The sequence below is a fragment of the Symphalangus syndactylus genome, chromosome 15 (assembly GCF_028878055.3).
Source record: "Symphalangus syndactylus isolate Jambi chromosome 15, NHGRI_mSymSyn1-v2.1_pri, whole genome shotgun sequence".
NCBI classification, from domain to species: Eukaryota; Metazoa; Chordata; class Mammalia; order Primates; family Hylobatidae; genus Symphalangus; species Symphalangus syndactylus.
In genome coordinates this window covers 42,538,595-42,682,773 of record NC_072437.2, presented here as the reverse complement: position 1 = coordinate 42,682,773, position 144,179 = coordinate 42,538,595, and the positions used below count along the sequence as shown (strand labels likewise).

Below are 144,179 nucleotides of genomic sequence, written 5' to 3'. Positions count from 1 at the left end.
TTGTATCATATGGAAATCACATATTTAATTTTATAAAAAACTACCAAATAGTTTTCCAAAGCTGCTGTACTATTTTACATTCTCATCAGCAACGTAGAGAGAGCCAGTTTATCTGTATCCTAGCCAACATTCCATGTTGTCATTATTTTTTGTTTTAGTCATTCTGATAGGTGTGGTTTTAATTTGCATTTCTCTGGTGGCTAATAAAGGTGAACATCTTTATCAGTGCTTATTTTCCATCTGCATATCATAACCATATTGTTTTTTATTTTAAAGAAGTTTAGAGGTTTTCTAGTTCTTACAAGTAATTTCCCCCTCTTTTTATTTTAATTTTAAAAAATTGCGGACAATTCGTATTCATCTTTGTACACCCCATCTAAACGTCCTGTTTTCTTTGAAGCCATCTTCAACTCTGGAGCCTAGTTAATTAAACCTTTGTCTGGCTTCCACAGGCAAAATGAATCTCTGGCTTTGCTCGGTTCCAGTTTGTTTTTCTTTCTATTGTAGCAGTTATCAAAGCATATTTTCATGAAGATGATTACCTGTCTGTGCTTCCCACTAAACTGTGTCCTAAGGGAAGGGACTGTCTTACGTATTTTTGTCTCCTCAGCACCTAGTATGATGTCTGATGCACTTAAATCCTTAATAAACATTTTCAATGACTTTGGGTACTTTATGTTCTGCCTCTTTCCACGAAGGATTTGAGGGTCTACTTTTTGGGCAGGCACCATGCCGGACACTATCACAAATGCTATCTCATTTAATTCTCCGAACCACCATGAGGTATAAGGATTATCTCTCTATTTTGCAGCTAATGAAGCATAAACTCAGAGATTTAAGTAATTTGAAAGTTAAGACATCAGTAAACAGCGGAGCTAACCGTTGGCTGTGGATACTTTTGTTGCTATGCCATATTGCACAGAGGGGGCGCAACAGAGCTGTGTTCTCCCCCTTGCACTATGGCGCCCTCGCCCCGATTTCACTCGCTATCTGCTACAAAATTGGTTTGTGCATCCTACTGACAGTCTGTGCCTTTCTGGCCCACCACATCAGAATGGGCAATGGCCATTGCTACATCGCCCTTCCCTGACCTACCTTTCCCAGAACACCTTCTTCCCCACTAGCCCCGAGGCTTAAGGCTTTTATTAACTTCACTAAACAACTCTGCCAATGTCTTCATGGCTATTTTCTGTGGTGACCCCTGTGCCTTTAGCCTTTGGGTTTTTTCTTCCCATTTCACCTCTAACCTCCCCATACCATCTTCCTAGTTTTATACCACCTATTTCTCAATGGAATTAGATTCCAGTTAATTAGATGTTTTTGAGGGCCTATTGTGGAAAACACGCAATAGGCTGTATGAGGAAGACAAAGATGGAGGCAGTGTCTTTTACTCTTAGAAAATTACCATCTAAGGGAAGTACAAAAAATAAAACCCCTATTCTTACTATATATGGCACTTAAGGTGCAGGCACTCTTTCTTTAGTTAATTCTGCTCTCAAATGCCCCAAATTTATAAAAATGAAAAGCCAAAGGGTCGGTGCTCTGGCACCAACCTGAAACCTGTCCCATCACCAAGACAAGGCTGTGTTCCATCATGCTCCATTTAATGATACTAACCTCACTTTTTTTCTATAATATTGTTTGAATACTGAGAGCTTAGTGATTTTTTTCATGTGAAGGAAGCACTGATGAAAAATAGGCTCCAGATAGAAGAAATTACTATTATTTATGTATCAATTTAATAAAAAACATCTTGCACAAAGTTTATAATATACTATGAATAAAAGATAAACTCTAGAACATTATACCTTGAAACAACCTAAGTAAAAGCAATGAAGTGTTAAAATTTCATTCCTTTACTCTTTCCGGGAGCAAACTGGTATTAATAACACCTCATCAATTCTATGATGAACAATTTCACCACTGAAATTGAGACCTGTCTTAGAGGTAATGACACTGCATAGTTTAATTGGCACCATTTTTTCTTTCTCAATGTTACAAAAATGGTGTATCTTGCAACAGATAGTGTCTTGGATTCTATGATATACAGTATCTGTTTGTCAGGTCCTAAAGGAAAAGAGAACTATCCCCATCTTATTTGATCTCATAGCTCTAGTCAGGGAGACAGATGTGTAATGAGATAAATTATTAGGTAAAGGGACAAATGCAGACAAGTGTGGCTGTGCAAATACCAAGGGAAGTAATGAGGTGTCCAATTCAAATCCATTCCTTTCTTCTTTCTTGTTGGCAGCAGGTACTCTCAGAGGGGAGGAGGTGGGTACAAATGTCTTTTACAAGCTGAGAGAGGCTGCAAAACACCTGTAAAGATGTTAGTCATCTGTCCTTGCTGGGTGCCCGACTCCAATTTTTTATTTTTATTTATGTATGTATTTATTTTTAACCAGAGGCCAAATGGATTCTCAAAACCATGACTGGCAGAACCAAATTTCATTTGGGTGTTTCCCCTACCTCTTAGGGTACAGTCTGCTCACGGAAAGAGCTTCTCTCCAGCCCCAGGGGCACAAATCCTGATTAGGGAAGGCAATTAAAGTCAGCCATCCAGTTCCCTTCCCAATGACTGGTGGAGGCCTGAGCATGTGACTTCATCTTGGCCAATGACATATGGAGAGCAGTCTACGGGATTATTTCCGAAAAATATTTCCTCAATGATAAAAAGATGCTCAGGAAGAAACATTCTTTTTTCTTCCGAAAAACTTGCTTTGAACCATTATACCCTTCATCCATATAACCAAAGCCACTTGTACTCCAAAAGCTATTGAAATAAAAAAAAGTAAAAATATGATATATTAATATATATACTATTGACTCTGTTAGTTACACTTTGTTTTACATCTATGATCATAAGTGAAAATGGTTTTATAATTTTATTTTTATATTATCATTATTTAATTTGAGAATTTAAAATTCTAGTCTCATTTTTAAAAAGGCAAAAGCCCAAGTGGTGAGTATTGCAAAGGGGGAGACTGGAGAGAGTGTGTATCCTTGATCTTAGATGTTGTTATTGAGCTCCCAGGTTAACCTACCTGAAAGCCTGACTTCTTATTATGTGAGACTGTATGTTTTCCTCATTGTTAGGACCTTTCGAGTGGATATTTTCTTCATTGCAGCCTAAAATATTTTAACTAAGATTGTGGCTAACACTGCCTAGGGGTATTGGGAAAACACTGTTCAAAAATAGGTAAAATTCGAATCGGGTCTTGTGAAATAAAGACAGGGCATGGGGAGAGGAAAGAGTACTTGCAAAGGCAAGAGAACAGTGCTGGCAAACGTAAGATGTGATTGACTAGGCTGTGTTGGTGTAACAATAAGAAATTTCATTTTGCCATAGAATAGAGATAAAGCCAGGAGATGCCAGAGAAGGCTTTTTTGTATCGTGTTGTGGAGTTTACTTTTTTTTTTTTTTCTCCTGTTGGCAACATAGAACCAGTGGAGCTTTAAAATAGGTGGATGCCTTTAAAAGATTTATATATTAGTCATCAAACTTTGTGGCAGAGTGACACCTGGAGTGAGTAGAAGCTGATGGCAAAAAGATTAGGAGAGATCAGACTCCTTTAAGGTGTTTGTTTTTGTAAATGAAAAAACGTCTTCACGTATCTTCACATAAACTTAAGTAAAAAAAAAAAAAAAAGTCCTATATAATTGAAAATCTGGAGACAGAACTTGCTACAGAGCTGACTGGATTCAGCTGCTCCAATGGTGTTGTCAGGATTCTGCCCGTCTCTCTCTTGCTCCTTGCATTTTGTGGTTTGCTTGTCTCTGGGTTGGCTTCATTCATAGCCAGTTCCCTGGCTGCATTAATTTTCCATCATTGTCAGAAAATCATCCCAGAAAACAGAACACCTATTTCTCAAGCGCTCCAGCAAAAGCCCTGTGATAAATTTCACTGGCTTGCCTTGAACTCCATATCATCATCCTCAAATGAATTACAGTGGTCAGAGAATTGGAGCATTCTAATTGCTCAAGCCTAGTCATATACCCACACCTGGACTCAGGGGGAAGACTCACTGAATGACAGATTGAGAAAGGGAGTGATTCCCCCGAAGGGAAAAGAAATGTAGAGATACAGAGCAGACTTAACTAGTAGTTATGCTCCACGAAGAGAATATAGTCCATGCCAAAAAAAAAAAAAAAAAAAAAAAAAAAAAAATTGATCTACGCAAAGGCATGGAACTAGGAATTGAGAAAATAGGCTGACCTTCAATGTGGGAGATGATACTATTTGTTGTTATTTTTACAGATGAGGAAACTGAGGCTTAAATAAGAAAAACAATTTGCTGGTAGTCCCATAGCTTGTTTTTTTATTCTTTTAAAATTAAATTTAATTCTTTTTTTTGAGATGGAGTCTCGCTCCGTCACTCTGGCTGGGGTACAATGGCACGATCTTAGCTCACTAAAACCTCTGCCTCCCAGGTTCAAGTGATTCTCCTGCCTCAGCCTCCCGCATAGCTGGGATTATAGGGATGAACCACCACACCTGGCTAATTTTTGTATTTTTAGTAGAGACAGGGTTTCACCATATTGGCCAGGCTGGTCTCAAACTCCTGACCTCAAGTGATCCGCCTGCCTCAGCCTCCCAAAGTGCCTGGATTACAGGCGTGAGCCACCGGCGCCCAGCCAGTCCCATAGTTTGTAAATGGCAAATCTAGGATCCAAACCAGGTCTGTGTGACTCCAAAGTCCATGGTTCTAACCCATAGGCAACAAGGCCTCCTAATGAACAGCTGAAGAAGGGAAATGGGAGTGGAAACCAATTTACTAGTATGTTCACTCCAGCTGCTTAAATGAGAAAGGAATAAAAAGGAAATCATGTGCTGTCTCTGTTACCCGACTTCATCCTCAAGAAAACTGAGGGAAGTTGGAGAAGAAAGATGTACAGGGAGATCCTACCCTAAACTGAAGTTCTTCAGCCTCAGCTCCATTGACATATTAGGCTAGATAATTCCTTGTTGGAGTTGGGGAAGGATGTCCTGGGCATTGTAGGATGTTTAGCAACATCCCTGGCTTCTACCTGCTAGATGTTTGTAGCACCTTCTTCCTGTGTGACAACCAGAAGTATTTCCAGAATTCTCATATGTCTCCTGAGGAGCAAATTCTGCACTCCCTAACTGTATATCCTTCCTTGCCCCTAACTCCACTGGAAAAAAAACCTCCACCTTAGATAGTGGCTGAGGCCTGCCAGGCTACCCTGAGCTGTGCTGTCCTCTGCCTTAATGGAGGCCCTGCCCCACTGTGAGCTCCAGTATTTTCAGTGTGCCTACTCTCTCCCCAGAGGAGACTCAGACCACACCATCCTTCTCGACCCTGCAGACAAGGGAGATTGCATCACTTTGCTCTTGGCCCTCGGACCTGTATGATTTCTGGGAATGTTTTTGGGTAAGAAATTCACAGCTCCTGGGGTCCTGATATTTTCTGTTTATCAATGACAAAGACCATATGAGGAGGAAAGGCCACATAGATAGTAGGTCAAAAGCAAAGGCAGATTAGCCATCATTGGTTAATTCAACTGAGTTTTGCCACTTAGATTGCCTGCACTGTATTGGAGGCCACAGAGTGAGAAGGGAACAACCTAATTTCACCATTTACAAGAATTGCGACCCAGGGCAACTTAACTTCCCTGAGCCTCAGTTTTCTACAGCATGAAACTGATAAGATGCCCATGCCTCTGAAGTCATGATTTTATGGAGCAATAGTGCTGAGCAATTACAAATTTGGCTATCATCAAAAGGCCAGATAGTCAATATAGAGGAGTGTAAGAACTGTGCTTCCAAAAGAAACAGCCTCTAAAAATGACCACTGATACGGTTTGGCTGTACCCCACCCAAAATCTCATCTTGAGTTGTAACAATCCCCACGTGTAAAGGGAGGGACCAGGTGGAGATAATTGAATCATGGGGGCAGTTTACCCCATACTGTTTTCATGATAGTAAGTGAGTTCTCACGAGATCTGATGGTTTTATAAGGGGCTTTTCCCCACCTTCGTTCCGCACTTCTTGCCTCTACCACGTGAAGGGTGTATTTGCTTCCCCTTCTGCCATAATTGTAAGTTTCCTGAGGCCTTCCCAACCCTGCAGAACTGTGAGTCAATTAAATCTCTTTCCTTTATAAATTACCCTGTGTCAAGTATTTCATCATAGCAGCATGAAAACAGACTAACACAACCACCATCCAAAAAAAAAAAAAGGAGAGAAGATAGAAGTAAAGCATTTAAATATGATTCTGAAAAAAAAATCACTTCTATAGAATATTTGTTAACCTGTGTGGTTTAAATTAGATATTTTTCTATTTAGTTTCTGATCTTTTCAAGTCCTAAAAAAGGCTAATTTTCAAGTTTTGATATTATCTCACATAAGAAAAATTAATATGGAAAGACAATCTATTACTTTTATTACTCGTATTTGGAGAACTTGGGCCTCTGAATCTCCAACTAGACAAGGCAGAGACCTCTCAAAGTCAGATGTAAAACAAAAGCAGGTGACTTTCTGATATAGAAAAGGGGAGAGAAAGGGGTAAAAACTTGAATGCTTTTGTTCTTATGTCTAACTGGCAACATAAATATTGTTTTCTTCTAAAATATTTTTTAAGTGTTAATGCTCTCATAAAATTTTAAATCACTTTAATATCAAGTAACAGACTAAGATACTTGAGTGAAATTCACTAATCTGTTTTTGCCAAAGAGCAGACCAGCTCTTTCCATACAGACCACAGGGTTCCAACTCTCTAGTATCCCCTGGCTATTTTCTCACTTGGACTCCAATAATTCCCCCTCTACTGATTTAGTACAGCTTTCTTAACTCCTTGTAAATCTCAATGTCTTTGCCCTCTTTGCTTCCTCTTTTTATTCTGGTTATACATTGTGTTTTGCAGTTAGACTATGTTTATTTGGTATCACCAGGAAGTAAGTTCTTACTAATAAGGGAATTTCAGAAACACTATAACTTTAAAAAAAATACTATTGATAAAAATCTTTACAAATTATATCATTCATTTTCATGCTTTAGTTAACAATGAATTGACCACATTTGAATTTTGCTTAAAAAGCATTCTGGTGGAAATATAGATGATATCCTAGAAACTGAGGTTTATAGGATTAATTGAGTTTTATTAATATTTATTTCAACAAAGATTTATTGAGAAATCATTATATTTTATACATTCTCCTGTGTCAGCATTATATTCTTCCTGATCACCATGATATTGAAATTACACAAAATCTAATATATAAGATTCAAGGGTTATACATTTTTCCTATTTTTTTTTAATTTTCAGAAAACAGGAGACAAAAATTACAAAAAAATGCAGTCAGAATGCACTAAAATTTGACATATTTATATATATATTCAAGGAAGTTTATTTTTTGTTTTTTTGGTTCCAGCAACTTTCACCTTTCTGTGAGATCAAACACAAATGCAAAACAGAGGAAAGTGGAAAATGTAACTGAATCTGATAAAATAATTGTAGCAAAGACCTAGAATATCACTCTGAGATGAAAAGAGCAATACCCTGCTTTTATAAGAATAGACAACAGTTGATTAAATTTAAACACAGGTGAGACTATGCTTATACTTCACATCCTTCCGTTCGATGAGGAAGTAAACAGCAGAGGCTACAGATTATGATAATAAGACTAGTGATTAGTATGACTGCCAGGGAGGCTGAGTGGCACAAAAGCCCACTGATAGACTGTAGCAAGAATTAACTGAAGTACAACTACCAGTTCCACTGATAAAGGCTCTATTTTAACATGAATCTTGAGAAATTGCAAAGAGCAACTGAAAAATCTTCAAAAGTTATTATAAAGCCCAATTAAAAACTAATTGGCCATTGATCACAGAAATGGCAAGGGCACTGCATATACAAAAGGCTTAGTGAAAAGAGCAGTCTGTGGAACAGAAAGTAATTCCATATGATTAGGGGAACAGTATGGTTAAAAGATGAGGCTAAGAAGAGAGATCAACAGAAGTCAGATCAAAAGGGCCTCTAAGCAATCTTACAGGTGGGTAATGAGAGCCACTAAAGGACTAAGTGGAGGAATGACATGATCACATTTGTGATTGAAAAGATGATGGGCAGTAGTGTGAGAGCAAAAGGGAGAGGGTGAACCTAGAGGCAGAAGACATTTTTAAAAAAACAACTCAGGCAATGGGGGCTGATGGGTTGCACGAGAATGGAGAGAAGAGGACAGGTTGCAGAGAAACTTGGGAGGCCAAAGCATGACAACTCGATGGCTGATTGGATGTTGTATTTAAATGATATGCCATAAGCAATGCCTTAGTGTTTTCCTTGGGTAACCAGGTAAATGGTGGGACCATTCCCAGAGATGGGACAGCAAAAGAGCAGGTTTGGGGAAGAAAGAGGTAATGAATAATTTGGGACACAATTAATTAGGGAACATCCACGTGGAAATGCCCAGGAATCATACATAAGGGTTTGAAGCTCACTGGGGAAGAGATTTAGGCTGATGGTAAATACGCAAAAGCTATAGAATTGAAAACACTTTAGTGCAGGCTACATTCCATTATACATATTTGTTTTTCTTTCTAATTTAACTCCTCTTATGAAACTGCACAGAAAGCACTTACAATTCCATCTTCTGTCCCTGAAATTCAGCTGGGTCTGCATTAACTTGAAATATTGATCAGCATATTTGATTTGCAATATCTACTTCCTATCTGGAACTTTAAAAAGCAGATAGGAATGTAAAAAATGTGTGGAACATGTGGAAATTGACATCTAAGGCTTAAATTTCACTGTAATTTAATAGTCTTTTAACTGGGAATCAGTTTGTATGGTGTTTATATTTTGCAGGTTATGGAAGCGTTATTTTTAGGGACTTAAAACTTATCAAAATTGTCTTCTTTCATTGAGAAATAGATTGCTGGTGGCTACATCCTGTATAACTGAGGTGACAAAGAAATAATTTGATGAAATTAATAAAGAAACTTAATGTTCTCTAGGCAATTGTATGCTGCCAATGTGCTAAATCTTTGTTAACTTATTAAATTATTGTTTTATGAATCTTCTGCAAGACGATATCCAAATTGAATGTTTTGCCAATATCAATCCCCTACTGGTGGTTCTAACAAAGAATTCTCTTTCAGGAACAGGTCTTTTTCCTTGGGGAAGTAAATAGAACCAGTGATTTACTGATAAATCCACTCAGTATATACATCATTTCTGTCCCATATATCAATGTCATTGGCAACAACTTGCTTTACTAAGTGATTCTGCAGTGTCTTCTCAAAGGCTATTTTGTTTAGTAATCAGATCAAAGTGCCAACATGAATACTTTTTAGCATTGTATGAATTGTTTTTATCTTTAATAGCACAATTAGTTCTGAGACACTTTTATGAAATGATTTCCACTGCTGAAATTTTAACTAAACCATATTGGTCTAATTCTTTAAAAAATGTTAGTTTGTGTATCACCCGTGTGTAATTGAGCATGGATTATTTGTTACACACTGTTTTTAAAACTGAAATGTTATTGTTGTTTCCAATTAGGAGAATTTTCCCATTTGCAGCTCTTCCTAGCTGACCAGTTTTTAATTTGATGTTAATTATCTAAACATTTTGGGAGACTAGACAGCCTCCTTGTTTCATGCTATTAAATGGCATTAAACATTCTCTCCAAACCTTGAAAATGGATCGTGAAACTAATGAGTGATAGCTTTGTGAAAATTTACATGGGGGTGAACAGAAAACCATAAAGGAAAAGGGCTTCTTTGATGATGACTGACAGATAGTGACAGAGCTTTCCATCTTGGTTTTAAAAAGGAGGTTTTACTGAGTGGGTAGTTCAGTTTAACATCTTTGTAAGTTGATCCTGGAAAGGACTTTAGGAAGACAATCAGAAGGACACAGATTTTTTTTTTTTTTGGAATGAAACATTAAGACAAAGAAAAGTTTTTAAAAATGGTACTTTAAAAACACGCTATTGATTTTCTTCATGTGTTTGTGATGCAGGCATTTTAGCATGTTCCATTTCAAACTGGCTCTGTAGAAGTGTGTTGTGCTATGTACATGATCTTCAGTAAGAAATTCTACTTGCAGCATATTTTTCTTCAAAGGCTTTGCATTTCTGCATAAAAAGCTTATTAATTATTTGTAGCTGCTTGTCATCGTGTTCTGATAATAGAAGTCTGGTCAAGGATAATAATTACCACTTCACCTTTTTGGATCATATATATCCACTATTCCTAGTGCAATATTACCCAAAGCATCTCTTCTCTCCCTGTACACAGGACCAAAAGTGCAGGCACATCATTTATTGATAAGACAAAAAGAATGTAATGAAATTATCAATGTTCTTGAATTAATTATGAACATGATTAAGAAAGCTAAAATCTCAGGAGCCAGGATCTCATTACCCATTCAGTCTTAGGGATTGCTTTCATTCAGCGAGGCAAAAAGGCTTTGAGCAGCCCCGCAATTGCCTTTCTCTCATTTATTTGTGCTAGAATTAAGGTTTATTTGTTTTCTGTTTTCTTCTTCTTCAGATTGTTTCTCTGTCTTTATCCATTAACAAACTGTTTCCTCCTGTATCTCAGAAGGATGCACCTTCTAGGGCCTACCTCTTTGTCTGCAGTCTGCATATCTTCTTTTGAGTGCATTTCTCTCAACTCATTTTGCTGGAGCTCCTAAATATCTCTCAAGGTAAGTCTGAGAATGTAGCCAAAAAGTTCTTTCAGATTTATGTCTGCAGCTATACAGCAGTTCTGTCTGAATCCCATTCAGCTAGGAGTCTTAATGACATCATTATTACGCTGTCTGGACTGGGCTAGATTTTGCTTGGAGTCTTCACTGTATTTTTACTTATCTTTCTGTGTGAACGTACAAACAATACTTGTTTAGGGTGGGGGAAATGATTCAGAACTAAGAGGGAAATACATTTTTATTCAAATCAGGTTTCCAAGAGTAGTACAAATGACAAGCAAAAAGTAAATCCATTTTAAATTTATATTTGGTGTACAGATTTTCTGATCGCTCTAGAATGCTTACCCTTTCATCCTTGATAGTATAACTGAATTGAGAAGGACAATGGCAATGTAATACCATATTTGGGTTTATTTCTAAAATTTCCAAACATTCCTTTTTAAAAGCCATTCTGAATTTCTGGTATTATAATGTCCAGTGCAGAGGAATATTAAATTGGTGTCTGTTAAAAAATGTCTTGGAATCGTCCTAATGGCACCTCAGTGAAATGATGTTTTTTGTAAAATTAATCAATGGTAGCTTGGCAGTAAACTTTTCTGAATTGGATAATGGGTCATTTATAAATAAGGTTATTGGCAAAGCAGGTAAAATCCTGTCAGTATGCATTTAACAGGCAGATACAGAGTGATTAAAAAAATCGTATGGTTGGATGTTATTTTGGTTTAAACATATTAATAAGGGGCATATATTCTTCCATAAGCAAATTTGGTATCGCAAAGAGAAGGGAGAAGAACTATAGCTTTAGGCCATTGAATAAATACAGTATATGTGATACTAAATCCATTGATCCTGCTTTTCTTTAAAGTGGTGATTTGATAAGATTGCTAAAACATCCAGGAATCTGAATGCATAAAATCATTGAAAATCCAAAGCATGTTAGAGCAATAAGTGACAAGGTGATTTGATTATAGCACACGATACATAAAAATGATCATCTCTCTAATCTTAGGAACAACCTTGACATTTCATGATTTTTTAGAAAATGTGGTTAAATAACACAAAGGGAGAAGGCTGTTTGACTTTCTCCACAAACCTATAGCATGTGGACACAATATTTAGATAATTATGTATTTTACATAATTCTTTTTTCATATTAACTAAATATCCAAGACATTGAAATATACTGCTGGAATATGCTATGGTTTATGAACACAGTACTTTAAAATTTGGGGACACATTAGAGATTTCTGCCCTTGTGTATGTTCTACTGCATTTTTGAATGCTATTAACTTAATAAGCAAATGGTTGTTAGAGCTTACTAAAATCACAGTTGCTAGGCATTGTTCTTCTTAGTTCTTACGTTAACTAAATTAATCGAGATAGGCAATTTAATTTGAAAGTGTTAAAAATGCAACGAGGCACAGAATCTTGTTTTCAGGCATCAAAGAAAAAAAGCAGTAAAGAAAATTTTACTTTATGAACCGAGAACGTCAGGGAGAAAAAAGCATGTTTCTTAAGTAGAAGCTCCCTGTACTTCATCTCATTCTGAGAAAATGGAAATATCTCTGAATTTCTTTTGATATTTCTTTCATACTTATCAAAAAGAGAAAAATGAATCATAAAATATCCTGCATGCCGTTTCTACATGAAAGGAATGAACAGAAGTCCCACGCGGCTCTCTCAAGGGGAAGCCCGTTATTGTGGTTCTCTAGGTGGTCGCCGGCACTTCAGCGATTGGACATGATCAGGCAAACCAGTTTGGAAGCTGAAAGACACAGATAGCAGAGGATGAGGTGAAGGAGAAGGAAGTGCATCACTAGCAGAAAAGTTGGTAAAGAGTACTTTTCCTATTAGTTTCTTAGTGTCTAAGTAGTAATATATTTCCAAACAACAAAATACAAAAAAAAGAAAATCAATTATGAGTGCCATAGTGGGCTAGATGTGACTAATTAATAAGCTGTTAATAAACTTTTAAAAAGTAGCATAAGTGAAAAGTATGTAAATGCTGATCTTAGAAAATCAAAAAGTATACTCCCGTTACCAAGTGACTGTCAGAAGCATTGTGGTTTATGTGTTGTCGTTAATTTTTATTCTAATAAATTGTAATGATAATTCTGTGTGTCATCACTAACTTCACAGAGTTCACAGAATTTGAAAACTAATAATTGTATATCAGTGGAGAAGACTGAATACTTATTCCATTTTTTGAAGCTAATGTTATGTGGAAAAAAGTAGGGATAGTATTTGAAATCATGCACAGCTGGTACCAGGTTTTCTTTCTTTTTGAGTTTATCTTTGACACTTTACACTTCTGATAATGAATGAAAGGTGAATGTATTCAAATCTAACTGATATGGAAATAAAACTTCAACCGAGAGTCAATATAAGTAATCTTAAATATTTAATATATGAATACTGCTTCGTTCATTGTTTGAATGAGTTCTGAAATTCAGAAAGTGCTGAAATCCCCTACGCACGTGGAGTTATACACATTCACAAAGACTTCTCTTTTAAAGAAGCAAGCTACAGTAGAAAAAGCATTAGCAGATGTTAGGAGATTTCATTTCTGTCAATTTCTACTTGTGACCTTGGATAAGTTATTGAACCTTTCAAAGCCTCTGTTTTCTCTCGGTAAATCTAGTGGAGCAAATTCATAATACTTAAGGCTCCTTCACGCACTAAAATCTATTATTTTGCATCTATATTTGTATGTGTATATATATATTCATTTGACTGTGTAAGTAAGCCTGAAATCTGCCTTTAGCATTTATTTATCCAAGTGTTAAGATATTAGAGAACATTTTTCCTTTAGAACATGAAACTTTAATATTGTATGCCTGTATATTGCTGGGACTTTAACATCTGAAGTCTCTGCTAGCTTAATTCCTGAAATGCAGGGCTTAGTTTGCTCTTAAACATTCCTCCATTCGCATTTATGCTGATCTGTGCCTCTAAACAGTGGGACTTTGCTTCCCAGCAAATATGTCTTTAACGAAATTCCCCTAGTGTAGAAAGAGCGAGTTGTTTCATCTTCACATTCCTCACAGCAAGTTGTTGGGTCTTTGCAAATTGCTAATAGGCTCATTAAGCCCCTGCTATGTACATCTACTGAGTGAACATGGAATTGATAATTGTTACTAAAACTGGATTTCAATTGTTGGTCAGTAGCCTTGATTCTACAATCTTTCAGGGCAGCGAGTTTTAAAATGATGCTTAGTACAGAAGATGAGAAGCAGTGTTTTGCAGTTTCTTGCATGTAAGTTTCAGGACTGGCAGTTTCCAGAGAGAGAGTTTGAGAGTGCTCTGTGGCAGGGCTTAGATCTGCTCCGAATGGGTTAAGGAGAACTACCTGCTTGAGATTGATTTAAATCAGTAATGGATCATCTCATAAAGCTGCTGTTACTAGATATTTGCCTGCTATCTCCGTCCTCTGATAGCACAGATAAGAAGTGCTTACCGCAGAGAAGGTTCCTAGAGGACAGATATTGTTTCCTGTACCTCAGGGAGTAAAAAGCCATACTGCTGGATCAGTGACTTTTCCTAACAGCAAGTAAATTCAGGCCTTATCAAGTTACAGCACAAACTGCACTCATGTTTTATTATTCTCATTAGAGATTTAAGGACTAATTCCAGTTGTTAGTGCTTAGCAGTTTAATGTTTTCCATAGATAAGAATTAAGATTCTTCTGGGGGATTTTTTTATTTGCTAAAGCTTGCAAAATATAATGCGGTGATGCACTTACTGTGATGTAATGTGGTAGAGTTTCTAAATGTCCTGAGTGTTTTCAAGGCATACATTTAAAAAATTTAAATCTAATGACGGAATTTTTCTGAGTTGGACATGCAGTCATTTCACTGAAACATGACTTTCTTTGTCTGGGATCCCAAATCAGCTCTCCCTCTGGAAAGAGTACTAAAGAGGCTGAACTTGATGCTTCCAAAGCTTGTCCTTACTGCTTTGTATTTTCTCAAAGTAAACTCACTTAATGGAGACTAGTAGGGTCTGATTCAAAAGAAAACCTTGAACAAGACCTATTCTGTAAGTAAACTGGGCTTTAAATTACTTCCTTGAAGTGAAACTGACTTTCCTTTCCCAACTAGGTGGAGAAAAGCTCTGACTGTCATGTTCATTTTGTTTCTGTTTCAAAGAGATTACAAAGTTTGAATGTACACGTAAAAATCTAGGCTCCTGTCAGCTTGGATACCAACATTGAATCAATGCTTTAATGACTTTCCAGTAATGGGAAACTGCTGTTGCCCCAAGTTACCCTTCGTAATGTTCTTGAAGGGGGAAAAAATCATTTATGAATACAAAAGTTTAAGTTGCAATGTGATAACATTATTACTGGAATTAAAGCCCAATGATTAATGACATATTTTTTGGTCATGTTTATTGAAATTCTTTTTGTATAGATTCTATCATGAAAAACTTTATTTCCATCCCCCTTGTTTCCTTGGGTTTGTCTAAAGATCTTTCGTTACATGTAGTACGTGGCTGTGTGGTATATAAGAGGTGGCTGAATTTCAATAACGTAAGTCACAGATACTATAGTTGTCAAGTTTGGGGATCAGGTCATTTAAAAGAAAATGTGGTACATATAAATAAAATTTGCTGTCATTATGAGATATTCATTGGCTGACCCACTTTGATATCCATTCTTGGAAAACCGTTTTCCTAAGGTAAAAACAGTTCTAGCATCAATGACAGAAGAATGGTGTACTTTGTGGCAGTTTAGGAATCCTGAGTATACTTAGTAGGTAGGATTCATCATGTAGTAACAATAATAAGAATAGCAGCGATCATTTCTAATGTGCTAGATGCTGTGATAGATGTTTTAAATGCCTGATTTTATATATTGATCATTTTCAAAGAAATTCTCAAAGTGTCAAATTTACCTTTTTAATTTTTTTAAGACAGGGGGACCTCTCCTGGCTAATGTTTCAATTATTCCTGGCTTCATAGGCTTTGTGCCTGTTTATGCCCCAGATTGTTTTCCCTTTTTGGCCAGTAATACTCTATCTGCCAGAAAAATGGAACATGCTTGTTCCAGTTACGTTACTGGGTGCAATCCTCCCTTATACAGGAAATAAATTTATTATGAAGAACTCCCAGTAGAAGCCTTGGAAAACTTACACAGAGCTGTGCTGTGTCCAAAATGCTGTTCAGTAGGTTTTCCAAAGCACCCAGGTAACAGCTGGTGCAGGCCATGTGCCAGCTCTGACAGCCCATATGCTCTCTTTAGTGCAGTAATTATCTCAACACAAAACTCTGATAGCCTAGTCTACTGGGTCCAGTTTCCCTAGGTTAAATTGACTCAGTGGCTTTGTTAGTAAGTTCCTTTGGCAAGGTAAGAACTTCATCAAGAGTTTTAAGTATTGGGATAGGCTTCAAAGACCAATATGACTGCTACTTTCAAGACAGGTGGCTTATTAACCCTAAGAGATTCTAGGTGGCAGTTCGTTAGGCTATCACCCCACAGCAGCAATCTAGTTAAAGGTCTGCAGTTGTTTCTACCAGATATCCAGCTTAGGGGTAGCGGTAACGCATCTATTTTGGTCACAGGCTAAGAGTAATTTTGGTATTTCAGTTCTCAGGCAGATACCAGGACTTCTGTATTTCAGTGGCACTGTTGACAGTGGAAGAGTTGGAGTGAAATTTTAAGAGAGAAGAGACCAAAAAAAAAAAAAAAAAAAAAAAAGTTGAGCTGGGTCAAAATGTGTATAGCTGTTCTTATTTAGAGTATCACAGAGAAAACTTTTTAAAAAATGTCCCCGTGGCTTCTGAGATGTTAACAATCCATCTCTGTGTACAAAATTCACTTGTTGGAGGCTTGAAGTCTATATTCATAATCTCCTTTTTTCCTTCTGCCTCCCTCCCTCTCTCCCAACTTCCCTTCCCTTCTTGTTTCCTCTTTCCTTTCTCCCCTCCTTTCCTTTTCCTATTTTTTTCCACTTTTCTTTCTCCCTTCTTTTTTTTTACTTCTGAGAAATACAAACATTCATAGGATGAGCTGCAATAAAACCATAGATGCAATCCTGCAATTTTAGTACCGACGAAGCTTCTCATAAATTGAGTAGCAACAATCTGGAAAGCTGTTGCTGGTATGGAATCATAGAATTGAGCCATAGACGTTTGAAACTAAATGAAAGTGATAGGATATTATCACTTTAGCTTCTTTCTGTCCTCTGTTCTCATGGAATTTAGTGGAGACCTTGAATGATGACTGTGTTTGTCCTGACATGATTTATGTCAGGCACAAGTTTAAACCTCACTTCTGGTCTGTTTATAAGATGATACTGGGCTTGTAATCTTAACAAGGAGGTTGAGTAGCTAGATCTTTTGGCCAAGATCAGCCTTGCCTGTACTGAGATCATCTGCTAAGATTTATGGGAGCAACATAAATGGCTGCTTCTCCACTGGATATTTTGTGGGGAATAGTTTCTGATACCCCTGAGAAGAGAGATGGTGTTCTGTCCCATGTTAATCAGCAAGTGGTATAAAGTAATTAGATTATCTTAATTATTATTGAACATAAAAATGGATTCAAGAAAGTGCTATCTGCTTTGTGAGTATAGCTTTAGTTTTAGAGTTAAAATGGAATTCTGAGGTAGAGAGAAATGCAACAAAACAAGTGGAATGTAAATTCCAAAAGGAACTGGTTATGTTTTATAATTCCATGGCATCTGATTTATTTCATCTTTCACCTCATACAGGCTAATCTGGTTCTGGCCAAACTTTGCCAGTATTTCTCACTACTGTCACTTCAGAGTAGTGCTTGGCATGTAGTTGATACCAGTAAATATTTGCTGGTTGAATACATAAATGGATGGATGTGGGCTTTTTTTTTTTAGTGGAGATGACTCCAGCTATCTGGAGTAGGTTGTTGGGATGGAGGACAGTGTGGTCCTGAGTGTTGGACTATTCGTGTAGGCGAGAAGATCTGTTGTTGATAATTTCTGGTTTAAATGATCCCAGGGGATATCCAAAGGGCTCAGGATATCCAAAGCCCTTTACAATGACCAAGGTCTAGGGGTAGGGACGTGACCAGAACTGGTTTATTTCAAGTCAGACTCTAGGTTGAAATGGATTCACTAGTAATATAATCTCATTGCATTATTGTGTTTTCAATTTAATAAAGCAAATTATAACCACAAAGAGCTCCTATAGAAAACTAAATCAGCTAGTTCATAAAAACCCATACACGGACTCTTATTATTTAGTTTTCGACTACAGGTAGTTATAATTCTAAAGTCATTATTTATATGTTGTCAGGAGTACTCACCAAATTTATTGACTTGTACATTATTCTTTGCAAATAAGTTCTGGCTGCTCTCTGCATATTATAATTAAAACGACAGAGACTTTAATCATTTATGAAATTTTAAACTACATACTGAATATAAATGTATCATTCAATGTGATAGAATGAATTAAATTCATCACTGTCAAATAACTGTATAAAAGATGAAATATCTCTCATCCCACATCATTAACTTATTTAAAAAAAAAAAAGACCCAGATCTGCAAGCATTGTTATAGTACTTTTATGGTATTTTAAGGACACTTTGAAAACTAAGACATTTAGCATATACAAGAAAAATGTTTTTGACCAAAAAGTTGATTTCTAATTTTATCTGTAAAAGCCCTAATTTGAATTTGATGATAAATGCCTTTTACTTAGACAAAATCAAATAATCAAGATTAAAACACTTCTAAATAAACATAAAACTTTAAAAAATCATCATGATATAAATATGTGTACAGATAAAATAGTTTTCTCAATCCAAATCGTGAAGGCAAAAATTCTTTCTGTGGGTTGAAAGGGTGATTTGGGATAGAAGGGTAATTTAAATATTTATCTGGAGCAGGTAAGTAGCTGACGGGTGATCATTTCTCACTCTTTTGTGCATGCCCGGACACAGTGTCAACACCTAGAGTTCCAAGGAAATCAAAACACATTTGGGAAACAATAATTCTGAACATTATTTTCATTTTCTAGTTTGTTATAATCAAATTACTATCTTCTGTTTATCTATACTTGATAAATAACATAGAATTAAACTCAAAATAAATTTTACCAATTTTACATCAAAACTCTTCTTCAAATGTGAAAAACTTATTATTTATTGATTATATTAGGAAAATATGTGCTATAGGCTTTTTTTTAAAATCCTTCCCTAAATCTTCTGAGTCTTTCCGAGTTTCAATGATTTCACCTATGTTTCTTGATTTTCATCTCTTCTTGGGCAGGACATTTATTCACTCATTCACTGAATAAACTTTTATTGAGCCAGGTGGGGAGTGGGGAAAGTGGGGGCTTGGTTTGGAATGACATGAGAAGCTGAGTCCCCCCAAGGACTTTAATAGGGGCTACACAGTCTTGATAAAACCTGAAGTAGGCAGTGTTTTTATAAATTTATGAGTTCTAATTTGGGGGGAAAGTATAAATGAAGCGACTTACAACCTCTTACCATATCTCAATTTGTTTAATCCGGTTCATAGTCACACAACTTTATGCAATTTTTCCAAACAAATGTAAGGAAACATGACATGAATGGAAAGGAATAGCCTGCTGTGGCGTTCTAGGATACACATGTATTTTCACAGAAATGAAATTAGGAAGAAAATATCAAGCACAGACAAGATACATTATTGTGGAAACCCAATCCATGAGTTTTCAAAATGATCAACATTATAATCAGTGATATAATTTTATCTTGTCAAGAATTTTAGATTGCTTATTTTGGTATTGTAGATAATGGTATTAAATTCCTCCTAGTCTCTGTCTTGAGTTCTTGTCACATAACATCAAAAAACAAAAACAATGCAATTTAGAATCTTATATATTGTTATATTTGCTACATGGTATCTGATTGCCCTGTAGTTATCTGAAAAATAAATTTTTTAAAGTAAGAATATATTTTGGGTGGAGGAGCAGAGTGAGGAAGTATGTATAAGACTTGGGGATATATAGCAAAAACACATATTACCATTAATTAACATGCCCTGTCCTGAAATAGCTTGTTAAAACCTGACTATCAACCAGTGTAGCTTGGTTTTCATTTTATGAAATTAGCTTTACCTCTATTTTAATTAGCAAGTTTGAATAACAACAACACTACCAAAATGTAAAATTAAAAAGAAAACACATGCACATGAAAATCTGGAAATTGGAATCAATAAAGAAATATTTTAAATTTAAAGAATTTGTTATAAAAAGTATTTCTATGGTAGTAGCAATATTTTTTCCCCAACACATGGGTTTCTATCTGTGACATGTGTTCCATATGCATTTTCCTTGCTTTTAAAATTGGCATTACTACTTCCTTTGTACTTTTTCTTGTTCATACTTTTTTCAGTGTGTGTGTTTTCACAAAGCAGTGCTTCCTCATTAGCCTGCTTTAGGAACTTATAATGGACAAGTTTTCATACTTACCTGATTGTGAAGCACCTGATGTGAAAATCATCAGTCTGTTTGAAGGCAAGAAGCCCTGCTGAAATGCTTTCCCAAGATTTCTAACAAGGCACAGCTACATTATAGACCTGTAACTGTATACGGTGGTAGTTGGTATGAAGTAACAAAGCATGGCGCGGGATAAAAAGACACGTGCAATTTAAGCAACCATTTCTAATAGCTTTATAATAAAATCTCTTCATATTGAGAGATTTTATTAGGTTTGATACATAATTTTCACAAAGTTGCCACAGAATCGGAGTAAAGTACATTCTAAACCCTTTACCTTCTGTTCCCCGTGCTTCTCAGTATTGTTTCAGAATAGAAGGTGAAACTGTATTCCTTGGTGTGCAGTTTAAAGTCAAGAGCAGCAATATTTAGCACATGCTTGGGCAACCTTGTTTGAAATCCATGCCGCCCCTCTCTGGTGTTCTGATGTGCCTTTAGGGGATGCTTGCCTGTTTGTGGTTTGTTTTCTTTTGTTTAAGGTTTCAGCTACTGCATTGACTAATGATTATATAGCAGTAAACTCTCATCCCTGCTAAATTCAGTAGTGATGCCTCAAAAGCATTTTTCCCTTGTGTGACATAAAACAATAAAAGAACTAGACAAACCCCTTTTGAGGAAGAATAATCCTTTGTTTAAAGAAAAGAAAGAAAAGGCATTTCCTTGACGCCAGAGGGTGGAGAATTCAAATCAAAGGCTTAGCTAATTGATAAAAAATAAAACAAGTGTTAATCTGACAATTTTTTGTACTCAGTTACTATTTGTGGAAAACTGTTAATATAACATTTTATCTATCCATACCTCTTTAATGATACCAACTACACAATATATATTTAATACATAATTACTTGATTGACACCTGCACTTGGATATAATGTCTAAATAATACATCTGTTTCTTCAGAATGCTGTTACCAGCATAATTTATCAGCAGAATTTTGGTCAGTTAGTTATATTTTACATTGATGATAAATAAGTATATAATTTTCCCCTGCATTTGTTCTTTAATACAAATTAAAATAGTTTACTTTGAAATAGAACATACATTACAAATTTGACTTAAAAAAGCAACCAATAGATTTACATAATGCATATGCTTAGCCTTTAGATTTACCAATGCCAAGTCCAAAGAATTTGAACATGCCATTTAATTGTTCTCCCTGCAATTTTTTTAATGAGACTTGTGGCCATGATTCCAAGTGATAAATTCTTCTTGATTTGCCTCCAGTTGTCACTGGCCAAACCTTAGGGGATGAAAGATTAGTTATGGTTGCAAAAGACTTATTATTTTAAACTGGAGAATTGTTAATGTTCTTAACCCAATTAAACAGAAAGTGAAGAATTTATCAATATTGCTGTCAGTTTATTAGAGGAAAAAAATCACCCAAATTTTAATTTAGCTGTAAACAATGTTCAATTTCTGCCTTTAAATTAGAATAGAATAAGATTGTATTAAATTTGAGTTGACTCTGGTGCCTAAATGTCGCATCCCTAACAGGAAAATTGTCTTGTGATTTAAACAAAGATTTCAATCAATGAGCAGGGTTTCAGGGCTCATCCAATTTTTAATAGCATTTGTCTTTTATCACTCAAGTCCTTGAATAATGTAAGCAAGCTGTACAACACTTTGCATATGCTTGGTCCTGTAATGAGACTAATATGTGCATTCATAACTTAATTTTTTAAAAAAATTTTAATTTTAAAACTGCAAGGGGAAAAAAGTTTTCTTGTTAAGTTTAAGTAATGAATCTAAGAGACCGCTTTCAGGCCACAAAATAGTCCAAGTTGGCCCCAAACACAGGTGCTCCCAGTTTGAACATTGTGCCTGGCTTTTCTGCAGAGAAACTAAATGAAAGAGCAACTTCAAACACAGGTGCAAAATCCCGCATCTGTGAGGGACAGCCCGAAACCATGGCTTTCCCCTGACCATTTTCGGCTTGTAAACCTCATCCTCCATGGAGCACCTGTGTCAGAACCAATCAGGGCTGTGTATAAATGTTATCAACACCTACACATCATTACTTATTCATCAACATCAACACCAAATATTGATGCAAACACGGAAGGGTGTTTTTTTGTTTTTGTTTTTGTTTTTTCCTATGGAGCTGCTCTTGTCTGGAGCTTCAGTCCTTTTGCCTGATGGCTGACGGGAAGAAGTAAAATACACAGATAAGAACATTCGGAATATTTCAGGCTCTAAGTCTGACAATCATTTGTGTTTGTGTCACTTTTTAATCTTTACTTCTAGTTCCTTCGGTGGGAAAAAACGGAGAGCACACAAAAGGTTCAGATACATTGATTGCCGAAAGGCCTAATTGCAGTAATTCCATACTTTGTGGCGTACTTTCGTGCAGCGACCTCCTCCGTGGTCATCTGTTGCCTTCTCGCTGTTTGATTAGCACTCAAAGAACCTACATTTGAAGCTGTATAAGATTTTGTTTTTCAAGAGCAGTAACAAGCTGCAGAAGCAGCAGGATCTGGCTTTCTGGCAAACTCCACAGGCATTTGGGTTGGTGGCTTTGTATTTGCCTCTGGGCCTTTCCTGCACAGGGCTGAGGAGGGGCTACCAGGCTGTTAGAAGCTTTGGAAACCATTTCTTCTTTGACAATTTAAATTTATGTGGTTTTTAATTGTCTGTAAACAAAGCCTTTTACATCTAGCACTAAATCTCCATCCGAGGTCAGCTGGCATCCAAAGGGATGGTTGCTGATTTAGTTTGTCTGCTTTTCTTTTCCTAAAAAAAAAAACAAAAAAACCCTCTCAATCAGTTTATTGTTCTCCAATAGAGATACACAAAACACACAAATCACTTGGCCCCTCCCCCCCACTTTGAATGAATAGATAAAAATCCATCTGTTTTTTTATCTGCATGTTTCAAGGGCCAAATCTGTGTCCTTTGTAAAAAATGGCCTCAGCAATACAATGTCCTAGCAAGCAGCTATAGGAAAATTGACCAATACTTGGGTCAGCGATGGTTGTAGTTGGGAAACTTTCAGTATAGTTTTGGTTCTAAATAGTCATTAGGTCTAGATTATTTAGGCTGTGAATAATTAAGAGATAAAAATGTGTACAATACATAGGTATTGGTTATTCTGGTTCACAGTTAAACTATTAACTACATGAGTTTTTAAAATAAAAATATTTAAAAATTGGGAAAAAGAGTAGAGTCGTGCAAATGTTTGGTTTCCTATAGATTGTCACACAACTGACTACAGTCTTTCAAAAACGTAATTTAAGACACATACAGATAAACGTCTGGCTGTCGGTCCCCGGCTTCCTGTGAGCTCCAGAGAACCTTGGACACACTTCCTGTTTGTGCATGTTGAACTCTGGCTGGGGCGCTCCTCTCCTGCCTGCCTCCTACGTGCAGAGTCAGTGTTGTAGTTCTCCCATTTCTCTAAGAGCCTGCTCTCTCTGTCTCTGGCAAAAGTGAGAGGAAAAAAAAAAATGGACCATTACAAATGAGGAGAGACATAGAGCTCTTAGGAAAAAGGGAATATAGAACCCACAGAGTTTAAATAAAAGCTGTCACTGCTGAGTGAACTGAAGTCTCCAACTCTGGCACGGGATCGCTTTTTAAACCAGCCCTGGCTCAGTGAGGGAGAAATAAAGAAGAGCTTTCAAATACTTATTTCTTTGTTTCCTACAAGCCCTCTACTTCTGCTTTGAAAAAGAACCAGAAAGCCAAAAAGAAATACTTTGGGTTTCTTTTTCTAAATATCTGTCTATATGAGTTATCGCATGTGGAAGATTGATTTTATTTTTTCCAAGTCTATTTCCAATTTACAGCGATGCTAGGTAAAACAGAACCTGCTTATGTTTTTAGAAGACAGTGGATTGGTTCCCTACTTTTCCAGTTGTAAAGCTTCGGACAAATTATTTAACGTTTAGGTCCCTTTTTCTCATTTGCAAAATGGGAATAATCATGTCTACCATGAGGGGATGAAATATAAATTAAGATAATTTGAAAAACTTTTTTTATATTCCCTGACACATAGTTACACCAAAAATATTGTTGGCCAAGGAACAATTCAAAAACAAAACAGTAGGAAGGAAAGAAAAGGATAAAGAAATTAAAATGCTCAAGTAAACAATATTCTGAGAGGGAGCCTCAAAAATATAAAATTATGGGAATTAAGATTAGAAAAAGTCAGGGACTAAAATAAAAACTGCATGCCATGCCATTGCAATTTTAGATAAAGTGAATGAAATTTGGTGTTTTAAAAATAGTTTCTGGCCAGAGGCAGTGGCTCATACCTGTAACCCCAGCATTTTGAGAGGCCAAGACGAAAAGATTGCTTGAGGCCAGGAGTTTGAGAACGGCCTAGGCAACAAAGGGAGACCCCTGTCTCTACAAAAATTAAGAAAGTAAAAAAAAAAAAAAAAATTAGCCAGACATGGTGGTGCATGGCATGCTACTCAGGAGGCTAAGGCAGGAGGATCACATGAGCCTAGGAATTTGAGGCTGCTGTGAGCTATGATTGTGCTATTGCACTCCAGCCTGGGTGACAGAGTGAGACACCCCATCTCTAAATGAATAAATAAGGCTCATTATGGAGAACAGGTGCTTGAAATGAAATAGAGAAATTGCCCTCCTGATGAAGGGATGAAGAAGTTTGAAGCATGAAAATTGTAGTAAACAGAAGCTGCAAGGTTGAGCAGCTCTGGTCACCCTGAGGACAATGGGCTGCAGTTCCTACCAGTGTGGCTGTCACAGTGTCTTTGGGGAGGGCCTACATCTCCTCCACAGATTCTTGCCATCTGTCAGTCATCCTTGCTGGCTCCTGAAAAGCTCCATTTTGTGAATTTAGATCCAAATCAAGCAAGTCAGGGGCTCAGCTAACTTTGAGTTCATGGACTTTAGTTGAACTGATCTGCCGCAAATTCATTCTAGCTAAAATTTCAAGTTCATTCAGAATGAAAATATTGGGAAACAGATTCCTACTTCTTTATCGTGGGATCTCAGTACAAGTTTGTTTATTCATTCATTTGTTTATTCAGTCAATTGTTATTGGATGTCGACTGAGTGACAGACACTGTGCTAGATTCTGGGAATGAAACAGCCAACTACAGAAGAATGTTCCCTGTCTTCTAAAGGGTATAGTTATTTTAGGTAGTCTCACCCAACCCTCCCGGCATCCCTACACGGTTGTTTTTGGGGGCCCTTCCCTTCTGATCAATATGCTCCCAGTTGCCTTTGCACAAGGCTGCAGCATACTAAAGTCACCCAGGGATTCTCTTAGAATGCTTGCTAAGTTTAAATAAATTATATACACTATGTTGAGATCCTCTGAGCAACTATTAATAGCTGTATCAGGTCCAGTGGGGTTAATCTGAGATCTAACATCAAATGGGGGAAGAACATATCAAAACTAAGGTTCAAACAATAGATAATAAAGATGAAATAAGTTAGTGGATGGATTGAATGGCAAGTGGAACATGAAACATACATTTTGGATTCTTGATCACTCTCTTTGATTATGACTCTTCCTTTCTGGCTTCACCTTTTTCTAGTCTGTTGGGGATAATAAATAGCTAATATTTAATGGTGGGTTTTTATGTGACAGATACTGTGCTAAATTTATCTTATTTAATTCTCACCTTAAAGAGATGGATATTATCACCGTTTTTTCTGATAAGAAAACTGAGGCACAGAGAGGTTAAGCAAATCCTCTAAGAGCATATAATGGTGGAAAATTGTGGGGCTACAATTCATATCCATGGGTTTTTTCCAGAGCTGACATTCTCGACTCTATATTTTGTCTCCTTCAACCATCCTGCCTCTCTTTCTTTGACCAGATTTAATAGGCAAATTGATTTTTATCTTTTGTGTTCTCTATCTGGGATTCTGTCTTTTGGCTTTTTCTCCAGAAAATTCCAAGCAAACAAAAGTAAAAGAATGGTATAACAAACCCTGTATATGCATCAATCCTAAATTCTGTTTACTTTCACCTGATCAATCATAGTTATCTTACAGATAAACCCTAAATTTCTGTCTCCCTGCTGATCTGATTATTCGATTGTGGCATTCTTGATATTTTTACTGTACTCCAACAACCACAGTGGTTCAGAAGGACTGATCTAAGGATTTTTCTATGATGCTTTACCTCTAAGCCCTAAATTATCAATCATATAATTCTAGGGCTTCCCATCTGCTTAAACCTGTAGTGCAATATACAGACAGATCAGCATGTTAATTGCAAAAGGCAGACTCTTAATGAATGCTTTTTAATGAATTAATGAAACAGGATGAAGTACTTAAAAAATTGTGACATCGAATAACAAAGACATAGGCATGCTGTTAATTTTTGTAGTGAGGATAAAAGAGTTTGCACTTTTTCTTTCATGCACCAGGGGATTTCCTAAAGAATTTTTCTCATCTTAGGGAAAGATAAAGTTGTCCATAACCTGTTCCTATAGAATAAGACTCCCAAGAAGAGGATTTTTCATGGCAGCATTTGTTAAATTGTTGATAAGGAAGGGTTGGGAAGGGTTCTACTAGACTTAGATTTAGGAAGAATAAAATACTGATGGGAAATAGCATGAGTAAAATTACTTAGCAGGCACGAACTTGCAAAAGCACTTCCTTTGAAGTATCCATCTCTTTCATGTTGTGTTTGTTGCGTCTGAAGTTTGATCCTTCCTTCCTTCCTTTCTTCCTTCCTTCCTTCCTTCCTTCCTTCCTTCCTTCCTTCCTTCCTTCCTCTGAAGAGAATTTTCAGTTCTCCTCAGACTCTATACATTAACCTTGGAAATCCCACTCACTCGGACTAAATTAACCAATATATGAGACAATTCTTAAATGTCGAATTCCAGCCCTACCTTTTTCTTATCTCCAGACACATTAATTCAGCTGCCTTTTGGAAATTGCCACTTAGATGTCCTCACAGTTTCCTCAAACCTAGGATGTCTGAAATAGAATTCATCATCTTCCCATTAACCACTCCTCCTTCCATTTTTCCTACCATACAAGATGACATGCCCCAATTGCCTAAGCCAAAAACCTGGACTCCTCATTGTCTCTTCTTCTCCATTTGCCATTAATCACCATGTCCTGTTGAATCAGCTTTCTAAATATATCTCCAATCTGTCACCTCTCTTCATCCTCACCACCACATACCAGGCCTCCGCATCACTGGACTAGAGTAGTTAGAGTTTTCTAATGACATCTTTCTCTAGTCTTGCTTCCCTCCACTTCTTCCTCCTTCCCACCAAAGTGTTACTCTAAAATGCAAATCTGCCTGTATATGGCCAGCCTAAAACTCTTCAAGAGTCCACATTAACAAACTCTAAACTTTTCAGCTTAGCAAACCACTTTAAGACCTTCTTCCTGTATGTTTCTTTGCATCCTGGATTTCAGACATATTAATCTGTTTGTAGCTTCCAACACACATAGATGGTTCCTCAGCTTTGAGCTTTTGCTCTTAATCTTCCTTCTAAAATGAAGCCTTTAGCTTTTCTCCTTCTTCATACTCCTACCAATGATATCCTACTTACCCTTCAAGACGTTCCAGGCTCAGCTCAAGGGGTCCTTCCTCTGTAAAGTCTTTCCTGAACCACTCTAGTAATTTCTACCTTGAAATTTGGTCATTTCAAGGGTAGAAGTGAACGTGTGCTCTGCTGTGTTCATTAGAACCTAAAACACGTCTAACTTTTATTTTGCTGACATTTTAATATATCCATACGTATTTATGAAGAGTGTTTTGTTTCTTCTACACCCAGCACCATTTCTGGCATAGAGTATACTAAAAATATTTTGGTTGTTTGCTTGATTGACAGATTGAATAAATGTGTACTCCCAAATAATTTTCTGTTATTATCATGAATAGGTTTGTATATTTTGTTTCCTTTTCATTATTAGAAGTCTTTCCTATGTCTTTACTGCTAAATGCTGTTATGGAATTAACAATTTATATAGAATAATTATCTTGTTTTAGGTTGCTTCCTGTTCTTTCTAATCACTGCTCACCCACCCCAGATTTATTTACTTTAATTTGTTTACATAGATAACACCTTAAAAAGTTAGAATTTAAATCTTTAAAACAATTTCTATAATACCTTTTAAAGTAATACTTACAGTTTTTGTTATTATCATCTTTAAAATATCTTCTTTCATCTTATTTAGACACCATTACCTCTTGCTAATTACAATAAATTTGTGGAGAGAGTCCAACCTCTTATCACTTCTAATTTGGTAATTTCACTTGGTTCCTTTGGGCACTGTTATTAGAAACTGACATGAGATGAGATTTGGTAGATTTGATTGCTTACTTCAAGATGGAATCTTCTTACTCCTTACATTGGAAATTTTATTCAGAATGTATTGAGAGCTGAAGGTTTTCTGGGCTCTTAGTAGGCAGGAGTATGAGATGAGTAAGCAGAGCTGCTTACCTGAAGGAGTTTATAATACTGAAGGAAGAGAAGACAGTTATACAGAGAGCTGTAACACTGAGATGGGATAAATGCTAGGAGAAAAAGACGAAGTGCTGTGGGAGGAGAGAACGGAGACTTATTTCCAGTAAGGAGATCGAAGGAAAGCTTCATGGAAGAAGGGAGCTTTGAAAATTGACTAGGATTTCAACAGCTGATGATTGGGGGGGGACATTACACACTGGAAAATAAGGGTGTTTGGTTGAGGTGGAGAAAATATATAAGGTGTGGAGAACAGGGGTACAGAGCACTCAGAGGATGGGGTGGCAGTCCTACAGGATGGTGAAAACTGGAATGATGGCCATATTAAGGAAGCCCTTGAATGCCTCACCATAAACCGAGGCCCGCTGGGGGCTTTTGAATAGGGCAGTGAACCTTCTTTCCTTTTGCTATTATCTACCTACAGCAGCATATCGTGTTCCCCTTATCTTTCATGCTCTGCATTTGCAAAGAAATTGCCAGGCTATCACGTCTGTTTAAAGACCTTCTTCTCTAACCACACTAAATTATCCTGTTTTTTTTTCCTTAATCTTTTGACACAATGTTTTGCTATTCAAACTTCAGCCACACTTTTTTGTTGTTGTTGCTTTTGGGACACTGTTATTAGGAACTAGCTGATTTGGAGTAAAGATTGTTCTGCAAGTATATTCACTGTAAGAAAGGATCTTATCAAAACTTTCTAGCTTGCTACATGTCATTTAAATATTATAATGTCTACTTAATATCTGTTGTGTCATATGAATGATGCGCACCAAGAAATGTTCTCTTGGGGATGTCATCTTGCTTCTTTTATCTTACTCTTTTCAAATTCAAAGATTTAGATTTCATTCACTTTTGGGGGAGTGCAGTACAAGTCCTGTCAGACATATGTATCGCGACTCTTTCCTCCCGGTTTACGTCTTGCTGTTTCACTTATCTTGAAGGAGGTATTTTCTAAGCTGCTTTATTCAGATATGATCTATATACCATAACTTCATCCATTTCAGTTGTCCAATTTAGTAGACTTTAGTATATTTTCAGAGTTGTATAACTATCATAATATAATTTTGGAATATTTACATTTCTCTAAAAAAAGACATCTTGTACCTAATTACAGTTATTTCCCTTTCTTTCCTCCCAGTCCTAGGCAACCACTAATCTACTTAGTTTCTCTTATTATTTGCTTTTTTGGACACTTTATATAAGGAATTATACAATATGTGTTCTTCTATGTGTTTCAGTTAGTATAATGTTTTTGAGGGTTATCCAGCTTGTAATATCTGTCAGTACTTTCCTTTTCTATTGCTGATAAAATTTCATTATATGGATATAACACATTTTGTTTATCTATTTGTCAGTTGATGGACATTTGGGTCATTTCCATTTTTTGGCTATTGTGAATAATACTGCTCTGAATACTTGTGTACAAGGTTTCGTGTGGACATATTTTCATTTATTTTGAGTAGATTCCTAAGAGTGAAATTGTTAGGTGGTGTGATAAATTTATATTTGACCCTTTAAGAAAGAACCAAAATGTTCTCCAAAGTAGCTGCACCATCTTAGATTCCTGAGATAAGTATTTGAGGGCTCTAGTTTCTCTGCGTTCTTGTCAATACTTGTTATTGTCTGTCCTTTTGATTATAGCCATTTTAATTAGTGTGATGCTATCTTATTGTGATTTTGATTTGCATTTCCCTAATGATTAATGATGTGGAGAATTTTTTCATATGCTTTTGGTCATTTGTATATTCTCTGAATAAATGCTAATTCAGATGCTTTGACCATTTTAAATTGACTTATGTGTCCTTTTGAGATGGAAGAGTTTTATATATGTTCTAGATACGAATCCCTTATCAGATATGTGCTTTGCAAATATTCTCCCACATTCTGGGGGTTATTTTTTCACTCTTTTGATAGTGTCTTTTGAAATACATATTTTAAAAATTTTGACAAAAGTTAACCTGTTTTTTTTTCTTTTATTGCTGTGCTTTCAGAGTTCACCCACTTTTTCTGAGGTGTGGGTCAGATTAACTTACGAAAACTCTATTTGCTATGTTTATGATTATATAACAAATGGAGGCCTCTATCACTTTAATTGCAAGGTGATTGGGCCTGCTTACCTTGAAGCATCAGTTGATCTACTGTGGATATCCTGAAATCACAGCAGTGAATTAGAAATTACTTTCAGCTTTGGGGATTCACTGCCTTCACAAACTTCTCCTTCTTCCTCTTGCTGTCCTGCTCTTATCCTTGAAGTAGTAAGCACTCTCTGTCCGGAGAGATTCAGAACATATCACCTGCTTGCCTCCTGAGGGATCTAGGCCAGATAATCATTTGTTAAAATCTGTGCTGTGCTTTGTAGGATGTTTGGCAACATCTCTGGTCTCTACCACTGCATGTATTAGTATTCTCCTGGCTGTAACAACCTAAAATGTATCAGTCAGTGCAAATGTTCAGGGAAGTGGGGGTGGAGGCGGAGAGAAAGCAGGGAGGGAGGAAATCACCCCCTACTGAGAACTACTGCTTTTATCATACACAGTATATTCAAAGATAATCCATGAGCCTGGTACTGTTGGGAACAGACTATTCCAAACCTGCTCTCCTTGACTTTGTCCAGGTCTCCAGAACTCAAAGCAGCAGAATTAAGTTATAAAAGAGTTTGGACTGGGAGCCAGAAGACCTGGGTTCTACTCTTGAATCTGCATCTTGCTTGCTTTGACCAAATTACTTAATCTTACTGTAATTTAACATTCTCATTGAGAAAATGAAGTTTTGGATGTCAACTATTTCTCCTTTAAAGCAATGGTTCTCAGTAGGGGGTGATTTCCTCCCTCCCCACTTTCTCTCCCCCTCCACCCCCACTTCCCTGAACATTTGCACTGATATATTTTAGGTTGTTATAGCAAAGAGAACACCAATACATGTAGTGGCAGAGACCAGCGATGTTACTAAATATCCTACAAAGCACAGGACAGGTTTTAACAACAAATGATTATCTGGCCCCAGCTGTTAAAAGTGTTGAGCTTGAGAAATCCTATTTTAGAGTATAATTTTTATTACCGTTCTGTTAGAAAATTTTCCTATCTTGTTTTATCCAAGTACTTCCTTCCTTTCAAAGTTCAGCTATACAGTGGGGCCTTGTTTGTCCTTCCTAATTCATAATAGTTACTTTTTAAATTTTCTGAATTCCTATGGCACTTATTATTATCCTGTTAATAAGTATAGTGTAATATATATTACGCTATGCAATGCAGTATAGTAAAAAAACTATACATAATGTTTTAAACCATAAAAATATATTTATAGGCTAACCAATTAAATATCATAATTTATAAGATTTTCACTTGTGTCATCAAAGTAATTGTGGGCATTATGAACTTTCTTGATCTCAGCTGGTCTCTTGAGGTACCTGCATCCCTGCTACTCATAGCTAACAATAACGTAGAGGCTAAAGATTTTGCCAACTTACATGTAAGGATTATTTGAGGATCTTTCCCTGGCCCAGTGCACTCCATGCTCTTCACTAGAGGGCCAACCCCTCAAGAAAAGACTGATGGTTCCATTCAGGAGAATAGAAAACCTGCTCAGGCTCTCCTAGAAACAAGTCAGCCAAACAAATGAGGGCAGGGCCTGGGTTAAGATTTTGTGCAGGACCACTGCATTGTTATGTGCAGGGAATCTGTTTTCTAAAATAAATTTCCTTACACTTTCCCTCTGTATAGCAATCTGTTTAAGCATCTCTCTGTTTCTCCACCATATCGTGTGGGTTGTGAATTATTATTTTTACCAGAATATGAGCCAGCTTAAGAAACACAATCTAAAGGCCATCATTGGAGTCATTTGTGAAAACATTAAACAGCACCAGGTGCAGGGCTGACCCCTTGAGGACCACTACTCAATATGCCCCCAAGGCTGAAATTTAACCATTGATGACTTCTCAGTAGGGCCCTCTGACCAATATTACATCAATCAATAGCGTTCTTCCAACCCCACATCCCCAGAATCCCACTTCCTCTCTTTGGATCTGACTCCACTTATTAGTTATTTTACTCAGATAGGATAGCTAAAATGTCCAGGTACCTGCAAATGATTTATAAGAATATGAGTACATACTTATGTATGACTTTGTGTCAATGACTTACAAAGAGTAAAGATTCAATTGCATGAAAGGCATCAGTTGGCTAGTGATATGGTTTGGATGTTTTTCCCCACCCAAATCCCCAATGTTGGAGGTGGGGCCCAGTGGGGGTGTTTGGGTCATGGGGATGGAACCCTCATGAATGGCTTTGTGCCATCCTCATGGTAATGAGGCAGTTCTCGCTGTATGAGCTCAGGCAAAATATTGTTGTTTAAAGAGCCTGGCACCTCTTCCCTCTCTCACTGTTGCTCCCTCTCACCATGTGATGCACCTGCTCCTACTTTGCTTTCCACCTGATTGTAAGGTTCCTGAGGCTTTACCAGAAGTCAAGCAAATGTTGGTGCCATGCTTATACAGCCTGCAGAACTGTGAGCCAAAATAAGCCTCTTCTTTATAAATTATCCAGTTTCAAGTATTCCTTTATAGCAAAGCAAATGAACTAACACAGCTATCAAACATTTAAAAAAATGACTTTTCAGTTGTTATTTTACCTTAACAGGTTACTGAAACAATCTCTCTCCCCCACTGTTTGTGAAATCTTCTTTCCTAATTGTCTTCATTAAGCCTTAACTCAACAATATGACCTCTGTGCATGGGTCACGGCGGGGTAGTGGGGGCATGGAAAAGGGTTAATCTGTTCAATTAGCATTAGATTTTACATGGTATTCTCTCTGTAGAATATTCACTACTTAATTTTATAATTTTACGAAATAAATCCAACCAGGAGACTTTCCACTTTATTTACTAATATAATTGTAATTTGATAAAATATTTTTAGAAATAAAAAGTCGATAGACTTCATATTTAAAGCAGTTTTAAGTTTATAGAAAAGTTGAACAGGAAGGACAGAGAGTTCCTATAATGCTCTCCTTCCCCCCTTTCCCCCAGTTTCCCCTATTATTAACATCTTGCATTGGTATGGTACATTTGTTACAACAGATAAACTGATATTTATTATTACTAATGAATATCCATAGTTTACATTAATGTTCACTTTTTGTGTTATACAATTTCGTGAATTTTGCAAATGCATAAAGTTCTGTATCTAACATTATGGTGTCAGACAGAAGAGAGGCATATCAAGGCATGTTCAGTAGGGTTTGGTTTCAGGCCACTGAAATAAAGTGAATATCTCAATAAAGCAAGTCACAAAAAATGTTTTGGTTTCTTAGCACGTATAAATATTACATTTCCATGATACTGTGGTCTATTAAGTGTGAAATAGCATTATGTCTAAAAATGTGCAAAACTTAATTTAAAAATACTTAATTGCTAAAAAATGTTAACAATCATTTGAGCTTTTAGTGAATCATAGTCTTTTTGCTGGTGGAGGGTCCCGCCTGGATGTTAATGGCTGCCCACCAATCAGGATGGCGGTTGGGGTGGCTGTGGCAATTTCTTGCTGAAGGTTGGGGTGGCTGTGGCAATTTCTTAAAATGATATAACCATGAGGTTTGCAGCATTGATGGACTCTTTCTTTCATGAAAGATTTCTCTGTAGCATGTGATGCTGTTTGATAGCATTTTAGCCACAGTAGAACTTCCTTCAAAATCATCTTAAACCCTGCTACTGCGTTATCAACTAAGTCTATGTACATTTTAAATCTTTTGTTGTAATTTCAACACTTCTCACAGCATTTTCTCCAGGAGTAGATTCTATATCAAGAAACAACTTTTTTCGCTCATTTATAAGAAGCATCTCCTAATTTGTTCAAGTTTTATCACGATATTGCAGCCACATTCAGTCCCATCTTCAAGGGATCACTTCAAATTCTACTTCTCTTGCTGTTTCCACCACATCTGCAGTTACTTCCTCCACTGAAGTCTTGAACCCCTCAAAGTCATTCATGAGGGTTGGAATCAAGTTCTTCCAAACTCCTGTTTGGAAGGCATTATCAAAAGCTGAGACAGGCTGAAAGCTAGGCCTCTTGCACCAATTAGCCAAGTTGTGAATGCAAATAAAAAGTTCTTGAAAAAATTTAGAGTGCTACTGCACTGAGCACACCAATGATTAAAAAAAAAAGAAACAAAACAGCCTAATTGCTGATATAGAGAAAATGTAATAGTCGGAATGGAAGAACAAACCATCCACAGCATTCCCTTTAACTAAAGCCCAATCCACAGCAACGACCTGTTAATGTTGACATTTTGACTTTCCCTCATGAATCATGAATGTTCTTAATGGCATCTAGAATGGTGACTCCTTTCCAGAAGATTTTCAATTTACTTTGCCCAGATCTATCAGAGAAAGCACTATCTATGGCAGCTATAGCTCACAAAATTCTTAAATAATAAGACTTAAAAGTCGAATTTTTTCTTAATCCACAGGCCAAAGAATAGAGGTCATGTTAGCAGATATGAAAAACCCATGAATTTCCGTGTACATCTCCATCAGATGTCTTGGATGATCAGGTGCATTATGAATGAGCAAAGATAAAAAAGAAATCTCAACAATCTTTTTTCTGAGTAGTAGGTTTCAATAGTGGGTGGCTTCAAAATTCAGTAAACCATGCTGTAAACAGATGTGCTGTTATCCAGGCTTTGTTACTGCATTTATAGAGCACAGGCAGAGTAGGTTTAGCATAATTCCTAAGGGTCCCAGGATTTTCAGAATGGGAAATTGGCTTCAACTTAAAGTCACCTGCAGCCTTAGCCTCTAAGAAGAGAGTCAGCCTGTCCTTTGAAGCTTTGAAACCAGGTTTTGACTTTTTCTCTCCAGCTATAAAAGTCCTAGATGGCATCTGCTTCCAAGAGAAGGCTGTTTCATCTACATCAAAAATCTGTTTTTTAGTGTAGCCACCTTCCTCACTGCTCTTATCTAGATCTGAATAACTTGCTGGAGCTTCTACATTTAGCACTTGCTGCTTCACGTTATGCTTTTGTGGTTTTGAAGATGGCTTCTTTTCCTAAACTTCATGAACTAATCTCTGCTAGCTTCCAACTTTTCTTCTGCAACTCCTTACCACTTTCAGCCTTCATAGAATTGATGAGAGTTAGGTCGTTGCTCTGGATTGGGCTTTAGCTTAAGGGAATGCTGTGGATGGTTTGTTCTTCCATTCCGACTATTACATTTTCCTTATATCAGCAATTAGGCTGTTTTGTTTCTTTTTTTTTAATCATTGGTGTGCTCAGTGCAGTAGCACTCTAAATTTTTTCAAGAACTTTTTATTTGCATTCACAACTTGGCTAATTGGTGCAAGAGGCCTAGCTTTCAGCCTGTCTCAGCTTTTGATATGCCTTCCTCACTAAGCTTATTTCTAGCTTTGATTTTAAGTGAGAGATATGCAACTCATCCTTTCATTTGAACACTTAGAGGCCATTGTAGAGTTATTAATTGGCCTAACTCCAATACTGTCGTCTGTCAGAGACCCCAGGAGAAGGAGTGAGATGGTGGAAGGGCTTATTGGTGGAGCAGTCAGATCACACAAAACATTTATCAATTAAGTTTATGGTTTTGTGTGTGGATGGTCCATGGCATCCCAAGACAATTACAATAGTAACATCAAATATCACTGATTACAGATCACCATAACACATATAGTAAGAATATATACTAATAATGAAAAAGTTTAAAATATTGTGAGAATTACCAAAATGTAACACAGAGACATGAAGTGAGCTTGCTGTTGGAAAACGGCACCTATAGACTTGCTTGAAGCAGGGTTACCACAAACCTTCAATTTGTAAAAAGCACGGTATCTACAAAATGCAATAAAGCAAAGTGCAACAAAATAAGGAATGCCCTATAATTCCACTACCTTAAAAAATCCCCTGTGCTCCCTACTCACAACCCCATTTCCTGGACACCACTGGTCTTTTTACTTTCTCCATAGTTTTGCCTTTTCCAGAATGCCATGTAGTTAGAGTCATACAGTATGTAGCTTTTTCATACTGACTGCCTTTGTTTTTTTGTTTGTTTTGTTTTTGTTTTTTGACACAGGGTCTGGCTCTGTTGCTCAGGCTGGAGTGCCGTGGCGCAATCTCAGCTGGTTCACTGCAACCTCTGCATGCCGGGCCCAAGCCATCCTCCTACCTCAGCCTTCTGAGTAGCTGAGAAGTGCGCACCTTCAACGCCAGCCTAATTTTTGTATTTTTTTTTTTGGTAGAGACATGGTTTCCCCATGTTGCTCAGGCTGGTCTCAAAATCCTGGGCTCCACTGATCCACTCCTGTCAGCCTTCCAAAGTGCTAGGATTACAAAACAATATATATTTAAGATTCCTTCTTCTCTTTGTGGCGCAAAATAATATTCCATCTATGGTGCATAGATGTACCACAGTTTGCTTATCCATTCAGGTGTTGAAGGATGTCTTAGTTGCTGCCAGTTTGGGACAATTATGAATAAAGCTAACATAAGCATTCTTGTGCAAATTTTTGTGTGGTTATAGGTTTTCAGTTCACTTGGGTAAAGATCTAGGGGTGCGATTGTCAGATTATGTGGTAAGAATATATTTAGCTTTGTAAGAAGGTGCCAAACTATCTTTCAAACAGGCTGCACCATTTTGCATTCCCACCAGCAGTGGATAAGAGTTCTTGGTGTTCCACATCCCTCTCAGGATTTGGTGGTGTTAGTGTTTTGGATATTAGTCACTGTATTAAGTGTGCAGAGATATTTAACTGTTTTTTTTATTATTATACTAAGTTTTAGGGTACATGTGCACAACGTGCAGGTTTGTTACATATGTATACATGTGCCATGTTGGTGTGCTGCACCCATTAACTCGTCATTTAACATTAGGTATATCTCCTAATGCTATCCCTCCCCCCTCCTCCCACCCCACAACAGTCCCCAGGGTGTGATGTTCCCCCTTCCTGTGTCCATGTGTTCTCATTGTTCAGTTCCCACCTGTGAGTGAGAACATGCAGTGTTTGGTTTTTTGTCCTTGCGATAGTTTCCTAAGAATGATGGTTTCCAGCTTCATCCAGCTTCATCCCTACAAAGGACATGAACTCATCATTTTTTATGGCTGCATAGTATTCCATGGTGTATATGTGCCACATCTTCTTAATCCAGTCTATCATTGTTGGACATTTGGGTTGGTTCCAAGTCTTTGCTACTGTGAATAGTGCCACAATAAACATGTGTGCATGTGTCTTTATAGCAGCATGATTTATAATCCTTTGGGTATATACCCAGTAATGGGATAGCTGGGTCAAATGGTATTTCTAGTTCTAGATCCCTGAGGAATCACCACACTGACTTCCACAATGGTTGAACTAGTTTACAGTTCCACCAACAGTGTAAAACTGTTCCTATTTCTCCACATCCTCTCCAGCACCTGTTGTTTCCTGACATTTTAATGATCACCATTCTAACTGGTGTGAGATGGTATCTCATTGTGGTTTTGATTTGCATTTCTCTAATGGTCAGTGATGATGAGCATTTTTTCATGTGTTTTTTGGCTGCATAAATGTCTTCTTTTGAGAAGTGTCTGTTCATATCCTTCACCCACTTTTTGATGGGGTTGTTTGTTTTTTTCTTGTAAATTTGTTTGAGTTCATTGTAGATTCTGGATATTAGCCCTTTGTCAGATGAGTAGATTGCAAAATTTTGCTCCCATTCTGTAGGTTGCCTGTTCACTCTGATGGTGGTTTCTTTTGCTGTGCAGAACCTCTTTAGTTTAATTAGATCCCATTTGTCAATTTTGGCTTTTGTTGCCATTGCTTTTGGTGTTTTAGACATGAAGTCCTTGCCCATGCCTATGTCCTGAATGGTATTGCCTAGGTTTTCTTCCAGGATTTTTATGGTTTTAGGTCTAACATGTAAGTCTTGAATCCATCTTGAATTAATTTTTGTATAAAGTGTAAGGAAGGGATCCAGTTTCAGCTTTCCACATATGGCTAGCCAGTTTTCCCAGCATCATTTATTAAATAGGGAATCCTTTCCCTATTGCTTGTTTTTGTCAGGTTTGTCGAAGATCAGATAGTTGTAGATATGTGGCATTATTTCTGAGGGCTGTGTTCTGTTCCATTGGTCTATATCTCTGTTTTGGTACCAGTACCTTGCTGTTTTGGTTATTACAGCCTTGTAGTATAGTTTGAAGTCAGGTAGCTTGATGCCTCCAGCTTTGTTCTTTTGGCTTAAGATTGACTTGGCAATGCAGGCTCTTTTTTGGTTCCATACGAACTTTAAAGTAGTTGTTTCCAATTCTGTGAAGAAAGTCATTGGTAGCTTGATGGGGATGGCATTGAATCTATAAATTACCTTGGGCAGTATGGCCATTTTCACCATATTGATTCTTCCTATCCATGAGCATGGAATGTTCTTCCATTTGTTTGTATCCTCTTTTATTTCATTGAGCAGTGGTTTGTAGTTCTCCTTGAAGAGGTCCTTCATATTCCTGATAAGTTGGATTCCTAGGTATTTTATTCTCTTTGAAGCAATTATGAATGGGATTTCACTCATGATTTGGCTCTCTGTTTGTCTGTTATTGGTATATAAGAATGCTTGTGATTTTTGCACATTGATTTTGTATCCTGAGACTTTGCTGAAGTTGCTTATCAGCTTAAGGAGATTTTGGGTTGAGATGATGGGGTTTTCTAGATATACAATCATGTCATTTGCAAACAGGGACAATTTGACTTCCTCTTTTCCTAATTGAATGCCCTTTATTTCCTTCTCTTGTCTGATTTTCCTGGCCAGAACTTCCAACATTATGACGAATAGGAGTGGTGAGAGAGGGCATCCCTGTCTTATGCCAGTTTTCTAAGGAAATGCTTCCAGCTTTTGTCCATACAGTATGATATTGGCTGTGGGTTTGTCTTAGATAGTTCTTATTATTTTCAGATACGTCCCATCAATACCTACTTTATTGAGAATTTTTAGCATGAAGTTGTTGAATTTTGTCAAAGGCCTTTTCTGCATCTATTGAGATAATTATGTGGTTTTTGTCTTTGGTTCTGTTTATATGCTGGATTACGTTTATTGATTTGTGTATGTTGAACCAGCCTTGCATCCCAGGGATGAAGCCCACTTGATCATGGTGGATAAGTTTTTCCATGTGTTTCTGGATTTGGTTTGCCACTGTTTTATTGAGGATTTTTGCATCAATGTTCATCAAGGATATTGGCCTAATATTCTCTTTTTTTTCTTGTGTCTCTGCCAGGCTTTGGTATCAGGATGATGCTGGCCTCATAAAATGAGTTAGGGAGGATTCCCTCTTTTTCTATTGATTTGAATAGTTTCAGAAGGAATGGTGCCAGCTCCTCCTTGTACCTCTGGTAGAATTCGGCTGTGAATCCATCTGGTCCTGGACTTTTTTTGGTTGGTAAGCTATTAATTATTGCCTCAATTTCAGAGCCTGTTATTGGTCTATTCAGAGATTCAACTTCTTCCTGGTTTAGTCTTGGGAGGGTGTATGTGTCGAGGAATTTATCCATTTCTTCTAGATTTTCTAGTTTATTTGCATAGAGATGTTTATAGTATTCTCTGATTGTACTTTGTATTTCTGTGGGATTGGTGGTGATATCCCCTTTATCATTTTTTATTGCATCTATTTGATTCTTCTCTCTTTTCTTCTTTATTAGTCTTGCTAGTGGTCTATCAATTTTGTTGATCTTTTCAAAAAACCAGCTCCTGGATTCATTGATTTTTTGAAGGGATTTTTGTGTCTCTATTTCCTTCAGTTCTGCTCTGATCTTAGTTATTTCTTGCCTTCTGCTAGCTTTTGAATGTGTTTGCTCTTGCTTCTCTAATTCTTTTAATTGTGATGTTAGGGTGTCAATTTTAGATCTTTCCTGCTTTCTCTTGTGGGCATTTACTGCTATAAATTTCCCTCTACACACTGCTTTGAATGTGTCCCAGAGATTCTGGTATGTTGTGTCTGTGTTCTTATTGGTTTCAAAGAACATCTTTATTTCTGCCTTCATTTCGTTATGTATCCAGTAGTCATTCAGGAGCAGGTTGTTCATTTTCCATGTAGTTGAGTGGTTTTGAGTGAGTTTCTTAACCTGAGTTCTAGTTTGATTGCACTGTGGTCTTAGAGACAGTTTGTTATAATTCCTGTTCTTTTACATTTGCTGAGGAGTGCTTTACTTCCAACTATGTGGTCACTTTTGGAATAGGTGTGGTGTGGTGCTGAAAAGAATGTGTATTCTGTTGATTTGGGGTGGAGAGTTCTGTAGATGTCTATTAGGTCTGCTTGGTGCAGAGCTGAGTTCAATTCCTGGATATCCTTGTTAACTTTCTGTCTCGTTGATCTGTCTAATGTTGACAGTGGGGTGTTAAAGTCTCCCATTATTATTGTGTGGGAGTCTAAGTCTCTTTGTAGGTCACTCAGGACTTGCTTTATGAATCTGGGTGCTCCTGTATTGGTTGCATATGTATTTAGGATAGTTAGTTCTTCTTGTCAAATTGATCCCTTTACCATTATGTAATGGCCTTCTTTGTCTCTTTTGATCTTTGTTGGTTTAAAGTCTGTTTTTTCTGAGGCTAAGATTGCAACCCCTGCCTTTTTTTGTTTTCCATTTGCTTGGTAGATCTTCCTCCATCCCTTTATTTTGACCCTATGTGTGTCTCTGCACATGAGATGGGTTTCCTGAATACAGCACACTGATGGGTCTTGAGTCTTTATCCAATTTGCCAGTCTGTGCCTTTTAATTGGAGCATTTAGCCCATTTACATTTAAGGTTAATATTTTTATGTGTGAATTTGATCCTGTCATTTTGATGTTAGCCGGTTATTTTGCTTGTTAGTTGATGCAGTTTCTTCCTAGCCTCGATGATCTTTACAATTTGGCATGTTTTTGCAGTGGCTGATACCAGTTGTTCCTTTCCATGTTTAGTGCTTCCTTCAGGAGCTCTTTTAGGGAAGGCCTGGTGGTTACAAAATCTCTCAGCATTTGCTTGTCTATAAAGTATTTTATTTCTCCTTCACTTATGAAGCTTAGTTTGGCTGGATATGAAATTCTGGGTTGAAAATTCTTTTCTTTAAGAATGTTGAATATTGGCCCCCATTCTCTTCTGGCTTGTAGAGTTTCTGCCAAGAGGTCAGCTGTTAGTCTGATGGGCTTCCCTTTGTGGGAAACCTGACCTTTCTCTCTGGCTGCCCTTAACATTTTTTTCCTTCATTTCAACTTTGGTGAATCTGACAATTATGTGTCTGGAGTTGCTCTTCTCGAGGAGTATCTTTGTGGTGTTCTCTGTATTTCCTGAATCTGAATGTTGGCCTGCCTTGCTAGATTGGGGAAGTTCTCCTGGATAATATCTTGCAGTGTTTTTTGCAACTTGGTTCCATTCTCCCTGTCACTTTCAGGTACACCAATGAGACATAGATTTGGTATTTTCACATAGTCCCATATTTCTTGGAGGCTTTGTTCGTTTCTTTTTATTCTTTTTTCTATAAACTTCTCTTCATGCTTCATTTCATTCATTTCGTCTTCCATCACTGATATCCTTTCTTCCAGTTGATTGCATCGGTTACTGAGACTTGTGCATTCATCACGTAGTTCTTGTGCCACGGTTTTCAGCTCCATCAGGTCTTTTAAGGACTTCTCTGCATTGGTTATTCTGGTTAGCCATTCGTCTAATCTTTTATTGACGTTTTTAACTTCTTTGCCATTGGTTCAAACTTCCTCCTTTAGCTCAGAGTAGTTTGATCTTCTGAAGCCTTCCTCTCTCAACTCGTCATAGTCATTCTCCATCCAGCTTTGTTCCATTGCTGGTGAGGAGCTCCATTCCTTTGGAGGAGGAGAGGCGCTCTGATTTTTAGAGTTTCCAGTTTTTCTGCTCTGTTTTTTCCCCATCTTTGTGGTTTTATCTACCTTTGGTCTTTGATGATGGTGATGTACAAATGGGGTTTCGGTGTGGATGTCCTTTCTATTTGTTAGGTTTTCTTCTAACAGTCAGGACCCTCACCTGCAGGTCTGTTGGAGTTTACTGGAGGTCCACTCCAGACCCTGTTTGCCTGGGTATCAGCAGTGGTGGTTGCAGAACAGCGGATATTGGTGAACCACAAATGCTGCTGCCTGATCGTTTGGAATTTTTGTCTCAGAGGAGTACCCGGCCATTTGAGGTGTCAGTCCGCCCCTACTGGGGGGTGCTTCCCAGTTAGGCTACTTGAATGAGCTCAATGCCTTTATTATTATGTGAGAACTCCAGAACAACGTGAGTTATTGTTTATTGAGAACTTCAAGTGAAGCAAGTCTGTTTCTAGGCCTCAGATGAGAAACATTAAATCCCAAACAGCTTCCAACCCAAACCAGATTCTGATTATAGCAATGCCTCCACATTCAAATTGAGAAGGCTACATAAGAGTGAGACCATTATTAGCTTAACATGATTCGTGATGTTAAGCAATTTTCATATACCAGTTGGCCATTTGTATATCTTTCTTTGAGAAATGTCTATTCAGGATTTGTGTCCATTTTTAATTGGGTGACTTACATTATTTAGCTTTTAAAATTCCTGATGTTTTAAATACAGGTATTAATCTTTTATCAGATGTATAGTTTATAATTTTTTTTCTCTCATTCTGTAGGTTTTGTCTTTAGTCTGATTGTTTGCTTTGTTGTATAGAAACTTTTTAGTTTGATGAATTCCCATTTGGCTGTTTTTGCTTATGTTGCCTGAGGTAATATTCAATAAAAATATTTCCTGGATCACTGTCATGGAGCTTGTATTAGTTGGTTTTCATACTGCTATAAAAAACTTCCCAAGACTGAGTACTTTACAAAGGAAAGAAGTTTAACTAACTCACAGTTCAGCATGGCTGTGGAGGCCTCAAGAAACTTACAATCATGGCAGAAGGTAAAGGGAAAGCAAGGCACCTTCTTCATAAGGAGTCAGGAAAGAGAAGTGCCAAGTGAAGGGGGAGGAGCCCCTTATAAAACCATCAGATCTCATGAGAACTCACTCACTATCATGAGAACACCATTGGGGAAACCACCCCCATGATCCAATTGCCTCCATCTGATCTCTCCCTTGACATGTGGAGATTATGGGAATTATAATTCAAGATGAGATTTGAGTGGAGACACAAAGCCTAATCATATCAGAGCTTTTCACCTATGTTTTCTTTTAGTAGTTCATTATATTTACATCTTTAACCCATTTTGAGTTGATTTTTGTATATGGCTTGAAATGAGGGTCTAATTTTATTCTTCTGCATGTAGATATCCAGTTTTCTCAACACCACTTATTGGGAAACTGTCTTTTTCGTATTTTGTGTTCTTGGCACTTTGCCAAAAATTGCTTGACCATAAATGCATGAATTCATTCTTAAGCTTTCTATTCCGTTCCACTGGTCTATGTATCTTTTTATGCCAGCAGCACGCTGTATTAGTTACTGTAGTTTTGCTCTCTATTTTAAAATCAGGTAGTGTGAGTCCTCCAGTTTTGTTCTTTTACTCAAGATTGTTTTGGCCCACATGCTCCTCAGTGACCCAAGGATCAATGAAGAAATTATGAAGGAAATTAAAATATTTCTTGAAACAAATGAAAATGGAAACACAACATACTAGAACCTATGGGATACAGGAAAAACAGTACTGAGTGGGAATTTTTTTTTGAGACAGAGTCTCACTCTGTCACCCAGGCTGGAGTGCAGTAGTGCAATCTTGGCTCACTGCAACTTCTGCCTCCGGGGTTCAAGTGATTCTCCTGCCTCAGCCTCCCAAGTAGCTGGGACTACAGGCGCATGCCACCACACCTGGCTAATTTTTGCATTTTTAGTAAAGATGGGATTTCACCATATTGGCCAGGCTGGTCTTAAACTGCTGACCTTGTGATCCGTCCACCTTGGCCTCCCAAAGTGCTGGGATTATAGGCGTGAGCCAGTGCTCCTGGCCCTAAGTGGGAATTTTATAGCAATAAACACCTGCACCAACAAAATAGAATGACTCCAAGTAAATAACCTAATGATTCATCTCAAGGAACTAGAAAAGTAATAAAAATCATTAGAATAAAGGAAATAATAAAGATTAGAGAATAAATAAAATTGTGACTAAAAAACTGTGCAAAGGATCAACAAAATAAAAAGTTAGCTTTTTGAAAGAATAAAAAAAATTGACAAACTTAGCTATATTAAAAGGAGAGAAGATTAAATAAGACCAAAAATGAAAAAGGCATTACAATGGGTAACACAGAAATAGAAAGGATCGTTAGAGACTATTATGAACAACTATCCACCAACAAGTGGGAAAACCTAGAAGAAATGAATAAATTTCTGGATACATACAACCCACAAAGATTGTACCATGAGGAAAAAGAAAACTTGAACAGACCAATTATGAGTAATAAGATTGAATCAGAAATAAAATCTCCCATCAAAGAAAGGTACAGGACCTGATGGAGTCACTGCTGAATTCTACCAAATACTTAAAGAACTAAAGCCATTCTACTCAAAGTATTTCTAGAAATGGAAGAAGAGAGAATGCCTCCAAACTAATTCTACAAGGCTGGCATTATCCTGATACCAAAACCAGACAAAGTCGTAATAAAAAAATCACCAGCCAATATATCTGATGAACATGGATGCAAAAATTCTCAAAAAAGTACTAGCAAACAGAATTCAACAACACATTAAAAAGATCATTTGCCATGATCAAGTGAGATTCATCTCATGGATGTAAGGATGGTTCAATTCCTGCAAATCAATAAACATGATACATCACATTAAAGATATCAAGGACAAAACCATATGATCATTTCAATAGATGCTGAAAAAACATTCAGCAAAAGTCAACACTGCTTCATGATAAAAAAAAAAAAAAAACCCTCAACAAATTGGGTATAGAAGGAATATACCTCAACATAATAAAGACCATATATGACAAGCCCACAGCTAATATCATACTGAATGGGGAAAAGTTGAAAGCTTTTTAACTAAGATCTGGAACAAGTCAAAGATGCCCACTTTCACACTTGTATTCAACATAGTACTGGAAATCCTAACCAGACCAGTTAGGCAAGAGAAAAATGGCATCCAAATACAAAATTAATAAGTCAAATTATTTTTGTTTGCAATTGACATGATCTTATATCTAGACAAAATATAAAGACTCCACCAAAAATGATCTTAGAACTGATAAACAAACTTAGTAAAATCAAAATACAAAAATTAGGAGCATCTCTGTAAGTTAAGTGCTCAATCTGAAAAGGAAATCAAGAAAGCAATTCCATTGCAATAGCTACATAAAACAACAACCTAGGAGTCAATTTAACCAAAGAAGTAAAAGATCTGTACAAGGAAAGCTATAAAATGCTGAGGAAAAAAATTGAAAAGGACACAAAAAGTGGAAACATATTCCACACTCATGGATTAGAAAAATTAATATTGTTAAAATGTCATTGATTAGAAGAATTAATATTGCTAATACTGTTAAAATGTATTTGGGTATATTTTTGTACACCCAAAGAAATACACAGATTCAATGCAATTTCTGTCAAAATATCAATGATATTTCTTACAGAATAGAAAAAACAATCATAATATTTGTATGGAACCACTGAAGACCTCATAAAGACAAAGCAATACTGGGCAAAAAGAACAATACTAGAGGCATCACACCACCTGATTTCAAATTATGCTATAAAGGTATAGCAACCCAAACAGCATGATATTGGCGTAAAAAGAGACACATAGGCCAATGAAACAGAATAGAGGACTCAGAAATAAGTCCATGCATTTATAGCCAACTCATTTTCAATAAAGGTGCCAAGAACACACATTGGGGAAAGAAGTCTCTTTAATAAATGCTTCTGGGAAAACTGGATATCCATATGAAGAAGACTGAAACTAGATTTTCATCTTTCACCACGTACAAAAATCAATCAAATCAACTCAAAATTGATTAAAGATGTAAATATAGGACCCAAAACTATGAATCTAATAGAAAAAATATTGGGGAGTATTGCAGGACATTGGTCCAGGCAAAGATTTTTGGGGTAAGACCTCAAAAACATAGGCAACAAAAGCAAAAATAGGCAAATGGAATTATATCAAGCTAACAAGCTTCTGCCCAACAAAGGCAACAATTAAAGAGACAACCTACAGATGGAAGAAAATATTTGCAAACTCTTCATTCAGCAGGAAATTAATAACCAGAATATATAAGGAACTCAACCCAATGGCCAAAAAACAATCTGATTTTTAAAATGAGCAAAAGACCTGAATAGGCATTTCTCAAAAGAAGACATACAAATGGCCAAAAGGCATACGAAAATATCCTCAATATCACTAACCATAAGAGAGACGTGCAAATTACCATTATAATGAGATATCACCTCACCCCAGTTAGAATAGCTATCATCAAAAAAAGAAAAAATAACAAAAGCTGATGAGGATGTGGGGAAAGAGGAATGCTCATAGACCGTTGGTGGAAATGTCAAGTGGTACATTATAGAAAACAGTATGGGGTTTTCTGAAAAAGCTAAATACCAGAGGTATCATACGATCCAGCAATTCCACTACTGGTATATATCCAGAGAAAATTAAATCAGTGTGCTTGAAGAGATATATGCATTCCTATGTTTATTGCAGCACTATTCACAATAGCCAAGATATGGAATCAACTTAAGTGTCCATCAAGGGATTACTGGATAAAGAAAGGAAATGTGGTATATATACACAATGGAATAATATTCAGTGTTTAAAAAGAAGGAAAATAGATAAACCTGGAGGATATTATTTTAAGTGAAATAAATCAGGCACAGAAAGACAAATATCACATGTTCTCATTTATATGAGGGAGCTAAACACCATGGCCTCCTGGAGGTAGAGAGTGGAATAGTGGCTACCAGAGTCTGAGGAGAGAAGGGGAAAGGAGGGAATGAAGTGAAGTTAATTAACGGGCATGAAAATACTGTCAGATAGAAGGAATCAATTTCAGGGCTCAATGGTATAGTAGGGAAATTATAGTTAATAATAATCTATTGTATAGTTTAAAAGAGAAGAATTTTAACATTCCCAACACAAAAAAAGATAAATGTTTGAGGTGATGGATATCCTAATTACCCTGATTTTATTATACATTGTACACATGTATAAAAATGTCACATGTACCCCCCAACTATGCATAACTATGATATATCAATTAAAAATACAAAAGAAGACTGCTTTGGCTATTCAGGGTCTTTTGTGGTTCCGTATGAATTTTAGTATTGTTATCTTTCTATAACGAATGTCTTTGATATTTTGATGGGTATTGCATTGAATCTGTAGATCTCTGTGGGTAGTATGAAACTTAAACAACATTAATTCTTCAATCCATAAGCATGAGGTAACTTTTCATTTATTTGAGTCTTTTTCCATTTCTTTTCTCAAGTCTTCTCTTTTATAGATTTTAGTATAGAAATGTTTCACCTCCTTGGTCAAATTTATTCTTAAGAATTTTATCTTTTTTACATATTGCAGATAGAATTAGTGTTTTCTTGATTTCTTTTTCAGACAGTTTGAAGTTAGTATATAGAACCTCTACTGATATTTTTATATTGACTTTGTATCCCCCAACTTGACTGAATTCATTTATTAGTTCTCATAGTTTTTTCATGGAGTGTTTAGGGTTTTCTATATATAAAATCCCTGAAAACTGGGACAATTTATTCCTTTACAATTTGGATGCCTTTTATTTTTTATCTTGCTTAATTGATCTGGCTAGGACTTTCAGTACAATGTTGAATAGAAGTGGCAAGAGTAGGCATCCTTATCTTATTCCTGATCTTAGAGGACAAGCTCTCAATTTTCCCCATTAAATATTATATTAGCTGTGAGATTGCCAACATATTGTCTTTATTGTGTCAAGGCACATTTCTTCTATACCTAATTTGTTGAGAGCTTTTTTTCATGAGATGATGTTAAAGTTTGTCAAATATTTTTCCTACATCTCTTGAAATAATCATGTTATTTTTCTTCATTCTGTTAATGTGATGTATCATGTTTATTAATCGGCATAGGTTGGACCATTCATACATCCCTGAGATAAATCTCACTTGATCATGGCAAATGATTTTTCTAATGTGCTGTTGAATTTGGTTTACTAGTATTTTGTTGAGGATTTGTGCATCTATGTTCATTAGTGATATTTTTTTCTGTAGTTTTCTTTTTAGGTAATGTCCTTTCCTGGCTTTGATATCAAGGTAATGCTAATCTCATTAAGTTAAGTTTAGAGTATTCCTTCTTAAATTTTTTGAGAAGAATTTTAGAAGAATTAGCATTAGTTTTTCTTTAAGTGGATTTATAATTTAGGTACGAATTGGCTAAATTTAGAAATTAGCTATCAAGCCATTTGGTCCTGTGCTTTTCTTTTTTATTTTTTTATTTTTTATTTTTATTTCATTTTATTACTGATTCAAACTCCTTGCTCATTTATTGGTCTGTTTGAATTTTCTATTCATAATTTAATCTTGGTAGGTTGCATGTGTCAAATAATTTGTTCACTTCTTCTAGGTTAATATGTTGGTATATAATTATTCATAATAGTCGCTTATGATCCTTTGCATTTCTGTGGTATCAGTTTTAATAACTCCCTTTTCATTTTTTGTTTTATTTGACTCTTTTTCTCTTAGTCAATCTAGATAAAGGCTTATCAATTTTGTTTATCTTTTTTAAAAAAACAACCATTTGTTTCATTGACATTTTAGATTTTTTTCTTAGTCTGAATTTCATTTATCTGCTCTGATCCTTATTATTTCCTTTCTTCTACTAATTTTGGAGTTATTTTGCTCTTATCTTTCTAGTTTTTAGAGATGCAACATTAGATTACTCATTTGCATTCTTCTTCTTTTTTGATGTAAGCATTTATTGCTAGAAACTTCCTTCTTGAACTGCTGTTGCTGCAGTTCTTATAAGTTTTGGTATGTTGTGTTTTATTTTCCTTTGTCTCAAGATACTTTTAAAATTTTGATTTAATTTCTTGATTAGCCCATTGGTTGTTCAAGAGCAGGATGCTTAACTTTTATGTATTTCGTAAATTTTCTGAAGTTCGTAGAAATTATTGATTTCTAGTTTTCTACCATTTTGGTCAGAAAGGATACTTGATATGATTTCAATACTCTTACATTTGTTAAGACTTGTTTTATGGCCTAACACATCATCTATCACAGAGAAAGCTCCATATGCACTTGAGAAGAATGTATATTCTACAGCTGTTGGGCAGAATGTTCTGTAAATGTCTGTTTGGTCTGTTTGGTCTAATATGTAGTTTAATTCTGAGGGTTTTTAAAAATTGATTTTCTTCTGGATGATGTGTCCATTGCTGAAAGTGTGGTGTTGAAGCCCCCTACTATTATTATATCTCAGTCTTTTTTTCCCTTCAAATTTATTAATATTTGCTTTATATACTTTGGTGCTCTAATGTTAGGTGAATATATATTTTTAATTTTTATATTATTTCGGTGGATTGCCTTATTGATTATTACGGAATGACCTTCTCTGTCTCTTTTTACAATTTTTGATTTAAATTTTTTTTCACCTAATATAAGTATAGCTATTCCTGCTCTTTTTGTTTCAATTTGAACGGAGTATCGTTTGCTATCTCTTCACTCTCAGACTATGTGTGTCCTTACAGGTGAGTGAGTTCCTTGTAGGCAGCATGTAGTTGGGTCTTTTTTTTTTTTATTATTCATTCAGCCACTATATGTCTCTTGATTGGAGAATTTAATCCACTTACATTTAAGGTAATTGCTGATAGGTAAGGACTTACCACTACCATTTTGCTAACTCTTTTCTAGTTGTTTTGTATATTTTAGTTTCTTCCTCTTTTGCTGCCTTTCTTTGTTGTTAAGTGATTTTCTCAGTGGTATGTTTCAATTCCTTGATTTTTCCTTTTGGTGTATCTACTATTGGTTTTTACTTTGTGGTTACTATGAGGCTTAAAGAAAACAACTTATTGTTATAGCAGTGTATTTTAGGCTGATAACAACTTCATTTTGATCACCACGAGAAGCACTCTACAGTTTACTTGACTCCTTCCATTTTGAATTTTTGATGTTACAATTTATACTTTTTATATTGCATATACCTGCAGTTATTATACAATTTTGTCTTATAATGTTTATACTAAAGCTATAAGTGATTTACATATCACTATTACAGTACTAGAGTTTTCTGAATTTGACTGTGTACTTACTTTTACTAGTGAGTTTTATACTTTCATATATTTGTATGTTATTCATTAGCACGCTTTTCTTTAACCATGAAGAATTCTCTTAAGCATTTATTATAAGATAGGTCTATTGTAGATGAACTCCCTCAATTTTTGTTTGTCTAGGAAAGTGTTTATCTTGCCTTCATTTCTGAAGGAGAGTTTTGCTGTGTTTTGTTTTTTCTTCTTACCACTTTGAATATATCATCCCACTATCTCTTGGTCTATAAGATTTCTGCTGAGAAGTCTGCTGCTAGGCATTTTGGAATTTCCTTACATATTATTGGCTTTTTCTGTATTGCTGATCCTTAATTTTCAACAGTTTGATTATGTCACAGGATAGTCTTATTTGGATTGAATTTGATTGGAGACTTTTGGCTTGCCTGCACCTGGATATTTGTATCTGTCTTCAGGATTGGAAAGTTTTCTGCTATTATCTCTTTAAGTAAACTCTGTTTTTTTAAAAAAGTCTCAGTTGTATTTGTTATAACTCCCCAGTTTATTTTGAAAAGTCTTTTCTGACATATTCATATAAATTTGAGATGAGTTATCTCAGCATACACAGACATCATCTATATTTTCTATAATTTTTAAATGCTGATGAAAGAATGCATATTAACATATCAATATTTAAGCATGCCAACATAATAGAACTTTTCAAACTTTTTAAATTAAGTTTTTTAACTAAGCATATTCATATTTGACATTTTGACATTTGGGTTACATGTGCTTGTGAAAAATAGGTATATTCCTCAACTGACCATAATGAAAATCAGCATGTAAGTATCATTCTTTCTTAATTAAATTTTCAGGGACAAAGTGGTTTAAATGAGAGCAAATAAGCTGAACTCCTCATGAAATAAACTGGAAAAACAAAATTCAAGAAGTGTTAAAGGTGTTAAAGGTTAATTTAATAATCTTTTTCTCTTTCATATCCTTTATGTATTTATGTATTTATTTATTTATTATTTTTTGAGAAAAAGTCTGACTCTTGTCCAGGCTGGAGTGTAGTGGCACAATCTTGGCTCACTGCAACCTCCATCTCCCAGGTTCAAGTGATTCTCATGCCTCAACCTCTCAAGTAGCTGGGACTACAGGTGTGCCCCACTATGCCCGGCTAATTTTTTGTATTTTTCGTAGAGACAGGGTTTTTCCATGTTTGCCAGGCTGGTCTTGAACTCCTGAGCTCAGGCAACCCGCCACCCTTGGCCTCCCAGAGTGCTAGGATTAGAGGCATAAGCCACCATGCCCAGCCTCATATATTTTAAATATATAAGTGTTCACCATGGGTGTTTGTGAATTAAAATACTTCTAATCTAGACTTTGAGCTCCTATTGATGAGGCTAATGTTATGCAATAAAAGGCCCTGGGACAAAAAGAGAGAGATGGCTCAGTAGACTAGATTATTTAAGTCTCAGTGGGCTTAGATCTTGACCCGCACCTTAAAGTAATGTTTTACTTCATTATGTTTGTTTCATTGTTCTATATGTTGTTTGTTTCACTATTTTTATAGATGAAGCAAAGTGGGAGGTTCAACTAGTCTAATATACCTCATCAACTGTCTGAGTAAGATTTTTATTTATTTTTCTGCCAAGCACACTGATTTCCGTCTACAATTCCTTAAAGATAAGAATCACTAAGTCAACTGGAGAAACAGTTGGGTTCTTGAGCTATGGAACATTATTACACTTTAGCATGTTGTCTGAGAAATGAAGCTCCTTGGTGGTGCTTCTCCTGGTACTTCACTGAAATATACATACTCTCAGACCATGCTGCAAGATGGGGACTTACTTAGGCATTTGAAACTTCAAAGCAAGTGAATGCCCTCTTGGCTGGCCCTTTCTTCCTTCTTACAATTTCTTTGGGGTTTCTACCCACTTCTGTTTCCTCTCTTACAAAAGACTCCTAGTGCTTCTTCTTTTTTTCCCCCACAGTGGGGCTTGAAGGACACTAGTCCAGAGTCCAAGACCATAGCAAGATTAAAAAATATTGACTCTGAGAGTTTAAAACAAGCCTTTAGCAACGTAAGTACTTTTTAGGAGGAGAGAGACTATTTAACTTATGTATTGGTACATGGGTTATAACGTACATGGTACATATATTAGTACATTGGTTAGTGTATTACATTAGTTCTAATTAGTAATTAGTACTAATACATGTAGTAATGTACTAACATACATGTATTATTACACGGGCTAAACAGTCTTTCTGCCCTGGGAAAAATCAGTAAACATAAATACAATTGAATTTTGTGTTAAATACAAGTTGAATTTTTCATATCTTGCCTCTTTTCTGCTACACAGCTATTCAATCTGCACAGCTTGAGAAGGTCACCAGTTTTGATCTGCTCCCTTTTGCAGGATCAAGCAGAAATGCAAATGGTTCAATTTTCCTTCTGGATCATTCTTGCCTCATCATTGTTCAATATAAGTCTCTGCAATGATTGAGAGTTCCATATCTGTGGTTAGCTAACACTTGATATATAGCTAGTGTCACTGCAGAGCTGAATTTGTAACTTTTATTAGTCTAATAAATTTATTTATTTATTTTGAGACAGTCTTGCTCTGTTACCCAGGCTGGAGTGCAGTAGTGCAATCTGGCTCACTGCACCCTCCACCTCTCAGGCTCAAGCGATCCTCCCATGTCAGCCTCCCAAGTACCTGAGACTACAGGCGTGTGCCACCATGCCCAGCTAATTTTTGTATTTTTAGTAGATATGAGGTTTTGCCATGTTGACCAGGTTGGTCTCGAACTCCTGGGTTCAAGCGATCTGCCCAGCTTAGCCTCCCAAAGTGCTAGGATTACAGGTGTGAGCCACCGCGCCTGGCTGAGTCTAATAAATTTAAATTTACACTTAAATAGTCACATATGGCTATCACATTGGAAACTATCACATTGGAAAACATAGGCTTAGGTGTTCTGGAAAGCAATAGCATGTATCAAGAATCTGAAAATATTAATATTCTTTTAATTCAAACACTATTTCATGGTAAAATAGTAAAAGATTCCGATTCAAGAATGTTTATTTTAACACTTGCATTCTAAACAAAATTGGAAGAGACAGATAAGTTATGATATATTCCATGGCTGTTAAATATTGGTTTAAAATGAAATTTAAATACATAGGTTAATGCCTATGTTGTTAAGTAAATATACATGGATTCAAACTTTCCATAATGTTATCCCAAATTTATATATGTGTATGTGTGTGTGCATATATATATAAAAGATATATTAAAACCAAAAAATTAATAGCTTTATTTTTAAAATAATGACCAGTAAATGATTTTATTCTTTACATTTTTCTTGTAATTTTAAACTTTTATATACAGAATAGGAGTTGCTTTTTAAATGAAAATATCCCCAGTAAACATTATTCTTAAAACAGTTGTAAGTAATATAGAAGACATGAAAGTAAAAATTGAGAAAAGAGCATTGTATTTTAGAACTAGAAGGTAAGTGATAGAAGTTGAGAGTGCACATTTAGGTAGACAGTGTCAGAAGTTGAACAAAAGGGATTGGAAAGTGAGTAGGGAGGAAATATCAAAAGGTTCTGTTTCTTTGGAAGGTACGGCTCTGAAAGGAAGGAGGAAAATACATCATAATCATATCATATCAAACACTTCATGTTTTGAGTATCTACTAGGTATTGTACTTGACTTTTTACATGTAACTGACAAAACAAGTATTGTAATGTCCATTGTAATAAAACTAGTTTTAATATTATAAAACATATAATGAAACCTCCTAGTTTTCTTTATTATAATGGGCATTACATTAGTTACTCAAATTACTCAGAGAAACTGAGTAATTAGTCTTGCAAAAACAAAGCATCTGCCACTAAAATTTGGTGACTTTGTACCATGCTCCACTGTCTCCTACAGGATGAGACAAGTAAGGTCAAGTGAGTGGTGGTTTTTGTTGTTGTTGTTGTTTGTTTGTTTTCCAGCTAGTGCATATCTATCTAAGCAAGGAGCCGCAAATCACCATGGCACGTGTATACCTATGTAACAAACCTGCACATTCTGCACATGTATCCCAGAACTTAAAGTATAAGAATAATAAAGAATCACACAGCACTGTGCTCTCTTATAATACATATTTCATTTCCTCATCAGTAGGGTGGAATAGCTAATATATGAGGATGGACTCCCACCAGCCTGGATTCAAATCCCTCCACTCCACCTTTTACCCTCTGCATGACTGTGGGTAGGTTATTTAGCCCCACCAGCCTCAGTTCCCTCATTTATCTAGTGGAGATAATATTATCTACCTCAAGAGCTGTTATGAAGATTGGCAGGACAATATATGTAAACACACAATGCCTGGCAGAAAAATTACCCTGATGCACCGTGGATGCAGTTATTGATACTGTTTTTGCTGTAATATTGCTGAGGATTTGCCCTGGATGTTTTGGAAGTTATAGAGCGCAAGTCTTGAATCTGTTATCATTTTTAAAATGTGCTATATTTTACTATGCAAACACAAAATTTTTGTCACTGGTTGATTCATTCTCTCAACAAACATCTCTGAATCCCAATGGTGTGCCCAATACAATACTAGGAAATGGAGATGGAAGAATGAATTAACCATTGGCCCTCTGCTAAGAAGCAAGTGGAGAGACATTTATGTATGGTGGTTATTTAAAGTGATGTAGTGGATGCTCTGCTAGAGATAGGTGCTTACTGCTAGGGGAGCTTGGGGAAAGTAACACTCTGCCTGGGGTGGTGCAAAAGGCATCAAAGAGAAGGTGGCTTTTTATATTAATAATACCTAACACTATCTTCCACAGTCCATGAACTGTACTAAGAGTTTCACATATTTTTTGAATTTTTTCTTCATTGTATAATTCTGCCTTCTATCACATGACCCTCTACAGGAAGTTGCAATATAAGCAAATCTCCTCATATGCTATTGAGAAAAAGTGAGGGTATGGGCTTCTCCAAGTGTATTCTTCTATGGGAAGCTACCCCTCATAGGCGCTACCTAAAAAGAATTCTGTAGTCAAATATATTTGAGAAATAAGTAATGCTTTTGCATCTTAGAGTACTGCAGTGTATGGTAACATTTGCAGGTTCTAAGAAGACTTTTTGAGATTTTTTAAACTCAAGACTTTCCCCAAATAGCAACTACAATTAAAAAATAACTATAAATACTTCAAGGAACTAAGGTTTGTGGAACTCTGTGGAGGTGCTGATTTAGGATATATCTCTGCCTTCTAAACAGACATCTGTATAAGTTCCAGAGTACTCTTTTACAAAGGGAGAGGCATGGAGGATGGTGACATCAGGCATATATTTTGGAAGATTTCTAATGAAAATGATACACGCTTGGCATGGTGGGAATGGTAGAAGCTGAGAAGTTAGTGAAGTAGCATAAAGTACAGAACCAGAAAATGGCAAAGCTGTAGAAGATTGTATTGTTTAGAAAAGAGGGGAATATGCTGAAAGTTTAAGTTAAGCCCTTGTGAAATTACAGAAAGATGATCACATTACAAAGTTTTTAGAAAATATATACACAATTATTATTACACTAATACGAAAGAATATACTGTTTATCTTTTTTGCTGGTTATACTCTATCTTAAACTATTTCTAATTAAAATTTCTTATTTATTTCCTCATATCCTCCAATATTTCAACATTTGGTTTTATAATATTATCTGTTGATTAACAGCCTTTTGAAATCACTGAAAAATATTTTAAGATTACAGTATTTCATTGCATGACAGGTTTTCAATGATACTGTGGTCATGATCTGAATTTTCTTATCGAGTATAACAAATCTTTTCTGATGTCTGGTTAATTATTGCAATTTGATGAATACCTGTTTAATGAAGTTGAAGTGATTCTAACTCTTATGTTTTACCTTAATATTGTTATGTAAATGGTTCTAGAAGATGATAAAATGATAAAAAGGCATATTCTGGGGATGCCCCTTTCTCTATTTTGATTCTACCTCTTGCACTTTGGCTTTTTAAGTTTTCTAATTGTCATCAAATCAGCACTTCCAGGAGGTAGTAAATGCTCCATTGGATGACGCACACATCAAAACTTTGGTCACTAGCTTAAACACACTAGCTTAAACACACAGGAAAATACAAAAGGCCAGAATGGGGGAGATGGATTTGACTACATAGCAGCAAAGCATATTCCAGGGCTAAGCACCAGGTGTGGTCTGGGATCCTTCGATGGTGTCAGTGCTGGAACAAGCTTTGCCAGACTCAGGGAGAGGATTCCTAGGCACTAATGAGTAATTTGCCTCCACTGGGAGGAAAGGGGGTTACAGACAGCCAGGGTCAGAAGTGTTCAGGGATCTGCTTTCTTTTTCTGTCCACTGTCAGCCCAGATTTTACAATCCACATCTCCTATTTTCCCATACTACAGTAACAACAACAAAAAAAAACTAAGGTTTACTTTTTAATTAAATGTAGTACCACTTAGGAAGATGTATGCTAATCTGAGGCCAAATCTGCCGCCCTCAGCTTTACAAGATGCTGGCCCCAGCAGAGCCTGTAAAGCTCTCGATAAGAGAGGCGAGGAGCAAGGTGCAGGTCCCTCAGCGATAACCTCCTGACTCCAACATTATAGGTCTTTCTGCTGGAATTGAGTTCTACATCTTACTCGATGGGTTATTGTCACAGATGAGTAATGAACGCACCCTTCCTGAGTCCCGGGGTGCAGGAGGCAGTCAGTCAGGCCACACGGAGGCCGAGCTGCAGGCCCGGGGCGGGCAGATAAAGGGAAGGCAGTTAAAGGCACAGGGACACCGGTGACTGTTCAGAGAGCGGCCACAGGACGGGCCTGTTGGCTGCGTCAGTGAGCGGGTGCATTAATCGCAATGTTCCCTGGGCTAATGGGCAATGCTGAGAAAGCAGCCTGGACCCGCAGAACATGATGAAGAGGGCACCTTTGCCAGCCGAGGGTTTCCAGGGTTGGTTTTTGGAAGGAGAAATAAAATAAATAATAGCTGCCATGAGCAAAAATTGCAGGTGGAAGGCATGATTAGGTAGCAGGTTGAGGTAGTATCCTTTGCAAAATGGGTCTGGATATACTTCGTTTGGATGTTTGATTTCCTTGCAGCTTCCTAAGGAGCTCAGCTCAGGGGTGAAGGGCATCCTCTTTGAGGAACAACACTGCAGGCTCGATATGAGTTCCAGTAAGTGGCTGGTTATAATTTAAAAAATAATATTGGAGGTAACTCCTGAGATATAACAGGTGACTAGCTATAGTTTTAAAATCCTTATTTACAATGCATTATATATTATTCTTAAAATTACAACTTCATTGATTTATCAAATAGATCTTCATTTTTTTAAAAAAAGAGTAACCTAACTAGCATGGCTCCCCTTGACTGTTCCCTCCTGAGTTTTCTGAGACAGATAAAGGAGAAAGAAAAGAGAGAAAGAGAGAACATCCTTCTAGCCAAGAACAGCAAAACTTTAAAAGCAGAAATGAAAATATATGACCCAACTATTTCCCTGGCTTAAAATACTCCACAACTTTCAGGAATAATGATTTAGAGGGAGGTAAACCAATTGACATTTTCTTTTGTATTTTTATAGCAATTGTACTGCCCCAGTTGATCAGATCAGGTGATTTATTTAAATCACTTTTATTCAGAAAGATTTGTATAATCTCCTTCACAGTTTTCAAAATAATAGCTTTAATGGTTGTTTAGAAAAAGTTTTAAGAAATTTTGGGAGAAAAAGGAGGAGAAGGGTGGAAGCAAGTAGTGAGTAGAACAATTAATTCCAGCTGGGCCAAATAGACAGAACACAATTTCCATTCTGTCAAACCAGGAGCATCTCCTAAGAGTGTCAGGCCTCAGTGGCACAGCGTGATGAGCTTCCTGTCTAACCAGTCACTTGGACCATAGTTGGAACAGTATTTGACATTTTTTTTCTTTGCAATGGTGAAATTGTATTAGAAATAGCTAGTGGCCTGAGAGAGCTATGTTTTCATTTTCATTCAGTTTTATTTTTAAAAAATTTACTTGCTTCTGACTGGGCCTGGTGGCTCATGCCTGTAATCCCAGCACTTTGAGAGGCCAAGGTGGTCAGATCATGAGGTCTGGAGATAGAGACCATCCTGGCTAACACAGTGAAACCATGTCTCTACTAAAAATACAAAAAATTAGCCAGGCCTGGTGGCACACACCTGTACTCCCTGCTACGCTGGAGAATGAGGCAGGAGAATTGCTTGAACCCGAGAGGTGGAGGTTACAGTGAGCCGAGATTGCGCCACTGCACTCCAGCCTGGGTGACACAGGGAGACTCCGTCTCAAAAAAAGAAAAAAAAAAATTACTTGCTTCTTTTTCACTTTTAGTAACTGTAGCATAGTAATATTTCCCCTTCCCACACCTAAATTATATGCTTATTAAAGTGGCAGCATATTAGAGACATCAAACTAATTGTCAGCAAACTTAAGAATCTGGTTCTGCTTTGCCAATTGCTAATTGTTTGGGCTTCGGCAAGCGGTTTCATTTGAGGGTAAAGGAGACCTCCTTTTCTAATCTGTAAAATGTAGACTTAGCAAGAGTTTCATCGATTTTTTGCTCCTTCCCCTCATATGCAATTAAAGTACAAAATCTTCCTGTTTCTCTATTTGCCTTTGAACAAGGGGTTCAGAAATCTACATGAAAAGTTATCATGAATTAAAGTATGCTACGTATTCCATTAGTAAGAATTATACTAAATTCATGTGTATAGTGTATGAGATGAAGTACCCTAGTGGCTCAAATACAGGAAAATCTTAGATTTTCAGATAACAACAGAGCATTCCAGCAACTGTAAAATTAATATATCAATTACCATAAATTGTGGTTCATAATTTGCAGGAACTGTAATCATGAATAGGAAGAATAGATACTTGGGAATTATTTATGCATGTAGATTTATAAATTCATATATATATAAATCTACCATACATAATTGTATATATATTTTATATATGTAGATCCAAAATATTTATCTTAGAAATAATGTTCAAATAGAATGTATAAATTTATATATTTTATATATCCTATTTGAACTTTATAAAATAATATATAAATATACAAATATACATATTTATATATATATCCTATTTGAGCACTATTTATAAGAGAAGTATTTTGGACCTATACCCACATTTGGAGAAGGTGTTTGATTTGAACCATAACCATATTTCTCCTGTGATTTCTTCTTGAAGCCTATCTGGGAGATTCTTGCTTATTTCCTGACTGCAGGAGGACCCTCACTTATTATTGTAATATAGTGACCTGAGTCCAAAGAAGACCCACTTCCTTCACAACAGGGGGCATGAGTTAGAATGTATCCTCTGTGAAGAAATACCCAGGCCTTTATGGGGCTGCAGAACTCTCCTAACTCCTGGGTCATCATCTGGATAAATATATTTAGTTTCCACGCATGGTCCCAGAAATAAAGGAGGTGAACCAGAGGGCTCATAGCTGCTCTCATTTCAGAACAGTTGACTGTCCATTATTTAGAGTAAATTAGGGAGTCCTATTTTGAGCCAGGAAAGGGTGGTTGAAGGAGCACATCATGATTTGAATAATCAATTCTGTTAGTTAACCTTCAACCCTCAGCAGTACCCCAATAGGCTTAGATCAAATGAGTATTAATGAATCTTTTTCTGAATGTGCGATCTGAGTGGGTAGGATCATCATAGTATTACCAGTTTTATGCTAAAATTTTACATTTTACGAGTGGCTGAATTGGCTTAAGAAATGTACAAAATGCATAATCTCCAAAAGAAAAAAAAATACCCCCCGAAAAGTAGAAGAATAAGCCTAAAATCCTGGACAGAATCCTCAAAGTCTAATTTATTATAAATAAATAAAGATATTGATCATGGATGAGAACCAAAAAATGTTATTTAGCTTCAAAACACATCAAATAATATGTGTGTGTGTTTGTGTATGTGTGCATTTTTCCACATTAAAATTTGCTCCTATGGTGTTCATTTTGAATCCTGTGGAAGTATCAAGAAGCAAACTTCTTAATATATTAAAGACTGATAAAACAGATATAATGGTAGCAGACTTTATCATGTATTAAAGACAGATAGGATGGTTATAATCATGGAAGGCATGCATGATTGTTTATTTCTTGCTTTGTAAAGATTATATTGGTGAGAAAAAAAATATTCTGGACTGAAAATAATTTCGACGCTCCATTTTCTAAAATGAGATTCTTTTTTAGGGTTTGCTGTGGTCTGTGCCATTACACATTTTGATGCATTTGAAGTGCTGCTAAAAAGAAACCAAGTTCTTTTTAGAATTTAAAACACAAGGATCCATTTCTGCCTAACAGTCTTGTAGTTGTACATTCCCTGAAGTGTCTCCCATCTGCTTTTGGGAGCTCTCATTGCAATATGCAGTGATTGCAGGATAAGCACACCATTTTCCTGTCAATACTTTCCTATTAGCCTCCTGGATCCATATATCATCATCTTGCTGGCCTGCAGTTTGCTTATCTTTGTCTCAGAGGTTGCCTTTGATTTATCTAACACCCAAGCTAATGAGGCATGGAGCCCAGGGTGGCTCCAAGGATAATGCACTCCTGTATAAAAATGCTTAAGGAAGGATCAAGTGCTAATCCATTCTAGACTAAAAGGCCTTAGTCCTTCAACAAATGTTGTATTTCTTAATCGCTAAACTAAGACTATAATAGCTCCCCCTTAAGCTACTACCATCAGTAAAACCACACACAATAACTACATGCAATTTACGAAAAGAACTAAAAACTGGATTTTAATTTGTGCTTCCAAAAAAAGCCAAAAAATAGTTTCTATCTTAGCAACAGTTATCACCATTATTTGACAGCATTCTTAAGCAAGAATAAGTTAGCTTTAATATTTAATTTACAGGAATAGTTGTATATTCCCTCGCTGGGACCTATGTTTTTCTAAAGACAAAAATAACAGAAGCTACAGTGTTACTGTGATATGGATAAATCAAGCCAACCATTTCAATAATGGAGGTAATTACAAAGTGTACGTATCCGAAATGTACTGAGTGGTTAGGGGTTGTTTAATTAACAGAAAAATTTCAATATCATCAGCAAGTGTGTTGGTATCACAAAAGCATTGTTAAGAATGTATTTTAAAATAGTAATGATTTTCATTATTTTAGTTATACACAATTTAGCTATAGAAACACTTTTCACTAATACACAGTGGATTCTACTTCACTGCAACAGCACAGCACAACATGAAGAAGTAAGTGATTTAATTTGGTCAATGTAAATAACCAACATAGAAATATAGGTCCAAAATATTTATCTTAGAAATAATGTTTACATAGGATATGTATATATATCTCATATATATATAAATCTACATATATAAATAATTCCCAAATTTTTTCAGTGTAAAGAACCTTGAATTCACTGTACAGAGATTTTCTTAAACTGTTTTGCTTTTTCTATTAATCATTTGCCATAAAATTAGGATGCAGAAATTTCTTCCCTTTATAAATCTTCTGCCAGTACTAGGATCAAAACCATTTTAGAGAAACAGAAGAGAGAAAAAGGAGGGGAGGAGAAAAGAGAAAGGAAGGGAGAGAAATAAGCAGAGAGGAGGAAAGAAAAAAACTAGTCGGTAACTAAATTGTGGCAAAAGTTCAAAGAGAAGAAAGGCTCACTCAGAAACATTGTGCAACAATAAAATCCTTCACCCACTGGTTCACTCTGTGCCCCTGAGGACCTGACCAAGGTAATAAGTCCCTTTTATTGGTCTCTAACCAATGCTATTGAGAACCAGGGTGGAATTTAATAATGTGACATTATTAGGAATTGTTATTGAAATGTAAATGATCTTCAGTTCATTTATTTAAGTCACATACAGAACCTAGTTTAGAATGAAAATTACTTATTGATTATTAGAGCGATTAACAGAATAAATTTTAGTGCTGGTATTAACATTTTCCTAAAGTCCAAACTGTTGCTGCTTCAACTCAGCAGGATACTTAATTAGTCTGGGACTCAAAGATTATCTTTTTTGAGAGAGTTACCTTTAAAGGATTTTTTTGAAAACAAGAAATTGATTGCCAAAATTACTCTAAAATACCTGAACTTTCAAAATTTTGGCTTTTAGTAGGGAGAGAAACATCCCAGAATAAGATGCAGCTGCATAGACATAATTGCATAAGTAAAGGAATAGAATATTCTAATTTTGCTTTATTAAAAGAAACTTTGAAGTCAATTAAACTGGAATCTGTAATGTCAATTTCCTTTTTTTCCCTCTTTGCTGGTTTGTCAGTCAGCATCATTTGACATTTTAGAGGTTGACTTTTCTTAGTTGTAACTCTTTCTTTCCATTAGTCTTTATTGTAAAGATAAGATCAGTTCTTATATAGCTTTGTCAGAACTTGAACATCTTTTCAATGGCTTTCTAGATGTGCTAATGATGTATACATTTACGTATAAAAAGGTGTATAATAGGCCGGGCGCGGCGGCTCACTCCTGTAATCCCAGCACTTTGGGAGGCCGAGGCAGATGGATCACGAGGTCAGGAGATGGAGACCATCCTGGCTAACACGGTGAAACCCCGTCTCTACTAAAGATACACAAAAAAATTAGCCGTGCGCTGTGGCGGGTGCCTGTAGTCCAAGCTACTCGGGAGGCTGAGGCAAGAGAATGGCCTGAACCCGGGAGGCGGAGCTTGCAGTGAGCCGAGAAGACGCCACTGCTCTCCAGCCTGGGCGAAAGAGCGAGACTCTGTCTCAAAAAAAAAAAAAAAAAAAAAAAAAAAAAAAAAAAAAAAGGTGTATAATAAAGATAATTCGGTGCATAATTCAACACCCAAATCTTTGAGATTTGCTTGAATTATTTTGATGTCACCAGCAAAGCTGCTGTTTTTTTAACCTATATTATTGCAATTAGCCTCATCCCAGTTCACCTATCTACCATTGCGTTGTACTGGAGACTTTTCAAAGGGAATTTCTAATTTACTTAACCTGTTAACTGATATCACTATTATGTAGTCTTAAAAGATATTGTAAGGCCGGGCGCGGTGGCTCACGCTTGTAATCCCAGCACTTTGGGAGGCCGAGGCGGGCGGATCACGAGGTCAGGAGATCGAGACCACGGTGAAACCCCGTCTCTACTAAAAATACAAAAAAAAATTAGCCGGGCGTGGTGGCGGGCGCCTGTAGTCCCAGCTACTCGGAGAGGCTGAGGCGGGAGAATGGCGTGAACCCAGGAGGCGGAGCTTGCAGTGAGCCAAGACTGCGCCACTGCACTCCAGCCTGGACGACAGAGCGAGACTCCGTCTCAAAAAAAAAAAAAAAAAAAAAAAAAAAAAAGATATTGTAAAGTCCGAGTGAGAATTTTGACTAAATTATTGTGTTAGTTTCTTGATGCTTGCCACAGTCAAGTGGCTTTAAAAAATAGAAATTTATTCTGTCACACTTCTGAGGGCTAGACGTCCTCAAGGCGTCAATAGGGCCATGCGCCCTTGGAAGTGTCTAAGAAAGAATTCTTCCCTGCCTCTCCTAACTTCTGATGGCTTCTATAAATCCTTGACATTCTTGAGCTTGTAGATGCATCACTTTAATCTGTTTGTCTTCACATGGCCTTCTCTGTGTGTCTCCTCTTATAAGGACACCGGTCTTTGGATTTACAGCCCAGTATACTGGATTTCACCCAGTATAAGCTCAATTAATGTGAATATATCTACAAAGATCCTGTATCCAAATAAATTTACATTCACAAGTATCAGGAATTAGAACATTATCATATCCGTTTGGGGGATACAGTTTAATCCACTTTAGTCATATAAATAATGATCCTTAACTTTCATCTGCTTCATTTATAATAGCTACTGTGTAGTGAGTGCCTAGCATGTGCCACTTTGAATGCTTTTTTAAACCTATATAAAAAGATACTATAATTCCAATTGCACACAAAGAAACTGAGTTTTAGATACCTTACCGAAGCCCAAAAAGCTTATGAATGGCAAAGCAAGTATTTGAATTGAGCCCTTTTCCAAAGCCCGTACACTTTTTCCTGTGTGATCTTCATGAATTAAAGGGAACATGAAGTGCTTAGATTTGGTTTGTGGTAGACTCACTCTTTAAATAAAGATGAGCTATATATGTAAAACTTCATATATAATAAAAGAAAGCAATGTATAATCAAATCCATGAATGAACACTACTCTGAATACAGACCCTAAATTTGGAGGTATGCTGAAAGACAATGGTATCACTTGAAGGTTCCATCCAATGTCCACTTTTATGGTTTCAATGTTACTGCATATTTTAGAAGAGATATATGTTCAAGGATATTTATAAAGCAGACCAGTGAAATTTGTGAGGTTGAAATAGCTAAACAGATATCATTTTGGAAAGATCTTATAGAGATAATTTTAGATATGGGCACTCTGTATAATAATATGTGTTGTATTTTCAAATTGCTATGGTGTAAAATTTCTAAATCAACATTATGCATGCTGATGCTTCAAGTACTTTATGAAAACAGTTTATTCTATCTCCAAGTGAAAAAGGTAGAATGAACTTTTTTGTTTTAACTTTTATTTTTGTTGTTGATATATTTTGCTAAAACACACCAATCAACCAACTGTTTGATTGGTGTTGACAGAAACCCACAGACAAGTTATGAAAACGGGTGCATGTGCAGATTTGTTACATAGGTAGACTTGTGTCGTGGGATTTTGTTGTACAGATTATTTTATCAACCAGGTATTAAGCCTCGTACTCATTAGTTATTTTTCCTGATCCTCTCCCTCCTTCCACCTCCACCCTCCAACAGGCCCCAGTATGTGTTGTTCCCCTCTATGTGCTCACGTGTTCTCATCTCATCATGTAGCTCCCACTTATAAGGGAGAACATGCGGTATTTGGTTTTCTGTTCTTGTGTTAGTTTGCTAAGAATAATGGCCTCCAGCTTCATCCATGTTCCTGCAAAGGACATAATCTCGTGTAAAATGAGTTTTAAACATTATTTCCTTATTATACAATTATTATAAACAAAATATTATAAGACTGCATTTGGTTATCATAAGTAAAAATGGGCATTTCAAAATTCTATTTCTTGGCCATTTACAATTATTCTTTGCCTGTTTATGTTCTAAGCTCTTTGTGTAAAGTGTATGTTGAAGAGATGGTTTTTTCCCTGCATGTTTTGCATGAATTCATTCTACATTGAGGATATTAGCCATCTGTCTAGACCCGTTGCTTAATATTTTTCTATGCTAACCTATTTTTTTTTAATATTATTATACTTTAGGTTTTAGGGTACATGTGCACAATGTGCAGGTTTGCTACATATGTATCCATGTGCCATGTTGTTTTGCTGCACCCATTAACTCGTCATTTAGCATTAGGTATATCTCCTAATGCTGTCCCTCCCCCCTCCCCCAACCCCACAACAGTCCCCAGAGTGTGATGTTCCCCTTCCTGTGTCCATGAGTTCTCATTGTTCAATTCCCACCTATGAGTGAGAACATGCGGTGTTTGGTTTTTTGCCCTTGTGATAGTTTACTGAGAATGATGTTTTCCAGTTTCATCCATGTCCCTACAAAGGACACGAACTCATCATTTTTTATGGCTGCATAGTATTCCATGGTGTATATGTGCCACATTTTCTTAATCCAGTCTATCGTTGTTGGACATTTGGGGTGGTTCCAACTCTTTGCTATTGTGAATAGTGCCGCAATAAACATACGTGTGCATGTGTCTTTATAGCAGCATGATTTATAGTCCTTTGGGTATATACCCAGTAATGGGATGGCTGGGTCAAATGGTATTTCTAGTTCTAGATCCCTGAGGAATCGCCACACTGACTTCCACAATGGTTGAACTAGTTTACAGTCCCACCAATAGTGTAAAAGTGTTCCTATTTCTCCACATCCTCTCTAGCACCTGTTGTTTCCTGACTTTTTAATGATCATCATTCTAACCGGTGTGAGATGATATCTAATTATGGTTTTGATTTGCATTTCTCTGATGGCCAGTGATGATGAGCATTTTTTCATGTGTTTTTTGGCTGCATAAATGTCTTCTTTTGAGAAGTATCTGTTCATGTCCTTCGCCCACTTTTTGATGGGGTTGTTTGTTTTTTCTTGTAAATTTGTTTGAGTTCATTGTAGATTCTGGATATTAGCCCTTTGTCAGATGAGTAGGTTGCAAAAATTTTCTCCCATTCTGTAGGTTGCCTGTTCACTCTGCTGGTAGGTTCTTTTCCTGTGCAGAAGCTCTTTAGTTTAATGAGATCCCATTTGTCAATTTTGGCTTTTGTTGCCATTGCTTTTGGTGTTTTAGACATGAAGTCCTTGCCCACGCCTATGTCCTGAATGGTATTGCCAAGGTTTTCTTGTAGGATTTTAATTGTTTTAGGTCTAACATTTAAGTCTTGAATCCATCTTGAATTAATTTTTGTATAAGGTGTAAGGAAGGGATCCAGTTTCAGCTTTCTACATATGGCTAGCCAGTTTTCCCAGCTCCATTTATTAAATAGGGAATCCTTTCCCCATTTCTTGTTTTTGTCAGGTTTGTCAAAGATCAGATAGTTGTAGATATGTGGCAGTATTTCTGAGGGCTCTGTTCTGTTCCATTGATCTATGTCTCTGTGGTGGTACCAGTACCATGCTGTTTTGGTTACTGTAGCCTTGTAGTATAGTTTGAAATCAGGTAGCGTGATGCCTCCAGCTTTGTTCTTTTGGCTTAGGATTGACTTGGTGATGCGGGCTCTTTTTTGGTTCCATATGAACTTTAGTTTTTTCCAATTCTGTGAAGAAAGTCATTGGTAGCTTGATGGGGATGGCATTGAGTCTATAAATTAGCTTGGGCAGTATGGCCATTTTCACAATATTGATTCTTCCAACCCATGAGCATGGAATGTTCTTCCATTTGTTTGTATCCTCTTTTATTTCATTGAGCAGTGGTTTGTAGTTCTCCTTGAAGAGGTCCTTCACATCCCTTGTAAGTTGGATTCCTAGGTATTTTATTCTCTTTGAAGCAAATGTGAATGAGAGTTCACTCATGATTTGGCTCTCTGTTTGTCTGTGATTGGTGTACAAGAATGCTTGTGATTTTTGTACATTGGTTTTATATCCTGAGACTTTGCTGAAGTTGCTTTATCAGCTTAAGGAGATTTTGGGCTGACACAATGGGGTTTTCTAGATATACAATCATGTCATCTGCAAACAGGGACAATTTGACTTCCTCTTTTCCTAATTGAATACCCTTTATTTCCTTCTCCTGCCTGATTGCTCTGGCCAGAACTTCCAGCACTATGTTGAATAGGAGTGGTGAGAGAGAGCATCCCTGTCTTGTGCCAGTTTTCAAAGGGAATGCTTCCAGTTTTTGCCCATTCAGTATGATACTGGCTGTGGGCTTGTCATAGATAGCTCTTATTATTTTGAGATATATCTCATCAATACCTAATTTATTGAGAGTTTTTAGCATGAAGGTTGTTGAATTTTGTCAAAGGCCTTTTCTGCATCTATTGAGATCATCATGTGGTTTTTGTCTTTGGTTCTGTTTATATGCTGGATTACATTTATTGATTTGCATATGTTGAACCAGCCTTGCATCCCAGGTATGAAGCCCACTTGATCATGGTGTATAAGCTTTTTGATGTGCTGCTGGATTTGGTTTGCCAGTATTTTATTGAGGATTTTTGTGTCAATGTTCATCAGGGATATTGGTCTGAAATTCTCTTTTTTGGTTATGTCTCTGCCAGGCTTTGGTATCAGGACGATGCTGGCTTCATAAAATGTGTTAGGGAGGATTCCCTCTTTTTCTATTGATTGGAATAGTTTCAGAAGGAATGGTACCAGTTCCTCTTTGTACCTCTGGTAGAATTCGACTGTGAATCCATCAGGTCCTGGACTCTTTTTGGTTGATAAGCTATTGATTATTGCCACAATTTCAGAGCCTGTTATTGGTCTATTCAGAGATTCAACTTCTTCCTGGTTTAGTCTTGGGAGGGTGTATTTGTCGAGGAATTTATCCATTTCTTCTAGATTTTCTAGTTTATTTTCATAGAGGTGTTTGTAGTATTCTCTGATGGTAGATTGTATTTCTGTGGGATCAGTGGTGATATCTGCTTTTTCATTTTTTATTGCATCTATTTGATTCTTCTCTCTTTTCTTCTTTATTAGTCTTGGTAGCGGTCTATCAATTTTGTTGATCTTTTCAAAAAACCAGCTCCTGGATTCATTAATTTTTTGAAGGGTTTTTTGTGTCTCTATTTCCTTCAGTTCTGCTCTGATTTTAGTTATTTCTAGCCTTCTGCTAGTTTTTGAATGTGTTTGCTCTTGCTTTTCTAGTTCTTTTAATTGTGATGTTAGGGTGTCAATTTTGGATCCTTCCTGCTTTCTCCTGTGGACATTCAGTGCTGTAAATTTCCCTCTACACACTGCTTTGAATGTGTCCCAGAGATTCTGGTATGTTGTGTCTTTGTTCTTGTTGGTTTCAAAGAACATCTTTATATCTGCCTTCATTTCATTATGTACCCAATAGTCATTCAGGAGCAGGTTGTTCAGTTTCCATGTAGTTGAGCTGTTTTGAGTGAGTTTCTTAACCTGAGTTCTAGTTTGATTACACTGTGGTCTGAGAGACAGTGTGTTATAATTTCTGTTCTTTTACATTTGCTGAGGAGAGCTTTACTTCCAACTATGTGGTCGGTTTTAGAATAGGTGTGGTGTTTTGCTGAAAAAAAATGTATATTCTGTTGATTTGGGATGGAGAGTTCTGTAGATGTCTGTTAGGTCCACTTTGTGCAGAGCTGAGTTCAATTCCTGGATATCGTTGTTAACTTTCTGTCTCATTGATCTGTCTAATGTTGACAGTGGGGTGTTAAAATCTCCCATTATTATTTTGTGGGAGTTTAAGTCCCTTTGTAGGTCACTCAGGACTTGCTTTATGAATCTGGGTGCTCCTGTGTTGGGTGCATATATATTTAGGATAGTTAGCTCTTCTTGTTGAATTGATCCCTTTACCATTCTGTAATGGCCTTCTTTGTCTCTTTTGATCTTTGTTGGTTTAAAGTCTGTTTTATCAGAGACTAGGATTGCAACCCCTGCCTTTTTTTGTTTTCCATTTGCTTGATAGATCTTCCTCCATCCCTTTATTTTGAGTCTATGTGTGTCTTTGCTAGTCTATGTCTTTTAATTGGAGCATTTAGCCCATTTACATTTAAAGTTAATATTGTTATGTGTGAATCTGATCCTGTCATTATGATGTTAGTTGGTTATTTTGCTCATTAGTTGATGCAGTTTCTTCCTAGCCTCGATGGTCTTTACAATTTGGCATGTTTTTGCAGTGGCTGGTACTGGTTGTTCCTTTCCATGTTTAGTGCTTCCTTCAGGAGCTCTTTTAGGGCAGGCCTGGTGGTGACAAAATCACTCAGCATTTGCTTGTCTGTAAAGTATTTTATTTCTCCTCCACTTATGAAGCTTAGTTTGGCTGGATATGAAATTCTGGGTTGAAAATTCTTTTCTTTAAGAATGTTGAATATCGGCCCCCACTCTCTTCTGGCTTGTAGAGTTTCTGCCAAGAGATCAGCTGTTAGTCTGGTGGGCTTCCCTTTGTGGGTAACCCGACCTTTCTCTCTGGCTGCCCTTAACATTTTTTCCTTCATTTCAGCTTTGGTGAATCTGACAATTATGTGTCTTGGAGTTGCTCTTCTCGAGGATTATCTTTGTGGTGTTCTCTGTATTTCCTGAATCTGAATGTTTGCCTGCCTTGCTAGATTGGGGAAGTTCTCCTGGATAATATCTTGCAGAGTGTTTTCCAACTTGGTTCCATTCTCCCCGTCATTTTCAGGGACACCAATCAGACGTAGGTTTGGTCTTTTCACATAGTCCCAAGTTTCTTGGAGGCTTTGTTCATTTCCTTTTATTCTTTTTTCTCTAAACTTCCCTTCTCGCTTCATTTCATTCATTTCATCTTCCATCAGCGATACCCTTTCTTCCAGTTGATCGCATTGGCTACCGAGGCTTCTGCAATCTTCGCGTAGTTCTTGATACTTGGCTTTCAGCCCCATGAGCTCCTTTAAGCCCTTCTCTCCATTGGTTATTCTAGTTATCCATTCGTCTAATTTTTTTTCAAAGTTTTTAACTTCTTTGCTATTGTTTTGATTTCCTCCTGTAGGTCGGAATAGTTTGATCGTCTGAAGCCTTCTTCTCTCAAGTTGTCAAAGTCATCCTCTGTCCAGCTTTGTTCCATTGCTGGTGAGGAACTGCATTCCTTTGGAGGAGGAGAGGTGCTCTGCTTTTTAGAGTTTCCAGTTTTTCTGCTCTGTTTTTTCCCCATCTTTGTGGTTTTATCTACTTTTGGTCTTTGATGATGGTGATGTACAGATGGGTTTTTGGTGTGGATGTCCTTTCTGTTTGTTGGTTTTCCTTCTACCAGACAGGACCCTCAGCTGCAGGTCTGTTGGAGTTTACTAGAGGTCTACTCCAAACCCTGTTTGGCTGGGTGTCAGCAGCGGTGGCTGCAGAACAGTGGATTTTCGTGAGACCACAAATTCAGCTGTCTGATAGTTCCTCTGGAAGTTTTGTCTCAGAGGAGTACCCGGCCGAGTGAGGTGTCAGTCTGTCCCTACTGGGGGGTGCTTCCCAGTTAGGCTGCTCGGGGGTGAGGGACCCACTTTAGGAGGCAGTCTGTCCGTTCTCAGATCTCCAGCTGCGTGCTGGGAGAACCACTACTCTCTTCAAAGCTGTCAGTCAGACAGGGACATTTAAGTCTGTGGAGGTTCCTGCTGACTTTTTGTTTGTCTGTGCCCTGCTCCCAAAGTTGGAGCCTACAGAGGCAGGCAGGCCTCCTTGAGCTGTGGTGGGCTCCACCCAGTTCGAGCTTCCTGGCTGCTTTGTTTACCTAAGCAAGCCCTAGGCAATGGCGGGCGCCTCCTCCCCCAGCCTCGCTGCCACCTTGTAGTTTGATCTCAGACTGCTGTGCTAGCAATCAGCGAGATTCCGTGGGCATAGGACCCTCAGAGCCAGGTGCGGGACACAATCTCCTAGTGTGCCGTTTTCTAGGCCCATTGGAAAAGCGCAGTATTAGGGTGGGACTGACCCGATTTTCCAGGTGCCGTCTGTTACCCCTTTCTTTGACTAGGAAAGGGAACTCCCTGACCCCTTGTGCTTCCCGAGTGAGGCAATGCCTAGCCCTGCCTTGGCTTGCGCACAGCTTTTTTCACCGACTGTCCTGCACCCACTGTTTGGCACTCCCTAGTGAGATGAAACGGGTACCTCTAACAGAAATGCAGAAATCACCAGTCTTCTGTGTCGCTCAGGCTGGGAGCTGTAGACCAGAGCTGCTCCTATTCGGCCATCTTGGCTCCACCCCCCACTATCCTATTTCTCTTTAACTTTGTTTATGGTGCTTTTATCTTAACTCTCCCTCCCCGTTTTAATTCTTATATAATCAAAGTTATTGTTTTGTTCCTTTATGGTTCTCTTTTTAAGGTCTTATTTAAAAAGTCATTCCATACCTCAAGATTATATAAGTATTTTTCTAGTATTTTTATGGTTTTAACCATTGTCATGATCTTCTTCATAATTATTATTTTACATTTCAATATTTGATCCATGTGCTGAATGACTTCATTCTCATTAAGTACCAGGAAGAAACACTGTTCTCCTTAAGTAAAGTAGCAACTATGATCTGCCAGACTAGAGAAAGATGCTCCTTGCCAAGAAAGCTGCTGCAGAGTCTCAGTGAATCTCAGATTCTTCTGCCTGCATTTAGTAACACGAGATAAAACCCATATGCTGTCAAATTGCTTTCCTCATCCTGGTCTCAGTTTCTCTATTATTGAACTGTGAAGTATTGCACTTGTCTTTAATTCTTCAGAAGTTATTGTCCATCACACAACTGCCCCTTGACTGTGCCATTTATTAGTTAAGAGTACTAGATCATGTTTAATACAACAGATGAGAAATTATGAGCGCTTAGCATAGCCTCTGAGCCTGTTTGCTAATGTATAAAGTGGAGATGACAGTACTCCAGGTTGATATGAGGAATAAATAAAATGATTTGTGCAAAGCAAATAAGAGCTGAAATTACTATTAGTGTTATTAATGTTATTAATATTTTTCAAGTCTGATAAAAGATTTGGCTTTGGGGAGTTTTTAATATCCACTACGTTAGGGCTTATTTTTTGGATTTCAATTATCTGTACTAACTCTGTTCCTATTGGAGGGTTAATATAGATCATGTGGGGGCATTGTTATTTAACTCGAGGAAATTTGGATGTGTTTACAGTAACTAAATAAAGTATGGTTCGATGAAAAAAAAGAACTTTAAAAAATTCACCTTGGGGCACAGCCACCAAATACTATTATCTAAAAGTGGTTGGAACAGAGAAGAAGAACAATAATAACCTAAATACTTGAAAACATCAGCTGGGGATACTTAGAGAATTCTTGAATACATTTTATTTTGCAATATTTAGTGCTTTATAACAATTTTCTTTGCATTACTGGGTTTCAAAAGATAGAATGCAAATAGCATTACAATTTATACCTTATTCACTTTTATTTTTTAAGAACTGAATTGCAAGATTGAATCAGACAACTTAATCATCTTCTTAAAGACTAATAACAAAATAGATAAACCAAGTGGAGAATATAAACTACTTCATTCACTGGAGCATATACAAATTCCTAATTTTACTGGAAATTTCATTTGAGTCAGCAAAAACATACATGGGCTTTGTTCTCTGAACCAATCCAAGCACATTAAGTCAATAGCAAACAGTTGAGCAACTGTCACTCTCCTGTAACTTCATCTATCAGAAATAAACTTTCATTACAATCTTCCACAGCACTTATTCAGTATTCTAAAACTACAGTTATTATAAAAGGATATTGTCAGAGGTGAGTAGGATTTATTAACCTATTATTTTTATTAATCTTATTTACCAGCAGGCTTCATTGCCCTTCACAACCCTTCAGAATAAAAACTGTCTCAGATCATGCTGGAATCTTTTAAAGCTTATTCACTACACCAGGAAAATCTTAATTTCATAACTCATGTGTGCGTGTTTGTGTGTGTGTGTATGTGTATGTGTGTTTCTGTTTTAACTATTGAAGATGTGTTTGCTTCCTCTATTCCCTAAAATCAAATGTGTTTTCAGATGGTTATATTTTTCAGTCTACATAATATTCTGTATTATATAAAAAATTTCCCCATGTTAATCATGGGCATTATTAATTAAAAACCACATGCTTAGTAATTAGCCTGTAGGGTTTGTCCTCCTGCCAGGACAGGGAAGGCTCCCTGGATGGAAGACGTCACACTGACTAAGCTGATGCTGTGCTTGCTCTTAGCCAAAAGGCCAAGCAGTAAGGCAGCCAGTTGGCTGGAATTTAGCAGTCCGTCATATGGTTTGGTCCCTGCTGGATGTAAAGTCATGGAGTAGATGCCATGGGGGCTCTGTGATGAAACAGAAGACATAAAAAGAGGTTCAAAATCTAATGAAGAGAAAGGACTATTGAAAATGGAAGTAAACAATTATACAACTAACAGAAATGATGAATAAATGATTGGTTTTAGTGATTAAATATTCCAAACTATGTAATTGTTGAGTATTACAGACACAATCAAATTTGCATTTTTAAAAATTCTTCTTTGGGCAGTTTTTTTGCTTCAAGACTTAGAGCTAGACTACTTTTAGCCATCTTCAACTAATACTGCTGATTGCCTGCCCAGTGGCTGCTCCTCTCTCTTCCTCTCTCCAACCAGAATTCCAGGGCTGTTCAGGCATCTGTTTCTCCCCTGACAGCCCGTGGAACCCAGGGGAAGCTGAATTCATCTTTAGCTTGAAGGGACTCCAACTGCCATTGGTTCAGCTGTGGTGGGCATGTGACCAAGTTGGACCAATCAAATGAAATGAAAGGCTTTCATTCCACACTGGGGAAAGACAGTCTTTCCCGTTCAGCTGGACATGAATGAGGAAGGTTGGGTCCCAGCTGCTGCTGGCAGCCCTCCTGCAACCAAGAAGAAAGCCAGCTTGAAAACAAAGCTGACATATACTGAAGGCATAGGACCAAGAGAAATGCCAAACGATGGAGCTGCAGCCCTGACTGTGGAAGGTCTTAGGTGTGAGGTTGTCATACCTAAGGCTGTGTTACGTGAGATAATATATTTCTAGCTTTTAAAAGCCAGTTGTAGTTGGAATTTCTGAAAGGATCCTAACTTCTATATCACCTTATAAGGAGGCATTTATCATTGAAGGCAATTATGTACTGCATTTTACATAAGATTTTAATTCATCGTATGATTCTTGGTATGTCTTTTTTAGGTACACATTTATGGGGTACATGTGCAATTTTGTTACATGCATAAATAGTGTAGTGGTCAAGTCAGGGCTTTTAGGGAATTCGTCACCCAAATAATGTACATCGTACCCATTAATTCCTTGTTATCCACCCCTCACCCTTCTAAGTCTCCATATCTTTGAAAGCTACCTGACTTAGCAAGCCTGCTGTGTACTAAAGAATGCTAAAACATCTGGACAGGTAATAATGGATGTGCAGGTAAATAACAGGCAATCTCTAGAAAGTATTTAGGTTTTTTAAAAAGCAAAGATAAATGCTACATTATATCATGTAATTATGCATTATTTTTACTTGTTGGGCCTCCAAATTCAACACATAATAAGAATATGTCCTTTATACCATACACTTGACTTAATAGAGAGCATCGAGATTTCAGTTTGTGTTAAATATGATCCTCAAAATCTAAAAGGAAAAGTCTTCAACCACTCTAGTTCTTTCTTTTCAATCAAAGTTTTACATAGATCATGTTGATGCAGGTAAAAGGTGAGACTCATAGTTGTGCACCAGGCTAGAAAAATTGCTTTAGCCCAAAAGATTGAAAAGGCTTCAGATGGCTGATACACACACCAGAACAGAAGCATGCCTGGCTGAGAGCTCATTTGCATGAACTCTTGCTCCCCAGGTAGCGATCCTAGCTACTAGAAGAGTAGGCTTTCTTTCTCCATGGGTTCTGGGGCTCCTCTGAAGACTGACCTTTTCCAATTGCAAATCCAGTATCCATATTCTGTAATTTGTGCAGAATGGCAAACTGGAGGTCGTTCACTTGAGTAAGATCTTGGGGTAGACTGGGCTTTCTGGGCACTTTCTAGTACTCTTTCACCTTGAGTTAAGACTCATCAGATACACAGTATTCATGTTGGAAGGTGTGGTTCAGTGACTTGCTTATATAAGGGATGTATCTCTGAAATTAGGCAAAATATAAGAGAAACTAAATTTAGAACATTTCATTCAGAAGGGAAGTGGACTATTGTTTTCTATATCAATTGTGAGGGTACTTCTGGCAATATGTGTATATTTCATTGGGTAACTCGGGAAAGTGAATATGTTGTTGATCTATATCTTTGGAAATAAACCTTCAGACTATTTTCATTCATTAACTCTACCATTACAGATTTATTGAGCATTAACTTCACATCCTGTATTGAGCCAGAAACTGAAGATTTGTAAAATAATGGTCATGGTCCCCACACTCATGATGATTATGGTCTGGTGAAAGCAGACAGAAATCAGATGATCATACAGGCAAAGATAATATTAGCTCTGTTTAAGTTCTGTAATAGAAAGTTACATTGGTGCTAAAGAGCAGAGAGAGAGTGTGCTAGAGAAAATTATTAATAGACTAATCACAGAAGTCTTCTGGGGAAGTTAACAAGGAAAAGGAAGGAAAAAAATATACAGGGAAATGAAACATCCTGTGCAAAGGCCCAGTGGTTTGTGGTTGAGGGAATTCATCTTTACATTGTTACCATTTACTTGATTATTTGGCATGTAGTAAACACTCAGTAAATGTTTCATAAGTGAATGAGTAGAATGGCTTAGTATATATTTTATCTTTTAACCATTGCCTTCTGAGATGAAGTATCCAACAGCAATTTTTCATTAATTTGTTCACATGGTAGGTGTTCAATACATATTTATAGAATGACTAAACAATTTTTAAAAGCTTTTTTACACCATCCAGCCCACAATGATTTATAACTCATTTGAATTCCTGTATAGAAATATTTAGAAATAAATATAGCTAAAACAATTTACATTAAATATAATTTATTCACATTAAATATAATCTATTCCTAAATGTAATTTAAATGTTTTATAAATTATTAAATTATATTTAATATGATTTACTATAAATTACCTTATATTTAATATAATTTATTATAAATTACATTATATTTAATATAATGTATTATAAATTATATTCATTTAGGAATAAACGTTTATTTATTTTACCCATTTATTATCAAGAGCTCTTACACAGGATGAGTCAGAACTCATCTCCATCCTGAGGCTCTGAGGCTCTGAGACTCTGAAACTCAAAAAACTGTTGGTTGAATCTGAATATAAGAGTGAAGGAATGAGTGAATGTACAAATAAATGCAAATAAAGTGAAAAGGCTGTGCTGAGAAGGTTTCAGTAAGCTTTTCCCTTCCCCCAGTTTATCCATGGAGGGTTTCTTCTCTGTACGCTCTGAATTCAGGTCAAATCTTGCTTCTGGTCGGTTCAATATGGATTCATAACTTTCCTTTCCCCCCCAAAAGAAATTAAAAATAAAAGGACAAAGGCAGATAGAGGAAACACTCTTTCAAATGTAATTCACAGAGAATATGCCTCAGAATCACTGTGGATAGAGTAGGTCATGCTGTGAAGAGGCTTTTTAAAAATTCAGATTCTGGGTTCTGGCTCAGATATTCCATGTCAGAATTTCGGGGTCAGGGGGAATACCACAGCAAAGTGAATCTGCAGTCTTAACAAGCTTTCTTAGAAATGCTCACACTAAAATCTGAAACTGGTACATTCTCTGACTAAAAGATGAGAATTGACCTTCCCTTTAATGAGGATATTTAGTCTAGGGCACTGTCCATGGTTCCAGAGATGGTTCTATGGCTCCAGTGCAGAACAATCCAGAAATTGACCACAGGGAATCCATTTCCACTGGGAAGTTTCTGCTTCGGAGCTAAATTGCACACACAGTCTATTATTAATATGTAGGGAGTGAGAGGTAGGAATTCTGGATTTCTAGATGAAGCAAGCTTTAAGGAATAAAAATATGACTACTCTGAATTTAGAGTGGTTTACAGCATACAAGGACTTTAGGACTAGAAAATAGAGCTAAAACATTTGCACTAGCAATGAAGCAAGGGTCCTGGCTGTGGTCTGATAGGATTTATGTGGGAGAGATGATAAACCTGCAACTATAGCCACCATTCTCTATCCATGGGAAGAACAGACAGAGGAAACTGAGAACTACAGCAACATGAATTTGAGTTCAGTATAATGTGTACTTTCCAGATCCTGACACTTACAAATGCTGAATTGAGTTTTCCAGAGAGGGAAGTTTTAGAGTCCCTTTCATTCAATGGCTTTTTCTTTGTTTGTTTTTGAGACAGGGTCTCCCTCTGTCACCCAAGCTTGAGTTCAGTGGTGCAGTCATGACTCATTGCAGCCTCAACCTCCCAGGCTCAAGTAATCCTCCAGCATACCTGGGACTACAGGCGCATGCCACCACACTTGCCTAATTTTTAAATATTTCTGTAGAGATGAGGTCTTACTATTTTGCCAGGCTGGTCTTGAACACCTGGGCTGAAGTGATCCTCCTGCCTTGGCCTCTCAAAGGGCTGGGATTACAGGTATGAATAACTGCGCCCAGCCCAGTCAATGTCTTTAAAATGGGACAGATATAAACATGTCTGGGGTGTTTGAGGCGAGGCATTGTTGTAAGGTAGAGGCATGGGCTCGATTACATTTCAGATCCTCTCTGGTCTCTAACTTTATAATTTGAAATATTTTCATAGTAATATTTTACAGATAATATGATGACAAACAAGGTCTATACAGACAAATGGGTAGAAATTCAATGAATACAGAAACTTTCCAGTAGGAGCCATTTGGGAATTTGCATTCTGTAAGTTGCAGGGACAAAAATTAATTTTAGCTTCCATGTCTCTGCTTCGTAACTTGATCATGGGCAAAATGAGATTTCTGATTTTCACCTACAAAATGGTATAGAAGCTAGTGGTTAATTGTATGTCCTATTATCAAATTAACAAGCAGGTGTATTCAATAAGCAGATGGATGACTTTTTTTCTAAGTTTGCTTCTGACAGTCTGGAAGTCATTTTATGGATTTTTTTTTGTTTTCTGGAATTTTTTATATGACAGAGTTTAAAATAGTGCCATACTAAAACTAAAGTGTAGTAGATAGAGAACTTGATCTGCAAAAATAGAAGCAACAGTAGCAGACAGGTTGATTTTAAAATTTTTGTCTTAGAAAAATATTTATAAATTTTAAATAGTGAATTTCTCCAAGTCATTATGAAATGTGCATTTTTACTTTAATATCATTTAATGTGTTCAGTTTTAAACTGGGGAGCCATTTAAACATATACATGTTATTTAATTTCAAAACCATTTATTTGCATATTTTGATGGTGGTGTATAACAGTCAATCAAATGTTATCTATTTTGTAAACATTCCTTATGCCTCATTTGGAAAACTATTCAGATATATGTCTTGGTGAGATGTGTAGTCATTGGATTTTATAAATCATGTTTCTAACTCCAAGTTGTGGCAGAAGCACATGCACATCTTCAAGGCCTGTGACTGATCTTTGTGGAATGAGACGCTGACTGATGAGTCACATCTTTAAGAGAATTCCAGGGACCTCCAACCAAACTCTGAAGGCATGTGGTTTTTATGCAGCCACCAGCCTCTTTAGAACTTGGCTTCCAGCTGGGTTCCTGTGTAAGATAAAAATCCTGGTGCAGCCTCTCTCCTCTTAAGTTTCTGGCAGGTGTGTGCTAGATCCAGCCTACTAAATACTGCGTAATTAGAACGCCTTGGGCAATCACTGTCATCCTACATCTGTAAGGCAGTGAGGGCAGTGTTAGCATGACTGTGCTCATTTCTTTAACATCCCATGCTTATAGACCCAAACACAGCTGCCTGAAGGGCCTGTGTTTGATGCATGAACTATAGGAGGACCTTAGAAATGAGTCTAATTATATCAGTATCTGAATATTTTGTGGAGGCAAGATGCATTATTCATAAGACTGCACCTCTGTATAAGGAAAAAATAGTCCATCATATGTACTGCCACTTTTTAAATAGCACTTGTCAATTTTTATGTTTATTATGTTTATTATCTGCCTTCCTAGCACTGGACCATCAGTTGCTAGAAGGCAAAGAAATTTTTTCTGTTTCAGTTAGTGATGGAGACATAACTACTAGAACAAAGCCTGGCACGAAGTTGGGGATCAAGGAATAAATAAATGAATATTAGCTTTTAATATTTACCATGAAATTAGGTTGGTTATAGGCAAACCATGTGTGTTTAAACTATTCTATACAATGTTATCAAGTGAGGGAAGCATCTTCCTCCTAAACTTTGTATTGAATATATTATTATCAGGTAATCAAATGTCACCAAGAAAGTGAAGAGAAAAAGGCAATATACTGTTTGTGGAAACTGTTGATCTGAAAAGCTCCAAATTCCTGAAAAAGAGTTGAATTTGAAGATGCCCAGCCTGGAGTATGTGTATATTTTTAGTGATTACTGCATTAAAAGAATAATGATGAAATAAAATTACATCAATATGATGTCACTTCATAATGACTTAATTGCTAACCTCAGCCTGTAATTATTTTCATAGTTAACATTGCCATGTCATATCTACGATGTTATCTATCTTTTTAAATATATACATCAAATAGAATTTTGGTTTTTAACTTTGTTTTATGCCCCTTTGGAGAGAAAAAGCTTTATTACTGCAACTAAGAGTAAGAATGTAAAATGTCCATAAATTTCTCAAAGAATGGTGTGTGCATTACTATTTTAACATAATTTTGGATTAAACCTATTAGCATTTCAGACTATTTGGTGTGTATGCAAATAGTCATTTTTCTGAATAAAATAGCTATAAAAGTAAACATCTCTCCTTTCTTACAAATATATTCATAGTCCCATAACCACGTGTAATATATATTTGTTCATTGTTTCACTTCAGATTTCTCTCTTGCTGTCAGACAATGAACAAATATATATTGCTTATCATATTATCCCTCAGTTTTATTCTTCATTTCCTCTGGTCCTCACCTCATTCACTTACACACTTCCTTACGAGTATGATTAAAAACACATACACCATCTTTAAAGGCTCAGATACACAGGAATTATCTGAAATACCAAAGAGACCTTAAAGTCCAGCCAGGCTAGCTATTTTAATTTAAAGAAGCTAAAGGCCAGAGAAATGAGGGGCCAAAGGTTGTGCGGTTACTTCATGATAAGATGGGCCTGAGGTGTTGCGGTTTTTTGGCAAAGGCTAATTTCCTTTGCTTTTCCTTGGTGACCCCTTGGCATTTAGCTGAGAATATAAGGGGAGCTGAATTAATACTGGCTGGTTTACATTGAGCTGAGTTAGAATACATTCCTTTGCATTTTATATGGAATTAAAAATAGTCAACCTGTTTCTTATTAGCAGTCTGAAAAACATCTTTAAAGACCATGCATGGATGTGGTATTAAGGAATGTGAATATTTATTGCTAGACAAACTGCTGAAGTATAGATATCAGGGCATTTTCCCAGTTAATTATTGATGGTCAGCAGCAATCACAGGAGACAGAGAATGAACATCAGAGGGGGATAAAAGGATTGGAAAAATTACAAATGGTCACCATAGAACTCTCAAGCAAGCAGAACTTTATACAAAAAGAGATTAACAATTTGAATGAAGTTGGTGGGAACGGTTTTAGCATTTACTCTTCACCATTTATATAAGTGGGTTGACATGTTTGCTTATTAACTCTATTCCTTTAGACGTCCTTCCAGTCTGTTCCAGCAATGCTGTAGTTTTGCAATTTTATTTTTTGGGGCTCCCAAGCTAGAAGTCTGCATTTTAAACTCTTTTTAAATTGAGTATTTTCATTATATATATATATATATATATATATATATATATATATATATATATAATTTCAAGTTTTATAAAGCAATGAAGGATTTGGAGGTTGGTCTGGTGCTGTTTATACTTCTTTATAAAAATATATAGGTGATAAAAAGCTTTACTGTTTAAGCTTTATACACAGGCAAATGCAGGTCAGAAATGCTTTGCATAAAGAGGTCTTTCGTAACTTCAGTCACATCTGTGTGGTGAGGACTGATTGACTGAGGGAAAGAGAATAGCTCCCCCAGCTCATCGGAATCCCCAGAGACATCTCAGCTTGCATCTAGGAGGTCAAAACTCCTTGATGGTCCGATTGTGACTTGACACAGGAGGCTGATGAAGAAAGAGCAAGGTGATCCCCTGAGGGTCTGGGACACAGCTCAGGACATTTTTTCCAACTTATAAAAAAACAAGAAAATGTCACTTGATTTGCTTTGAATCTGACTCTGTGCCAAGAAATCAAGGTGAAATTTGACAAACTTTTTATGCATAAACGTCTCAGAATTATTTTCTAGTAGCTTTATTTTCTAATTTGAACAAAAGTTCTAACAGGGCATTTGGCAGCAGTTGCTTTGAAATAGAATTTGGGAAGTAGAAATTTTGGTAGAATTTATTCTTTTAACAAATCTTTTCTGGATTCATTTACTATAACAAGTAATAAAGAGATAAAGAGACGAATGAGATAACACCCTTATAGAGATTTCACTGTAGTGCTGTATGTAGGGTTTTAGAACACAGTTGGTATTGTAAGATAAGAAAAATAGAACTGATTATTATTGGTGCTAAAATGTCTTTAGTGACAATGAGATAAATTTTCATGTAACATTTTAAACTAAAGCATGAAAGAGACCACAATACTTGGAATATTGTGTACACTTACTCCTCCCTTTCGTTTCTTCGTGCCTTGCCTTTCTTCCCTGCTTGCTTGTAGCTCTAGCTTTTAAGCCACCTTTAATTCCTTCTACTTTGTACTCTTGGGAGGGCCTGCACTTTGAAAATACTTGACATTCAGGAAAATACACTTTATATGTTAAAAATCAATGGTGACACAATATTTACAGCCCAAAGGCCAAACATTTGGAGTTTCTTTATAGAGAGTAAGTGCTCAGAGACCAGCTTTGTGCTACTAAGCTGTAGACATCAAAGAATAATAATACAGCAGTTTTCAACTTGATGGCCCGAATGGGCTTTAACCCAGTGAAGTGAAGTATTGAGCTATTTCACAGATCTGTAATAGAGAGCCGGTGTGGGAATCCTTATTTTATCTTAATTACTAAGGAGCCCTTTATGTCTCAGAAGTCCCCATGTTTTGTTTCAAAACTTCTATCTGGAGAATGAGTTTATAGACTTGTGTCTACAAAAGAATGACAATACTTTGAATTAGGTTTTAAGAAGATTCAAAGTGCAGCCAGAAGGGGAATTCTTTTGCTAGTCCCTGCTACATTGCAGCGTTTCAAAGAAAGCTTATGGTAGGTCTATGATTTAGTAGAAAGAAAAGAAAATGTATTCGTTGGCAACTCCCATGCCACCTAGCAAGTTTAATTTTCTTGGGTTAAGCACACACACACAGATGAGTACACATGCACACACACACACCCCAAAGCATTTATTAGCTCATTAGAAGCTGTATTATGTGTCTAGTCGAGGAGTATTATTTGTTGTGTACATTTGACCCTTCATTGTTATTAGTTGCTCTTTAGCAGAAAGCCTCTCTTTCAGCATCAAGAGTGAGGATGGCAATAACTATTACTAAGCTGATAATAATTACAAGGACCAAACATGATTATTGATGGCTCTTCCATCTTTCATATGTGTGTGCTACGGGTAATACTGATATGCTAGTTCTGTTATTGGGCATGAACTTTATGTGACCTATCATTTATCATCAGATGAAGTTCAGCCCAGCCTAATAGTTACATTACGTAACAGAGCTTTCTGGTAGTGAAAGAAATCCACTTAAACCACTGATGTGCTAGGGTTTCATATGGAGTGTGGAGTGTTCATTCTCTTTACTTGTAAAAGAGACTTAGAGGGGGCTATCTGAGCATTCACCTTGGAGAAAACTGTTGATGAAGCCAGATAGCGCTGATAAAGGATCACTTTGGGAATCACTCCAAGCCTGCAAAACCTGGAGCATTTAGGAAAGAGGAACCCCTCAAAGTGTCAGGAATATAACTATCAGAGAAAGGATCTAGAGATTTTCTAGTACATTTGCCCCTCATTTTTTGGATGATGAGGCTGACAGTCTCAAGGTCACACATCTTTGTCATGCCTTTTTCACCAAACTACATTGTCTCTCAGGGAGGACAGGAAGGACATGACCTATGATCAATGTCTCTGGGACATCTAGGATACAAGTGCCTCTAAGATAACTACCAAGCCAAGAAGTATGTTTTTTAGGTCCTTCCCTGAAATTATAGTGGAGAGTACATTAGTAAGGAAGCAGCTGGCTCTGGGGAAAGGTTGGACTGATTGCTTCCTTGGCATTCAGATCATGTAGTAATAGCATATGGGGGTCTTGGATTGGCCTCACAAAGAATCCATCAGCGGCTATGTCCCACTCTTCCATGGAGATGGATGGTACACCTATTGTGCTAGTGTTTGGGTGAATACACTGTCACCAGAAGACCAATGGAAACTATTGAAACTACACATAGGCCAGGCGCGGTGGCTCACGCTTGTAATCCCAGCACTTTGGGAGGCCGAGGCGGGCGGATCACGAGGTCAGGAAATCGAGACCACGGTGAAACCCCGTCTCTACTAAAAATACAAAAAAAAAAAATTAGCCGGGCGTGGTGGCGGGCGCCTGTAGTCCCAGCTACTCGGAGAGGCTGAGGCAGGAGAATGGCGTGAACCCGGGAGGCAGAGCTTGCAGTGAGCCGAGATTGTGCCACTGCACTCCAGCCTGGGTGACAGAGCGAGACTCCGTCTCAAAAAAAAAAAAAAAAAAAAAAGAAACTACACATATATGAAGATGGCTTTTTTGGGTGGCTGTAACCATCATGGACAAGTCTTTGTGTTGTTTCCCTGAATGCTGGTGTTAGGTTATGTTCTGAACCTAGGAAGTTCTTTTATTCCAGCAGGCTTTGAACGTCTAGGTCCCTGAAGTCCGGAGGCCAGAAGCACTTGCCAATGGGTAACTATGTCCCCTTGCTGTGCATAAGCAAGAAAGTAACAAACAATTTAGAGGCTGCAGTGCAGAAGGCAAGGCATCTGCATCCCTGAGGTTCATCTTAAGGAGTCTCCTGAAAGCACTCCCAGGCAATCTGGAAGGTTGGGAGAGGGGTGCTGAGGATCTAGCCACTGGTAGTAAGACTTCCTAGCTAGGAAACTATTTATTTGCTAGCACTGGCATAACAAACTGAGTGGCTTAAACAACAGAAATAATCTATTTATTTTTAAATGATAGGTAATAATTGCATATATTTATGGGGCACAATGTGATATTTTGATATGTGTTTACATTGTGTATCACTACACCTGACTAACATCCGTCACTCCACATACTTATCATTTTTTTTTTTTTTGTGGTGGAAACATTTAAAATCTACTTTTTTAGCAATTTTAAAATTTATAATACATTAGTTTTTTTTAAACTTTTTAAAAATTATACTTTAAGTTCTGGGATACATGTGCAGAACGTGCAGGTTTGTTACATAGGTATACACGTGCCATGGTGGTTTGCTGCACCCGTCAACCCGTCATCTACATTAGGTATTTCTCCTAATGCTATCCCTTCCCTTGTCCTCCACCCCCAACAGGTCCTGGTGTGTGATGTTCCCCTCCCTGTGTCCATGTGTTCTCATTGTTCAACTCCCACTTATGAGTGAGAACATGCAGTGTTTGATTTTCTGTTCCTGTGTTAGTTTACTGAGAATGATGGCTTCCAGCTTTATCCACGTCCCTGTAAAGAACATGAACTCATCCTTTTTTTAAAAAAATTATTATACTTTAAGTTCTAGGGTACATGTGCACAACGTGCAGTTTTGTTACATAGGTATATATGTGCCGTGTTGGTTTGTTGCACCCATCAACTCGTCATTTACATTAGGTATTTCTCCTAATGCTCTCCCTCCTCCAGCCCCCCACCCCACAACCGGCCCGGGTGTGTGAAGTTCTCCTCCCTGTGTCCATGTGTTCTCATTGTTCAACTCCCACCTATGAGTTGAGAACATGCAGTGTTTGGTTTTCTATCCTTGTGATAGTTTGCTTAGAATGGAACTCATCCTTTTTTATGGCTGTGTAGTATTCCATGTTGTATATGTGCCACATTTTCTTTATCCAGTCTGTCACTGATGGGCATTTGGGTTGGTTCCAAGTCTTTGCTATTGTGAACAGTGCTGCAATAAACATACATGTGCATGTGTCTTTATAGTGGAATGATTTATAATCCTTTGGGTATATCCCCAGTAATGGGATTGCTGGGTCAAACGGTCAAATGGTGTTTCTGGTTCTAGATCCTTGAGGAATATTATGGGCACCATGATGTGTAATAGATCTTTAAAATTTATTCCTCCTAACTGAATCTTTGTATTCTTTGAACAACATCTTCCCATCCCCTTCCATCCCACAGCCTCTGGTAACCACAGTTCTATTTTCTACTTCTAAGAGTCTGACTTTTTTAGATCTTACATATAAGTAAGATCATGCAGTATTTGTATTTGTATGCCTGACTTATTTGTCTTAGCATAATATCCTTCAAGTTCATCCATAAAACAACAGAAACTTATTGTCTCACAGTTCTGCAGGCTAGAAGTCTGAGATTAAAGTATCAGGGGGGTTGGTTCCTTCTGTGAAGGAAGGATCTGTCCCAGGCCTCTCTCCTAGGTGTGAAGACAGCTGTCTCCTCCTGTGACTTTTCCTATCGCCTTCCCTCTATGCGTGCGCCCATATTTTCTCTTTCTTCTAAGGACTAGCCATTTGAGATTAGGGTCTCCCACTTCCAATGGCCTCATTTTAACTTGGTTACTTCTCTGAAGACCCTATGTCCAAATAAGTTTACATTCTAAGTTACTGGGAGTTAGAATTTCAAAATACGTGGGGAGGAGGGATGCAATTCAATCCATAACAGGAACCTTGCCCTGGTATCTCTGAGGTTCATTTCTATGACTGATGGCCAGAGGCTGTGTTTGGATTCCAGAGACTTTCTTGAATGTGTGTGCCTGTGTGTGTGTGTGACTGTATGTCTATGAACATGTGTGCATGTGTGTGTGTGCACGTGGACATGCACTAGCTGACTTCTTCCTTAGGATGGGGTTCCTGGTCAGTCTGTATTCTTCCACAGCTTTCACCCATCGGAAAGCAAATCAGTTTCCTTTTTCAAAATGGAAAAATATCTCTTTCTCTGTGTCCTCTTAAACCCCCCATCCCCACTCTCCTTTTCCTTCTTACTGTGTGCCTTAGGCCATTCAGGCCACTATAACAAAATACTATAAACTCTGTAACTCATACACAACAGAAATGTATTTCTTACAGTTCTGGAGGCTAGAAAGGCCAAGATCAGGAAGCCAGCAGATTCCAAGTCTGGTGAGGGCCTCCTTCCTAGTTTACAGATGCTGCCTTCTTGCTATGTCCACACATGGTAGAAGGGGCTAGCTCCCTGGGATCCCTTTTATAAGGGCACTAATCCCATTCATGATCTAATCACTTCCTCAAAGCCCCCCTCGCAATACCATTACTTTGGGGATTATGACTTCAACATAGGAATCTGGGGGGACACAAATATTCAGACCACAGCATCATCTCTTTTCTCTGACTTCCCTCACTTGCTTTTATTTATTTATTTATTTATTTATTTATTTATTTATTTACTTTGATACAATCTTGCTCTATCGCCCAGGCTGGAGTACAGTGGCATGATCTTAGCTTACTGCTCCCTCCACCTCCCGGGTTCAAGCAATTCTCATGCTTCAGGGTACCGAGTAGCAGGGACTACAGGCGTGTGCCACACGCCCGGCTAATTTTTGCAATATTGGTACAGATGGGGTTTCACCATGTTGGCCAGGCTGGTCTCAAACTCCTGACCTCTGATGATCTGCATGGCACGGCCTCCCAAAGTGCTGGGATTACAGGCATAAGCCACCGCGCCCAGCCCCCTTACTTATTTTTTAATATATCCACATTGTGCTGTTTGTGTTCTGATTCTTTATCCCTCATATTCCTTGTTTCATCATCATAATTAATTTTTAAGTGTTTTGTTTCTTAATTTACTAACATTACTTTCCTATTGGCTCAGATAGTTTTCTTCTGACTTCACTCTCCTTTAAGTATTTTTCTTTTTTTTTTTTTAACTCTGTGGGTCTCAGACAGGCTGAAGCAAAGACCTGAAAAATGTTTATTCATTTATATTACTGGATTGTGAAACTTTTATTCTTTCTACTGGAATGTTGTCTGTCCTAGGTTTTAACTATCTAGAGAGTAACCTCCCACCATGTGTAGACTACCCGTTAACAAATGCATTTTGTTGTCAATGGTTTGAAGCCTTGAAGATTTTGAAAAGAAGCTTAAAACAAGTTTAGAAAGAGGATGTTTCGTCCTGAAACTTCACTTGAGTTCACCCATCACTAGAGTTGAAAACATAAATACCACAGACTTGCTTGGCTTCCAGAGGAAGGCTACCTTCATGTTATGATATTATTAGAAAAAAGCAGAACTAATTGTTGGATTTTTCTCATCCATTAGTTTTCCTCCTGTCTCTCCTTTTTAGCTCCCAAAGCTAGCGTTCCATAATACATTGCTGGTAAATATTTAATTGCCATTCTCAGAAATGTGTTTTGCATTTTCACATTACCCTCCTTCTCATGGTGATGAAAGACAAGATGGGTAATATATGTGTGCCTGTGTCAGTGAGTGTGTACTCTAGGTATTGTCTTTATCATAAAAGATAATATATACATTAGATTTCCTGTAATGGAGAACTTCCTCGCCTGCTTCTTAATGAGAGGTGCTGATGTGAAATGACCCTAGCTTTCCTAAACACACAGCAATCTAATTTGAACCTGTATGCCAATTACAGGCCTCTGTGGAGCACTTTATGGTGAAACAATCACGTCACAATAGGATTAGAACACTATGCCCCAGGACCACAAGGGAAGCCAGCCCGGGCATAACTGCAGGTTTATTCCTCTAAATTGTCTGTAAACAGCATTGATAGCCACCTTGGTGCCACCTTGGTATTGTTTCTATAAATCCTCCATAGAAACAATCTAAAATGAATAGACAACGAGTCAGTAATGGCCTGTTAGTTCCCAACACAGGGTTGCACCACTGAACTGCCTCATGAATACCACTCATAGGGACTGATCTTGGGTAAACATTCACAAACGGCAGAGCAGACAGGCTCTATGACAATCAGGTTAGATAGTCTGAGAAATCATTGTGAATGGTGCCTTCCCCCTGATCTTTCTGTGCAAAAATTAGCTTCAGAACTGAACCATTTTAGTTCTGTTAGTAAGTTTATACAGTCATATGCTTTCCACAGTCTCTTCGATTTCAATAAGAATTTTTTTGCAGTTACCTGACAATGCTAACTGCTTTTGACTAATGTAAAGAAAGCTAAAATTGTTATGTCTTGATCATGAGAGCAGGTTTGAAGATGATGATGAGACATGCAGAAGTCAAGCCACCAGACTGGAAATTAATCACCAGGTTGTGCTGGTAGAGTGGAATTAACTACAGGATGTACAGCAGATGATCATTGTAATGTGGCAATATTAAAGGGCCAATTATATACTCTCGTAAATTAAATCCAAGTAGAGAAAATTGTGCCATTAAACTCTAAAGAAGTATTAGTTATTTTTCCCAATATAGTATAAAAATCCCTGATATCAAACCTCACTTTTTCTTTCATACATAGAAATAAAAGTAAAATATTTCATTTGCCCTGCTGTATTGCTTAATATTTTTCTTCATTTAGGCTATTTACAGACATCCAATGTTTTGTTTTGTTTTTTGTCTGAACAGGCTAAAATAGTTTAGTAAAATAGAGCTACTATTCCATATGTGTTAGTGAGCTGCCTAAAACTATTTCTGTGTTCTTTGTTTAGTGATGCTGGTTGACTACAAGAAGTATTTTTAATTAGAAGAGAATTTAAGAAAGAATATAATCTATTTGGGGGAAAATGACATTCCATATTCCCTAGGCTGTTGTCATTTGGGCCTCTGATGATGGTTAGAGGCTTTTAAGAGCACTCTTGCTTAGGTTTAGGTTTAGTGGCTTTTCTGCCACCCAGGCAGGGAAATGAATAATGCTCATTCACTCAGAAATAAAACGAGTGCCTTCTGTGTGTTAGTTACCACAGTAGACAGAAGGCCAGTTCTACCTCAAGGATGGTACAGACTTTTGGTCATTCAAAAGTTGAGAGCATTTAGTTAATTCAGATTAAAAACAAAAGCAAAAACACAAATGAAAAGCATATTTCATGCTTGAGAGTGAAAGTACAGTTTGGGTTGGAGTGATAACTCAGCTCCTTACTGCCCTGTATGGAAACATGCATGTTTTAACTCAGGCTGCCATAACAAAATACCACAAACAAGGCAGCTTAAACAACAGAAATTTACTTTCTCACAGCTTTGGAGTCTGGAAGCCTGAGCAGGGTGCCAACATGGTGGGATTCCGGTAGGGGATCTCTTCCTGGTTTTTTGACTGCCACCTTTTAACTGTGTCCTCCCATGGCCTTTCCTTGGTGTGTGTGTGCAAGGGGGGGAGAAAGTGATCTTACTCTGTTCCTTTTCTAATAAGGCCACCAATGCTATAGGATTAGGAGTCCACCTTTGGACCTCATTTAAACATATTTATCTCTTAAAAACCCCATCTCCAAATACAGTCATATTAGGGGTTAGGGCTTCAACATATGAATTTTGGAGAGACACAATCCATAGCAGTGTATCATTTATTTCAAACTGTAGGTGAAATTTATTTCAATGGAAGATTTCCAACAGAAGCCAATCGTTCATGTATTAAATAAAAGGGCTATTGTGTCCCCAAAATAGCACTTAGTTGGAAGTCGAAGATCTGAATTTGAGGACTAGTTGGGACATTTGCTGGCTGTGTAAAGTTGGGCATTCTAGACCCAACATAGTCAAAGTAGATACCTTAGTCTTAACTCACACATGTACATTTCTTTTATTATTATTATTATTATTATACTTTAACTTTTAGAGTACATGTGCACAATGTGCAGGTTTGTTACATATGTATACATGTGCCATGTTGGTGTGCTGCACCCATTAACTCGTCATTTAACATTAGGTATATCTCCTAATGCTATCCCTCCCCCCTCCCCCCACCCCACAACAGTCCCTGGAGTGTGATGTTCCCCTTCCTGTGTCCATGTGTTCTCATTGTTCAATTCCCACCTATGAGTGAGAACATGCAGTGTTTGGTTTTTTGTCCTTGCGATAGTTTGCTGAGAATGATGGTTTCCAGCTTCATCCATGTCCCTATAAAGGACATGAACTCATCATTTTTTATGGCTGCATAGTATTCCATGGTGTATATGTGCCACATTTTCTTAATCCAGTCTATCGTTGTTGGACATTTGGGTTGGTTCCAAGTCTTTGCTATTGTGAATAGTGCCCCAATAAACATACGTGTGCAACACATGTACACTTCTTTCACTTAATAATGACCACAATATTCTCCAGCAGCTAAGGTGGAAAACCTGTTTTCATTCATTGTTTTCCTTCTGTGAGCCCTAAATTCACTCAGTTGCCATGTCTTGTTGGTTCTTTATGTGACAGATCTTCTCCATCTACCACCCTTGCATCCCCGCCACCCCCTGCCACCCATGGCCTCTACATTATTGAAGGCTAGTGTGATCTCAGACCAGACAATAATGGTTTCCTCACATCCTACCACCAGTCTTTTTCCACAGCTCAGGTGATGTCCTTCCCTATTGAAAAATGTTCAACCAGTTCCCCATTATACAAAGACAAAGTCCAGACCTGACATCCCAGGTCTTCTAACAGTTGTCTTCAGCTCAGATTCCTCACTCAGGCTCTCACAACTCTTCTTCATACTGCTATCGCCCCAGCAAACTCAGCTCATCACCACTTGATACACTGTCTTTGCCCCTTCTTGGCGCTTCCATGATTTACCATTGTTGTACTCGTTCCCACTGTAGTCAGTCAACATTCAACAAATATATGTTAGTGTTGTTTCAGTTCCTGTCTTAGCTGCTGAGGTTGTAAAAAGGGATTGGGCCTGGTCCTTTCAGAGTTCATTGTCTAGTGAAACGGAGATAGACATGTAAACCAATAGTTACAATTTAATATGGTAGATAAGAGCTCAAAGCTGTAATGCTTGTCGTATCCATCCTCTCAGGTCTGTATCTTACTCATCCAGTCCTACTTCATGTGCTACTTAATCTCTTATTCCCCTTCTCTTATTTCCATGGTGCTTATCTGTGCTTTTCTTGTAATCTTAATCACTTTGATCATGTTTTAAATGCTTGTGTTCTCAAGTCTTGTTTTTCTCAATTAGACTTTAAGCTTCTTGCAAGCAATATCCATATTCCATATTAACCTTTGTGTTTCCATGGTGCCTAATACAGACTTTTATCTAGCACTCATGAATGTGCTGACAAAAATAATTCCTGAATTTGTGAAACCACGCATTAAGCAGTGGACCCTTTAAATAAAACCACTTCCTTTGAATAATATGAAAATCTTTGTTGTTTTATCAGGTTTTAGCTTACTAATTTAGTTAAATAAAAGCCTGATTAGAGGTGTAGAAGCATGCATTTCAAAATTAATTCCAAAGGTTGAACACTGCATGCAAAACAGTACATGAAACACTAATTATTACTAATATGTTCTAAGCATTAAAAATACATTTGATTATGATATTCTTTGAAGTGCTTCTGGAGAGTATATAAGAAAAATAAAAGACTCTGGAGGCAAAGTCATATTCATTAAATATATAAAAAAAGGAAATATAACTTTTAACAAATATTTCCCACATTAAAGAAGTGTCAGCCCTTAGGAATTTTTGTGGTTTTACTTGCAAATGTTATTCACTTTCTATTTTAAATTAGAATTTTCCCTTGTAAAATCCTTTTCAAAAAAGGAAAAGGTTAATCTATACTCTCAGAAATATAAAATTATTGTTTATTACTTGTTTGATACTGTAATAATTTTGAATAGGAACACAGTGAACGGGCACTATTTTTTTTGGTAGAGAGACTTAGTATGTATTCAAAACATTCCTATTTCATTCAGATAACTGGCATAGACTTTCATAGCAACTCAGCTAAACAGTAACATATAATTACATGGTTTTTATAAAAATATTTGGCCTTAATATATTAATTAATTAACTAATTTGAGACAGGGTCTCATTCCGTCATCCATGCTGGAGTGCAGTGGGGCAATCTCAGCTCACTGCAGCCTTGGCCTCCTGGGCTCAAGTGATTTTCCCACCCTAGCCTCCTGAATAGCTGGAACTACATGTGTGTGCCACCATGCCCAGCTAACTCTTTATTTTTTGAGGAGACGGGGTCTCACTATATTTCCAAGGCTGGTCTTGAACTCCTGTACTCAAGTGATTTTCCCACCTCAGCCTCCCAAAGTGCTGGGATTACAGTCCTGGGCCACCGCATCCAGCCTCTCTTTAGCAGACAAAAGAAAAGTGAATATATACATATAGTCAATTTTGCAACTCACAAAATTATTGTAATGCTTAGAAAGGCTAAATTTAGAAGTTTTGAAATTTTAGAAAAACATTTAAACATATGGAAAACATCACTCATAATCCCACTATATAGAAAGATTTAAAATGTTGGCATAAGTCCTCCCAGTCTTGTTTTTTTTTTCTGTACATTAAAAAAATTGCATAATGAATTTACTTTCTTTCCTCTTTTCTGTTTTCTTCTTCAATATTTACTAGTGCTGCAAGGAATAGTAAGAGATGTGGATGTCAGGGACACAATACAAAGAAACTATATAAGGAACTTCACTGGTCTTTCTTTCCTGCCACCTCACACTTGATGTTCTCCAGGCTTCTGTGTTTGACAAACCTCTGTGAAAAGTAATATATGTGCTCAATTCTATGCTGATCTCTAGGTCTAGAATGATACAACAATGTCCCTGCACTCAAGAATCTTGAGGGACTGTCAAAAATCAAGTGCCATGTGGCCATTCTTGCTTAAGGTCATATGGCAGAGCAGCGCACAGAGGAAGAAGTTGTCAGTTCTTTTTTTTTTTTTTCTTCTTTTTTTATTTTTATTATTATACTTTAGGTTTTAGGGTACATGTGCACAATGTGCAGGTTTGTTACATATGTATCCATGTGCCATGTTGATTTCCTGTACCCATTAACTCGTCATTTAGCATTAGATATATCTCCTAATGCTGTCCCTCCCCCCTCCCCCAACCCCACAACAGTCCCCGGAGTGTGATGTTCCCCTTCCTGTGTCCATGAGTTCTCATTGTTCAATTCCCACCTATGAGTGAGAACATGTGGTGTTTGGTTTTTTGTCCTTGTGATAGTTTACTGAGAATGATGTTTTCCAGTTTCATCCATGTCCCTACAAAGGACATGAACTCATCATTTTTTATGGCTGCATAGTATTCCATGGTGTATATGTGCCACATTTTCTTAATCCAGTCTATCGTTGTTGGACATTTGGGTTGGTTCCAAGTCTTTGCTATTGTGAATAGTGCTGCAATAAACATATGTGTGCATGTGTCTTTATAGCAGCATGATTTATAGTCCTTTGGGTATATACCCAGTAATGGGATGGCTGGCTCAAATGGTATTTCTAGTTCTAGATCCCTGAGGAATCGCCACACTGACTTCCACAATGGTTGAATTAGTTTACAGTCCCACCAACAGTGTAAAAGTGTTCCTATTTCTCCACATCCTCTCCAGAACCTGTTGTTACCTGATTTTTTAATGATGGCCATTCTAACTGGTGTGAGATGGTATCCCACTGTGGTTTTGATTTGCATTTCTCTGATGGCCAGTGACGATGAGCATTTCTTCATGTGTTTTTTGGCTGCATAAATGTCTTCTTTTGAGAAGTGTCTGTTCATGTCCTTTGCCCACTTTTTGATGGGGTTGTTTGTTTTTTTCTTGTAAATTTGTTTGAGTTCATTGTAGATTCTGGATATTAGCCCTTTGTCAGAGGAGTAGGTTGCAAAAATTTTCTCCCATTCTGTAGGTTGCCTGTTCACTCTGATGGTAGTTTCTTTTGCTGTGAAGAAGCTCTTTAGTTTAATGAGATCCCATTTGTCAATTTTGGCTTTTGTTGCCATTGCTTTTGGTGTTTTAGACATGAAGTCCTTGCCCACGCCTACGTCCTGAAGGGTATTGCCTAGGTTTTCTTGTAGGATTTTAATTGTTTTAGGTCTAACATTTAAGTCTTGAATCCATCTTGAATTAATTTTTGTATAAGGTGTAAGGAAGTGATCCAGTTTCAGCTTTCTACATATGGCTAGCCAGTTTTCCCAGCACCATTTATTAAATAGGGAATCCTTTCCCCATTTCTTGTTTTTGTCAGGTTTGTCAAAGATCAGATAGTTGTAGATATGTGGCATCGTTTCTGAGGGCTCTGTTCTGTTCCATTGATCTATGTCTCTGTGGTGGTACCAGTACCATGCTGTTTTGGTTACTGTAGCCTTGTAGTATAGTTTGAAGTCAGGTAGCATGATGCCTCCAGCTTTGTTCTTTTGGCTTAGGATTGACTTGGCAATGTGGGTTCTTTTTTGGTTCCATATGAACTTTAAAGTAGTTTTTTCCAATTCTGTGAAGAAAGTCATTGGTAGCTTGAAGGGGATGGCATTGAATCTATAAATTAGCTTGGGCAGTATGGCCATTTTCACGATATTGATTCTTCCAACCCATGAGCATGGAATGTTCTTCCATTTGTTTGTATCCTCTTTTATTTCATTGAGCAGTGGTTTGTAGTTCTCCTTGAAGAGGTCCTTCACATCCCTGGTAAGTTGGATTCCTAGGTATTTTATTCTCTTTGAAGCAATTGTGAATGGGAGTTCATCATGATTTGGCTCTCTGTTTGTCTGTGATTGATGTACAAGAATGCTTGTGATTTTTGTACATTGATTTTGTATCCTGAGACTTTGCTGAAGTTGTTAATGAGCTTAAGGAGATTTTGGGCTGAGACAATGGGGTTTTCTAGATATACAATCATGTCATCTGCAAACAGGGACAATTTGACTTCCTCTTTTCCTAATTGAATACCCTTTATTTCCTTCTCCTGCCTGATTGCTCTGGCCAGAACTTCCAGCACTATGTTGAATAGGAGTGGTGAGAGAGGGCATCTCTGTTTTGTGCCAGTTTTCAGAGGGAATGCTTCCAGTTTTTGCCCATTCAGTATGATATTGGCTGTGGGTTTGTCATAGATAGCTCTTATTATTTTGAGATACGTCCCATCAATACCTAATTTATTGAGAGTCTTTAGCATGAAGGGTTGTTGAATTTTGTCAAAGGCCTTTTCTGCATCTATTGAGATAATCATGTGGTTTTTGTTTTATCAGAGACTAGGATTGCAACCCCTGCCTTTTTTTGTTTTCCATTTGCTTGATAGATCTTCCTCCATCCCTTTATTTTGAGTCTATGTGTGTCTCTGCATGTGAGGTGGGTTTCCTGAATACAGCACACTGATGGGTCTTGACTCCTTATCCAGTTTGCCAGTCTGTGTCTTTTAATTGGAGCATTTAGCCCATTTACATTTAAAGTTAATATTGTTATGTGTGAATCTGATCCTGTCATTATGATGTTAGTTGGTTATTTTGCTCATTAGTTGATGCAGTTTCTTCCTAGCCTTGATGGTCTTTACAATTTGGCATGTTTTTGCAGTGGCTGGTACCTGTTGTTCCTTTCCATGTTTAGTGCTTCCTTCAGGAGTTCTTTTAGGGCAGGCCTGGTGGTGACAAAATCACTCAGCGTTTGCTTGTCTGTAAAGTATTTTATTTCTCCTTCACTTATGAAGCTTAGTTTGGCTGGATATGAAATTCAGGGTTGAAAATTCTTTTCTTTAAGAATGTTGAATATCGGCCCCCACTCTCTTCTGGCTTGTAGAGTTTCTGCTGAGAGATCAGCTGTTAGTCTGATGGGCTTCCCTTTGTGGGTAACCCGACCTTTCTCTCTGGCTACCCTTAACATTTTTTCCTTCATTTCAACTTTGGTGAATCTGACAATTATGTGTCTTGGAGTTGCTCTTCTCAAGGAGTATCTTTGTGGCGTTGTCTGTATTTCCTGAATCTGAATGTTGGCCTGCCTTTCTAGATTGGGGAAGTTCTCCTGGATAATATTTTGCAGAGTGTTTTCCAACTTGGTTCCATTCTCCCCGTCATTTTCAGGTACACCAATCAGACGTAGGTTTGGTCTTTTCACATAGTCCCAAATTTCTTGGAGGCTTTGTTCATTTCTTTTTATTCTTTTTTCTCTAAACTTCCCTTCTCTCTTCATTTCATTCATTTCATCTTCCATCAGCGATACCCTTCCTTCCAGTTGATCGCATCTGCTACTGAGGCTCCTGCAATCTTCGCATAGTTCTTGAAACTTGGCTTTCAGCTCCATCAGCTCCTTTAAGCCCTTCTCTCCATTGGTTATTCTAGTTATCCATTCTTCTAATTTTTTTTCAAAGTTTTTAACTTCTTTGCTATTGTTTTGAATTTCCTCCCGTAGCTCAGAGTAGTTTGATCATCTGAAGCCTTCTTCTCTCAACTCATCAAAGTCATCCTCCATCCAGCTTTGTTCTGTTGCTGGTGAGGAACTGCGTTCCTTTGGAGGAGGAGAGGTGCTCTGCTTTTTAGAGTTTCCAGTTTTTCTGCTCTGTTTTTTCCCCATCTTTGTGGTTTTATCTACTTTTGGTCTTTGATGATGGTGATGTACATATGGGTTTTTGGTGTGGATGTCCTTTCTGTTTGTTAGTTTTCCTTCTACCAGATAGGACCCTCAGCTGCAGGTCTGTTGGAGTTTACTAGAGGTCCACTCCAGACCCTGTTTGCCTGGGTGTCAGCAGCGGTGGCTGCAGAACAATGGATTTTCGTGAGACCACAAATTCAGCTGTCTGATAGTTCCTCTGGAAGTTTTGTCTCAGAGGAGTACCTGGCTGAGTGAGGTGTCAGTCTGTCCCTACTGGGGGGGTGCCTCCCAGTTAGGTTGCTCCGGGGTGAGGGACCCACTTTAGGAGGCAGTCTGTCCGTTCTCAGATCTCCAGCTGCGTGCTGGGAGAACCACTACTCTCTTCAAAGCTGTCAGTCAGACAGGAACATTTAAGTCTGTGGAGGTTCCTGCTGACTTTTTGTTTGTCTGTGCCCTGCCCCCAGAGGTGGAGCCTACAGAGGCAGGCAGGCCTCCTTGAGCTGTGGTGGGCTCCACCCAGTTTGAGCTTCCTGGCTGCTTTGTTTACCTAAGGAAGCCTGGGCAATGGCAGACGCCCCTCCCCCAGCCTCGCTGCTGCCTTGCAGCTTGATCTCAGACTGCTGTGCTAGCAATCAGCAAGACTCCGTGGGCATAGGACCCTCAGAGCCAGGTGCGGGACACAATCTCCTAGTGTGCCGTTTTCCAGGCCCATTGGAAAAGCACAGTATTAGGGTGGGACTGACCCGATATTCCAGGTGCCGTCTGTTACCCCTTTCTTTGACTAGGAAAGGGAACTCCCTGACCCCTTGTGCTTCCCGAGTGAGGCAATGCCTCACCCTCCTTCGGCTCGTGCACAGTGCGCTTCACCGACTGTCCTGCACCCACTGTTTGGCACTCCCTAGTGAGATGAAACCGGTACCTCAAACAGAAATGCAGAAATCACCCATCTTCTATGTCGCTCAGGCTGGGAGCTGTAGACCGGAGTTGTTCCTATTCGGCCATCTTGGCTCCACCCAGTTATCAGTTCTTGTGATTTCAGATCATCTTGTGGTCTCATGTGAGCTAAATGATCTCATCTATTTTGTTAAACTCAAAGCTATTTTGTTAATATTTACTTCCCACTTGAGCCAACACTAATGTCCCAAAGTGAGGGAAAGAATTACAGATAATCTAGGTTAAAACATGCTTGGGACTGACTATTCTGAAGGGGACATGATCATAGGACATAACTGCCCTTATTCTTCTAGCTCATGCAGGCTGAAGCACAGGGCTGTTTGATGAACTCAGGTCCCAAGCACAGATATTGGAGAGACATAAATACTTCTTATAATGAAATATACTCATTAGGAATTACAAATGATTTTTTTCAGTGACAATGTTTCTCACATACTGTTTATCATTCCTTTTCCTTCTGCCACTTTTATAAGAAGCTGATCACACTCTGCACGGAGGTACTATGTCTTGTTTATCATGTGCTCCTTACCCCATACTAAATGCCCAATATGTGTTGACTTGAATGAAACCAACCTAAATTATAACCGAGTTTTAAAAATGTGACCCATGTTGAAAACTTGGCAATATCAATCTAAGTGTGGAAGTGAAACCATTTCATTTTGAATATTGCAATGACTTTTTTCAGTTCTTTCAGAACAGAGGCTATTTCCTCTTCATCTTTGCATTTTCAGTGTCTAAAATATTACTGAGTGCATAGAGGGTACTTACTTAATGCTCACTGAACTGAGTGAAATAGAATTGAATTTTTTTGCTAGTCTATAGCAAATCATTAGTACCTGGGAAGCCTTCTACTTCATGCAAACTATTTGCAAATCTTTACTGTCTGTTCTCCTATTTTTAGAAGAAAGCAAACAAATTGACTATGAAGTAATTTCCTCAGTTTTCCCCCATCTAACCTATTAGATAACTTCTAGATGTGCCTCGTTCTCAGCATCAGCACAGATCTTATCTTTGTATCACTCTTGGAGTTTGAGTTTTAAATTATTTATTTTAAGGGAGTAAAATATTTACAGCAATGAAATTATTTGTTGGAAATGAAGGAGGCTCTCACTTACAGAACAAGGAGGTAACCCCCCAGACACAAACATAAGAGTCTCACAGGCTGAACTTAGCTGAAAGCCCTGTTGATGAGCTTTAAGGGAATTTGAAACCTGGCATAATAAAATCACACCCCTGAGCTTTGCAGGAATGATTACTGCACTGTAATATGTATTGTACTTAGATACTTAAAGATATATTTTTATTTTGTTATCAATTATGCATCCAGAAGAGAAATTTTATTACTAATGGAACCATTGAAATAGATACCTAGAGGAGTGGATGCATCACTTTATTTCTTGTCAGGTTCTATATTAGGCTTTCCAAAGCCCATTTAAGTATTTGTCTACTATTGTTATCATTGTGGAGTAGTGTACCTGGGGGAAATCTGTAAAGGGGAATGAATAGGCCTGAATTCTATATCTGATTCTGACTTTCCTTGCTGTATATTTTTAGACAAGTAACCTTACCAGTACCTGGTCCATTCCACAATAGGGGAATACCTCATTTAGATTTTCATACCTAAAACATTACCTTATTTTCAAGTAAACACTATCAGTTTCTTTTAACAGAGGCATAATTTTATCTTCATGTTAGTTACTGGGCTGGACATATAGTTGAGAAAATAGAGGTACTTTTTGCTCAAGGCTTAAAAGCTGTGAAATGGTGGAACTGGCATTAATAATTGGCTTTGGAACATTTGTAGTCAAGGTACTTTTCTCTTGCTTTGTAATTGAGCAACTTGAGACTTATGAGTGAATGAAATGCCTAACTTCTGGAAGGACTCAAGATCTGATTTCAAAAGAAATGATTTCAAAACATTTCAGCTCTTGAAAAAGCAAATGAAGAGTTAGGGTAGTGGTTCTCAAAGTGTGGTATCCAGACAAACAGCAGCAGCATTACTGACAACTGGTAATTGGTAAGAAATTACCTGACAACTGGTAAGAACTGATGTTCTCTGTTTCCACACAAGACCCACTGCATCAGAAACTCTGGGGGTAAGGTCCAGCAAACTGATTTAACAAGCCTTCCTGTTCTCTAAGTGATTCTGATGCCTGCTCAAATTTCCGAAGCACTGCTAGGCATAGGGAAACACTTTAGACCCTGTAAAAGGGTGAAAGTGCTTTAGAATTCCTTATTTCCAGCCCTGTGATGACCAATGTAGAGGTCTAGCACCAGCACAGAGCACCCAGCTTTTCTGAGAAATTTCGGGACATTGGAGCTCTTCAGGTTTTATACTTAGCCTTCGCAATTTGAATGTGGAGGCATTGCTATAATCAGAATCTGGTTTGGGTTGGAAGCTGTTTAGGATTTAATGTTTCTCATCTGAGGCCTAGAAACAGACTTGCTTCACTTGAAGTTCTCATTAAACAAGAACTCACATTGTTCTGGAGTTCTCACATAACAGTAAAGGCATTGAGCTCATTTAACTTCAAGTGTAACAGAGTCACTTTGGGCAATTATTTTTGCACTTCTTTGAGCTGTGACTTTCTCTAACTGTGAAGTGGGTATATTGATATGTATTTGAAGAAAAGCTTCAAGATTGAAGTTAGAAAATGTTTGTGAACTCACTTCTGAGTTGTAAAGAACTTTAAAAATGTAAGATATCAATGAGTAGAGATGTAGTATGAGTTACTACATCTCAAATAGGGTCAGATAGCAACATTTTTGTGGCTTCAAAAGCAGCACCATTTGTTTATTAACATTTTGCTTAATAAAGCAATACTCTTAATTATGGCAAAATTTAGAAATAATTCTATGGGATGTGATGAAGCTATTTTCACTTTGAATTTTAAAAAAATGGGCCCTACACTCTGTCCCTCACTTGCTGCCAATGACCTGTCTCACTGTGCACAAGCTCTGCTGCAGAGCCCTGCAGAAATGCTTCAATTACCCACATTTTTTTTTTTTTTTTGGCCAAATAAGACTGGTGTCCAGGGTACTGAAGCCTCATCTTCCTCAGACTGATGCCAAAGATGTAAAATTTGGTGCAGATGCCCAAACCTTAATGCTTCAAGGTGGTGTAGGCCTTTTAGCCAATTCTCTAGCCATTACAATAGGGCCAAAGGGAAGAAAAGTTATTATTGAAAGAGCTGAGGAAGTTCCAAAGTAAAAAAAAGATGGTGTGAATATTGCAAAATCAATTGCCTTAAAGGATAAATATAAAAATATTAGAGCTAAACTTGTTCAAAATGTTGCTAATAACACAAATAAAGAAGCTGGGGATGGTATCACCACTGCTACCGTACTGGCATGCTCTATTGTAAAGAAGGCCTTGAGAAGGTTAGCAAAGGTGCTAATCCAGTGGAAATCAGAAGTGTGTGAGGTTACATGTTGATACTATAATTGCTGAACTTAGGAAGCAGTGCTTACCTTAAGCGTTTGGTCACAGTTGCTGAAGATGTTGATGAAGAAACTTTAAGTACGCTCATCTTGAATAGGCTAAAAGTTGGTCTTCAGGTTGTAGCAGCCAAAGTTTCAGGTTTTGGTGACAACAGAACCAGCTTAAAGGTACGGCTATTGCTACTGGTAGTACAGTGTTTGGAGAAGAGGGGTTAACCCTAAATCTTGAAGATGCTCAGCCTCATGACTCAGGAAAATTCAGAGAGGTCATTGTGGCCAAAGATGATGCTATGCTATTAAAAGGAAAAGATGACAAGGCTTAAATTGAAAAATATATTCAAGAAATCATTGAGTAGTTAGATATCACAACTAGTGGATATGAAAAGAAAAAACTGAATGAGTGTCTGGCAAAACTTTCAGATGGAGTAGCTGTGTTGATTGTTGGTGAGACAAGTGATGTCCAGGTGAAAAAAAAGAAAGACAGAGTTACCCATGTCCTTAATGCTACAAGAGCTGCAATTGAAGACGGCATTGTTCTGCTTCAGTGCATTCCAGCCTTGGACTCATTAATCCAGCTAATGAAGATTTTTTAAATGGTATAGAAATTATTAAAAGAACACTCAAAATTCCTTCAATGACCAATGCTAAGAATGCAAGTGTTGAAGAATATTTGGTAGTTGAAAAAATTATGCAAGATTCCTCTGAAGTTGGTTATGATGCTATGATTGGAGATTCTGTGAATATGATAGAAAAAGGAATCACTGACCCAACAAACATTGTGAGAACTGCTTTACTGCATGCTGCTGGGGTAGCCTCTCTGTTACCTACTGCAGAAGTTGTAGTCATAGAAATTCCTAAAAAAAGAGAACCCTGGAATGAGTGCAATAGGTGGAATGGGAGATGGTTTGTTCCAATTCCCAGATTAGTGCTTTACCTTTGTTACTGAACTGTGACAGGAAGCTCAAAACAGTGTTCCTCCACAATAACTTTAAAAGTCAGGTGAAGAAAATGACTGAAGAGAAGGCTGGCTGAAATTTAAGAAAATCACCATAACCATCAGTTATTGGTTTCAGTTGACAATATATAATAATTTACTGCTGTCATTGCCCATGCCTACAGATAATTTATTTTGTATTTTTGAATGAAAAAACATTTGTCCATTCTTGATATTGGGTGCAAGAGCCATGAACCAATATAGTGTTTTCAACGTAAATCACTGAGATGTTTTTACTGCCATTCTATTAAAATCAGGATTTTAGTGCTTGCCATCACCAGATGAGAAGTTAAGAAGCAGCCTTTCTGTGGAGAGTAATTGTGTACAAAGTAGATAAATATCCAATTTTGTGACAGCCTTTGTGTAATAAAAATTTGTTTAAAATTTTAAATAATGCAGCCTGAAGATATTTTTAAATTCCCCAAATTGGCTCTCATGCAAAAAGGCTTATTCAGTACTTTTAAGGACCATTTGAATTGTGGGTAAAGTATTATGTTAGATGCTGGGTGAGTATTTAAGACATAGTAGTTGATATTTGCTCACTGCCCACCATAGGAAGCTGACAATTAGGTAAGAGGGGCAACTCTTCTGGAGCACTTCAGTCTAGAAGAAAAGAGTGGCTGGAAAAAGATGTCCAAGAAAAATGGACATTAAGCAAACATCTGAAGAGAGAATCCTTTGTTTGTATTCCTGAGATGGTAATCTATGAGTCTGCTGTGAACATAAGCTGGGTACACTGCCAAAGAACAGGGTGAAAGGAGTAGTAGCCTTATTTCTGTTCTAGCTCACTAGAAATTAAGATGTCTCAGGTCAAAAAATAAAAATAAATGAACTGGTAAATAAGCTGTAAAGTTCAAGAGTATTAAGAGCAATTTAAAGTCAGTAACACTAGGTGGTAAATATGAGAGGGAAAAAGGCTGATTGTTAATTGGAGTTCGGAGCTCTAAAATCTTCTATTACAAAATAGGTTCAGGGAGTGAGAACATCAGCAAGATGGAGAAATAGAACTCTCCAATGCTTGTCCCCTGAAGAAACATTAATACAAACAACTATCCACACATGGAAATATCTTTCCAAGTGCTAAGGAAACCTGGTGAAGGACAATAGTGTGTGGATGTAGCACGGAAAGAAAATACGCATCGAGGAGAGTAGGATGGACATTAGCCACATTGCCCATTTTTCAACCCTGGACAGCACAGCATGGAGACAGATACTGCCTAGGAGAGGAAGAAGGAAGTGAGCACAGGACTGTGCCTCAGACTCCAAAACCAGGCCCTTCTCAGTAAAATCTAGCACCGATCTGACCCCATGGCCTCAGACTTTAGGCCCCTACCCAAGGACTGGGCCTCCAGGCCAGCACTAGAACTAGGCAAGATCCCCCACCAGGCTCTAGGCCTTCGCAGTGGACTTGGTCTCCAGGCTGCCCCACTGCCAACCTGACTTCAACAGCTCCAGGGTCCAAACCACCCCTAACAGTGAAGTGGCTCCCATGGCCCCAGGCTTCAGGCCAACCTCAGCACCAGACCAAACCTTGCAGTCCTAGTCATCAGACTGCCACCCCCAGACCCAGCTTCCAGGCCAGCTCCTGTAGCTCCTTACTCCAGCAGAACCAGGGTTCAGGCTGCCCCAATAAATTCCAGCGTTTGACCAACCCCCATGGACCAAGGCTCCAGGACAGCCCCTGTATACCCATGTAAGTGGCTATTCCCAAGGCCCCAAGACCTAGGGCAGCCCTTATGGGCCTATCCTCTAGGCCAACACCTGCATACCCAGGCTCCAGGCAAACACTAGTGGACATAGACTCCAGGCCAGTACCAGAGTCTAATTCACTAACTCAACACCTGCAATCCTAGGCTCCAGACTGTCTCCTGTGGACCCAGGCTTCATACCAACTACAGCACTGAGAAAACCCCAAGTGCCAGGCTGGTCCCTGTGGTCCCAGGCTTCAGATAACCCAGAGTCTAGGGCTGTACCACAGATCCAGGGCCCAAGCTCACCCCAGTAGACCCCAGTACCAGGCTAGACCACACAGACAGAGGCTGCAAGATTACCCATGAAGACCCAAGTTCTAGGCCAGCAAATGAGGGCCCATAGCCCAAACCCATGCCCACAGACTCAAGCTCCAGGCTCACTCCAACACTGAGCCAGCCTCCATGGACTCAGGCTCCAGGTCTATTCCAGTGCAAGATCAGCCCCCATGGATCCAGGCTTTATGCCCAACCCAGCAGATCCAGGCACCAGGTTGCCTACCTGCTGACCCAGGCACCACACCAGCCTGTCTCAGGACTCCAGCAGCAAGCTTACCTTCAGATTATGCCAAATGGCCTGCCCAGAATCTCTAGGCAGGCTGCCTGGAGCAGCTTTTCCACACAAAGCCAGTCTGCAAAGACTGGAATAAGTCCTCAATTTTGAATGTGCAGTCAACCATGTAAGGTAACGAAAACACAAAAAACCAAGAAGATATAACAAAACCAAAGAACACACAAAACAATAATCTCTTAGTAGCTGACCGACAAGAAATAAAGATACATGGACTGCCTGACAAAATATTCAAAATAACTTTTTTAAGGAACATAGGACAACTTCAATAAATACTTAAAAAGCTTCAATAAGATCAGGAAAACAATAAAGTACCAATACTAAAGATTAACAGAGAAATTTAAGTTATTTAAAAAATAGTAGTTCTGGAGCTGGAAAATACAATGAATAAAATGAAAAATGCAATAGTGAGCATTAATAGCAAAATTGATCAAGCAGAAGAAAGAACTTATGATTCTGAAGACAGGTTATTGGAAAATATAAAGTCAGAGAAGAGAAAAGAATGAAAAGGAATGAAGTAAGACTATGAGATTGATGAACAAATGTTTGGGTTATAGGAGTTTGTGAAGGAGAAGAGAAAGATAAAGAATTAAAATGTTCATTTAAAGAAATATTAGCAGGAAACTTTCCAAATTTGGAGAAAGATATAAATCTCTAGTTACAGAAATGTCAAAGTTCTCTAATCAGATTCAATCCAAACAAAATTACACCAAGACATAATAAAATAAAGCTGTCAAAACTCAAGGAAAGAAAGAGGATACTGAAAGCATCAACATAAAAGAAGCAAATAACATACAAGGAAGTTATACTACACATAGGAGTTAATTTCTCAGCAGAGGTGTTACAGGCCAGGAGAGAGAGGGATGATACATTCAAAGTGCTGGGAAAAAAACTGCCAAGTAAGAATACTGTATCTGAAAAAGGTGTGGTTCAGAAATAAAGGAGAGAGAGTTTCCCAGAGAAACAAAGGCTGAGGGAGTTCAGTCACACCAGAACTGTTTACAAACAATGCTAAAAGAAGCTCATCAGCCTGGAAAAAAAAAGGATACTAAAGAGTAACACAAAAACAGCTGAAAGTATAAAACTCACTGATAAAAGTACATACACAAATTCAGAATACTTTAATACTGTAATGGTTAGTTTAAATCATTTATACCTTTAGTATAAAGATGAAAACACAAAACTATTAAAATAATAGCTATAATAATTATTGTGGTATATACAACATAAGAACATGTAAATTACAACATCAAAAATTTATTTTTTACTTAACATTTTTCTTTTTTTTATTATACTTTAAGTTTTAGGGTACATGTGCACAACGTGCAGGTTTGTTACATATATATACATGTGCCATGTTGGTGTGCTGCACCCATTAACTCGTCATTTAACATTAGGTATATCTCCTAATACTATCCCTCCCCCCTCCCACCACCCCACAACAGGCCCTGGTGTGTGATGTTACCCTTCCTGTGTCCATGTGTTCTCACTGTTCAATTCCCACCTATGAGAGAGAACATGTGTTTGGTTTTTTGTCCTTGCAATAGTTTGTTGAGAATGATGGTTTCCAGCTTCATCCATCTCCCTAGAAAGAACATGAACTCATCATTTTCTATGCCTACATAGTATTCCATGGTGTATATGTGCCACATTTTCTTAATCCAGTCTATCATTGATGGATATTTGGGTTGGTTCCAAGTCTTTGCTATTGTGAATACTGCCGCAATAAACATACGTGTGCATGTGTCTTTATAGCAGCATGATTTATAATCCTTTGGGGTATATACCCAGTAATGGGATGGCTGGGTCAAATGGTATTTCTAGTTCTAGATCCTTGAGGAATCACCACACTGACTTCCACAATGGTTGAACTAGTTTACAGTCCCACCAACAGTGTAAAAGTGTTCCTATTTCTCCACATCCTGTCCAACACCTGTTGTTTCCTGACTTTTTAATGATCACCATTCGAACTGGTGTGAGATGGTATCTCATTGTGGTTTTGATTTGCATTTCTCTGATGGCCTGTGGTGATGAGCATTTTTTCAAGTATCTGCTGGCTGCATAAATGTCTTCTTTTGAGAAGTGTGTGTTCATATCCTTTGCCCACTTTTTGATGGGATTGTTTTTTTCTTGTAAATTTGTTTGAGTTATTTGTAGATTCTGGTTGTTAGCCCTTTGTCAGATGGGTAGATTGTAAAAATTTTCTCCCATTCTGTAGGTTGCCTGTTCACTCTGATGGTGGTTTCTTTTGCTGTGCAGAAGCTCTTTAGTTTAATTAGATCCCATTTATCAATTTTGGCTTTTGTTGTCATTGCTTTTGGTGTCTTAGTCATGAAGTCCTTGCCCATGAGTATGTCCTGAATGGTATTGCCTCGGTTTTCTTCCAGGGTTTTTATGGTTTTAGGTCTAACATTTAAGTCTTTAATCCATCTTGAATTAATTTTTGTATAAGGTGTAAGGAAGGGATCCATTTTCAGCTTTCTCCATATGGCTAGCCAGTTTTCCCAGCACCATTTATTAAATAGGGAATCCTTTCCCCATTTCTTGTTTTTGTCAGGTTTGTCAAAGACCAGATAGTTGTGGATATGTGGCATTATTTCTGAGGGCTGTGTTCTGTTCCGTTGGTCTATATCTCTGTTTTGGTACCACTACCATGCTGTTTTGGTTACTATAGCCTTGTAGTATAGTTTGAAGTCAGGTAGCGTGATGCCTCCAGCTTTGTTCTTCTGGCTTAGGATTGGCTTTCCAATGCCGGCTCTTTTTTGGTTCCATATGAACTTTAGATTTTTTCCAATTCTGTGAAGAAAGTCATTGGTAGCTTGATGGGGATGGCATTGAATCTATAAATTACCTTGGGCAGTATGGCCATTTTCATGATATTGATTCTTCCTATCCATGAGCATGGAATGATCTTCCATTTGTTTGTATCCTTCTTTTATTTCATTGAGCAGTGCTTTTAGTTCTCCTTGAAGAGGTCCTTCACATCCCTTTTGAGTTGGATACCTAGGTATTTTATTCTCTTTGAAGCAATTGTGAATGGGTGTTCACTCATGATTTGGCTCTCTGTTTGTCTGTTATTTGTGTAGAGGAATGCTTGTGATTTTTGCACATTGATTTTGTATCCTGAGACTTTGCTGAAGTTGCTTATCAGCTTAAGGAGATTTTGGGCTGAGAAGATGGGGTTTTCTACATATACAATCATGTCATCTGCAAACAGGGACAACTTGACTTCCTCTTTTCCTAATTGAATACCCTTTATTTCCTTCTCCTGCCTGATTGCCCTGGCCAGAACTTCCAACACTATGTTGAATACAAGTGGTGAGAGAGGGAATCCCTCTCTTGTGCCAGTTTTCTAAGGGAATGCTTCCAGTTTTTGCCCATTCAGTATGATATTGGCTGTGGGTTTGTCATAGATAGCTCTTATTATTTTGAGACACCTCCCATCGATACCTAATTTATTGAGAGTTTTTAGCATGAAGGTTGTTGAATTTTGTCAAAGGCCTTTTCTGCATCTATTGAGATAATCATGTGGTTTTTGTCATTGGTTCTGTTTATATGCTGGATTACATTTATTGATTTGTGTATGTTGAACCAGCCTTGCATCCCAGGGATGAAGCCCACTTGATCATGGTGGATAAGCTTTTGATGTGCTGCTGGATCCAGTTTGCCAGTATTTTATTGAGGATTTTTGCATCAATGTTCATCAAGGATATTGGCCTAATATTCCATTTTTATGTTTTTACTCTGCCAGGCTTTGGTATCAGGATGATGCTGGCCTCATAAAATGAGTTAGGGAGGATTCTCTCTTTTTCTATTGATTGGAATAGTTTCAGAAGGAATGGTACCAGTTCTTCCTTGTACCTCTGGTAGAATTTGGCTGTGATTCCATCTGGTCTGGACTTTCTTTGGTAGGTAAGCTATTAATTATTGCCTCAATTTCAGAGCCTGTTATTGGTCTATTCAGAGATTCAACTTCTTCCTGATTTAGTCTTGGGAGGGTGTATGTGTTGAGGAATTTATCCGTTTCTTCCAGATTTTCTAGTTTATTTGCATTGAGGTGTTTATAGTATTATCTGATGGCAGTTAGTATTTCTGTGGGATCAGTGGTGATACCCCCTTTATCATTTTTTATTGCATCTATTTGATTCTTGTCTCTTTCCTTCTTTATTAGTCTTGCTAGTGGTCTATCAATTTTGTTGATCTTTTCAAAAAACCAGCTTCTGGATTCATTAATTTTTTTGAAGGGTTTTTTTGTCTCTATTTCCTTCAGTTATGCTCTGATCTTAGTTATTTCTTGCCTTCTGCTAGCTTTTGAATGTGTTTGCTCTTGCTTCTCTAGTTCTTTTAATTGTGATGTTAGGGTGTCAATTTTGGATCTTTCCTGCTTTCTCTTGTGGGCATTTACTGCTATAAATTTCCCTTTACAAACTGCTTTGAGTGTGTCCCAGAGATTCTGGTATGTTGTGTCTGTGTTCTCATTGGTTTCAAAGAACATCTTTATTTCTGCCTTCATTTCATTATGTACACAGTAGTCATTCAGGAGCAGGTTGTTCAGTTTCCATGTAGTTGAGCGGTTTTGAGTGAGTTTCTTAACCTGAGTTCTAGCTTGATTGCACTGTGGTCTGAGAGACAGTTTGTTTTCATTTCTGTTCTTTTACATTTGCTGAGGAGTGCTTTACTTCCAACTATGTGGTCACTTTTGGAATAGGTGTGGTGTGGTGCTGAAAAGAATGTATATTCTGTTGATTTGGGGTGGAGAGTTCTGTAGATGTCTATTAGGTCCACTTGGTGCAGAGCTGAATTCAATTCCTGGATATCCTTGTTAACTTTCTGTCTCTTTGATCTGTCTAATGTTGACAATGTGGTGTTAAAGTCTCCCATTATTATTGTGTGGGAGTCTAAGTCTCTTTGTATGTCTCTAAGGACTTGCTTTATGAATCTGGGTGCTCCTGTATTGGGTGCATAGATATTTAGGATAGTTAGCTCTTCTTGTTGATTTGATCCCTTTACCATTATGTAATGGCCTTCTTTGTCTCTTTTGATCTTTGTTGGTTTAAAGTCTGTTTTATGAGAGACTAGGATTGCAACCCTGGCATTTTTTGTTGTTGTTGTTTTCCATTTGCTTGGTAGATCTTCCTCCATCATTATTGTGAGCCTATGTGTGTCCCTGCATGTGAGATGGGTCTCCTGAATACAGCACACTGATGGGTCTTGACTCTTTTTCCAATTTGCTAGTCTGTGTCTTTTAATTGGAGCATTTAGCCCATTTACATTTAAAGTTAATATTGTTATGTGTGAATTGATCCTGTCATTATGATGTTAGCTGGTTATTTCGCTCATTAATTGATGCAGTTTCTTCCTAGCAATGATGGTCTTTACAGTTTGGCATGTTTTTGCAGGGGCTGGTACCGGTTGTTCCTTTCTATATTTAGTGCTTCTTTCAGTAGCTTTTGTAAGGCAGGCCTGGTGGTGACAAAATCTCTCAGCATTTGCTTGTCTATAAAGGATTTCATTTCTCCTTCACTTTGAAGCTTAGTTTGGCTGGATATGAAATCAGGGTTGAAAATTCTTTAAGAATGTTGAATATTAGCCCCCTCTCTCTTCTGGCTTGTAGAGTTTCTACCGAGGGATCTGCTGTTATTCTGATGGGCTTCCCTTTGTGGGTAACCTGACCTTTCTCTCTGGCTGCCCTTAACATTTTTTCCTTCATTTCACCTTTGGTGAATCTGACAATTATGTGTCTTGGAGTTGCTCTTCTAGAGGAGTATCTTTGTGGCGTTCTCTGTATTTCCTGAATTTGAATGTTGGCCTGCCTTGCTAGATTGGGGAAGTTATCCTGGATAATATCCTGAAGAGTGTTTTCCTACTTGGTTCCATTCTCCCCGTCACTTTCAGGTACACCAATCAGATGTAGATTTGGTCTTTTCACATAATCCCATATTTCTTGGAGGCTTTTTTCATTTCTTTTTATTCTTTTTTCTCTAAACTTCTCCTCTTGTTTCATTTCATTCATTTCATCTTCCATCGCTGATACCCTTTCTTCCAGTTGATGGCATAGGCTACTGAGGCTTGTGCATTCATCACGTAGTTCTTGTGCTGTGGTTTTCAGCTCCATCAGATCTTTAAGGAGTTCTCTGCATTGGTTATTCTAGTTATCCGTTTGTCTAATCTTTTTTCAAGGTTTTTAACTTCTTTGCCATGGGTTCGAACTTCCTCCTTTAGCTCGGAGCAGTTTGATCCTCTGAAGCCTTCTTCTCTCAACTTGTCAAAGTCATTCTTCATCCAGCTTTGTTCCATTGCTGGTGAGGAGCTGTGTTCCTTTGGAGGAGGAGAGGTGCTCTGATTTTTAGAATTTTCAGTTTTTCTGCTCTGTTTTTTCCCCATCTTTGTGGTTTTATCTACCTTTGGTCTTTGATGATGGTGATGTACAGATGGGGTTTTGGTGTGGATGTCCTTTCTGTTTGTTAGTTTTCCTTCTAACAGTCAGGACCCTCAGCTGCAGGTCTCTTGGAGTTTGCCGGAGGTCCACTGCAGACCCTGTTTGCCCAGGTATCAGCAGCGGAGGCTGCAGAATAGCAGATATTGGTGAACAGCAAATGTTGCTGCCTGATGGTTCCTCTGGAAGTTTTGTCTCATAGGAGTACCCGGCCGTGTGAGGTGTCAGTCTGCCCCTACTGGGGGGTGCCTCCCAGTTAGGCTACTCAGGGGTCAGGGACCCACTTGAGGAGGCAGTCTGTCTGTTCTCAGATCTCAAGCTGCGTGCTGGGAGAACCACTACTCTCTTCAAAGCTGTCAGACAGGGACATTTATGTCTGCAGAGGTTTCTGCTGCCTTTTGTTCAGCTATGCCCTGCCCCCAGAGGTGGAGTCTGCAGAGGCAGGCAGGCCTCCTTGAGCTGCAGTGGGCTCCACCCAGTTCAAGCTTCCTGGATGCTTTGTTTACCTACTCAAGCCTCAGCAATGGCAGGTGCCCCTCCCCCAGCCTTGCTGCCACCTTGCAGTTTGATCTCAGACTACTGTGCTAGCAATGAGTGAGGTTCCATGGGCATAGGAGCCTTGGAGCCAGGAGCGGGATATAATCTACTGGTGTGCTGTTTGCTAATACTGTCAGAAAAGCACAGTATTAGGGTGGGAGTGACCCGATTTTCCAGGTGCTGTCTATCACCCCTTTCCTTGGCTAGGAAAGGGAATTCCCTGACCCCTTGTGCTTCCTGGGTAAGGTGATGCCTCGCTCTGCTTTGGCTCAGGCTTGGTGTACTGCACCCACTATCTGACAATCCCCAGTGAGATGAACCCGGTACCTCAGTTGGAAATGCAGAAATCATTCGTCTTCTGTGTCGCTCATGCTGGGAGCTGTAGACTGGAGCTGTTCCTATTTGGCCATCTTGGCTCCACCCCTCCAAAAATTTAAAATGCATGAGGGAGGTGGAGAAAAGTGTAGAGTTTTTTTTTATGCAATCAAAGTTAAGTTATCAACTTTAAATAGCCTGTAATAACAATAAGATTTAAAAAATAATCCTCATGGTAACCACAAAGAAAAAACCTATAGTAGATATGCAAAAGATAAAACACAAGAAATCAAAGCATACCACTAGACAAAATCACCTAATCACAAAGAAAGACAATAAAAGAGTAAACACAAAACAAAAGATTTGCAAAACAAACATAAAACAGTAGCAGTAGGTTTTTATGTATCAATGCCTACCTTGAATTTAAATGAATTAAATTGTCTAATCAAAAGACATAGAATGTCTACATGTATAAAAGACAAGACACAACTATATAGTGCCTATAAGAGACTAACTTCACATTTAAGGACACACATAGATGAAAAATGAAGGGATATAAAAGATATGGATGTGAATGGAAACTAATGGAGAACAGAAATAGGTACACTTAAGTCAGATAAAATGAACATTAAGTCAAAACTGAGAAAAGAGACAAGGTCATTATATAATGAAAGAGGGGTAAATTAAGGAAGTGGATATACCATTGTAAAAAAAATATATATATATATATATATATATATCCAACATCAAAGCATCTAAATATATAAGGTAACCCCATCCTAGAGCATTTTCTCATCTCTGTATCTTCAGTGTCTGGAAAATAGCAGATATGGATGAATAAGTAAAGTAAGATTACTGCTTATGAAATTTTTTGGAAAGGATATTTAAACCTCTAAATGTTTATAACAATAAAACCTATAGATTTGGGATCAAATATTAAGTCTCTCTGTGTATGTGTATACACATATACATAAGACTTAGTTTCTTCACCTATGAAATGGGATGATTGTGGGTATATGCCCTTTTTATAGAGATATTGAGATTAGTTCATTAAAACATTTAAGATGGATTGATATCCTCAAATAAAAAACTTGGATCATTATAATCCATATTATTATGAATAGTTAATACTATAAATTATGGCATATCTGTAATAATAGCAAAAATGATTTATGGGGCTATAATAATTTTTGCAAGGCATCATAAAGGGTTATAAAAACCACATGAGTAAAGCTTGAGTGGTTGTGATCACATACACCTAAAATAGAATTATTGCCTCATAATTCAAAATCCCTATGCCTTTTATTCTTTCTGGTTATAAACAGCCCAAGGGATGAAATTGGCTCCTCAGGTCCTAACCAATCCAATTTAATTGGTTAGACTCTAAGTCTATGTGACCAACAATATCCTTGCTTCAAATAATTGCAGCCTCTTGGAATATTAGAGTTGGGATTAGTCAATGAGATCTTCTAATCCAATGGTTCTCAAGTCTGGCTGTGCATAAGAATCATGTAGGTAGCTTTTAAAATTACTAATGTTTAAAGTGCCATTAGACAGCCTGAAAAAAAAAACTTTAAAGTTGAGTTCAGGGGTCAGTATTTTTAAAAGGCTACACTGAATTTTAATGTGAGATCCTCTGATCTTTTCCAACCCCGTATGTTACAGATGACTCGCACAGATCTAGAGAGGTGACAAGAGAGGCCCAAATGACTGGCTGTCAGAATCAAGTTAAAGTCTAATTCTTGTGACACCTGTCTTCTTCTCATTACACTAGAGATGGCAATGAGTGTCCAGTTGCTATGCTCACACTGATTGATTGGTGATGGCTTCCTGCAATGCTCTGATGAGAAGGTTTCTGTAGCTGTACGTGGCTTGGCAGGAGAGAAAGTGTTGATTGATAGCAATGTCCACTGTGGAGTTAGGGCCCAAAAGTGGTGTTAACGGTTTGTCATCCTTATACTCTCTGCTGCAAATTTTCAGCAGCTCCATTCACTTATCTATTGTAATCTTTTTCATTCTTAGAGCTTTTCTGTTTAATGAAAGTAGAGGATCCAAATACCTGCCTTTAGCATATCATGCTCAAATATTGAGCAAAAGAAAAGGGCATCTAGAAAGGAGAGGCAGACATCCTAACTTTTTTCATACTCGTGATTATTCTAAGTGCCTCTGACAGATCCTTGGTCAGACCGTATGTATTTCTTTCAGTTTTTGGGCTTTGGCTCAGTGCTATAATTGACCAAAATATTGGTAGCATTGATAAAAACAGACCTTCTCATAAAAACGTTAATATTTAACCTCAATATATTCAGGCTTTTTATTGGCCTCCTAAAGTATTCTCAAGCTCTCTGTGATGAAAGATCATTTTTTGAAAAATTCCAATTCTTTGTGGATTGATACTTTTGTAAAATATAACAAAAATGCTTACTAGGAAAATGAAGTAAAAATCCCAAAGATATACAGAAGTCAAGCTTCAATTTTTAAGATAATTATATTTAAGACATAATGAGTTTGTCAGTTGCTATACTCATTTCTTAATGCTTTCTCTCAGGTTTAATCATTATCTTATCACAGATTGGATAGAAACATTTCATAGATGAGCACCTGTCCATGGATCACACTCTGAGTAGAGCTAGTCTAGAGCTTGTTTTTCTCCAACTACAGCTATAGTCAGGGTGACTGATTGTCCTAGGGACCTAAGTCCTTGAGTATTCCTGGCCTCTAGGAGATAAAATTGGTATGCATCAATTACTCAGGTTCTATGACATATGCAGTTTATCCAAATCCTAGACTTCTAAGAACATTAATTGAAATATATACTTGAGGCCGGGTGCAGTGGCTCACGCTTGTAATCCCAGAACTTTGGGAGGCCAAGGCAGGCGGATCACGAGGTCAGGAGATTGAGACCACGGTGAAACCCCGTCTCTACTAAAAAATACAAAAAAATTAGCCAGGCCTGGTGGCAGGCGCCTGTAGTCCCAGCTACTCGGGAGGCTGAGGCAGGAGAATGGCGTGAACCCGGGAGGTGGAGCTTGCAGTGAGCCGAGATTGCGCCACTGCACTCCAGCCTGGGTGACAGAGCAAGACTCCGTCTCAAAAAAAAAAGAAAAAAAAAAAGAAATATACACTTGAAAATAAAATTCAATATATGCATTGTCACATAAGATGCTTTGGTTCTCTCTCTCTTTAAGCATTCTTTATCTGGATAACTTTATATAATTAGAGATGGTTGATAATTATTATTTTACTCCTGTGCACAGGAATACACAAAACATTTGGCACAGACTGCAGAAGATGGCTCATTTAAGAGTCAACCATCTGGAGCATTGAACGACTATGTTCTACAGGCTACAGTTCCTTCCAATGACTTTGGAAGGATTGACTGTTCTCTGGGAAGTGCAATGGTTTCTCTCAAGGGTCAGCAAACTTTTCTACAAAAGGCCAGATAGTAAATATTTTAGGTTTTGCTGTCCAAACATAGTCTCTATTACATATTCTTGTTTTGTTTCATTTTGTTTTTAACAACCTTTTAAAACTGTGAAAATAATTCTTAGTTTGAAAGTTGTACTAAAGAGGATATGGGGTAGATTTGGCCCACACGGAATGGTTTGCCAAACCCTGATTTATCTCCTGGTAACACTGGAAAGCTGGCTTTTTTGATTCAATTGTATTGATATTAGTTATCTATTTCTATATAAAGAATTATCCTCAAACTTAGCAGCTGAAAATAACATTTGTCATTTTACAGTTCCATGAGCCAGAAATCTAGGTGCAGGTTACCTGGGTGCCTCTGCCCCTATGTTGCTCCAGAGGTCAGTTGAGTTGACAGCCTGAGCTGCTGTCCCATATGAAGATTTGACTAGTGGGGAGGATCCACTTCTAAGATTACTCATGTATTTTTTTTGGTAGGTCTTGGTCTCTTGACACGTTAAACCTTCATGAGGCTGCCTCATGACATAGCAGCTGACTTCCCTCTGAGTAAGTGATCTGAAAGAGTGATGGCAATTAAGCAAAGCAGAAGCCACAGTCTTTTTATACCCTAAGCTCAGAAGCAACGTCCTGTCACTTCTGTTGTGGAAACTAACAAATCATTTCACCCATACTCAAAGGGAAGGGATTCCACAAGGGCTTGAATACCAGAAGGCAGTGGTCATTGGGGGTCACCTTAGAGTCTGCCTATTTCAGTGGCTAAATCGCTTTTTATCAGTTCCAACAGGATGCACATCCCTCAGTTACGATTTTATAATACCATCTGGTTTCTACCACAGACTTATTATACTGTTATTGTAATTAGCACCATGACATGTAAAGATATATTTGAAAGGCACAATAGGAATTTTTATTTTTGGATAGTTAACTATACAAATATGCTTTCTAAATTAAAAAAAGGTAAGAAATTATTTCCCTGTGCAGTAGGCTTTAGAGAAATTGATGGAAGTGGCAGTGAAACTGAGAAGACTTTGGAATAGTTTTAAAATGAACATTTAACATTAGGTACCTTGAATTTTTAAAATATTTTTCTAATCTGATCTAATTTACTTCTTACAATCTAAGATAGTTCAATTTGATCCCCATTTTATAGATGGGGAGACTGAGGCAGGCAGACGTTGGGTAAGTTAGCCTAAATTACACAGCCAATAGGTGATGGAGCCAGGATTCAGAACTGGGTTTTCTGATCCCAGAGCCCTCACTGTCTTTAAGACACAAAAACAGTCACAGAATCTAAATATAAATTGACAATTGGAAATAGTTCTTATACTAAGTCAATACACTTACCAGTGAAAATACCACACTAAGACCTTTTGTGAAAAATATTTTAAGGTGGTCACTGGCCTCAGTGACAGAGGAAATAAATCAAAGTAGTCATGTCACCACTTTGATATTATTGGTTTTCTACTAAATATCATGGAGAAAAAACAGCAACGATAACTTACTTCTCCATCTTGAAAGGAGCATTTCTAGGAGGATGCCCACATTTTCTGATTCAAAATCTACAATTCTTAAACAGAACAGACTCCTGCTGCTTGTAGTAGTCCCATGAGAACTCTGTCTGTATAAAGCAAGGATTCCAGAAGATAATGTGTGTGGAAATGCACAATCTTATTTCCAATGTTGATAAACAGTTTATGGAACTATGACATCGTATGAGTTTTTCATCAATATTACTCAGATAGTATAATATCACTGATGATGAGACTGACATCAAGAAAGAATTATTCTAGAATAAGCACAGATTTTAAGCTGTTAAAAAAAATACTCTGGAGGAAAGCACCAAGATGACTGAATGGGAACAGCTCCAGTGTACAGCTGCCAGCATAAGCGACTCAGAGGACAGGTGATTTCTGCATTTCCAACTGAGGTACTGGGTTCATCTCACTGGGGCTTGTTGGACAGTGGGAACAGCCCATGGAGTGTGAGCTGAAGCAGGGCGGGGCATCGCCTTACCCAGGAAGCACAAGGGGTCAGGGAATTCCCTTTCTTAGCCAAGGGAAGCCAGGACAGATGGTACCTGGAAAATCAGGACACTCCCACCCTAATACTGTGCTTTTCCAATGGTCTTAGCAAATGGCACACCAGGAGATTATATCTCACGCCAGGATCACAGGGTCCTAAGCCCACGGAGCCTTGCTCGCTGCTAGCACAGCAGTCTGAGATCAAACTGCAAGGCAGCAGCGAGGCTAGGGGAGGGGCATCTACCATTGCTGAGGCTTGAGTAGGTAAACAAAGTGGCCAGGAAGCTCAAACTGGGTGGAGCCCACTGCAGCTCAAGGAGGCCTGCCTGCCTCTGTAGACTCCACCTGTGGGGGAAGGGCATAGCTGAACAAAAGGCAACAGAAACTTCTGCAGACTTAACAGTCCCTCTCTGACAGCTTTGAAGACAGCAGTGGTTCTCCCAGCATGGAGTTTGAGATCTGACAATGGACAGACTGCCTCCTCAAGTGGGTCCCTGAACCCCAAGTAGCCTAACTGGGAGACACCTCCCAGTAGGGGCCAACTGACACCTCATACAGCCAGATGCCCCTCTGAGACGAAGCTCCCAGAGGAAGGATCAGACAGCAAATTTGCCATTATGCAATATTTGCTGTTCTGAAGCCTCCCCTGGTGATACCCAGGCAAACGGTCTGGAGTGGACCTCTGGCAAACTCCAATAGACCTGCAGCTGAGGGTCCTGACTGTTAGAAGGAAAACTAACAGAAAGGACATCCACACCAAAACCCCATCTGTACGTCACCATCATCAAAGACCAAAGGTAGATAAAACCACAAAGATGGGGAGAAACCAGAGCAGAAAAGCTGAAAATTCTAAAAATCAGAGTGTCTCTTCTCCTCCAAAGGAACACAGCTCCTCACCAGCAATGGAACAAAGCTGGATGGAGAATGACTTTGATGAGTTTGTGGAAGTAGGCTTCAGATGATCAGTAATAACAAACTTCTCTGAGCTAAAGGAGGATGTTCAAATCCATCGCAAAGAAGCTAAAAACCTTGAAAAAAGATTAGACGAATGGCTAACCAGAATAAACAGCATAGAGAAGAGCTTAAATGACCTGATGGAGCGAAAACCATAGCAAGAGAAGTACGTGATGCATGCACAAGCCTCAGTAGCTGATTCAATGAAGTGGAAGAAAGGGTATCAGTGACTGAAGATCAAATGAAAGAAATGAAGCAAGAAGAGAGGTTTAGAGAAAAAAAAGAGTAAAAAGAAATGAACAAAGCCGACAAGAAATATGAGACTATGTGAAAAAACCAAATCTACATCTGATTGGTGTACCTGAAAGTGACGGGGAGAATGGAACCAAGTTGGAAAACACTCTTCAGGACATTATCCAGGAGAACTTCCCCAACCTAGCAAGGCAGGCCAACATTCAAATTCAGGAAATACAGAGAATGCCACAGATACTCCTCGAGAAGAGCAACTCCAAGACACATAATTGTTAGATTCAACAAAGTTGAAATGAAGGAAAAAATGTTAAGGGCAGCCAGAGAGAAAGGTCAAGTTACCCACAAAGGGAAGCCCATCAGAATAACAGCAGATCTCTTGGTAGAAACTCTACAAGCCAGAAGGGAGAGGGGGCCAATATTCAACATTCTTAAAGAAAAGAATTTTCAACCCTGAATTTCATATCCAGCCAAACTAAGCTTCATAAGTGAAGGAGAAATAAAATCCTTTATAGACAAGCAAATGCTGAGAGATTTTGTCACCACCAGGCCTGCCTTACAAGAGCTCCTGAAGGAAGCACTAAACATGGAAAGGAACAACTGGTACCAGCCCCTGCAAAAACATGCCAAATTGTAAAGACCATCAATGCTAGGAAGAAACTGCATCAACTAATGAGCAAAATAACCAGCTAACATCATAATGACAGGATCAAATTCACATATAACAATATTAACCTTAAATGTAAATGGGCTAAATGTTCCAATTAAAAGACACAGACTAGCAAATTGGATAAAGAGTCAAGACGCATCACTGTGCTGTATTCAGGAGACCCATCTCATGTGCAGAGACACAAATAAGCTCACAATAAAGGGATGGAGGAAGATCTACCAAGCAAATGGAAAACAACGAAAAAAAAGTGCAGGGGTTGCAATCCTAGTCTCTGATAAAACAGATTTTAAACCAGCAAAGATCAAAAGAGACAAAGAAGGCCATTACATAATGGTAAAGGGATCAATTCAACAAGAAGAGCTAACTGTCCTAAATATATATGCACCCAATACAGGAGCACCCAGATTCATAAAGCAAGTCCTTAGAGACATACAAAGAGACTTAGACTCCCACACAATAATAATGGGAGACTTTAACACCCCACTGTCAATATTAGACAGATCAAAGAGACAAAGTTAAAAAGGATACCCAGGAATTGAATTCAGCTCTGCACCAAGTGGACCTAATAGACATCTACAGAACTCTCCACCCCAAATCAACAGAATATACATTCTTTTCAGCACCACACCACACCTATTCCAAAAGTGACCACATAGTTGGAAGTAAAGCACTCCTCAGCAAATGTAAAAGAACAGAAATTATAACAAACTGTCTCTCAGACCACAGTGCAATCAAACTAGAACACAAGTTAAGAAACTCACTCAAAACCACTCAACTACATGGAAACTGAACAACCTGCTCCTGAATGACTACTGGGTACATAACGAAATGAAGGCAGAAATAAAGATCTTCTTTGAAACCAACGAGAACAAAGACACAACATACCAGAATCTTTGGGACACATTTTAAAGCAGTGTGTAGAAGGAAATTTATAGCACTAAATGCCCACAGGAGAAAGCAGGAAAGATCCAAAATTGACACCCTAACATCACAATTAAAAGAACTAGAGAAGCAAGAGCAAACACATTCAAAAGCTAGCAGATGGCTAGAAATAACTAAGATCAGAGCAGTACTGAAGGAAATAGAGACACAAAAAACCCTTCAAAAAAATCAATGAATCCAGGAGCTGGTTTTTTGAAAAGATCAACAAAATTGATAGACCACTAGCAAGACTAATAAAGAAGGAAAGAGACAAGAATCAAATAGATGCAATAAAAAATGATAAAGGGGGTATCACCACCAATCCCACAGAAATACGAAGTACAATCAGAGAATACTATAAACAACTCTATGCAAATAAACTAGAAAATCTAGAAGAAATGGATAAGTTCCTGGACACAAACACCCTCCCAAAACTAAACCAGGAAGAAGGTGAATCCATGAATAGACCAATAACAGGCTATAACATTGAGGCAATAATTAATAGCTTACCAACCAAAAAAAGTCCAGGACCAGACAGTTTCACAGCCAAATTCTACCAGAGGTACAAGGAGGAGCTGGTACCATTCCTTCTGAAACTATTCCAATCAATAGAAAAAGAGGGAATCCTCCCTAACTCATTTTATGAGGCCAGCATCATCCTGATACCAAAGCCTGGCAGAGACACAACAAAAAAAGAGTTTTAGACCAATATCCCTGATGAACACTGATGTAAAAATCCTCAATGAAATACTGGCAAACGGAATCCAGCAGCACATCAAAAGCTTCTCCAACATGATCAAGTGGGCTTCATCCCTGGGATGCAAGGCTGGTTCAACATATGCAAATCAGTAAACGTAACCCATCATATAAACAGAACTAAAGATTAAAACCACATGATTATCTCAATAGATGCAGAAAGGCCTTTGACAAAATTCCACAGTCCTTCATGCTAAAAACTCTCAATAAACTAGGTATTGATGGGATGTACCTCAAAATAGTAAGAGCTATCTATGACAAACCCACAGCCAATATCATCCTGAATGGGCAAAAACTGGAAGCATTCCCTTAGAAAACTGGCACAAGAGAGGTATTCCCTCTCTCACCACTCGTATTCAACATAGTGTTGGAAGTTCTGGCCAGGGCAATCAGGCAGGAGAAGGAAATAAAGGGTATTCAATTAGGAAAAGAGGAAGTCAAGTTGTCCCTGTTTGCAGATGACATGATTGTATATGTAGAAAACCCCATCTTCTCAGCCCAAAATCTCCTTAAGCTGATAAGCAACTTCAGCAAAGTCTCAGGATACAAAATCAATGTGCAAAAATCACAAGCATTCCTCTACACCAATAACAGACAGAGAGCCAAATCATGAATGAACTCCCATTCACAATTGCTTCAAAGAGAATAAAATACCTAGGAATCCAACTTACCAGGGATATGAAGGACCTCTTCAAGGAGAACTACAAACCACTGCTCAGTGAAATAAAAGAAGGATACAAACAAATGGAAGAACATTCCATGCTCATGGATAGGAAGAATCAATATCGTGAAAATGGCCATACTGCCCAAGGTAATTTATAGATTCAGTGCCATCCCCATCAAGCTACCAATGACTTTCTTCATAGAATTGGAAAAAATCTACTTTAAAGTTCATATGGAGCCAAAAAAGAGCCCACATTGCAAAGACAATGCTAAGCCAAAAGAACAAAGCTGGAGGCATCACGCTACCTGACTTCAAACTATACTACAAGGCTACAGTAACCAAAACAGCATTGGTGCTGGTACCAAAACAGAGATACAGCCCAATGGAACAGAACAGAGCCCTCAGAAGTAATACCACACATCTACAACCATCTGATCTTTGACAGACCTGACAAAAACAAGAAATGGGGAAAGGATTCTCTATTTAATAAATGGTGCTGGGAAAACTGGCTAGCCATATGTAGAAAGCTGAAAATGGATCCCTTCCTTACACCTTATACAAAAATTAATTCAAGATGGATTAAAGACTTAAATGTTAGACCTAAAACCATAAAAACCCTAGAAGAAAACCGAGGCAATACCATTCAGGACATACTCATGGGCAAGGACTTCATGACTAAGACACCAAAAGCAATGACAACAAAAGCCAAAATTGATAAATGGGATCTAATTAAACTAAAGAGCTTCTGCACAGCAAAAGAAACCACCATCAGAGTGAACAGGCAACCTACAGAATGGGAGAAAATTTTTACAATCTGCCCATCTGACAAAGGGCTAACAACCAGAATCTACAAATAACTCAAACAAATTTACAAGAAAAAAACAATCCCATCAAAAAGTGGGCGAAGGATATGAACACACACTTCTCAAAAGAAGACATTTATGCAGCCAACAGATACTTGAAAAAATGCTCATCACCACAGGCCATCAGAGAAATGCAAATCAAAACCACAATGAGATACCATCTCACACCAGTTCGAATGGTGATCATTAAAAAGTCAGGAAACAACAGGTGTTGGACAGGATGTGGAGAAATAGGAACACTTTTACACTGTTGGTGGGACTGTAAACTAGTTCAACCATTGTGGAAGTCAGTGTGGTGATTCCTCAAGGATCTAGAACTAGAAATACCATTTGACCCAGCCATCCCATTACTGGGTATATACCCCAAAGGATTATAAATCATGCTGCTATAAAGACACATGCACACGTATGTTTATTGTGGCAGTATTCACAATAGCAAAGACTTGGAACCAATCCAAGTGTCCATCAATGACAGACTGGATTAAGAAAATGTGGCACATATACACCATGGAATACTACGCATCCATAAAAAATGATGAGTTCATGTCCTTTGTAGGGACATGGATGAAGCTGGAAACCATGATTCTGAGTAAACTATTGCAAGTACAGAAAACCAAACACCGCATGTTCTCACTCATAGGTGGGAATTGAACAATGAGAACAGTTGGACACAGGGTGGGGAACATCACACACCAGAGCCTGTCTTGGGGTGGTGGGTGGTGGGAGGGGGGAGGCATAGAATTAGGAGATATACCTAATGTAAATGACGAATTAATGGGTGCAGCACACCAACATGACACCTGTGTATATATATGTAACAAACCTGCACATTGTGCACATGTACCCCAGAACTTAAAGTATAATAAAAAAATAATAAAAAAGAAAAAGCATTTCCAAAAAACAAAACTCTGCAAATAAGTTCTTCAGTTAAGCTATAATTCCAAGGACCTTTGTGGCTATGCAATTCTTGTTCTTTGGTCAAACTGATTTTCATTTAAGAAAATAACACGTGTAAACTCTGTTTGCCTGAGTAACAAGACCCTTTCAGTTAAATTGTTATTGTGATATAGTTAGCAATGATTATTGTTTTTACTAAAATTTAGGTAAAGTCATTAGAAAGCATGGTAAACAACATTCTAAGACAAAAAGCTTATGACAGTGAAACCAAAGCCCTTAGGGGACCCTATTGATGTGGTATCAACTCCAGTAGCAGCAGCATCTTCGTATGTAAAGGATACAGAGACACTAGAAATGGAATAATGTGATATACTAAAAAAATAACAAGACAGAAGTGTGGATGCGGAATGACTACAGGACTAGTATGTTTTAAATCATGACTTTAAGGATAAATCCTAGGCTACATATGTACCAATCTCTTTTATTGGGCTTTTTTTTTTTTTTTTTTTTTTTTTTTTTTTCTCTTCTCATGACACAAGAAAAGATGATTCAGGATTTAGGAGGCCTGGATCTGATCCCTGTACCTAGGAAACTTTGCTTATTTCAATCCTAACTTTATCATTTGTAACCTGAAGATAATATCTATTAATGCAAGTTAAAAGGAGAATGAAAGGAAAGAGTGTATGTCACACAATAATCACTCCATTAAATTAGTCTCTTTCTCTGAATTTTATTTTAGCCATCTAAGAGCTTTAGTCTTTTCTCTATCAACCATGGGGAGCCTCTGTTATCTCCTCTTAGCTTAGTGCCTTTCATGGTACACCTAGGATTACTATGAGACCTTCTTCTGCTTTGACATATTGCCTAGGAATTTAGCCAAAAATGGCCTAAAATTTCTGAACTCCCAGAAACGAGTAAAATAAGACACTGAGGATCTCAAGAGTCACATCACTGAAGAGAAGAGACCTCTACCCAGCAATGAGGTGGGTTAACTCCATGGGTTAATATTCACATGTGGAGGAAATGTAGATTCCATACAGGGGGAAAGGAAACAGAAGGCTCAAGTTGCCACACACAGCATTCAGCTTGACTGGAACCTTGCCTGCCCGATGGGATCAGGTTGAAGTTCAGCCAGTCCAATTCTGTCATTTTTTCCTTTCTACCCAGAATTGAAGCCACAGAAAGTCAGACATTAACCTGTACTCCAGCTCCGTGAATCACAGCTAAAGCAGTTGAGATCAGGAAAATGCTCAGAATAATAAACAGTCAAGATAAAAACGCAGGTTTCCCACCTCCCCTAAATTGCCTCTTTTCAAATCTGAATGTCTGATCTTCTGTTCTAATTAAATTAATTGTATGATAAACTCAGGAATTTGCCTTCGGTGTTACATTAGTTTGGTGCAAAAGTAACGGCAAAAGCCACAATTATTTTTGCACCAACCTAATGTGACACTGAAGCGAATGTGTCTGAAAATGCATAATCTTATTTCCAGTGTTGAACAGTTTACGGAGCTATGTCATTGTCAATATTTTAATGTGATCACATTTCACAAGTATCTGTTTGCCAGGTGCCAAGAGAGATGTGCTGTAATTCACAGAGATATCTACAAAAAATGCAAATGAGATAGTCCTAGCTGGGCAGGATGATTATGGGCACTCCCTAACTGCTAACTGAAAACACTATCCACCAAAGACTTCTCTGTGCATCAGATTCTTGCCACAGATCTTTCATTTCTTTCCTAATGACTTTTGCACAGTAAGAAGTACACTCATCAATAATGTACATTTTTCAGTCACAGTAAAAATGTTTGTGAAAGGTTATTAATGCAAAAGCAAAATGCCCACATTGAAAACACGAATCCCCCATTTTTTAAACATTGTTTTCTTTGAAAATACTTAAAACTAACCCTGCATCAAAAATATATTTATATCCAGTAGAAAAACGTCAGTGGAAGGACTAGCAAAAGCGCACCCATTTGAAAGCTTTAGATGTTCAGGAGTTTGTCCAATAGATAATATTGGTTTCTTGGATTGTACAAACCACACAGCTATTAATTTCTGTTGCAATTGGTATGAAAGATTATAAAAATATACATGAGCTAAGATCCAGCATGAAAAGTTTTCTAAAATACATTTTTACTATGGAGTTGTAAAGCCCCAGAAAAGTGGGGGTGTGTAATGGGAAAAGTGACAGATCCTTAGCACTGTAGTAGAAATGGTACTATTATAATGAGAGAAACTATTGCTTGGAACCAGAACAGCTATATTCTCCCGGCTTCCACAGTCCCCACACCCCTGGAGTACCATCCGAGACAGTGATGAACTGTGGTCTCAATTCCCTTATTAGCTGTAAGACCTAAAAATTATATGTGCAATTAAAAGGCAAAATGCTGATATTACTCATAGGAAGCCCTTTGTACATTAGCAAGGTACAAAAGTCTGCTGACACTTTGCAACAGAGATAGTCAGCAGGGCAGAAGATTAATAGAGCCTCATAAATTTGGAGGGTGAGTACAGTAGATGGGGCAGAATAAGCATGTTGTGTTAGAGATAAATAAAAGGTATGGTCAGCTTGACAAAACATTTAACAAGGAACACGACCAGTCCTTTTGCGCAATTTGCTTGGTTGGCATTCGTCCATTTTATATAACTACATATAATTACCCCACAGCAATTGCTGCTCATGTCACAAAGGCCTCCAACATGACCCAGAGAAAGAGCATTGGCAAAGCCAGCAACACCAATGGCTTACACATTGTGTCACACTGCCCTGTTCAGTTACTTTTCTTAATCAAAGGTTTTGATGGTAAAGGTAGCATCTCATTCCAGTCCAGTGTTCTCCTGGGGTTAATGGGCTGCAATCTCATTTCTTTGTGTTTGGATTACTTGAATGAAAGCAAGACGGTGTGTTAAAATCCCAAAGCAAGACAGTATGGGAAATATTTTGAAATCTACTCATTATTTCTGAGATTTCTGTGATAGGGAACTGGTTTCATCCTTTTAAAAATAGATGTATAATGAGTTCATTACATAAGTTCTAACTACCTTTTTTGTGATTGCTAGTCTAGGAAGCACTATTTGTTTTCCTATGATATGTTGATTAGGTATAAGAAAACCCCAGAATATTTCAAATTTGCTTTCTCTTTTAAATGATTCCCAAGGGAAGAAGCTTATTTTAATGTCTATATGTGAAAAGTGACATGAAAATTCCTCTTAGGAATAATTTGTCTTGCAAGGAATTGCTATTTTCTGGTTCTAGAAGAGCCTGTCTCCTCAATTGTAGATCACGCATTCATTGAACAAGTGACTATATGCCATGTTCGTAAAACATGCAAGATCCACTGCTATGTAGAACATGAAGTAGCCACAAATGAAAGTTTGTGGCTTCTAAGCAGCTAGATGAATTAGTAAACAATAGTCACTTGTAATTACAACAGTCAAAGGCAGTCCAAGATTTTCTACATGAGAAGATGGCAGACACCTAAGACCAGGATATTACCTGTGCAGAGTCTCGTTAGAATAGTCCATCAGAGACTGAATCTATTTAAATTTTAAGAAACTTAATTTTCTACTCAACTACTCATTCATTTGTGTTTCAGTTCCTATTTGGAAAGAGGAGATCAGCTGAAGATTGATGACAAAGCCATTAGCAAAGCCATGGTGAAGTTTTCCACATTTTGGTAGTGTAAGGACTATTCAAGGAGATTGTTAACTAGGCAGGTATTTGAAGAGTTTGTGTTCTAACTCCTTTTGTTTCGTCTGATAGAACTGGTAGATATGGACATATGGCAGTCTTCCCTGAGGTCAGCTTGCTTGCCATTTGAATTTAATAAGCCCCAGCTTACCATAAAGTCCTCATCTGCTAAATAACAGGTTCTCGTTCCCTTTTCTGAAGGTTATTATGAACTTTCATCTTGGGAAGGGCACTGACCATTCAAATAAAAACCCTCCATACATGCCCTGGGGCAGTGATTTGTATGAACTAGTCCTCTCTGTAAATTTAGAAGCTGTATTGAAGCCCCATCATTAAAGAGTTTGGTAACTTGAGTATAAAAGTGAGGTGGCTGAAAGACCAAGGAAGCAATGGAATGTGACTTGAAAATGTGCCTACTTTTAGAAGTGTACATTTGCTAAAATGATAGTTTTTTTATTGTATGATCCCTCAGCAAGAAGCTGTAAAGAAAGGGAGAGTCAGATATGAAAATCCAGTGAAACATGTTTTACAGTGCAGCAGATGAGCCTTCCAGAACCTTCCTCCATAGTGACAGAGAATTATAGCCACAGAAAACCCCCTGCTTATAGACTGCTCTTCATACATACTCATAAGTATCCCCACAACCTATCTAGGGGGTTGTTTTTCATGATATGATTTTCTCAACTGCAACGATCTAATAAAGTAGAAATCACCTACCTGTTTTGTTTCTACTTAATGTTCTGAGTCTGCTTTTCTCTTGGGTGTGTTGGGGGTAAACTGTTAAAATGATTGGTCTTTGGACTCTGCCTTCTGGGTGAGCGTATCTAGATCTAGCAAAATAGATGTCAGTGAAAACTCTTTAAGAGACCTTGGGTTGGAAATATACTTCAGTGCCCTACTTAACAAGAACTGTGCTCTAATAGAACTCTCACTTCAAACTTCCATGTGCTGTTATTAGTAAACAAGCCTGAATTCTTTGAAAGGCTTTTTTTTTCTCTTTTAAATTTATGAACTAAATAGTGCACCCTCGCTAAGGGAATAGGCTTGCCACAGACTTATTGCAAGTAACATTAAGGAACCACAGACGTTCACATTTTTAAATAGGTTTGCTAATCAGACTGTACATTGTTCACCATGTCCTGGATCCTCTTGGCAAAAAAATAAAAAATAAAAGCTTATCTAAAAATAACATGGCATTTCATTTATAGAAAACTGGGCACTTGCTCCTTCAAGATGAATGGCATTTCAAGATTCAAATCCCTTGTTAACCTTGTAATATGCTGCAGATGTAACTCTTCTGACCAAGTATTTGGAAAGAACAAAAATAAATCCCTCTTGACATTCAACTCCATAGAGCATACTTTCTCTCTCTCTGTCCCTCATGTGTACACATGCATACACACCCATGCACATACATATACAAACTGTAAATAGAACTAAAATGAATTTTAATAAATAGTGTTAAAAGTGGAAGAAAAAAGTCAATAAAATTTGAGAAATTTAATGAACAGATAGAAGAAACATGTCTTTTATGTACCGTCTGATATGAAGGCTGGAAGATACAGACTTTAAAAAGTAAAACAGTTCTATCAAATCTCTTTTCTATCATCAGGATCTGAAAAGGTGCATTTTATTGGTAACTATTAGAAACAAAGAATAGTCAATTTCATGCTGGGAAGTGACCTTATATAAAATGAGTTATCTTTCCACCTAGTATGGGGGCACCTTTTAAAAAATTCCCTAAAAGTAGGCTATTCAGTTTTTGGTTGGACATCTCCAGTGATAGGGAATTTGCTATCTTTACAAAGCAGCGCTTCACATTGTTAGCAGGCTCTGCCACAAAATCCTTTCCTTACACTGCAAAGCTTTCTCATCAGATTACTAGACTTGGGCAGATTATTGTGTGAACTTGTAAAAGCTTCTTTCTTAGATTGAAAGCAAAGGCTCATGTGATTATCCACATGAAGGAATGATTCTTCCAAAGGGATGGACTTGTGAGTCATAATTATTTCCAGGTTGAGGATGTTGAATGGTGTCTTGAATTCATCTTGTCCCAGTCTCCTTAACAAGAATATCAGACTCCATCCTCTTCAACTCTTCAGGCTCCCTCAAGACATATCTCTTCTCATTCTAGCCTGCTGCACTTTGTTAGTATCACTTTAGTAGCAGATATCTAAGTTGGTATTATAATTATTTATTAAACATGTGTTTCCTCCAGTATGATTCCTTAAAGGCAAGAACTGCCGTTTGTTCACTATAGCATTTAATATATTAATACATTTATTTAACAACAAATTATTGAGCGTGCCACTAGCCTCTGGGAGCATACAGCAAAATAGATTCTGTCTACAGGGAATTTATTTTCTAATAGGGAAAACAACCAAGTAAATTGTTTATTATAGCACAATGTGGTAAAGACTATGATAATGTAACATACAAGATTTAGTGGGAATTTGGATAAATGCTAACATAAAGTATATCTAAATCAAATTCCAGGGAGTATTTTTGTGAAGATGAACAAGATTAGATTGCAGTTGATCAGAATCCTTTTAATATGGTTTATTAATATCTTACAGTAGGTATCCCTTAACATACAGCAGGAGATGAAGGGCTGGAAAAATAGGCAGAGTCCTAGACATTAAATATTTAATGTGCTTCAAATTTATCCCTAATACATCAGATATTATGAAGTGATTTTTTGAAGGAAATACTGAAATAACTTTTATACTTTGAAAAATAATATTCTGAAAGTGGAATTGAGAATTCATATAATCCAGGAAAGAAGTGAAGAGGCCCCAAATTAAGGTGCAATGGTGGGAATAGCTACGAGGGGAAAAATTTGAGAAATATGTAGGAGGAAGCCATAGGCCTTGGTAACTGAGTGAATGTGTCAGCGTAACTGGTGAGAGGGAGGCACTGCCAGTCTTCCCATTGGAGGAGCTGGGAGGATCCTAAGATGCGGTGAGCTTGGGGAGAGGCATGTTTGTGGGAGGTGAAGTGGTGAGTTCAGGTTTGGACTTGTTGAGTCTAAGGTACTTACGTGACAGCTAGCTAGAGGGGCTAAGCAAGTAGTTGAATAAATATGCTTAATAGAGTGGCTTAGGCTGTGGGAATACACTTAGAAGTCTGAAGTGGCAGGTGAAGCTATAGACTTGGATGAAGTTGCCAAGAGCAAATTGTTTAGAAAAAAAAAAAGAGTATAGGGCTGAGAACAAGGTCCTGAAGAACTAAGATTTAAACAGCAAGTGGAGAAAGAATGGCTTAATGCTGAGCACCAAAAAGAGGGTGTAAAATTGAGGGGGTGCAGGCAGGAATGTCATCTAAGTTTTAATGGGGAGGGCAAGCTTGGGAATTTGTGCCTGTTTTCCCCACAACTCCTTTCAAAGTGATTATCTTTCACAGATCACTGTGGAGGGAATCAGCCCTATGTCATTAATTATCCAGATACACAGATGACTATGATCTGGGACGTATGGTCTTTCATCAAAATTCAGCCAGTTTATAGTTCTGTAAGAAGTCCTGGTGTGAGAACCTTGATCAAATAAATCAGCAATGACCAAGTGGATCAATAGGGCTCTTTTTATCAGGAATCTGGGGTTATACAGACAGAGGTGGCAGCAGGTGTTGTTATGGTTTAAATTACATCCCCCCAAAATTCATATGTTGAAAGGCTAACTCACCATATCTCAGAATATGCTTTTATTTGAAAATAGGATTGTTGCTAATGCAATTAGTTAAGTTATAAAGAAGTCATACTGAAATAAGGCCCCTAATCCAATGTGAATTGTGGCCTTAAAAGAAGGGGGATTTTGAACACCAACGCACGCACAGAGGAACATCGTGTTAAGATGAAGGCAGACATGACCGGGTGCGGTAGCTCACATCTGTAATCCCAGCACTTTGGGAGGCTGAGGCGGGCGAATCATGAGGTCAGGAGTTCAAGACCAGCCTGCTAACATGGTGAAACCCCGACTCTACTAAAAATAAAAAAATTAGCCAGATGTGATGGCACGTGCCTGTAGTCCCAGCTACTCGGGAGGCTGAGGCAGGAGAATCACTTGAACCTGGGAGGCAGAGATTGCAGTGAGCTGAGATCACGCCACTGTACTCCTGCCTGGGTAACAGAGCTAGACTCCATCTCACAAAAAAAAAAAAAAAAAAAAAAAAAAAAGATGAAGGCAGACAGTGGGGGTAATGCTTCTACAAGCCAAGGAATGACAACAAATACAACAACAACAACAAAGCAGACACTATGAGAAAGACATGCAACAGAGTTTTCTTCACAGCTGTGAGGAGGAAGCAATCCTGCCCACACTTTGATCTTAGCCTTCTAGCCTCCAGAACTGTGAGACAATACCTTTCTGTTCTTTAACCAGTTTGTGGCACTTTGTCATGGCAGCCCTAGCAAACGAAATACATGTGCTGAGAAACACATGCAGAGAAATTAAGCAGCAGGGTTCATGAGGTGACCAAAGCACATGCAAGTAGAAACCATGAGAAAGAAGAGGGGGTGAGGTGGCTGTTTGGCAAAAAAAGAAGCCAAGCTGTAAAAACAGAACCGAGTTTCTACCATGGTGGAGCATGAAGGTGGGAGTCAACAGACCAGCTGCTGGAGGGAGAATGAGATAACCTGGTAAATTAGGGGTGAGTTAAATCCTGCACTACATTATGATACCTAAACTGTATTTCAATCTTTGAGACAACAATACATTGCTTTTTCTGTTCTTGTTAAGAGATCTCATGGTTTACTTTTTAATTTACTTTTTAACTGTGAGTTCTGGTTACACGATCAAGAGTCCTATCTTCCTCACGTCTAGGTATATCCTCTTTATGACAACCTTTATTAGTTGTCTATTGCTGTGTAACATATTACCTTAAAACTTAATGGCTTAAAACAGCCAAAATTTATTGTCTCATAGTTTCTGTGGGTTAGGAAGCAGTGCAGTTTAGGTGGGTGCATCTACCTCAAATTCTCACAAAGCTATAATCCAGGTATTGGTTGGGCTGCAATCTCATCTCAAGGCTCAAATGGGGAAAGACTAAAATCCAGAGTAACTTATGTTGTTGTTAGCAGGATTCACTTCTTTCATGGCTGTTGCACTGAGACCCCAGGTTTTCTACAGCTGTTGGCCAGAGGGCTCCATCAGTTCTTTGCCAAATGGACTTTTCTATAGAGCCATTCATATGACAGCTGGCTTCATCAGAGCAAGCAAGCACGAGGGTAAAAGGGTATGGCACATGGGAGTGACTGTCTTTCTGTAACTTAATTTCAGCAGTAATGTCACAGGATCCTTCAGGTGTTGCTTTGTTAGCCAGAAACCTCTGTGGCTGGTGGTGCCTCTGCTTGAGTTTTGCTCATGCTCACGGGGCTTGTTCCACCAACTCAGCCCTGCAGGCTGCATTCGGCTTGTGTTACCATCCCAGATCCCATGCCTGCCAATGGTGAGCCAGGCATGGAGCAGTGAGGGGTGTGTGAGCGATCAAGCATGGGGTCCAGCCTCTGTGCACAGCCAGGCATGCCAGCTGCTGTGGCAGGGCAGGCAACTCCAGGTGCCAGTACAGGTGCTGGCTCTGTGGGAGGCTGTGGCTGGACCAGACACACTGCAAGTGGCTTCCACTGTGGGTACCAGCATCTGGACAAGGGGAATATGGTGACCCCTGAAAGCTGAGAGATGCCAGGAACTGCAAAGCCCCAAAGATGTTGTTTTCGTGTGTCACCATTGTGGCTCAGGGAACCCTGAAGTCTGGGCTCCCAGAAGGGCCACAGGTTTTTTCTACTCGTCGTCCACAACATGGTGAGTTGGAGTGGGGGCATGTTCCAGGGGGCGTGTTTCAGCCCATTTGTGTTACAGCTCTTTCAATTCCACCACCCCACTCTGGCCTGAGGCTCGTAAACTGGCCCAGCCCTGCCACTGCTTCCTGTCATGTGGAGCAGCCACCTGGTGCCAGCAGAGGGCAGGAGGGCTATAGTGTTACAGTAACTCTGGCTTGGAGAATTCCAAGGCCTGGGCCCTCAGAAGAGTTGCCACTCTTCACTCCTGCAGTCCAGGAGTGTGTCACTGACCACAGCTTGGTAAGCTGACCAGGAACATGTTACAGCTCATTTTGCTCCCGGCATTTGGCAGGTCCTGAATTCTTTTTACAGGTCCAGGAAGAATGAGGTTGCATGGACAACTGGAGGGTTGGCAAGGCAGAGAGGAGTTTTATTGAGTGACAGAACAGCTCTCAGCTGAGAGGAGACCCAAAGTGGGTAGCTCCCATCTACAGACAGGTTGTCCAACTAGTCTGAGTCTGGGGTTTTTATGGGCTCAGAAGGGAGGGTGTGCATATTGATTTGTCTATTGGTGGCCATGGATGGGCCTGGAAAAAGCACTATCTGATTGGCCAAAAGGCATCAAGGAAGTTCTCACTCCCTGTCACAGACACCACTGGTAACTGGCAGCCTGGCCCCCAGACTTCAGGCTGTCTCTGGCTTGAAGGTAGAATTTCACTGGGGACCTGCCTCCTCCCACCCAGGAAACTGTCTGCGTCCCACTGCCAACAACAGGCTGTCCACAGCACCCAGGCTTTCTGTGCCAAGAGACACCTGCAGGCCTGTGCCAAGCTGTCCTCAGCCACCACTGCCAGCCTCTCTCCTGCACTTGTTGGTGCCCAAAGTCCAGAGGGGGGCTGAGGCAGCAGGGAGCTGGTGTGTCTATGCTGCCCCAAGTGCATGCACACCTGGCTGGGTTGCAACAGCATCCAGGCTCAGCCATTACTTTGCTCCACACTGGAACAGGCACCAGGAGTGGGGAGAGGCCAGAGTGAGAGCAGGCACTTCCAAGCCTGTGGGGCCGGGGGACTCCCTGTGCCGCTGAGAGTGCAGGAACGCTCAGGTTTGGAGCTGTGGCTGGGTGGCTGCAGCTGCACCCAGCAGCATGGGCTTCCACCCTGGCAACTTGGTGGGGCATGGGGCTTCCGCTGGGATCACCTGCTCCCGGCCCCTGCCAGCTCCACAGAGTGCACAGCTCCAGCCAGGCCTATCCTGCTGTGGCTGAAATCCTTGCAGCAGCTGCTCCAGATGGCCCGCTGCTGCTGTCAGTAACATACCATCACTTTGGACATATTCTGTTCATTAGAAACAAGTCACTAGGTTCAGCTTACACTCAAAGGCCCATTACATAAGGGTGCAAATCCAAGGAGGGGAAATCATTGGGAGCCAGGTCAGAAGTTGCCTACCATACCACCCATTACTAGATGGAAACTGAGGGAGGTAATCTCATTACAAACTGAAGAGCCCAACGAATGGAGAACACAGACAGGAGACCTTTCCCGCTACAGGCTGAGCAGTCAGGAAAGAAAAGGCCAAAAAGCAATCCCTGGACTTGGCAACATTGGCATTATTGGAGACCAGTGAATGCCAGTAAAGGCAACCAGTTCAGAAAAGAGATAAGTGAGGAAACCAGATGGTGGTGGGATGAGAGTTACCAGGAGTGGTAAGGTAGATACAGTAGTGTTCAAGATTGTTGGTGTATTAGTTTTCTATTGCTCTATAATAAACTATCATAAACTTAGTGTTTTAAAACTACATAAATTTATCATCTTGCAGTCTGGGAGGTCAGAAATCTTAAAAGTAAGGTGTTTAAAGGGTTGCTTTCCTCTGGAAGCTCTGGAAGTCAGTCCCTTTCCTTGCCTTTCCAGGTTATGATGGAATGAAGGCTGCCTGCATTCCTTGGCTAATGGCCCCTTTGTCTTCAAGACCTGAAGCCTTGCACCTTCAATGGCTTTCTCTCTGACTTCTGCTTCCAACATCATATCTCTTTCTCTGACTCTAATCTTCCTGCTTCTTTCAAGGAACATTGTGATAGATTGAGATCACCTTGATAATTCAGGATAATCTATTTCAAGTTCCTTAATCACATTACAAAGTCCCTTTTGCCACATAAGGTAATAAATTTAGTTTCTGAGGATAAGGACATAGACATTTTGGGAGGTCATTATTCTGTCTACTGGAGTTAGCTAGAGCTGGAAGAAAGAGGATAATATTTGGAAGCTCAGAGTTCAGGAAAATAAGCTGTGTAAATGCGTCCATTTTATCATATAACAGGCTCTGTGGATGAACAATTCTGTCTCTTTTATTGATTGATTTACAGCACCAGTAAGGGTCTACAGATGTTGAATGGAACAAAATGATGTCTAATCTGCTCACCTTTTTCAAAATTCTGAATATACTCTGAATATTAAAAGTAAAAATGAATACTCATGTTTGATGTTTGGTGAGATTAGAGTTCTCAATATTCTCCTTTCTGTCCAGCTGAATAACTGACTTTTAATATTTTGCTTAATGATCAGTCCATGTTTTTAAATCAATGCATGGATAGTTGCAAAATTCTGTTCACATGACTGCATATGGTACAGCATTGATATAAAATGGATATTTTATTTATATAACATTAAATCTGGAGGTTGCTAGGGAGTAAAACTGTTTTTGGATATTATTACCTATTTATAAAATATGCCATTTTCATTTTAGGCTTACTGGGCCTATTCTTCTACTGTAAATGAATACTTTCTACTCTAAAAATGAAACTCATGTTCATGGGATAAATTGAAATATTTAATAGAAACATCCAAACACAGTGGACTGCCATTACCACATTACCATATAGTGAATAATACCATGGATAAAAAATAGTCTAAGAAGTGCATTCCACAGGAACTAAAACATTATTTTAATTATAATCCAGTGTGTTGATTACTAAGGAAACTTTTTTTAAATGTAACTATCTGATGATAAGGGAAAAACCCTTTTCTTTTGCAGCAATTGATTGAATAATTTGGAAAAGGCCCATAAGACACCAAAGAAATAATAGTGATATGTCTTGACCATTCACAGGGTACATATAAGTAGATATCACCTCTGTTCTTACTTAAGGGAATTATAACGTAGTTATGGAGGCTAGAGAGACCCATAAATAAATATAGATATATTTGATAATGATAAGCAAATTCACCATAGGGCTAAAGAATGGCTAAGAGGAGAAAGGAACACATTTAAAATACATTAGGAAGTCAATTAGAGGAAAAATTTCCTGATATTCTTCTAAGGAAGGATATTAAATACTTCCCTCCTGTGCTTTTTTTCTACCCAAATTTTATTAGAAAAAAGGCATAAAAGGGGCATATTTTGCTTCCTCACCTCTGAACCACAGCCACTGTTACTGATGGTTGTGGGTTGGGGCAGCAAAACTGTGAAAATAGCTGCTGGCCTACGTGTTGCTTTAGTCTATCTGCTAATTCCCTGATTCCATGCAAATATCCAATTACCTTTTAATCCCGGTCTCCCTAACTCATATCCTCTCTGGTAATCTGAACAACTACTTCACTGAATCAAGAAAAGGCCAACTTCATTTGTGCCTTCACTCTCTTTTTGCTGTTACCTGAAAAATCTATTTCATCCTCCTCCTGTGTTAATTCAAACTACTTTAACACTATCCTCAATAACTTTCTCTCTTAAAGCCTTTCCTGCCTATATATTCTGTTGTTCTCTTGTTTCTGGAAATTTCCACGTGTGTGTGTGTGCCAAGTCCACAGTTTGTACAATAAAATGGAGTGCTTAATTTTGTAAAGTCTTACCTAGTTCAGCATTTTATTTTTAAGATTATATTAAAACACCTACCTCCCCTTACCCCAGCACACCATAAGCCTTTAGCCAAAATTTGTCTGATAGATGGGATTACATTTACACAAGTCCAGGAACTCATGAATAACAAAGTTGTCACTGGAAGGTAGATCAACTCTGTATCCCTTAACTCTATGCCACAGTCTCTCACCACAGATTAAATTTTCTATACCGGGAGGCAGTTTTAGGGAAAGTGAACTACAAATCAAATTATTGCTACCCTACTCATTTGTAAGAGTTTATTCTGATAGGGTGTGTAACCATGTCAGTAATTTGCCAGTTTGTTCTCAGATTAATTTCCTACCTTTGCTGTTTTGTTTTGCACTTGACAAGACTGTTCCCCAAAACTACACTTCCCAGCATTCCTGCTAGGTTTGGCCAGTGGGAGACATTGATAGGAGATTGGAGGGTGGGAAAAAGAAAAAATGCCTCCCTGATCCTGTCCAACTCCTGTTTGAGTAGCATCTCTGACAGATGCTGTGTCTCCTCCATGGCCTCATTTCCTGTCAAAAACCATTTCATTCTATGGCTTCTGCTTCAGTTGTGCAGCTTCCATCATATTTCAGACTCCCACCATAATGGCTGGTCTCTGAGATCTGGTCACAATTTCTCATCCCCCTATCTTTTCTTTTTTTTTAATTTTTTTTTATTATTGTACTTTAAGTTTTAGGGTACATGTGCACAACGTGCAGGTTTGTTACATATGTATCCATGTGCTATGTTGGTGTGCTGCACCCATTAGCTCGTCATTTAGCATTAGGTGTATCTCCTAATGCTATCCCTCCCCCCTCGCCCAACCCCACAACAGCCCGCAGAGTGTGATGTTCCCCTTCCTGTGTCCATGTGTTCTCATTGTTCAATTCCCACCTATGAGTGAGAACATGCAGTGTTTGGTTTTTTGTCCTTGCGATAGTTTACTGAGAATGATGATTTCCAGTTTCATCCATGTCCCTACAAAGGACATGAACTCATTATTTTTTATGGCTGCATAGTATTCCATGGTGTATATGAACCACATTTTCTTTTTTGTTGTTGTTATTATACTTTAGGTTTTAGGGTACATGTACACAATGTGCAGGTTTGTTACATATGTATCCATGTGCCATGTTGTTTTGCTGCACCCATTAACTCGTCATTTAGCATTAGGTATATCTCCTAATTCTGTCCCTCCCCTCTCCCCACACCCCACAACAGTCCCCGGAGTGTGATGTTCCCCTTCCTGTGTCCATGAGTTCTCCTTGTTCAGTTCCCACCTATGAGTGAGAACATGCAGTGTTTGGTTTTTTGTCCTTACGATAGTTTACTGAGAATGATGGTTTCCAGCTTCATTCATGTCCCTACAAAGGATATGAACTCATCATTTTTTATGGCTGCATAGTATTCCATGGTGTATATGTGCCACATTTTCTTAATCCAGTCTATCATTGTTGGATATTTGGGTTGGTTCCAAGTCTTTGCTATTGTGAATAGTGCCGCAATAAACATACGTGTGCATGTGTCTTTATAGCAGCATGATTTATAGTCCTTTGGGTATATACCCAGTAATGGGATGGCTGGGTCAAATAGTATTTCTAGTTCTAGATCCCTGAGGAATCGCCACACTGACTTCCACAGTGGTTGAACTAGTTTACAGTCCCACCAACAGTGTAAAAGTGTTCCTATTTCTCCACATCCTCTCCAGCACCTGTTGTTTCCTGACTTTTTAATGATCACCATTCTAACTGGTGTGAGATGGTATCTCACTGTGGTTTTGATTTGCATTTCTCTGATGGCCAGTGATGATGAGCATTTTTTCATATGTTTTTTGGCTGCCTAAATGTCTTCTTTTGAGAAGTGTCTGTTCATGTCCTTTGCCCACTTTTTGATAGGGTTGTTTGTTTTTTTCTTGTAAATTTGTTTGAGTTCATTGTAGATTCTGGATATTAGCCCTTTGTCAGATGAGTAGGTTGCAAAAATTTTCTCCCATTCTGTAGGTTGTCTGTTCACCCTGATGGTAGTTTCTTTTGCTGTGCAGAAGCTCTTTAGTTTAATGAGATCCCATTTGTCAATTTTGGCTTTTGTTGCCATTGCTTTTGGTGTTTTAGACATGAAGTCCTTGCCCACGCCTATGTCCTGAATGGTATTGCCTAGGTTTTCTTGTAGGATTTTAATGGTTTTAGGTCTAACATTTAAGTCTTTAATCCATCTTGAATTAATTTTTGTATAAGGTGTAAGGAAGGGATCCAGTTTCAGCTTTCTACATATGGCTAGCCAGTTTTCCCAGCACCATTTATTAAATAGGGAATCCTTTCCCCATTTCTTGTTTTTGTCAGGTTTGTCAAAGATCAGATAGTTGTAGATATGTGGCATTATTTCTGAGGGCTCTGTTCTGTTCCATTGATCTATGTCTCTGTGGTGGTACCAGTACCATGCTGTTTTGGTTACTGTAGCCTTGTAGTATAGTTTGAAATCAGGTAGCGTGATGCCTCCAGCTTTGTTCTTTTGGCTTAGGATTAACTTGGCGATGCGGGCTCTTTTTGGGTTCCATATGAACTGTAAAGTAGTTTTTTCCAATTCTGTGAAGAAAGTCATTGGTAGCTTGATGGGGATGGCATTGAATCTATAAATTACCTTGGGCAGTATGGCCATTTTCACGATATTGATTCTTCCAACCCATGAGCATGGAATGTTCTTCCATTTGTTTGTATCCTCTTTTATTTCATTGAGCAGTGGTTTGTAGTTCTCCTTGAAGAGGTCCTTCACATGCCTTGTAAGTTGGATTCCTAGGTATTTTATTCTCTTTGAAGCAATTATGAATGGGAGTTCACTCATGATTTGGCTCTCTGTTTGTCTGTGATTGGTGTACAAGAATGCTTGTGATTTTTGTACATTGATTTTGTATCCTGAGACTTTGCTGAAGTTGCTAATCAGCTTAAGGTGATTTTGGGCTGAGACAATGGAGTTTTCTAGATATACAATCATGTCATCTGCAAACAGGGACAATTTGACTTCCTCTTTCCTAAATGAATACCCTTTATTTCCTTCTCCTGCCTGATTGCTCTGGCCAGAACTTCCAGGACTATGTTGAATAGGAATGGTAAAAGAGGGCATCCCTGTCTTGTGCCAGTTTTCAAAGGGAATGCTTCCAGTTTTTGCCCATTCAGTATGATATTGGGTGTGGGCTTGTCATAGATAGCTCTTATTATTTTGAGATACATCCCATCAATACCTAATTTATTGAGAGTTTATAGCATGAAGGGTTGTTGAATTTTGTCAAAGGCCTTTTCTGCATCTATTGAGATAATCATGTGGTTTTTGTCTTTGGTTCTGTTTATATGCTGGATTACATTTATTGATTTGCATATGTTGAACCAGTCTTGCATCCCAGGGATGAAGCCCACTTGATCATGGTGTATAAGGTTTTTGATGTGCTGCTGGATTTGGTTTGCCAGTATTTTATTGAGGATTTTTGCATCAGTGTTCATCAAGGATATTGGTCTGAAATTCTCTTTTTTGGTTATGTCTCTGCCAGGCTTTGGTATCAGGACGATGCTGGCCTCATAAAATGTGTTAGGGAGGATTCCCTCTTTTTCTATCGATTGGAATAGGTTCAGAAGGAATGGTACCAGTTCCTCCTTGTACCTCTGGTAGAATTCGGCTGTGAATCCATCAGGTCCTGGACTCTTTTTGGTTGGTAAGCTATTGATTATTGCCACAATTTCAGAGCCTGTTATTGGTCTATTCAGAGATTCAACTTCTTCCTGGTTTAGTCTTGGGAGGGTGTATTTGTCGAGGAATTTATGCATTTCTTCTAGATTTTCTAGTTTATTTTCATAGAGATGTTTGTAGTATTCCCTGATGGTAGATTGTATTTCTGTGGGATCGGTGGTGATATCCCCTTTTTCATTTTTTATTGCATCTATTTGTTTCTTCTCTCTTTTCCTCTTTATTAGTCTTGGTAGCGGTCTATCAGTTTTGTTGATCTTTTTCAAAAAACCAGCTCCTGGATTCATTAATTTTTTGAAGGGTTTTTTGTGTCTCTATTTCCTTTAGTTCTGCTCTGATTTTAGTTATTTCTAGCCTTCTGCTAGCTTGCTTTTCTAGTTCTTTTAATTGTGATGTTAGGGTGTCAATTTTGGATCTTTCCTGCTTTCTCTTGTGGGCATTTAGTGCTATAAATTTCCCTCTATATACTGCTTTCAATGTGTCCCAGAGATTCTCGTATGTTGTGTCTTTGTTCTCATTGGTTTTGAAGAACATCTTTATTTCTGCCTTCATTTCATTATGTACCCAATAGTCATTCAGGAGCAGGTTGTTCAGTTTCCATGTATTTGAGCAGTTTTGAGTGAGTTTCTTAATCCTGAGTTCTAGTTTGATTGCACTGTGGTGTGAGAGACAGTTTGTTATAATTTCTGTTCTTTTACATTTGCTGAGGAGAGCTTTACTTCCAACTATGTGGTCAATTTTGGAATAGGTGTGGTGTGGTGCTGAAAAAAATGTATATTCTGTTGATTTGGGGTGGAGAGTTCTGTAGATGTCTATTAGGTGCACTTTGTGCAGAGCTGAGTTCAATTCCTGGATATCCTTGTTAACTTTGTCTCATTGATCTGTCTAATGTTGACAGTGGGTTGTTAAAATCTCCCATTATTATTGTGTGGGAGTTTAAGTCCCTTTGCAGGTCACTCAGGACTTGCGTTATGAATCTGGGTGCTCCTGTGTTGGGTGCATATATATTTAGGATAGTTAGTTCTTCTTGTCGAATTGATCCCTTTAACATTATGTAATGGCCTTCTTTGTGTCTTTTGATCTTTGTTGGTTTAAAGTCTGTTTTATCAGAGACTAGGATTGCAACCCCTGTCTTTTTTTGTTTTCCATTTGCTTGATAGATCTTCCTCCATCCCTTTATTTTGAGTCTATGTGTGTTTCTGCACGTGAGATGGGTTTCCTGAATACAGCACACTGATGGGTCTTGACTCCTTATCCAGTTTGCCAGTCTGTGTCTTTTAATTGGAGCATTTAGCCCATTTACATTTAAAGTTAATATTATTATGTGTGAATCTGATCCTGTCATTATGATGTTAGTTGGTTATTTTGCTCATTAGTTGATGCAGTTTCTTCCTAGCCTCGATGGTCTTTACAATTTGGCATGTTATTGCAGTGGCTGGTACCGGTTGTTCCTTTCCATGTTTAGTGCTTCCTTCAGGAGCTCTTTTAGGGCAGGCCTGGTGGTGACAAAATCACTCAGCATTTGCTTGTCTGTAAAGTATTTTATTTCTCCTTCACTTATGAAACTTAGTTTGGCTGGATATGAAATTCAGGGTTGAAAATTCTTTTCTTTAAGAATGTTGAATATCGGCCCCCACTCTCTTCTGGCTTGTAGAGTTTCTGCCAAGAGATCAGCTATTAATCTGATGGGCTTCCCTTTGTGGGTAACCCGACCTTTCTCTCTGGCTGCCCTTAACATTTTTTCCTTCATTTCAGCTTTGGTGAATCTGACAATTATGTGTTTTGGAGTTGCTCTTCTCGAGGAGTATCTTTGTGGCATTCTCTGTATTTCCTGAATCTGAATGTTGGCCTGCCTTGCTAGATTGGGGAAGTTCTCCTGGATAGTATCTTGCAGAGTGTTTTGCAACTTGGTTCCATTCTCCCTGTCATTTTCAGGTACACCAATCAGACGTAGGTTTGGTCTTTTCACATAGTCCCAAGTTTATTGGAGGCTTTGTTCATTGCTTTTTATTCTTTTTTCTCTAAACTTCCCTTCTCACTTCATTTCATTCATTTCATCTTCCATCAGCGATACCCTTTCTTCCAGTTGATCGCATCGGCTACCGAGGCTTCTGCAATCTTCGCGTGGTTCTTGATACTTGGCTTTCAGCTCCATGAGCTCCTTTAAGCCCTTCTCTCCATTGGTTATTCTAGTTATCCATTCGTCTAATTTTTTTTCAAATTTTTTTTCTTCTTTGCTATTGTTTTGAATTTCCTACCGTAGGTCGGAGTAGTTTGATGGTCTGAAGCCTTCTTCTCTCAACTTGTCAAAATCATTCTCCGTCCAGCTTTGTTCCGTTGCTGGTGAGGAACTGCATTGCTTTGGAGGAGGAGAGGTGCTCTGCTTTTTATAGTTTCCAGTTTTTCTGCTCTGTTTTTTCCCCATCTTTGTGGTTTTATCTACTTTTGGTCTTTGATGATGGTGATGTACAGATGGGTTTTTGGTGTGGATGTCCTTTCTGTTTGTTAGTTTTCCTTCTACCAGACAGGACCCTCAGCTGCAGGTTTGTTGGAGTTTGCTAGAGGTCCACTCCAGACCCTGTATGGCTGGGTGTCAGCAACGGTGGCTGCAGAACAGCAGATTTTCATGAGACCACAAATTCAGCTGTCTGATAGTTCCTCTGGAAGTTTTGTCTCAGAGGACTACCCGGCCGAGTGAGGTGTCAGTCTATCCCTACTGGGGGGTGCCTCCCAGTTAGGCTGCTTGGGGTTCAGGGAACCCACTTTAGGAGGCAGTCTGTCCGTTCTCAGATCTTCAGCTGCGTGCTGGGAGAACCACTACTCTCTTCAAAGCTGTCAGTCAGACAGGGACATTTAAGTCTGCAAAGGTTCCTGCTGAATTTTTGTTTGTCTGTGCCCTGCCCCCAGAGGTGGAGCCTACAGAGGCAGGCAGGCCTCCTTAAGCTGTGGTGGGCTCCACCCAGTTCGAGCTTCCTGGCTGCTTTGTTTACCTAAGCAAGCCTGGGCAATGGCAAACGCCCCTCCCCCAGCCTCGCTGCTGCCTTGCAGTTTGATCTCAGACTGCTGTGCTAGCAATCAGCAAGACTCCGTGGGCATAGGACCCTCCGAGCCAGGTGCGGGACACAATCTCCTGG

At 38.1% G+C, this 144,179-nt stretch overlaps 1 long non-coding RNA gene and 1 pseudogene across 1 annotated transcript; one reads left to right on the top strand and one right to left on the bottom strand.

Moving 5' to 3' along the window:
* Window positions 1–23,390: 23,390 nt before the first annotated feature.
* On the bottom strand, window positions 23,391–87,320 carry LOC134732544 (uncharacterized). The gene is made up of 5 exons (XR_010115859.1): window positions 87,210–87,320; window positions 65,569–65,681; window positions 28,210–28,352; window positions 25,583–25,647; window positions 23,391–23,552 (listed from the first exon to the last, which is right to left on the bottom strand). It is a non-coding gene; the product is annotated as an uncharacterized lncRNA (long non-coding RNA).
* A 14,178-nt stretch (window positions 87,321–101,498) lies between these two features.
* Window positions 101,499–102,886, top strand: LOC129463736 (60 kDa heat shock protein, mitochondrial-like; annotated as a pseudogene).
* Window positions 102,887–144,179: the final 41,293 nt, after the last annotated feature.